The sequence below is a fragment of the Pteronotus mesoamericanus genome, unplaced genomic scaffold (genome assembly GCF_021234165.1).
Source record: "Pteronotus mesoamericanus isolate MK-2021 breed Mesoamerican mustached bat unplaced genomic scaffold, CSHL_Meso_final contig_27, whole genome shotgun sequence".
Classification (NCBI taxonomy): domain Eukaryota; kingdom Metazoa; phylum Chordata; class Mammalia; order Chiroptera; family Mormoopidae; genus Pteronotus; species Pteronotus mesoamericanus.
The window spans coordinates 18,272,547-18,394,442 of record NW_026555115.1 but is presented as its reverse complement, the minus strand read 5'-3'; the positions used below and the strand labels follow the sequence as shown (position 1 = coordinate 18,394,442).

At 40.4% G+C, this 121,896-nt stretch overlaps 1 protein-coding gene across 1 annotated transcript; it reads left to right on the top strand.

Annotated features, from left to right (window-relative positions):
* Positions 1-5,754: 5,754 nt before the first annotated feature.
* On the top strand, positions 5,755-64,615 carry ACAD9 (acyl-CoA dehydrogenase family member 9). Its single transcript, XM_054575079.1, has 18 exons — positions 5,755-5,971; positions 24,235-24,328; positions 40,317-40,418; positions 43,832-43,938; positions 44,986-45,086; positions 45,942-46,020; positions 47,015-47,189; positions 48,933-49,006; positions 50,984-51,059; positions 52,662-52,732; positions 58,537-58,656; positions 58,929-59,057; positions 60,079-60,158; positions 60,912-61,038; positions 61,278-61,355; positions 61,912-62,040; positions 62,740-62,812; positions 63,681-64,615. Exons 1-18 carry the CDS (start codon positions 5,822-5,824, stop codon positions 63,779-63,781), a joined length of 1,866 nt encoding a protein of 621 aa, XP_054431054.1. The 5' UTR covers positions 5,755-5,821; the 3' UTR covers positions 63,782-64,615.
* Positions 64,616-121,896: the final 57,281 nt, after the last annotated feature.

The window sequence follows — 121,896 nt, the reverse complement described above, 5'->3', positions numbered from 1 at the left end:
CTGAGAATCTATTCCAGACCTAGCTTCTTAGGATTTTCTGACAATCTTTGGTGTTCCTTGGCTTGTAGAACTATTATCTTGATCTCTGCTTTTATCTTCACAATGTTTTCCCCATGTGGGTATCTATCTCCAAATTCCCCCTTTTTATAAGAACACTAGTCATTTTGGATTAGAGGTCTACTGTATAACCTCATCCTAACTTAGGTAATTAAATTTGCAACAGAATGGAATAGGAAATCCTCTTTCCAAATAAGATCACATTTTGAGGTACTGGTGATTAGGACTTCTACAAATGAATTTTGGGGGTACATAACTCAACCCATAACACTTGTTAACCCTGGGAAAGAAGATATCTACCAAGAAAGTCTCCTTGTCATGAATAGGGCTCAAATTTAAAAACAGAGCCTAATAGCCATTTCTAAAGAGGGGCTTCTTATGAAAGAAAGCCATGCTTTGGAGAGGAGCCTGTAAGGAACTGCCTGCCTGCAGTGTGTTTCTGCCATTTGAGCCAGCCCTTAGAAAGGAGTTCCTGGAATCCTGTTTTAACCAACAGGACTGAGGCTGTCCTCATCCGATAGAAGTTGTACAACTATATCCGTATTAGCATCTTCATAGACCAAAACAGCTCCACTCTAATTAGAACCATGCTTTATGGGCCAAACTGTGAAAATTTGAGGTCCTCATTTGTATAAGGGTAAACCAATCAGGGACCAGTGATGAGGACTTTTCTCATGTCCTTAGTACACTTCTAATTTAGGGAGCTCGCCTTTCCCTTCCACCAAAAACTGAAGACTGTGTTTCTCCAGCTGGAGCTGGAGCTAAAACACCCAAGACATCTTGCCAAACCATAACAGAGTGGACCAGAGTACATAGAGACCAGAGCAGGGAAGAGCAGAACTGAGTGGTCTGGATTGGGCGTAACTGGAATTAAGTGAAACTGCTGTTTGGAGAGGACCACCTCACCTAAGGGCCACCTAGCAACTGTGCTGTTACACAGCTATGCTGTATCACATTTGAGCTGTAACACTATTGAGGTATCTAACAACTGTGCTTTTCTGTAGCTGTGCTGTACCATGGTTAAACTACTTGCACTGAATAAAGTTTTCTTCTTCAAATCGGGGATTCCATCTGTCATTGAACTGACACCGGTGACCATCTGTGGATGCACTCCATTACCTTTGTGGCTTTCAACGAGCTAACAACTTCCATGTTTCCATAATAACTAATGTACCTTAAATGAGAACAAATACAAATCAAAAGGGAAAGAAGAAATAGTAGACAGCATAATTTAGTGTATAAGGTAAAGGATTCTCTGAGGGATGCCTCTATACACAGATCTTTGATTTTTAGACAGTAAGGTGATAGCCAAATTCTCTCAGCAGGAAATAAACTGGTGATAAGAGCTGCACAACTTACCTGTGTGCACTTTATTAAGAGATTGACTACTATAAGGCAGAGCCCTTGACTAGATTAACCCATTTTTCATGAAACTGGTTATTGATCTTGTAGCCTTTTTCTTTTCTCCAATTCTGTAAGTATCTCCACTGCCTTCTAATTTTGCAGCTTTAACACTGGGGTATCTACTAGTTTTCTACTCAGACCCCAAACCAAACATCCTAGTATATCAACATTATTACCAAGTAAGAGTGTCAGGTTATATGCTGGCAAGTTCTGTACGGGAATCAGTTATATTGACATGACTCATACAGGGAGGACATTCACAGATAGAGGCAGACCTCAGATATTGCGGGTTTCATTCCAGACCATAGCCATAAAGTGAATATCGCAATAAAGCAAGTGACCTAATTTTTTTGGTTTCCCAGTACATATAAAAGTTATCTTTACACTACACTGCAGTGTATTAAGTGTGCAATAGTGTTATGTCTAAATACAATGTACACACCTTAATTTAAAAAGTACTTTATTGCTAAGAAAATGCTAACCATCCTCTGAGCCTTCTGTGAATTGTAATCATTTTTCTGGGTCTTGCCTAGATGTTGACAGCTGCTGACTGATCAGGGTAGTGGTTGCTGAAGGCTGGGGTGACTGTGGCACTTTCTTAAAGGGACCAGCAGTCCTCATAACTTCTGGCTGTAAACACCAGCAGGGATTGAGTTGGGGAAGAAATTTCTGGAGTCTCAAGCAGTTCCCCTTACAGAACCCACACACGGACTTACACAGATGCATTTCTCTGAGCTCTTGCACTAGTAGGGTAGCAGCTTGAAAGGCACCAGTGGCATACGGGGAGGAACTGAAGTACCTGGCATCAAGGTGGGAGCTGGGGGACAGCCTTCTCCCCGATAGAAAGGCAAGCAGAAGCCACTGTCACTTTTCTGAGCCCTGCCCCCAAAAGCAAAAGACCCATCAGGCAGGTGCTGTATCTGAGATCCCATCAACCTGGTTAACACTGTTTGTCCTGCCCGGGAGATCCCGAGATGCTGCCCACCCAACGTATGCCCACCCAACCTGTTAACCGTGACTCTTCCATATGAATGACTGGTCTTGGCTCATGCTTCACAACCTCTAAATCCTATGAAACAAGGAACAGCTAGGTGGCTCCAGGTCCAGTACTAGCAGCAGCCAGCCTAGATTCACAGCTTGGCTTTGCCTGGGAATCACCAAGACCAGCACAAGTAGCAGCCATCTCATAGCTCATGTAGGGTGGCCCTGCAGCCTGCCCACCCAGTAGGTAGCTATAGGCCACATCAGACCACTACCATGCTGCTCCTGCACAGCTGATCCTCCACAGAGGGTGGTGGTCAGTGGTCATAGCCAGTCCTTGCAGCTGACTGGCCTGGATAAATCCCTCCCTTTGACCTGCCAACAGCAATCAAGGCTCAACCACAAGAGAAGAGTGTACTCAGCCCACATGAAGGGTGCATCTTGAGTACCCAGCTTGGGTGATAAGGGAGGTTGTGTCACTGGACACCTATTGCATTAGGCCACTCTACCAAGACAGGGAGTCACAGCAGCTCTACCTAATATATAGAAACAAACACAGGGAACCCGCCAAAATAAGGAGACAAAGAAACATGATCCAAATGAAAAAACAGATCAAAGCTCCAGAAAAAGATCTAAACAAAATGGAGATAAGCAACCTATCAGATGCAGAGCTCAAAACACTGGTTATAAGGATGCTCAAGGGACTTAGTGAGGACCTCAACAGCATAAAAAAAGATCTAGTCACAAAGGATACAATAATTGAAATGAACAATTTACAGGGAAACAACAGTAGAGTGGATGAAGCCAAGAATCAAATCAAGCATTTGGAAGGAAAACATAAGCAATCAGGACAAGAAGAAAAAAGAATCCAAAAAACAAAACAAAACAAAACAAAACCCAACAACCCAAAACCCCAAGGATAGTGTAAGCAGCCTATGGGACAACTTCGAGTGTTCAAACATTTGCATCATAGGGCTGCCAGAAAGGAGAAGAGAAAGAGCAAGGAATTGGAACTTTATCTGAGGAAATAATGAAAGAAAACTTCCCTAATTTGGGGAAGGAAATAGGCATGCAAGTCTAGGAAGCACAGAGTCCCAAACAAGATGGATGTAAAGAAGCCCACTCCAAGACACATCACATTTAAAATGCCAAAGGTTAAAGACAGAGAATCTTAAAAGCAGCAAGAGAAAGGAACTTAGTTACCCACAGGGGAGTTCCCATAAGACCATGAGCTGACTTCTCAAAAGAAACTTCGCAGGCTCGAAGGGATTGGCAAAAAATATTCAAAGTCATGAAAAGCAGGGACATACAGCCAAGACTGCTCTACCTGGCAAAGATATCGTTTAGAATGGAAGGGCAGGTAAAGAACTCCCCAGACAAGAAAAAATTAAAGGATTTCATCATCACCAAACCATTATTATATGAAATGTTAAAGGCTTATTTTAAAAAAAGATTAAAACTATGACCAATAAAATGGTAATAAATATATATTTACCAACAGTTAGATCTAAATAACAAACCAAACAAGAACAGAGACAGAATCATGGATATGGCGAACATTTTGATGTTTGTCACATGGGAAGGGTTGTGGGGGAATGGATGAAGAGGTAAGGGGATTAATAAGTACAAATAGGCAGTTACAGAATAGGCACGGGGATGTCAAGTACAGTAGAGGAAATGGAGTAGCCAAAGCACTTACACGTATGACCCATAAACATGAAAAATGGTGTGAGGATTGTTTGAGGGAGGGGGTCCTGGGTGGAGGTGGATAATGTGGGAAAAATCAGGACAACTCTAATAGCATAATTGATAAAATACAAGTAAAAAATAGAAATGGCATCCTATATCTCAGAGGCTAATACTCAAGTATAAGATGGAAATCTCAGAGGGTATCCATTTTTCATTTTTTTAGTTAAAGGAAAAACATTGTTCATTCAGTGTGCTAGTTTGATATGGATCATTTTACTTAATCCTTACCCAAATCCTGTGAGATAAGTGTTCTTATACTCATTTTTTTACAGAGGAGGAAACTAAACTTAGAAACTGGCAAAGGAGTAGAATTACAAAACTCATTTTCCACTGTAGACACTACAAGTGCTTGGAAATTATGCCTTAAATTTTTTCTGATTTTTATTTTGGAAACTGTGTGCCACTGAATGTCTTACTTGACTAACTTTGGGAGTTCTCCCTACACTAAACAGGAACCGACACATTAGATTACTTGACTGACCTGACATTTGTTTTGGCAAAAATATACACCAGCTCAAGAGTGAAATCCATTTTGCAAAACCGTTCTTCCTTGTTTCTCCTCCCCATCCTCGCCCCCAGGTTATTTCACAAAGGCAGCGATTTCGGAATGCCTTGCTGCAATGCTGAATGCTGATGAAGAAATCAGGAGACAAACCTTTACAAATCAACAAGACAAAATAAAAAAACAGATTGCAGAAGATGCTTGCAAATAAATTGCAACCAATAAAGTTTTTGAGTTCTTTCCCACGTGTCGTCTTTAACTTTTTATTGGGCCTGGCACAGCGGGATGTATGAGATTTCCCATCGTGTTCTCAAGAAGTTCACGATGGAGACAGAAAGCATTTTCCAGTATGTTGTACAAGGGCAGGGTACAAGTACAATGAGAGGTAAGGAAAGGAGAGAAAAGTCTTTATGGAAGAGACTGACTTAAGATCACTGGGTTTGCCCACTTCCCCAGGGCAAGTACGACCTCCTACTATCACGTTTTCCGACCTGCCCCTTCTTTCTCCGTTCCCTCTGTAGCTTCTCTTCCTCTGCCTGCTCTTTTAAGTTAGTGTTTCCTAAGGACAGTTGTAATTCACGGGGTCTTATCGGACCTTTTTCTTTTCCTAAAATACATGTAACCTACAGGTAAGCTATGAATCAAAACAACATGAATCCTCACGAATCCACAATTCACTTCAAAAACGTAACAATACCCATTGTGCGGGTTCTCCTCGAGAGGAAACTAATATCGTGAAATTTCCCCATTCCTTTGCTTTTTCTTTAGTTTTACCACGTCCTCGTCAGAGGAAACAGGGCGGTAAGGAGAGGCAACGAAGCCCTCGCGTAGGTACCAGTGCTCCAAAGAAACTCCCTTAGCTTGCATTTCTCCAAACAACCGCTGGCACTTCAAAACCAAATCCTTCACACCACCCCGCTCCTCGCCACCATTCTGAACGGGAAACCGTCAAGATGGCGGCGATCTCCCTTTTTCCGATTTCCCCGGGCGCGGGGAGCGAGCAAATGCAATGGCGGCCGGTTGATCGGCGCAGACCAGTGGCGTCATCGGTAGGCGCAAACCACGTGCACGTGACTGAGGCACTAGAGAGAGCTGGCGCTGCGGAAGTGTCGGGGGATTTCAGGCAGCATGAACGGTTGCGGGCTCTTCTTGCGCACCACGACGGCGGCGCGTGCCTGGCAGGCTGTGGTGGCTTTCACCGTGAGCCGGCGCTCGCTGCGCACCAGCCCGCAAACCCGAGCTTTCGCTAAGGAGCTCTTCCTGGGCAAAATCGAGAAGGTAACGCTGAACGTGGGCCGACCCTTGCTCTCTGCCTCGCGCTGTTTGCTCTTATCAGGGAAGACCGGGGTCGAGCTTTGTTCTTGTTCTTCCACCTGCTTGACAAATACACCTGACGGGCTGGGCGTACTAAAATTCCAGATTCCCGAGTCTCACTAGATAATGTAAGTTTTTCGAGGGAAAAGGAAGTCTTTCTAGGGTTAGGGGGTGCTGAGAAAATGTGGATTTGACAAGTGTTCCAGCTAATTCTTGTCAGGTCATTTTGGGAAACACTGGGCGAGGCGGTGCAACGCTCAGTTCAGCGCTCTGGTCCCCGGATTTGCGGGGCTTCTTTTCGGAATCCCAAGTACAGTTTGCATGTCAGCTTCCAGCTGCCCCTGAACATCCACACTACATACAGTCCTAGAACCTCACCCTGCCGTTCAGCTTCCTCAGCAGTTTGGCTGCTTCCACACATTACCCCACCCTGCTCCTCCAACGGGTCTTGCTACCCAGTGGTAACCCAGCTCTTACCCAATAGTTACAGCTTGGTTATTAAACATTCACAATCCTCTTAAAGTAGGAAGACTTGTGTTTGACCTTAGCTCTGTGACTGAGCCTCCGTTCTTTTAGCCTTAAAATGTCTGCCTCACGGATGTGTTTTGTAAAGTCCTAATGAGATACATAGTACATGGAAATGCTTTTAACCTGTGCAAATGCAAAAGGAATCAGAATAGGTAGTTAATGCTAGCTTCAACACTAGTCTTGTTACCTTTGGCTCGTCACTTCACCTCCCTGTGCCTCAGTGTGATAATCTACAAAATAGGTGTAAAAACAGTACTCATCCCTTCCTAAAGGTGCCCTGCAAACCACATAAAAAGTTTGTGTACAGTGCTTTGAGCTTGGGTCACTTCTAGAAGGATACTGTAACACTTAAGGAGTTGTTCCCTGGTTTCTCTTTAGAACATTCCTCCAAGGTTGTCGGGCATTACAAATGCAGACTGAGAGACAGACTAAGAGTGGTTTGCTCTGCTAGGAATTGCAAAGCTAGGTCTTTAAGTTTAGGAAACCATTTTCCCCACAACCTGAGGCTGCGTGGTGTTCTATCCTGGGACCTCATGCCTCCCAGCAGCATGTGAAGAAAGGACATAAGTCTTTCATGCTTCTCTTTCTCCAAAGCTCTGTAACCGGCCTACTTCACACTCTGCTGTCTGCTTTGCTTCCTATGTTACTGAGAAAATAGAGGCAATCAGGTGACAACTGTCACTACCATATTACCCCCTCTTTCTTGCACCTGTGTGTAAACTGTTTACTCCTAGCTAGCAAAAGCCAACTGCCTCACTAGACCCTATGCCTTCTCATGTACTCAAGGGCATTGATCCAGTAATTCTCTCCTTTCTCACCTACATTATCAGTTGTTCCCTCTCTTCTGCATCTTGAACTCATATCATTCAGGCTTTTGTCTTTAAAAATCTATACGGCACTCGGGAAGGTGAGTAGTAACCTTCGTGTGGTCAGCTCTAAAAGTCTGTTCTCAGTCTTTATCTTAGTTGACCCATCACTAGCATCTGACAGTTTATCACTCCTAGCTTCTAAAGAAACAGTCTCTCCTACTTTTTCTATCTACTTCAGCGACTAATCCTTTTCAGTCTCCTTTGCAGGTTCTTCTTGGCTCCATGACCTCTAAATATTAGCCAGTGTCTTCAGGTAGCCCAATGGGTATTTGAGTTTTATTTTTATTTTAAAAAATTTTATTAAATTTATTGGAGTGACATAGCTAATAAGATTATATAAGTTTCAAGTGTACAGTTCTCTAATATGTCATCTGTATATTGCATTATGTGCTCACCACCCAAGTATAGTCTCTCCTTCTGTTATCATGTATTAGATCTCCTTAACTCTTCTACTTCCCCCTAACCCCTTTCCTTCTTGTACGGTGTCTGTGAGTTTTTTTGGTTTGTTCATTTGTTGCTTTCAGTTTTATATCACTCACATGGATGAAATCATGGCTCTTGTTTTTTTTTCTGTCTGATTTATTTGGCTTAGCATGATATTCTCAAGATTCTTCCCGTGTTGTTGTAAATGGCAGTATTTCATCTTTTCTTATGGCTGAGTTGTATTCTATTGTATACATGTACCACGTTTTCTTTATCCAGTCCTCTTTCACAGGACACCTAGGTTGTTTTCATGTTTTGGTCAATGCGGATAATACTGGAGTGAACTTAAGGGTGCATATATCTTTATAAATAAGTGTTTTCAAATTATTCTGGTAGATACACAGAAGAGGGATTGCTAGATCTCTTCTTAATTTTTTGAGGAACTCCCTTATTGTTTTTCATAGTGGCTATACTAATTTGTATTCCCACCAGCAGTGAATGAGGGTTCCTTTTTCTCCACAACCTCTCCAACACTTGTCATTTCTTTTCTTGTTGATAGTAGTCATTCTGACAGGGGTGAGGAGTTATTGTTTTGATTTGTGTTTCCCTAATAGCTAGTGAAGTTGAACATTCTTTCATATTCAAGGGAGAACTGCCCCCAAAATGGAATTTATTTATAAAAAAATTGTGTATTTATTCTTGTTTAAACTTTAGTCACCTAAAAAGTATTCCTTATTTGATGCAGAACACCCGTCAAGAAGTTCTTTCCACTGCTCAAAACAGTTTTTGAACTCGTTGATTTTGATGCCTTTTAGTGCTTCCATCATTTTTTGTTTCACCTCTGTCACATTTCCCCTTGAGGACTTTTTTCATCTGGAGAACAAAAATAAAGAGGTCACTCAGAGCAAGATCAGGTGAATAGGGAGGGCAGGGCACATGGGTCATGCTGTTTCTGGTCCACAGTTGCTGAACACTCAGCCAGTGGGGGGTGTGGGCAGGTGTGCTTGTAAATCACCCATCATGAAATGTGCAAATGCATTGAAAGAGTTAAAAAAAAAAAATTCAGTGCAGGCTGGTGTGGTTCAGTGGATTGAGCGCAGGCCTGTGAACCAAAGGGTTGCAGGTTTGATTCCCAGTCAGGGCATATGCCTGGGTTGCAGTCCAGGTTCCCCAGTAGGGGGTGCACAAGAAGCAAACACACGTTGATGTTTCTCTCTTCCTCTTTTTCCCTCCCTAACCCTCTCTCTAAAAATAAATGAATAAAATCTTCAAAAAAATTTGCTGAAGTCCAATGCAGCCTCTCACAGTAACACCAGATGGCACATGGATACAGATGGGTTCCTAGAATACTCACCTAGCGGAGGAAGCCTACACTACAAGAAGCCTGCCCTCCAGAAGATAATTTTGGGTTTTTGGGGTCCCCACTTTGTATGTCTTCTTGGGAGAGATATTTGTTCATGTGTTCCACCCATTTTAAATTGGATATTTTTTTTGTTATATGGATTTTTAAAATATGTTTTGGATATTAGCTCTTTCTCAGAGGTATTGTTTGCAAATATCTCCTCCCATCCAGCTGGTAGCCTTTTTGTTTTGTTAATGGCTTCTTTTACTGTGCAGAAGCTTTTTAGTTTGATATAGTCCCATTCATTTATTTTTGCCTTTATTTTCCTTCCCTTTGGGGTTAAATTAATAAAATCCTCCCTGAGACCAGGGTCCATAACTTTAGTACCTATGTTTCCTTCTATATATTGTTTCAGGTCTTATATTTAGGTCTTTGATCCATTTTAAGTTAATTTTGTGTTTGGTAAAAATAGCAGTTTGGTTTCATTCATTTGCATATGGTCCTCCAGTTTTCCCAGCACCATTTACTGAAGAGGCTTTCTTTTCAACAGTGTATGTTTTTCAAACCTTTGTTGAAAATTATGTGCTTACATATCTGTGGGTTTATTTCTGAGCTCTCAGTTATGTTCCATTGGTCTTAGTGTCTCCTTTTCTGCCAATACCATGCTCTTTTGAGTGTTGTCACTTTGAGGGATAATTTGAAGTCAAGGAGTATGATGCCTCCCGTTTTCTTCTTTTTTGCTTAGGATCGCCTTGGCTGTTCAGGGTGTTTTGTGGTTTCATTCAAATTTGGTGATTCTTTGTTATATTTTCTTAAAAACTGTTATTGGGATTTTGATGGGTATTGAAATACATGAGAAATATGGCCACTATAACTATGTTGATCCTCCCTTCCTTCCTTCCTTCCTTCCTTCCTTCCTTCCTTCCTTCCTTCCCTCCCTCCCTCCCTCCCTCTCTCTCTCTCTCTTTTTAATATAGTCCCATTTGTTTATTTTTTGTTTTGTATCCCTTGCCCTAGGGCATTTCTTGATGAAAATATTGCTGCATGGAATATCTGAAATTTTCCGTCCTGAGTTCTCCTTTAGGACTTTTATGGTGTCACGACTTATATTTTAGTCTTTTACCCATCTTGAGTTTATTTTTGTGTATGGTGTAAGTTGGTGGTTGAATTTCAATTGTTGAAGAGGCTACTTTTACTCCATATTAAGCTTCTGCCTCCTTTGTCGAATATTAATTGACCATAGAGACATGGGTTTATTTCTGGTTCTCGATTCTGTTCCATTGCTCTACGCGTCTGTTCTTATGCCAGTACCAGACTGTTTTGATTACAGTGGCCTTGTAATATAGTTTGATGTCAGGTATTGTGATCCCTCTTACTTTGTTCTTCTTTCTCAAAATTGCTGAGGCTACTTGGGGTTCTTTATGGTTCCATATAAATTTTTGAAATAGTTGTCCTATATCTATGAAATATGTCAATGGTATTTTAATAGGGATTGCATTGAATCTATAGATGGCTTTGGGTAGTATGGACATTTTGATGATGTTAATTCTTCCAATCCACGTACATGGTATATGCTTCCATTTATTTGTGTCTTCCTTAATTTCTCTCTTCAGTGTTGTGTAGTTTTCCGAGTACAGGTCTTATACTTTCTTGGTTAAAATACTTGGTATAAGTATTTTATTTTTCTTGTTGCTATAGTAAATGGGATTTTATCCTAATTTCTGTTTCTGATATTTCATTGTTGATGTACAAAAATGCCTTTGATTTCTGAATGTTGACTTTGTATCCCACCATTTGCCAAATTCATTTATAGGTCGAGTAGTTTTTTTGGTGGAGTGTATAGGGTTTTCTATGCACGCTGTCATGTAAACATTCCGTTTGCTTCCTCCTTTCCAATTTGGATGCCTTTAATTTCTTTTTTTAAGTATACTTTATTGATTATGCTATTACAGTTGGCCCATTTTTTCTCTCCATTATTCCTTCCACCCTGCACCCCTGCTCCCCCTAGTTTTCCCTCACCTTAGTTCACGTCTGTGGGTTGTACATGTAAGTTTTTTGGCCTCTCCATTTCCTATACTATTCTTAACTTCCCCCTGTCTATTTGAAACCTGCCAATGATGCTTCTTATTCCCTGTACCTTTTCCCCCCATGCTCCCCCGAACCCTCCCCACTGATAACTCTCCATGTAATTTCCATTTCTGTGATTCTGTTCCTCTTCTAGTTGATTGCTTGCTTCGTTATTGTTTTGGTTTTTAGGTTCAGTTGGTAGTTGTAAGTTTGTTGTCATTTTACTGTTCATAGATTTTGATCCTCCTCATTTTCTTAGATGAATTCCTTTAACATTTCATATAATAAGAGCTTAGTGATGATGTACTTCTTTAACTGGACCTTATCTCGGAAGCACTTTATCTGCCTTTCCATTCTAAATGATAGCTTGGCTTGATAGAGTAATCTTGGAGGTAGGCCCTTGCCTTTCGTGACTTTGAATACTTCTTTCCAGCCCCTTCTTGCTTGTAAGGTATGTTTGTTTGTTTATTTGAGAAATCAGCTGATAGTGATAGTCTCATGTGAACTCCTTTGTAGGTAACTGTCTCCTTTTCTCTTGCTGCTTTCAAGATTCCTTATTTATTTTTTAAAGAATCAGGTTTTCATTTTATTGCTCAATATTATATTTACAATTCAATTATTCTGTTTTTATTAATATACATTCATTTCTTTTAATTTTCTTCCTTAGCCATTCTTTTTAAAAATTTTTTTAAATCATATTTATTCTATTACAGTTGTCTCAATCTCCATTTTTCCCCCCTTTGCCCTCCTCCACCCATCCCACCCCACCCCCTCTCCCACAGTCAATTCCCACTCTTGTCCATGTCCATGGGTCATTCATACATGTTCTTTGTTTAGTCCCTTCTCCTTCTTTCCACCATTGTCCCCCTTCCCCATCCCCTCTGTACACTTTGAGTCTGCTCCATGTTTCCATGCCTGTGGTTTATTTTGTTTGTTAGTTTATTTTGTTGAATAGATTCCACTTGTAGGTGAGATCATATGGTATTTGTCTTTCACCCCCTGGCTTATTTCACTTAGCATAATGTTCTCCAGTTCCATCCACGTTGTCGCAAAAGGTAGGAGTTCCTTCTTTCTTTCTCTTTTTTTTTAAATGCAGATTTTATTTATTTATTTATTTTAAATGTCGAAATCCATTACAAAATATTGAAAAATTTAAATCCATTATAAAGTCTCAGCAATTAAAACAGCATGACACCAGCACAGAAATAATCAAGTAGATCAGTGAAATAAAATGAGCATTCCAGAAACAAATGTATATATCTGTCTAACATTGTAATATATGATTAAATTGATATTTCAAATCAATGGGGAAAATACGACTTATTCAACAAATACAGTGCATGGACCACTATTACTTGAAATAAAACAAATATAGAGCCCTATTTCACACACTGTACAAAGAAATATTCAGGTGAGTTAAAAATCAATATGTAAAATCTAAGGAGTTATAGGAGAAAATACAAAATAATATTTTTCTTACCTTGAAGTAACATATTCAAACCCACAAGCTATAAACTAAATTTTTGACAAAATGACTGTATTAAACATTTAAGACTATATAGTAATATACATATAAAAACAAACAGTTAAAGGACCGGTAATAGAATAGGAAAATATTTGCAGCACATCTAAAAAAGGGTTAATAGTTTTCCTTTTTTTAGGGCAAAAATTCTACAGACATTTAATCAAAAAATGTATAAAGAATACCAAAAAGTCATTTAAAGCTTTTTTAAAAAAAAGGATAATAGAAATAGGCAAGAAATATACAAAAACAGGTTTAGTTTCAACAAATAATAAAGTAACACTTAACATACCATTGTCATAATCAGATTAATAAGTATTAAAAATACTGGTAATATCAAGTATTGGGGACTGTGAATGGAACTGGGTAATCATAGACTCTTTTTCTTCATTTCTTAAAGCAGTCCCTTTAGCATATTTTGCAATGCTGGTTTGGTGGAGGTGTATTCTTTTAGCTTTCTTTTGTCTGGGAAACTCCTTATTTCCATTTTAATCGAGAACCTTTCTGGGTTGAGCAGTCTTGGTTGCAGGCCTTTGCTTTTCATGACTTGGAATATTTCTTGCCATTCCCTTCTGGCGTGTAGTGTTTCTGTTGAGGAGTCAGCTGCTAGCCGTACCAGGGCTCCCTTGTATGTTACTATCTCTTTCTCCCTTGCTTGCTTTAGGATTCTCTGTTTGTCTTTGATATTTGCCATTTTAATGATGATGTATGTGGAGTGGGCCTCATTGGGTTCCTCTTGAATGGGACTCTGTGCTTCCTGGACTTGTGTGACTTTTTCTCTCCTCAAATTAGGGAAGTATTCCAACATTACTTTTTGAAACAGGTTCTCTATCCCTTTGTCCTCTTCTCCTGGCATCCCTATTTTATGGATATTATTGTGTTTCTGGTTGTCCTACATTTCCTTCAATGACTCTTCATTATTTTTGAGTCTTTTTTCACTTTCTTGCTCTTTCAGGGAGCTTTTCTCTACATGGTCCTCCAGCTCGCTGATTCGACCCTTGGCTTCATCTAGCCTGCATTTGATTCCCTCTACTGTGTTCTTCAATTCAGAAATTGTATTCTTCATTTCCTCTTGCCTCTCGTTGATAGTTTCTACATCCTTTTTCATGCTGATACAGTTTGCGGTAAGTTCCTCGTTTCCCTGTAGTTTCTGGTAACTCCCTGTGAGCTCACTGAGCTCTTTGAGCTTCCTTAGAACCATTGTTTTGAACTCAATATCTGATAGTTTACTTGCTTCTATTTCATTTATTTCTCTTTTTGGAGATTCCTCCTTTCTCTTCGATTGGTGGTGGTTTGTCTTCCCAATATTTGCGAGACTCTTCTTTTTTGCTTCTGCTTCTTAATTGATCTGTCTTGATTTCCTGACTTTGTGGTGTGAACTTCTATGGTAGTAGTTCTGCTACCATAAGAGACCGCTATTGTTTTTTTCTGGATCTATCTCTGATGATGTCAGATGTTGACCCTGTGTGACCTTAGGTAGTATGCTCGAGACTTCCAGGAATCTACTGTTTGTAGTTCTCTCCTTCAGCTGTTAATGTAGTCACTCTGTACTCAGCAGGCTGTCTTAGACACCACAGGACGGGCAGAGTCCCTCCTGGGGGCAGAGTTATCGGGTCCTCTAGTTGCTGCTGCTCAGGGGAGTGGTCTGCATAAGTGAGATGGCTGCAGCAGTATTGGTGAGGAGTCAGCACTGGGATCCCACCAGCTACTCTCTTCATTCTCTCCCCAAAACCTCCATCTCTAGTTTCTCCTCAAGTGTCTCTAGAACACTCTGTGTTCCCTTTAGCCATATGATCTGTCGCTGCCATTCTGTACTCAGTTGTCAGGCTTTAGCACTATTGGGCCAGGGCCAAGTTCCTCCTGGGGTGGGGGCTATTGGGTCCTTTTACACTGTTGCCGCTTAGGGGAGTGGTCTGCCTGAGCAAGATGGCTGCTGCCGCATGCAGGATGAGTCAGCACTGGGATGCCACTGGCTCTTCCCTCAATTCTCTCCTCAAAGCCTCCTTCCCTAGTCTCTCAGCCATCTCTAACCTACTCTGCCCTCGCCTTTGCTGGACACCAGGGTAAGTGGCTGCAAATTAAAATTTATGCTTTGGCCCTTTAAACGGCTCTTTGTGTCTCCAGCTGCCTTTCTCTGGCAGAGAGCAGTCATGCCTCTTTTTGCAGCTGGATGTTATCTGTGTACTTTTTGGGCTGTGGTGCTGTAGGGTGGAGATCCCTGCTTATACTTTACACATCAGTCTTCTCAGGGTGATCCAGCTGGTCATTTCCATATCCCTCTGGTGCTGCCTGTGGGTTCCCAGCCCGCCTTCTCGAGTCTCTACTGCACTTCTTAACAATCAGGTTGTGCTAAAGCTGATTCCTCCGTCTGTCCGAGGTTATAAGGCTCCTGTCTCGCTATTGTTCAGTTTATTGTTGCAGGTGATTTCTCCACTATTTAGTTGTAATTCCAGATTGGTCCTGGGAGGAGGTCATTGTGACTTCCATTCACACCTCTGCTTCCTGCCTCTCTCTGTAATGTTCTTTTTCTGTGTTATCCTTGCCAGGTTTTGGTGTCACAGTAATCTTGGCATCATACAGTGACTTAGGAAGTATTGCCTCTTCAGTTTTTTGGAAGAGTTTGAGAAACATAGATAGTAAATCTTTGAATGTGTGATCGAATTCACTACGGAAGCGTTGTGGTCCTGGACTTTTACTCTTTGGCGTGTTTTTTTTTAAATGATTGTTTCAATTTCTTCACTGTTGATCTATTTAGAATTTATAGTATTTGTGATTCAGTCCAAAATGGTTATATATTTCTTAGAGCTTGTACATTTCTTGTATGTTACTGAATTTGGTGGCACATAGTTATTCTCATAATATTCTTGTATAGTCCTTTATATTTCTCTAATGTCTGTAGTGATTTCTCACTCACTTCCAATTTTATTTATTTGAATATTTTTTTCTCATTTCCTTAGTGAGTCTAACCCAAGGTTTGTCAATTTTATTAATTTTTTCAAAGAAAAATGTAATTTTTTTCTATTGTCATTTTTGTTTCCTATCTGCTATAATTTTTATTATTTCTGCCCTTTTACTGCTTTTGGGCTTTGTTCTCCTTTCTTTAATTTTTAAAGGTGAATGTTAGGTTTCTTTATTTGAGATGTTTCTTGTTTTTTTTAAGGTAGGCTATGATGCTATACATGTCCCGGTTGTTAATGCTTTTGCTGTATCTGCCACATTTTGATATATTGTATCGTCATCCTCATTTGTCTCCTTATCTTTTGACCTTTCTTACTTCTTTTACCCAGTTGTTTAGTGCCATATTGTTTAATATCCATGTATTTCTGGTTTTTCCCACTTTCTTTTTTCAGTCGATTTCCAATTTCAAAGCATTGTGGTTGGAGAATATACTTGGTATGATTTCTGTCTTCTTAAATTGTTGAGGCTAGTGTTTGTCCCAGTATATGGTCTATCCTTGAGAATGATCTGTGTGCACTAGAGAAGAATGTGTAATCTGGGGTTTTGGGGTAAAATGCTCTGTAAATCTTTATTATGTCTATTTGGTCTAATACGTTATTTAAAGCTGATATTTCCTTATTGATTTTCTGTTTGGATGATCTATTTATAGCTGTTAATGGGAGTATTTAGGTCCCCTACTATAATTGTTTTTTGTCAGTTTCCCCCTTTTGTTCTGTTACTGGTTACCCTGTGTATTTTGGTACTTCCAGATTGGGTGCATGTATATTAATGTGTTACATTTTCTTGATGTATTGTCCCCTTTATCATTATAAAATGGTCATTTTTGTTTCTTGTTACCTTTTTTATCTTAAAATGTATTTTGCCAGATATAAGTACAGGTACACTCACTTTTTTCTGGATACGGTTTGCTTGGAGTATCATCTTTCAGTCTGTTTTTACAGCTGAGATATATTGTCTGAAGGCTGTATGTTTCATTTTGTTTTTTGATCCAATCTGCTACTCTGTTTCTTTTTATTGGAGTTCAGTCTATTTACATTCAGGGTAATTAATGATATATAATATAGTTATTTTATTTTGTGTTTTTTGGTAGCTCTGTGTATCCATTGTTACTTTTCCCTTGTGTTCTGTTTTTTAAGCTTGGTAGTATTACATGGATGGAACTGGAGAGCATTATGCTAAGCAAAATAAGCCAGGGGCTGAAAGACAAGTACCATATGATCTCACCTATAAGTTGAACTTAATCAGCAAAATAAACAAGCAAGAAAAATATAACCAGCAACACTGAAAGAGAAAACAAACGGATAGTAACGAGAGGGAAGGAGGGAGGTGGGTAACGGGGAAAAGAAGGGGAATGGTTAAGTCAAGGAACATGTATAAAGGATCAATGGACAAAGCCAAAGTGGGGATGGCTTGAGGGTGGGAGGTGGGGGTTGGTGGGGCAGGGGAAAGTGGTAGCGAGAAAATGGAGACAAATGTATTTGAACATTAAAAAAGTAATAATAAAATAAGTTTTCTTAAAAAGCAAATAAAAATTAAGAATAAATGAATAGATTACCTCCAGCAAAAAAAAAAAAAAAAAAAAAAAAAAGAGTTTGGTGGTGGTATATGATTTTTTTTCCCCAGCTTTTTTTTAAAAATTTTTTAAATTTTTTAAATTTTTATGTTAAGTGTCTCAGTTCTAGATATATTTTCATGGATGCCATTAGGTTTATGTAAAAGAATGTTTGATATATTTGATACCTGTCTGGAAAAAGTACAGTCATTGTTAATATAACAAGAACAGTTTGAGTGACATCAGTGTAACCTGGCAACCGAGGAGGGTGGATGAAACCTGCATGCATGAACAATGATGCCTTCACTGTACTAGTCATTGGGGGCAGTAGGCACTGCTGAATGAGCATGTGTACTGTGTGGCCATCACATTGAAAATGACTGAGTGAGTAGAATAACGAATCTGTATCAAATTTTGCATTAAACTTGAACATTCCTCCATGGGAACTATTTCTGTAATTTAGAAGGCCGCAGCTGTGGGTAACTGATTATTGGCAGCTTCTTAACGACGACATGCCTGCTCACGCATCATGTCTTGTGCACAACTTTTTGGCGAAACATCAAATCACCCAGGTGACTCAGGCCTCATACAGTCCAGATTTGGTGCTCTGCCACTTCTGGCTTCTCCCAAAACTAAAATCACTTTTGAAAGGGAAGAGATTTCAGACCATTGGTGAGATTCAGGAACATCCAACAGGGTAGTTTAAGCTTCCGGTCAAGATGGTGACATAGGCAAATATAGTTTGTCTCTTTGCACAACCACATCAAAATTACAACTTAGATATAGAATTCAGGAATGTCATAAATCAAATTGAATGGAAGTCTGACAGCATGAAATTAAGTTGGATGGAAGACTGACAACTGCGGAATTGAAGAAACCATGTCCATCCAGACTGGTGGGAGGGGCACAGATGCGGAACAGGCTGGCCCCGCACCTATGTAAATAAAAATTCAGGAGGGATATCTCAGTAGTGAAGAGTCTCAGACCCACACCAGGCCCCCCAGCCCAGGATTCCCGTGCCAGGAAGGCAAGTCCCCACAACTTGTGGCTGCAGAAACCAGCAGGGAGTGAGTTGGTGGAGGAGGCTGCTGGAGCTTTAAGCAGTTTCTTTTGGGGAACCCACACGCAGACTCACCTACTCAGATTTGCTCCCTCTGAGCTCCAGCACTGGGATGGCAGCTTAAAGGGCACCAGTGGTATACAGGATTAGACAGGTGTCTGGCATCAAGGCAAGCAGAGACCCTTGTCCCTTTGCTGAACACTCACCCCACAGTGCTGGTAGGCTGGTGCCATACCTGGAACTCTATCAACGTGGCTAAAACTGTGTGACACTCTGTGCAGATCCATAGAGGCTCTACCCCACCCGATTTACAGGTCCACTCAAGCTGCTTTTCCATAAGAACGTCTGGTTTTGGCTCCTAAATCCTACCAAACAAGCAACAGCTGGCTTCAGTTAGGCCTAGCAGCAGCCAGATTAGATTCACAGTTTGGCTTCACCTGTGAATCTCCAAGCTGAGCACAAATAGCAGCCATCTCAGATTGCTTTACAGTTCAGGCAGGGTGCCCTGGGCAAAACAAGGGTGGGGACTGACCTTTGCCTGAACCACATGGGAAACCCGAGGGCCAGCGCACCCAGTGGACAGCTACAGACCACTTCAGAACACCACCACCCTGCCCCTGCACAGCCAATCCTCCAGAGAGGGTGGAGGTTGGTGGTCAGTGGTCATAGCCAGTCCATACAGCTGACTGGCCTAGATAAATCCCTCCCATTGATCTGCCAACAACAGTCAGGGCTCAACTACAAGAAGAAGGTGTACTTAGCCCACATGAAAGGCGCACCATGGGTTACCGAGCTTGGGTGATAGGGGAGGCTGTGCCACTTGACCCTACAGGACACCTAGTACATTAGGTGACACTAGTAAGACAGGGAGTCCAATCAGCTCTACCTAATACATAGAAAGAAACACAGAGATGCTACCAAAATGAAGAGACAAAGAAACATGGCCCAGATGAAAGAACAGATCAAAACTCCAGAAAAAGAGCTAAGTGAAATGGAGATAAGCAGTCTTATCAAATGCAGAGTTCAAAACACTGGTTATAAGATGCTCAAAAAACTTAGTGAGGACCTCAACAGCATAAAAAAATCCAGTCAGAAACGAAGGGTACAGTAGTTGAAATAAAGAACAATTTACAGGGAACAACAATAGAGTGGATGAATCCGAGAATTAAATCAATGATTTGGAACATAAGGAACCAGAAAACACTCAGTCAGAACACTGGGAAGAAAAAAGGAATTAAAAAAAAAAAGTGAGGGTAGTATAAACGGCCTCTGAGGCAACTTTAAGAGGTCCAACGTCCGCCTCATAGGAGGTGTGAAGGAGAAGATAAGGAGCAAGAAATTGGAAAGCTATCTGAAAAAATAGTTGAAAAAAATTTTCTAATTTGGTGAAGGAAATAGACATGCAAGTCCTGAAGCACAGGGAGTCCCAATTATAATAAATGCAAAGAGGCCCACTCCGAGACATACCAGTATTAAAAGGCCAAAGGTTAAAGATAGAGAATCTTAAAAGCAAGATAAAAGGTTAGTTACTGAAAGGTTAAACAGATAGGAAGGGGGAGAGGAAGAATAGGTAAGGAGGTGAGGGGGTTAGGAAGTACAAATATGTAGTTGGATAATAGCTCTGGGGATGTAAAGTACAGTATAGGAAATGGAGTAGCCAAAGAGTTTATACTCATGACTCATGGACATGAATAATGGTGGGGGGTTGCCACAGGGAGTAGGGGTGCTGGGTGAAATGGAGGAAAGGGGAAAATCAGGACAACTGTAATAGCATAGTTAATAAAATATAATTGATAAAAAGAAAATAAGACAGGGCAGCTGATGGTGATTGGGAGAACTCTGAGGTCCAAAGGTGCCTATTTTGAAGGAGACTGAGACATCATTGTCCTATGTACAATGTTTCTTGTATCTTGTATCTTCAATAAATGTCTCTATTTTTCATATTATGTGGCTGGATACCTTCCAGACAGACCTTGTACAATAGTTTGTTTTCTTCTGATTACATCTTATATCCATTTCCTTTTGGAAATTCAGCTTTACCCCCTTTCCTTTTATTTTTTTTTTTGTCAAAATTATTATTTTTTTAATGCTGTGTCTTCATTTCCAAATTGCAGTAGCTATTGTCTTATTTTTAAAGTATTTTTTAACTTCTTTAACCTTTGTGTTATATTGAAGGGTATACCACCTTATTCTGGACAAGTGTTGCAGTTTTCTTCTATTAGTCATCTTACTCATAGTTTTTTTTTTATCTTTTTCTCTTTTCATTTCAGGTAGAAGAACCATTTAGTATGTCCTGTAATGCAAGTCTTGTGGTAAATTCCCTCTGCCTCTTTATGTTAGAAAGGTCTTTGTTTCTCCTTCATTATCTAGAGGATGATTTTGCTGGATATGTTGTTTTTGTCTGGTAATTTCTTTTGATAATTTGAATATTTGATTCTACTCTCTCCTAGCTGGTAGGGTTTATACTGTAGAATTTGATGATACTCTAATGGGATTTCCATTATAGATTACCAGCTTCGTTTCCCTGGCTGCAAGAGAATCCTTTATTTTTCTTTTTTTCTTTTTTTGCATCAAGAGTTCTTTCTCTGTCATTAATTTTTTACATTTTTAATACCATGTGCCTTGCAGAAGGCCTTTTTGGATTGAGATAATTAAATGTTCTATTTGCTTCTTGGATTTGAATATCCAGTTCTTCCCATAGGTTTGGGAAGTTCTCACCAATTATTTGTTTGAATAGGCTTTCTGTTCCCTTCTTTTTTTTTCCTTCTCCTTTTGGTATACTCATTATTCTTACATTGTTCTTTCTGATGGAGTCAGATAGTCTCAGTTCATTTATTCTTTTTTTTTGTTTTGTTTTGTTTTTAAGACCCTGATCTTTCTCCCTTCTGAGTCATTTCTGGATTTCTATCTTTGATATCTTATTCTTTTCTCCATCTGGTCCTCTCTGTTTCCTAAGCTCACTAGTTTATACTTCATTTCTTTTATTGAGTTCTTTAGCTCCAGAATTTCTTTTTGGTTCTTTTCTGTAATTTCAGTCTTTTTGGTAAAGTAGTCCCTTTTTCATTGGTTTTATTTCACAGTTCATTAAACTTCCTTTCTGAGTTGTTATGTATCTTGTTTTTTCAGAACTGCAGTCTTGAATTCTGTCATTTAAGTAACATTTCTATGCTTTTAAGTTTATTTTCTTGAGATTTTTCATTTTCTTTCTAAGCTACCTTGTTACCTTGGTTATTCATGGTATTTGATGGATTATTTCTCTGCCCAGACACCTATGGGAATGCAATCTGCTTTAAAAAAAAAAATCTTTATGACACTTGTCTGTTTAGCAGGTTGATATTAAGAAATCTTTCTTTTCTTTTCCAGTAGGTGGCACTGAAGTATAAGTTTTTATTCTCTCTTGTATGTCTGGTGCTTCAGGGATTCTGTGAGGCATTGTTGCCTAGGCCCTGTAAAATGTCCTATACTCATTCCCTGGAGACATGGGCATCCTCCTCCATAATCAGGTTGTCTCAGTCTCAAGGCACCATTCCCATGAGGGATTGTAGTGGGCGAAGGGGTTCCAGTCCCTTGAGATCTAGCACTGCCTTCTGCAACTAGATGCTAATTGCAGTGTTGTCTTTTCTAAGGTGTCCCAGATGCCTCCATTGGGCTCTGCTGCCTAGGAGAGGCTAGTTAGTGCCTTTGTGACTTTGTTCTCCTCCCAGTAATGGTGACTGCCAGAACTGGAGTTCTCTAAGACTCAGTCTGTAGATCTTTTCATCTACAGTCCTACCTAGGATGATCAAATTCAGTATTTTTGCTTTAAATATCATCGTTATCCTGATGTCACAAATTTATTTCTCCAGCTCAGATTTCTCCCCTGAACTATAGACTTCTTTCTACCAAAAGCGTCACTTAAATGTCTGATAGACATTTCAAATTTAGCATATGCAAAACTGAGTTCCTGGTTCCCCCTACCCAATCCTGCTCCTCCCACTGGTTTTCTTTATCATAGATGGTGGTGACTCTATTTGTCAACTGGTTAGGCCACATATCTGAAGTCACCTTTGATGTCTTATTCTCCTAATCCACAACTGATCTGACAGCAAATCTTGTTTTCTCTACCTTAAGGTTATATTTAGAATCTGACTGCTTTTATGCACCTTTACCACTACTGCTCTTATTCAGGCCAGTGTCATGTCCCACAGCATTATTGGGGTTTGAGCAGGAGCATGGCATCTGAGATGTTTAGAATCTGAGACCTTCAAGATCATCTAGACCAGCAGTTGTCACACTCCTCCTTGGTTGGACCCTCACTATTCATGAAGTGCCCCTGGGGCTACTGCTGGGATCACTCAACTTCGAGTGGGGGATATTTAGGTGGTGGCCTTTCTCCTCATCTGGAGTCACAACCAGAGCAGCTTGACTTTTACCTGTTCTACATGTTTGGTTTCTGCACCAGATTTAGTTGAAAAATTTATTTTACTGCTTTAAAAAAATGCAATCTTTTGTGGATGATTAGATACATGAAGGCTGGAGGAGGAAGACTGCTTCGTAGACCTTGTCTCAAGACACTTGGTGAGAGGTGCATGAGGAGAGGCAGGGCTTCTGGGGGCTGGAGCTTGTGATCTGGAACATTACTTCTCAGCAGCTGTGGGTCCAAATCCAAATACTTATGTCATGCTGGCAGGAGTATCTGGAGTCCAAAAATCCAGAGGAACTAAGGACACAGTGAGCTGATTTTAGGTAATATATAGCGATAACCCACTGGAGAATCCTAGGCCAGTCAGAAATATTGGCCACCCGTTGGTTTGACATAGAGGCTTAAAGCTAATTTGTTTTCCAGTTAGGAGGTTGAGGCAAGAGTCAGTATCTGATACAAATAATTATAGTTACTTTATTTTCCAGGACATGTCTGGTTTGAGCCTTACGGCTACTTTCTGAGATATCTGTAACAGAAGAAAAACTACCTGGAACAAAGGCTGTAAGATTTATCCAAGTCACACATCTAAGTGACAGAGTGAAGGCTGAATTAAGGTTGATCTCCTGCAACAGCTGTGCCTCGTCCAGTGACCCTGTTACCTTATGCAGTCAGCCTAAGTAACAGATGTCATCAAGGAGAAAGAAAGAGTCTGGAGTATGCAACTGGATGGGAACCTGACAAGATGTCAGACCTTGTAACCACAGTATGCTCCAGTCAGCAGCAGCATTTTTTTTTTCCTGTTTATTGAAAAAATAAACAATAAGAGAGAGAGAGAGGGAGAGAGAGAAAGAAACATCAGTCTGCTGGTTCACTTATTTACACATTCATTGGTTGGTTGCTTTTATGTGCCCTGACTGGGGATCGAATCCTCAACCTTGGTGTAATGGAACAGTGCTCTAACCAACTGAGCTACTGGGCCAGAGCAGCCGCGGCATCTTTGAATTCACAAAATAACGTAAAATTTTACATTTTGGTAAAGAGAATTCATACCAATTGTCTTCCATGATTCTCAGAGTGACCTTGAGTAAATGTTACCAGCATATTATGGGTGAGAAAGTGGAAGTATGGAGAGGTAGAGATTTGGTGAAGGCTGCACAGTTGGTAAGCTGCAGATCAAGGAACAGAGCCCACGGTTTTGAAATGTTAGTCCAGGGCTCTTTATTTTATGGGAAAATCACCATAATTTGTTTTTGCTAGGGAAAGCAATCAAATTCAATAATAAATCTGCTTGAGTAGGGGAGGAGGATGTATCTAGGTGGTGGAGACCAGCACAGCATGTATCTTCAGCATTTTCTGTGGTTTGCTTTCTCATTCCTTCTATTAGTAATGTTCTGCCTGCCAAATACAGATTCTAGCAAATCTGTTTCTTTTTTGAGTAATATTACCACGATGGAAAATTGCATAAAATTAGTTTTTACTAAATGTTTATCATTTTCTTTTTTAGAAGGAAGTTTTCCCATTTCCAGAAGTCAGCCAAGATGAACTTAATGAAATCAATCAGTTTGTGGGTCCCATCGAAAAATTCTTCACTGAAGAAGGTACATATGCTTTTCTTTATTATTACCCATTTCCATTTTAAGGGCAGTGCTTTGGTATTTATATTAAAAGCTATATACAGAGGGGAAGCTCTCTTGAATGTTATTAATCATGGGGAAATAGTGTCTATTGACAGTATTTTGCTTTAAGGATTGTCTCAATGTCTGTTTAATTATATTTGATTATAAGACATCTAGTTTAGTGTTTCTCAGTGTATCTATAGTGAAGGACCACTTTTAAGCATTTCCAGAGTTTTGCAGACTGACACTTTTGTACAGTCAATACAAATTAACAACTGGAAAAATGGCATGAAAAAAAGCCAAGGACTTAAAAATATAAGCCCATTTATGTTGTTGAGTAGCAATGTAAAATTGCTCTAAGTGTTTCTAAAAGTTTACTCTTGGTTTCTGTACTTAGCTTATTATGAACCAGGAATAGTTTATGGACCAGTAGTAGGCTGCAGACCACAGGTTGAGGGGACCAATGTAGATGGTAGGATCCCTCCTTAGAATGGTCAGCCAACCCTCTGAGAAGCTTGCTGGGGACCAGTGATAGTAGATTGACAGCAGTGCTTCTCCAACACTGAGGACCCCAAGGAGTTCTTGTTTATGTGGATTTTATCTAATAATATGTGTCCTATGAGAAATTAAAACAAATTTAAAATATACTGTTTGTTTATTTCTTTATTTAAAAAATAAACCCATTACATATTAACATTAATAATATTTTTAATGAAAAGTAATATTTCCACACAAAAAATAGTGAAGGGTGGTTTTTTAAATAGTATTCTGAATCTTTTAAGTATTTGATTTATTGTAATATGCACCAACAGATAGGAGAATTCACTTGGAACCAGATGGAATCCAGCTAAATTTTCATATTTGTGTACACATTTAATCTGATATAAATCATGTATTCTTTGGAAAACTGTACTGTATGCTTATGACAGAATCTGAATTAAAATAGTTTGACACTGTGGACTCCTTGGAAGTGTCTCGGGTCCCCCAGGCACACTTTGAGAACTCTGGCTCTATATCATTAACTGTTGTTGTATTGCTATTTTAAAAAGTTGTTTATGATCTCACCTATAAGCGGAACCTAACCAACAATGCAAAGAAGCAAGGCAAATATGACCAGCAACACTGAAAGGAAAAGAAATCAACAGAGACAAGAGGGAAGGGGGGGGGGCAGGGAAAGGGAAGGGAAGGGGAAAGTCAAGGAACATATAGCAAGGACTCATGGACAAAACCAAAGGGGAAGAGCTGAGGGAGGGAAGGTGGGAGGGGGCAAGGGAAAGAGGGGGGGGAAGGCAGAGACAAATGTATTTAAAAAGTAAATAAATTAATTTAAAAAAAAAAATTAAAAAAAAAAGTTGTTTAGTTGTATATATATCTTTTGTTATTTAGAAATACTTGTTTCTATTTTTGTTCTAGGTATCTTCTTTCTTTTAATTTTTTTTCAGTTCCTTAGTCACTTGTTCTTTTATTTAAGCTTTAACTATCTGATTTGACAGGGTTTTTTAAAGCCTCATTGAGATATTTAAAGTGCAGAGTTAGATAAATTTTGACATATGGGTACTCCCAAGGAATTATCAACACGATCGAGGTAATAAACATACCTATTATCCCTAAAAGTTTTCTCATGTCCTTTTCATCCCCGCCCCCACCCCTCGCCCCCGCCCCCGCCAGGTCACCACTAATCTGCTGTCTGTCACTGTACATTAGTTTGCATTTTCTGGAATATTATTTAAATAGAATCATATATTATATATGTTTTTACCCAGCTTCTTTCAGCATAATTTGGGATTTCACTGTGTTGCATATATCAGTAGTTTATTCCTTTTTGATGCTGAGTAGTATTTCTTTGTATGAGGACACTAAAATTTGTTTATCCATTCACCTTTTAATGAACATTTGGGATGTATCCAGATTCATCTAGCGTTTAAAAAAATGTCATGAACATTTTTCTGAGTCTGGTGTAGACAATACCTAGGAGTGGAATGTCTGAGTCATATGACTGGTATGTCTGTATCTCTTTAAGAAAATGCCAAACTATTTTCCCAACTGGTTTCTACTTTACAGTCCCTCTAGCAGTATATTAAAGTCCTGGTTGCTCCACATTTTAATCAACACTTGGTATGGTCAGTCATTTTAGTTTTAGCCATTCTGGTGGATGTGTTATGGTCTCATTATGTTTATAAATTACATTCTCTAATGACTAATGATGTTGGGAATTTTTTCATAGGTTTATTTGCCATCTGAATTTCTTTCTTCTTTTTTTTTTTTGGTGAATAAGATATTTTATGCATTAAAAAATATTGGGTGTGTTATATTATTGAGTTGTAAGAAGTCTTTTTATATTTTAGGTACAAGTATTTTGTTCAATATTGGTTTAGCAAAATTGTTTTCATAGTCCCTGGTTTGACTTTTTTATTTTAAGTATCTTTTAAGGAGCAAAAGTTTTAAATGTTGAGTAAGTGTAATTTTTTTTTCTTTTGTAATTCATGATTTTGTATTATATAAAGAAATCTGAAATCAAGGTCATGGTGAGTTTTTTCGGTCTGTATTTTCTTTTAGGAAGTTTATGTTTTTAACTTCTAGATTTATGATGCATTTCCAGTTAATTTTGTATATGATGTTAAGTAAAGTTTGAGGATGATTTTTTTTTCTACATATGACTACCCAATTAATTGTTCCAGCAACATTTATTAAAAAGATTGTCCTTTTCCTTTTTAATTGACTTGGTACCTTTGTCAAAAATAAACTTGACCAGAAGATTTTGGGAAGGTAGTAGAGTAGGGAGCACCTGAAATCTGTCTCACCACCTAGACAACAGCAGCACTGGCAAAATCTGTTTTGAAGCTCTGGATTCTATTGAAGGTTTGCAACTTCAGGGGAAGACTTGAACAGTAAATTGCAGTTAATTTGGAAAATTTAGCTGTGAGCACAGTAGCAGCTACTCAGTCCCTACCCTAGCCCCGAAGCAGGCAGCTTTAAACGTATTCCTGGAGCAGCTTGAACACAGCTTGTGGGGACCCAAGTGGGAAAAAAGGGCTCTGTCCTTCAAATACTGGGCATCTGTGCTCTCACTGCTGCTCTCATCATAAGAGGTGCAGACAAAGAGTCAGAAGCCATTGTCTTTGCACTTCTCCCCATTGTTGTAAGTCCATCCCCCACTGGCTGAAGTAACTATCAGGTGATTTAAAAGACTGTCCCTACCCCTTCATTTTTTCCACTCTTCAGGGAACTAGATTGAAGACTAGAACTTTCAAAAGCAACCACATATATATGGGAAATTAGAAAATCACCACACATTCCTAGGGAAAGGCACAGACTCAGAAAAGACCTGAGATGATCTTAAATTTATATCTCAGGCTGGTCCTTGGCACAGACATAGCTCACAACAATTAACAACAACAAAACACAACCAAAATTACAAACAAAACAAAAACCAGCATGTGGGACGGCACCAAACTTAAATGTTTCTACACAGCAAAGGAAACAATTAAAAAAATGAAATGGCAACTTATGGAGTGGGAGAACATATTTGCAAACCATACGTCAATAAGGGATTGATAGCCAAAGTGTATAAATAACTCAATACAACTCAATAACAAAATAATTGGTTAAAAATAGAGGAAAGAAATAGACATTTTTCCAAAGAAGTCATTCAAATGGCCAACAGGAACATGCAGAGATACTCAACATCATGAATCACCAGGGAAATGCAAATAAAAACCCTGGGATATTATCTTACATCTGTCAGAATAGCTATTATCATCAAGAAGACAAAAGATAACAGGCATTGGAGAGGATATACAGAAAAGGGAACCCTTGTACACTATTGATGGGAATGTCAGTTGGTACAGACACTTTGGAAAAGAGTATGGAGGTTCCTCAAAAAATTAAAAATGGGATTGTCTGGTGTGGCTTAGTTGGTTGGAGTGCCATCCCCTAACCAAAGAGTTGCAAGTTTGATTTCCAGTCAACTCATGTGCCTGGGTTGGAAGTTTGCTCCTCAATCTGGGCATGGTCTGAGACTGTATGATCCCCAGTCCAGGTGCATGCTGGAGGCAACTAATTGATGCATCTCTCTCTTCCTTCCTCTCTTTCTAAAAGCAATGAAAAAATGTCCTCTGGTGAAGATAAAAAAAATTAAAAATGGAACTACCATAAGATCTAGTAATTGCACTTTTGCATATATACCCAAAAGAAGTAAAAACAGGATATCAAAGAGGTATATGCACTCCACGTTTATTGCATAATAGCCAAGACATGGAACAAATCTAAGTGCCTGTCAACAGATGAATGGAATAGAATACATGTGTGTATGTGTGTACATACAGTAGAAAATTATTCAGCCATGAGAAAGCAGGAATTCTTGCCATTTATGACAACATAGAGGGACTTTGAGGACATTATGCTGAGATAAGTCAGAGAAAGATAAATACTGTCTACATATTGCTCCTATGTAGAATCTAAAAAAGCAGAACTTGTAAAAACAGTTGAATGGTGGTTACCAGGAACTATGGGGTGAGGAAATAGGAGAGGTATTGTTTAAAGGGTACAAACTTGGAACTGGTAGATAGAGATCTAATACACAGTTTAGTGATTATAGGTAATGGTGCTATATTACAAATATCAAACATGCTAATAGACTAGATCTTAATTATTCTCATTACAAAAAAGAAATAGTTATGTGACATGATAGAGGTGTTATCCAAGGCAACAAAGACAGTAATATTGTGACAAAGAAATGTATTAAATCAACATGTTGTATACCTTAAACTTACAGAGTCACATACAAAATGTCACATACATTTCAATTTAAAAAACAAAAAAGCAAAAGCAAAACCAGCAAATCCTGGGGAAGAAGGAAAATCTCATTTGTAGAGGTACCGCATTATTAGATTTAAATGTCCAGTTTTCAAAAAAAAAAAATCACAAAGCAAATAAGCAAGAAAGTGTGGTCCATTCAAAGAAGACTCCCTGTAGAAGACATGATGGAAGGATTTACTAGACAAAGATTTTAAAACAGCTATCTTAAAGATGCTCAAATAATTAAGAAAAGATGTGGAGAAAGTAAAAAAAAAAAAATGTATGAACAAAAATAAATAATTTTTTAAAAATCTGGAGCTGAAAAGTACAATAACTGAAATGAAACATTCACTAGAAGAATTGAAAGGTAGATTTGTAAAGGTAGAAGAAAGCATCAGCATACTTAAAGATAGAACAATGGAAATTATGAAGTCTGAGAAACAGAAAAAAGGTTGCATGAACTAAAGGGGCCTGTGGGACATAATGATGCAGACCAGCATATGCATTGTGAAATCCCAGCAGGGGAAGAAAGGGCAGTCAGAATATTGGAAGAAATAATGGTTGAAAATGTCCCAATTTTGTGAAAGGCATAAGTATAAACATCCAAGAAGCTCAATAAACTCCTAACAGCATGCACTAATAGAGACTCACACCAGGACACATTATTATTAAACCGTCCAAAGATAGAATTTTGAAAGCAGCCATAGAGAAGCCACTCATCACATATAAAGGATCCTCAATAAGATAAGCAGATTTCTCAAAACAAAACAAAACAAAACAAAAACAAAACAAAACAAAACAAAAAACGAGGCCAGAAGGCAGTGGGCCAGTATATTCAAAGGGCTAGAAGAATAAAGAAAACTCAGGTAAGACTCCTCTATTCAGCAAAACTGTTCTTTAAAGGACACATTTAATACATTCCCTGATGAGAGCTTAGGAGGTTTGTTACCACTAGATCAGGTTGAACTGAAAGAACATTAGGTAGTAACTTGAAGGTGTTTAAAGAAATAAAGATCTCAATAAAGGTAAATACATGGGCAATGATAAAAGCTGGTATATTGTAATAACAGTTCTTTAACTCTACTTTTTATTTTCTAGTTGATTTAAAAGACTAATACATCTAAAATATTATTACTCTAAAAACTAGTATTGTAACTTTGGTTTGTCACTTCACTTGTTTCTATGTAATTTAGGAGAATAATTCAGGTAAAATAATTATGTTTTTGAACACAATGGATAAAGATATAATTTTGTGACAGTAAGAGGAAGGGATAAGGATGGAGCCATTAAAGGAACCAAATTTTAGTATCTTATTGAAGTTAAGCTGATACAAATTCAAATTAGAATGTTATAACTTTCATGTTCAATGTCTTTCCCATACTGATCATAAAGAAAATAGCTAAAGAATATAGGCAAAAGGAATGAGAAAGGAATTTAAATGTTTTATTGCAAAAGATCAGCTAAACACAAAAGACGACAGTAATGAGAGAAGTGAAGGACAAAAAAAGATAGAAGGCATATAGAAAACAAATTAGCAAAATGACAAAAGTAATTACTTTAAAAGTGAATGGATTAAACTCTCTAATCAAAAGACATACTGTAGATTGCCAGAAAGGATAAAAGAAAACCAAACAAACAAACCATGGTCCAACTATATGCTGTCATTAGGAAATTTACTTTAGATTGATTTAGATTGAAAGACACAGATTGTCAGACAAATGGATAAACATAATGTAGTATATGCATACAGTGGAATATTATTCAGTCTTTAAAAGGAAGAAAGTTCTGACACGTGTAAACATGGAGAAAACTTGAGGATATTATGCTCAGTGAATTAAGCCAGTCACAAAGGGACAAATACTGTGATTTCACTTACACGAGTTACATAGAGTAGTCAGATTCACAGAAACAGAAAGTAAATTGGTGGTTGCCAGAGATTTTGGGGAGAAAGGAGAAAATGGGAATTTATTGTTTTATGGCTATAGAGTTTCATTTTGGGAAGATGAAAAGAGTGCTTTGGTAAAGGTTGCACAATAATATGACTATAGTTAATACAAGTGAACTGTATACTTAAAAATGGTTAAGATAGTAAATTTTCTGTGTGTATTTACCACAATATAAAAATTGGAAAATCATTTGAACATTTATGTGTGGGTCTTTTTTTTTAGTCCTATTTTGTTCATCGGCTTGATATATCTGTATGTCTTTATGCAAATGTTCATTGTCTCTTACTGAGCTTTGAAATAAGGCTTGAATTTGTGATGTTAGTCCTCCAACTTCGTTGCTTTCTAAAGTGTTTTTTGTCTCCTCTAAGTATTTTGCATTTCCTTATAAATTTTAGAATCCGCTTTTCAATTTTGACAAATAGCCATGCTGATGTTGTGATTGGGATTACAAGACATCTGTAAATCAGTTTGAGGAAGAATTAAGATTATATTGAATCTTCTGATTTATGATAATGGTATAGCTATTTATTTCTTAATTTGTTTCAGGAGCATTTTTCATGTAGTTTTCAGTGTGTAAGTCTTGGACAGTTTTTGTCAAAAGTTTTTTTTTTGGTGTTTTGTCATCTTTAAACATTTTTTGATAGTTTACAAAACATGTCCGCAAGTATTTAAAATATTTTGATGTTGCTGTAAATTGTTTTTTTTAATTCCAGTTTCTGATTGTTGCTAGTATATAGACATACAACTGATTTTTAAAAAATTATTTTTAAGTGATATGAAATTCCACTTTTTTCTGCATATACTTCTATTACCGGAATTTTTTCTTTAGAATCTATGATTTGTTCATTAGTAAAAGAAATTCACATTTGTTTCTTTCACTACATTTTTATCCATGGACTGGTAAAGACAGGTGAAATGGGGTTAGGAATATCTAAACCATGGTTGCTGAAATAATTATTAAGTAGATGATCTTCAGGGTTTTCCCTCCCATCCAGGACTAACGTTATTTCTGAAATTGGGCAATTTCCATGGTAGTGGCCTTTTTAAAAAAAATTGGTTAATTATATAGGTTTCAGGTGTATAATTTTATAACACATCATCTATATATTGTATTATGTGTTTACCACCCCAAGTTAAGTCTCCTAACATTACTGTTATCCCTCCTATACCCTCTTTTACCTTCCCCATCCCTCTTCCCCTCTGGTAATCACCATACTGTTGTCTGACTCTGAGGTGGGGTGTTTTGTTTTGTTTTTTTTCCTAAGAAACAAAGTAGAAAAAGACTCACAGATAAGGAGAACAGACTGACATCTGGGAGCGGTTGCAGGGCTGGGTTGTTGTGCTGCGTGGGGGGCCGTGGAGGAGTGCCACATGGTCGACGCTCCCGTGGCCTGGGCAGCAGCCGCAGTACCGGGGGTGGGGGTGGTGGGGGGTGCCACCGCAGGGAGGACAGCACTCCCTGAATCTGAGGGAAACCAGCAGGGCTCAGCTGAGAAGGGAGCAGGGCTCTGAATCCTGCAGAGCCCATCCCAGGGTTGTCATGGATGAGGGGAATAAACACACATCGTTGCAAACACTTCTCTGTTTGCCGGGAGAGCCGATGGGGGCACTTCCTTCTTAGTAGAAAAGGCCCCGTTGCCCTTTGTTCCAAGACTTTTATTGAAAATCTTATCAGTGGGGCTAGGTAACAGGAATGCATTTGTTATCTCATTACATTAGTATGTTTAGTTTCACAGAGAATATATGATACTTTTAAGAAGACAAGTGACAGGAATACATTGATTTACATGGGTCCAAGAGGAGACTAGTGTAAACAAAAGAGACGAAAGGTAAGGGCAAGCGCCTAATGATATAGGGTAAGGGGTGTAAATAATGTAAATGTCCTTCACAGCATGAGCTGGTCAGAGAGCTGAGGGAAAAACAAAACACACTTCAAAGATTTACTTTTAGGCCTGATTTCCCTGGGAACCACCAGACCCGATTTAGGGCTGATTCCTACACTGCTTCAAGTCTGAGCCAGGTGTGAGGAGGGCACCACCAACAGATGAGGAGACTGCTTTTCGGCTGTAATGAGGACTGCGGCCATGTCCGAGCCAAGCTGAGAGATATGGGGGCCTTTTTGCCCTTTCTCCGTGTCCCCCAATTTCTTGTCTGCTGCCTATACTGGTCGATGCCTGGCTTAGGTCGCCCCTCCCCCGAGGAGTCTTACCAGTCATTGACAAGGACCATTACAAGGCAAAGCAGAGAGGCAGGAGCTGCGCCCCTGCGGGGGGGAGATATGTCTCCTCAGGAGCCTGTTTCTGCAAGGCCTCCTGATTATTTCCAGCCTTGGGGCCCTCCAGCCTGTGGGCAGGGTTACAGTTCCTGAAACCAGGCAGGGCATTTCCCAACACTGGGTGAATGAAGTGAAGGGATTAAGTGAAAAAAGAAATTCACATTTATTAAAAGACTTTAGGAAGTATAAACAACATGAAAGAAAATGTCATACATTGTGTTTCAACTTTTGTTGAGAATCAGTATAGTTGGACTTCAGCAAATGTAGATATTTCATTGGGGATTTCTTAGCAACTTCAGGGTTATTTCTATTAAATTTAATGTATATACCCTGTATATGTAACATGATAACATTTATTTGCCTTATAAAACTTTACGTTGAGATAATTATAGATTCACATGCAGTTGTAAGAAATAATTTAGAGATTAATTATACCCTTCACTGAATCAGATTCCCTAACATGTAACATTCATGTATCTTACATAAACAGTATCACAACCAGGAAGTTCACATCAATACCATCTTTTTCAGAATTTACCAGTTTTTTGTGTACTGATTTGAATTTGTGTGTGTGTACTTATACAGTTTTGTCATGTGTACAATCATGATGCAGAAAACAGTTATTGATATCACAAGGATCCCTTCATGCTATCCTTTTATAGCCATAGCTTCCTTGTCCTTCTTTCCCCCAACCTCTGTCAACTACTGATCTGTTCTTCATTATTATAATTTTGTTATTTCAAGAATGTTATATTAATGGACCCATACAATATGTAAACTTTTGGTATTGGCTTTTTTTCCACTCAGCATAATTCTTCTACAAGGTGCCATGTCTATCAATGGGTTTTTCCTTTTCCTTGCTCACTAGTACTGTATGGATTACCTGTGGATTACCAGTTTGTTGACTGTTTTAACTTTGAAATATGTCTGGGTTGTCTTCATTTTGGGGACTCCCATGAATAAAACTGCTATGTATTTGTGTATAAGATTTTGTGTGAACATGTTTTCATTTCTCTGGAATAAATGCCCAGTTGTGCAATTGCTGGGTCCTAAGGTATTTGTGTGTTTAGTTTTAAAAGAGAGTACTAAATTATTTTCAAAATGGCTGTATCACTTTATATTCCCACCATCAATGTGTAATTTGTCTCATTTCTGTGCCTTTTTGTCAAGATTTAGTATTGTCATTGTACTTTGTTAAATTTAAAATTTTTTTTTAGCCATTCTGATAGCTGTGGAGTATACCTTATTGTGATTTTATTTTGTATTTTACTAATGGCTAATGATCTTAAACATTTTTTCATGTGTTTAGTTCTCTTAAGTGAATACAGTTGGTTTTTGTATATTGGTCTCGTATCCTGCAGCTTTATCAAATTCATTTATTAGATCTGTATGGACAGTTGTGCTGTTGGTGATAAGGACAGTTCCCCCCCCCCCCCCCCGCTTTCTAGCCTAGTTTTTCTTTTCTCTGCTTTACTGCAGTGCCTGAAATCGCCAATATGATGCTGAATGGGAGTGGTAAGAGGAGACTCTCTTGCCTTGTTCCTGATTTTAGGAAGACATCATTCAGTCTTTCACCTTCAAGTATGATGTTAGCTGTACATTTTTTTTTTTTTGGTAGATGTTCTTTATTAGATTAAGGAAGTTTCCTTTTATTTCTAGTTTGCTGAGAGTTTTCATCATAAATTGTATCTGATTTTTTCCCTTGCTTTTTCTGCATCTTTTGAGATAATTATGTTTGACTATACTGACCTACTCTTACATTCCTAGGATAATTCCCCCTGGTTTTGATGTGTTATCCTTTTCTATATTGTTGGATTCAATCTGTTGAAACTTTGAGAATTTTTATATCTATTTCCTGATGTTGGTCTGTAGTTCCGTTTTCTTTGATATATCAGGATAATGCTGGCCTCGTAGAGTGAACCGGAAAGTGCTTCTCTTTGTTTAAGACTTTGTGTAAAGCTGGTATTACATTTTCCATAAATGTTTGACAGAATTCAACAGTGAAGCCATTTGAGTCTGGGGTTTTCCTAGTTGGGGTAGTTTTAACTTTCAATTACTTTAATAGGTAGAGTACTATTCAGGTTATCTATATCCTCTGTGAACTTTGATAGTTTGTTTCTTTTAAAGAATTCATCCATTTATGCAAAGTTGTTGATTCTGTTGACTTACTAGTGTTTATAATCTTCCCTTTGTTACCTTTTTAAAGTCTGTAGTATCGGTAGTAATATACCCATTTTTTTAATATCTAAAAAGCATTCCATTTGTGGTCAGAAAACATGTTATAAATTTGAATCCTATTAAATTTTTGGAGAGTTTTTTTATGGTTCATAATATGGTCTACTTTTTTAAATATTCTCCCAGGTGTACCTGAAAACAGTAAATATTTTCCTGTTGTTTGGTTGGTTCTGTGAATGTCAATAAGGGCTAATTGCTTGATACTGTTATTCAAACTTAATGTATCCTTACAAATTTTTACCTACTTGTGTATCAATTATTGAAAGATGTTGAAACTTCCAACTATAATTGTATATTTATATGTTTTTTCTTTTCATTACTATCACTTTTTCTTCATATATGTTGTAGGTTTGTTATTCAGGATTGTTATATCTTTATGATGAGTTGACCCCTGTATCATTATGAAATGACCTTTTTTATCCCTGGTAATAGTCTTTGCTTAAAAATCTACTTTGATACTAATATGGCACCTCCAGCTGTCTTTCAATTAATGTTAGCACGATATATCTTTTATCATCCTCTTGACCGATTTGTGCTTTTAAACTCAAAAGTGGGCTGCTTTTCCACTTAATGAACATAGATGGAATTTTGGAATATAAAATTACCATAAAGCACCCACTGTAGTAAAACTTCTTGTAGGCAAGTTCCACTAATGAATGAATGGGTAGAAGTCTGAGGAAAAACAGTTTACTTATGTAATCCTGAAGTAGTTCTCCTGTGATATTTATTAATTACAAAGGGAAACTGTGGAGAACCTTGGCAAACACCACCTTAAACAAGTGATCAAGGTTAGCATCACCAGTTGTAAGACTTGGTGATATCTTGTACCCTTTGATATAATGCACTGAGAAGGGCACATTGCTCCTGCGATATTCTTTCCCAAAACATGTAACCTTGATCAAATCATTAGAAAACAGGCAAACCCAAATTAAGAGGCATGTTACAAAGTAACAGTGCTTTAAGTGTCAAGGTCAGGAAAGACAAGGAGAGACTGAAGAGCCATCACAGACTGGAGGGTAATAAAGAGACATTCTATTAAATACAGTGTGGGATCCTGGATTGAATCCTGAAACATAAAAATGACATTAATGGAGAAACTGATAAAAATCAAATTAATTCTGTAATTTACTTAATATTATATGAATGCCACTTTCATAGTTTTGATAATTTTACCATGGTTCTGTAAGGTTCTGATAAAAGCTGGGTCGGAAGTATACAGGAACTCTATACTATTTTTGCAACTTTAAAACTGATTATTATTTCATCGTAAAGTGGGTTTCTTGCAGGGCGGTGCAGCTGAATGTTGCCTTTTTAAGTGCAATTGGACAGTCTGTACCTTTTCATTGATCTTTGATATATGATTACTTTAATGTGATTAATGAAAATAGTTGGATTTAACTCTGTCATGTAGCTGTTTTTTTTATTTGTCCCATTTCTTCTGTTCCCATTTTCCTTTTTTCTGTCTTCTTTTGCATTAATAGAGTATTATTTTATTCCATTTTCTCTTTTTTGTTGGTTTATTATACCTCTTTTGTTTTTAAGTGGTTGCTTTAGAGTTTATAGTATATGTCTTACCAATATTATACCACTTCATGTCTCATGTAAGAACCTTACAACATTTCTGTTTTCCTGGCCCAACTGCTATTCTTTTATATATATTTTATTTCTACATTCATTATAAACTACAATATCTTGCTATTCTTTTCTTTTCCTATTGTGGTAAAATATACATAACATAAAATTTACCATTTTAATCCTTGTTAAGTGTACATAAGCATATTTACCATGTTGTGCAACAATGCCCACTATCCATTTCCAGAATTTTTTCATCATGCTGTAATTTTTCTTGTTTTTAGTGTAATTTTTAAAATGAGAAAAAATCATTTATGTTTCCTCATCTAGTTCATGTTTCTGTTGATCTTCATTCTCAAGTAGTGTCAGATTCCCTTTGGTACCATCACTCTTCTGTGGGAGGGAGCCCTTCGCATGTTCCTTGGAGTGCAGCTTTGCAAAGGATGAGTATTTTCAGCTTTTATATATATGAAAATGTCTGTTTCATTTAGAGAGTTCTATGTTGACATTATTTGTCTTTCAGCCCTTTATAGATGTTCCACTCTCTTCTTTTTGGTTATTGTTTCTTTAATTTTATTTTTTATCACTACATCCCCCACTCTCTCCTCTCACACGGTTCACTGATGCTCTTTTTTCACTTTGTCTTCTGTCTCATTTGATGTAGTTTTTATTGTTATATTTTTAAGTTCACTAATCTTTTCTACAGTATTTAGTTTACCATTAATCCCACCCAATGTTTTTCATCTCAAGTGTTCTTTCATCTCTGGGAGTTGATTTATGTCTTTTTATTTCTTCCATGTTTCATCTTAACATGCTCATACTTTATTATGTAGTTATAATAGCTCATTTAATATGCCTGTTTACTATCTGATCCATGTTATTTCTGGGTCCTGTTCAGTTAATTGGTTTTTCTTCTTAGTATAGATCATATTTTCCTGCCTCTTTACGTGCCTCGTAGTTTTCTCTTGGATGCCACACATTGTGGATTTTACATTATTGGTACTGGATATTTGTGTGTTTGTGTATGTTTGTGTATTTAACATGTCCTTAAGCTTTGTTCTAGGCCACATCTAGTTAATGTTTCTATTGATCTTCATTCTCTCAAGTAGTATCAGATTCCCTTTGGTACTGTCATTCTTAAGTGTCTAGGGAAGAATTTAATCCTTTCAAAGCTTGTTTTTAAGTATTGTTAGGTAAGATCAGAGCAGTCTGTAGTGCAACCTTTTTTCCCCCCCTTTATTGTCCCCTCCCGACCAAACCGTTTTATATATCCTTTTTTCCTATTCACCATCCTGCCCCATGAAATTTTAAACTGTACTATGTATCTGTTTATGTGTTACGTTTCTGTGCTTTATACACCTCCAACCCCCCCACCCCCACTGCCACCCCCAACCAGCTTGTATTTCCTTGGGGATGATAGTGCCTCAGTTTAAATGCATGGTCTAAATGCTAATTCTTCTCTATTAGTAAAATGTTACTCTTCTGAGTATAGTAACCAGTGCCCTATATTTTGAGTATTTTAAGGCTGGGACACAAATCCAGTCCCTTTTGCTTTACCTTGGCTGGAAGTGGAAGTCTCCGCAGATCCTGACAGTTTCTCAAAAGTTAAACATACCCTACTACACAGCCCAGTCATTCCACTCCAAAGTATGGGCCCAAGAGGAATGAAAACATAGCTACATAAAAACTTGAATATGAATGTTTATAGTAGAAGCTTTATTCCTAAGAGCCAAAAACTGGGAACCACCCAAATGTCCATCAGGAAGTGAATGGAGAAATGATTTTACACCCATTCAGTAGAATATTGAACAATAAAAAGTAATGAAGGACTTACATGCAACAATGTAGATAAGTCACAAGATCTCTTGTTGAGTCAGAGAAACCAGACCAAAAAAATACATATGTATGATTCCATTTATAGGAAACTCAAAAATGCAAATTAGTACCCTATACCTTCGTGCATATGTCGTAAGACATATGGCTATAGGGCACAAGGTGCATCTAGAAAAACACGAATTTGCTCCATACAGAAGTGTTCATTTACAGACCTAATGCTAGTAATTGTTCAGTTTTGCTGTAATGAATGTATTGGTGTTAAACTTGTGGACCATGGGGGATTTAATCTGGGGGAACCTTTGAGCAGAACCCTTTGTCCTTTGAACTGTTCACATCATTCTTGGAGCATTGTAGATAAAAAGATTAGTGGCTGCCTGGGAATGAAGATGTAGAGAAGGACTAATCACAGAAGAGCACAAGGAAACTTTTGCTGGAAAAGAGATGTTTCTTTTGATTTGTGGGGATAATTTCATGGGCGAACAGATGTCAGAATTTGAAAATATTTTAAATGTGTAGTTTATTGTATGGCAATTATATATGTCGTAAAATTACAAAAATAAACAAAATGAGGGAGAAGGAGTTTGGACTGTACTTGGGGAACCAATATTTCTAATTAAGGACCCATGTGTATAAAAATTTATTAGTGAAGGTCATGATGATTTTTAAAATATATAATTGTGATAATGTTTAATTTGTTGGCAATTTTAAAAAACACTAACTTGATCCATACAGAGGTGTACATTTACAGACCTCATGCTAGTAATTGTTCATTTTTGTTCTGATGAATGTGAGTAGTGGTGTTAAATAGGCTGAGCTGTTCTCAGAACCTGTGGACTATGGTGAAAGAGCCCTGGTTTCTGAAAACTGGGGAGTTCTAGGCCCAGATGTTGTCTAGAGTTTGGCTATCTAGCCTATCTAGCCTAACTTTTTAGGGCAGTTCTGGGAGTTGCGTACTTATTCTCTAATTTTCTGGAAGGTACTAGTGATTTTTAAACATTTAAATTTATTATGCAGAAAAGTTTACATCTCATAAATGTATATGTTGCTTCAGTTTTACACAGTGAATACCTATCTATGTGAATAGCACCCAGATCAAGAAATAATACAACCTGGTACTGGGAATTTTTCAAAATACAGTTCTTTGTGGGATAATCAGATAAAATTGAATACATGCTGAATGACCATGACCAGATAATTTACAGTTTTAAACTCTTTGACACTGGGATTGTATACTAAAAAATTGTTGCTTATTTTTGTTTATATAAACGTAGCTCATATTTTATATAATCAGGATATTTTTTCTTGGCAGTGGACTCTCGAAAAATTGACCAAGAGGGAAAAATCCCAAAGGAAACTTTAGAGAAACTGAAGAGCCTGGGGCTTTTTGGGATGCAAGTACCAGAAGAATATGGTAAGTAAAGGAAACCACTGCCATACTGGTTGGCTCTTAAGAAGGGGCTCTGTGTTTGTTCAGAAAAGCGTTCTGTTTGGGAAGAGTGGTCCTTAACTGCAGTATGTCCAAGATTGTGCTGTGAAACTGCTGGAATTAATAAAAACGTCTATCATTGGCTAACTACGGGGTGGCTGGTTAGTGAGAGTGTGTTCCCTGGCTCAGGGCCTTGTGGGCAGAACGTGCTGTGGAGAAAACTGGCTGATTTCAGTGTCATCTCTGCTGCACAGTCCTTTGGTCTCTCAGGCACAGGAATTGATCCAGAGCCACTCATGCTTCATGTGGTAAGAGCATGGTGCCAGGTTCCACTGAGTTTGGCTTCTCACCCTATACCTTCGTGCAGACAAATAAGACATATGGCTATAAGGCGCAAGGTGCATCTAGAAAAACACGAATTTGCTCCATACAGAAGTGTTCATTTACAGACCTAATGCTAGTAATTGTTTAGTTTTGCTGTAATGAATGTATTGGTGTTAAACTTGTGGACCATGGGGGATTTAATCTGGGGGAACCTTTGAGCAGAACCCTTTGTCTTTTGAACTGTTCACATCATTCTTGGAGCATTGTAGTGATGTTTTTAGTCCCCAGGTGAAGGACCTTGCCTTTCTCTTCAGGATCCCAGGGTAATTCTGCCTTGTCATATTTGGCTGAGCACTCCCCCCCTGCCCACCCCCCGCCCCAATCTCAAGGTGATCATCCTAATTCTGTAGGATTAAGGGGACAGGCAAGCAGTGTGTGTGGGGAGAGGGGTAGAAAATGTCTCAAAGAGCCAGAACACAGGCAAATGCACACCTGTATATCACTTTTACTCTCAGGCCCTTTTGACATAAAAGTGAGGATCTAGGCTCTCAGCCTTCACCCTGTACCCACCTCTTGAGCGCCCTTCCAGAGCCTTTGCTGTCTGGGACTGCTTCCAGGTTAGATCAGCTATGGGGCAGGAGTTTAGGGGAGAATTAGTGGTGCTTTAAGGGCTGGGTATATTTCATGGGTATGCACTGGTCATTTGGAGGTTTTTAATATTTTGGGCATTTTCGCAGCCAAATTTCAAATTAGGTTTTGCACAGCAAGTCACAAAAGCCAGGAGCTTGTCTTCATGTTGTCTTCCTGCCTGGTTTGCCTAAGGGACTAAAGTTAGATCACCTCCACCCCTGCACCCTAACCTTGGCAGCTACAAGTTGGGGGCCCCTACTTGTATTGGTAGAATGAGTTTCCACTGTACCCAGCCAGGAGCTGGTACAAAATATGAAAATTTAGGACAAACTAGTGTGGTGCCTCATTTCCTTGATTCTGAGGCATATTTTAATCAGTTAAGTCTTAGTTTATCTGTATGTTTATTGCTTTGTTTTAAACTGTTAAATGGTGTACCTTTCTGTCATTGTATGAAATACCTTCCATCACATTTCCAAATGTACAAGAACATTACTTCATTTATGCAGAAGACATAAAATAATCAGTAATGTTGCTACTTCACTGGTGTAATGCACAGCACAGACCTCTGCAGGGAGAAGTTACACATCCTGCTTCTTAACCGAAGTCTGCAGCCTTTGAGTGAGGTGTGGGGAGCTTTCCCAGATATCTGAGACTTTTAGTATTAAAACTGACAAGTGACAGGTGAATTATAGGCTATAAGACATGGGCTGCATGAAATATGAGACTAGGAAGCAATTGGAGGTCAAGCTGGAGAGTGACAGTTGATCTGTCATCCACTGAAAACATGAGTGCTTGAAGTAAGCAAATACCAGAAGAAAGCTCTAGATGTAGCCAGGTTGGTAGTAATATGTTTCCCCTTCGAGATCCTTTTAAAATCATTTCCTGATGGATGAAGTTACTTAATGTTTCTCTCAATTTCTGTGTAAAATCAAAATACATCTTTTTACATCTACATGTCTTACATGCAAGCATATATTGGGGGTGTGTGTGCGCGCACGTGCATGCCTATGTTGATATGAGATTACATAATTTTCCATCCATTATTCTTGTTTTATGTCCTACTTTCTGGTATGAAAATGCTCTTTCTTTCATGAGATGATAATGGTCATGTTTGGAGCTTTTTTCCTTCCTTGGGAAACAAAGGCAACAGCAACCTTATGTTCATGCCCTAAACATTTTAGGGAACTGTTCCAGTCTGGAGCAGGGAAATGAAGGCCTTTTTACCAACTGAACCTGCATTACCTTCCTGGTTCTCTGTGGCCAGCCCAGCCTGTCGACTTCCTGTCAATGATCTGTCCATGGCTGGTTGATGTGCTCCTTCCTGCCCCTTACCTCTATCTCCACAAACAGTCTCGACCGACCTGTCATCTTCGCCCATATGATTGCCGTCTCCATGATTTTAGTGATAACTTTCTTGGGGGAGAAAGCATCATAATTTATCTTTTAACAAATAGAATGGACTCCCTTAGTATCTGAAATATGAAATAAGTATTGACTGAAACAAGTGGGAAGGGGTAAGGAGTACTTATTGCAGAGCCCTGGCCTTCTCTGGGCACCACCGCTGAACCCACGGGACTGCATACTAGGCAGGCCACTCCACTTCTTGGCAGGGACTCAGCCCTTTCCTTTATGTATGAACGGTGGCTCTAGTGCCAGTACCCATACACACACCCCTGATATTAGGTCCCAGCCCTGCTGCATTTTGGATGTGTGACCTAAGGCCTCAGTTTATTGTTTGTAAGATGCATATATGGTCACGCAGCCACCTGTGGAAGTTGAAGATGAAATGTAAATGATGGAAGTTCAGTGGATTTTTTGTTCAGTCTTTTTCTTTACACTTCAGAACAGTGATTCCCAACTAGAGTTATTTTGTCCCCCAGGAAACATTTGATAGTGTCTAGAGAATTTTTGGTTATCAACTGTGGGGAGGGGGTACTTCTGACATCTAGTGGGTACGTGCCAAGGATGCTGCTAAACATTCTACACTGTACAGAACAGTCACCCCCAACAAAGAATGATCGATTCTAAAATATCAGTAGTGCCACTGCAGAAAAATCTCTGTTCTGGAATCCACTAGATACTAAGAATGAGACACTGGAAAGCTGTTTCATTTATAAAGATCTATATCTGACAGGAGAGAGTCATAGCATATTAAAAGATGTAAAGATATTTTTTATTTTTGTACTATAGATTGTGTTTTATGTTAAAAATATATATATCTATATATGCTCATATGCCTAGAAGGACTCTGAAAGGATATACACAAAAATGCTCTGAGTGATGTTTGTCGGTGACTTGTGTTTTCTTTGTACCTTTCTGTATTATGATGAAAACAGTGATCTGGCATTACTTTTATAATTCAAAAAGACCAGTAAAGCCATTTGCCTTTAATGGGGGGAATTTGGGGCTGGCCCATAAGTAAAGTTGGTCTCTTTCTTCCCTAGGTGGCCTGGGCCTTTCCAACACCATGTATGCGCGGCTAGGGGAAATTGTCAGCCTGGATGGGTCGATCGCTGTGACCTTGGCAGCACACCAGGCTATAGGCCTCAAGGTCAAGTATCTGGGGATGCTTTCTGTGACTCCAAGAAGACCTTCAGGAAGTGAATTCTGCTTGCTATCTCATGGTCTTTGGAGGAGGGCTTAGCATGTGCCTGCATCTTTGCCCTGCAGTGCCTCATTTGTGCATATCCTCTTTCAGTCACGCCATATAGTGCTCACCTCCTACATAAGCAGCAGCCCTTTGATGACACTGTCCGTTCCATTTGAATCTTCCTCATGTTCTCATTGCCTTTGACCCATCCTTTGGAGGCCCAGTTCTGATACTGCTGCCTCCATGGAGCCTGCTTTCACCTCAAGCTGGACATGAGTCTCTTCCACAGTGCTCTTGAGTCACTCGGGGCCTGAGCATGTCCTCCCTGCTGTTGTTGCGTGTCTTTCTTACCCCACTAGGCTCGGAGCATTTTAGTGCAGGTCCAGACTCACCACTCTTATCAACAGTCCATTACTTGTGTTTCTGCTCAATGTAGAAACCAAAGTGAGCTGAGCGCACAGCCTGCTTGGCTTCCCTCCAAGAGCTTGTGTGCTCCATGAACTCATTCAGCGAAGAGAGGGGACTTGCCCACATGGCACTGAGAAGGGGGGTGGGACAGTTCTGACACTGACTGAGCACATTCTTTATGCCAGGTATGGGTTTAGCATTCCTACCTCTTCACATTGTACCATCCAAACCACCCCTCCAATGGGTAGATTATCCTCTATATGTATGGGAAGATATGGAGGCTTAGAGAAGAGACATCTCTGACCCAAGATCACCCAGCCAGGAAACAGAAGCTGTGATGAGAATCCCTGAGTCTGGCCCCAAAGTTCTGCAGGGCTTCCAGGCCCAGGCCACCCTGATGGTGCACTTTAGGGTGGGTCCTTAGCAGCCCGTACTCCCCGTACTCCCCAGCTCCTCACTTTTTACCTGAGGCTGCCAGCTCTGACTCAGGGTGTTTCCTCTTGCATGAAGTATTTCCTTCAGAAGCCATATTCTGCAAGCATATTTCACATAGTCTTTTTTTCCCCACAGCTGACATCAGCCTGTGTATGTCTTGTTTAGGGGATCATCTTGGCTGGCAGTGAGGAGCAGAAGGCCAAATACCTGCCCAAACTGGCATCTGGGGAGCACATTGCCGCCTTCTGCCTGACAGAGCCAGCAAGGTCTGCCCTTGGCGTGAGCTTGCTGTGGAACAGCGTCTCCCGGGGGCATGGGAGGAGGGCTAGGGTTTATGCTGAATAGGTGGTGACTTTTTTTTCTTCCCTCTCTGAAATCTTCTAGGAGTCAACTTAGCAACTTTTCTTGCCAGTTCTCTTATCTTTATTTTTCTGTCTCAGCGAGATTTATAAACATGATAACATACCTGACAGCACCTGTTAAATAATTATTTTGTGATTTGCATCACACCTGGAATATGCTTTTAAGGTTTTGAAGCAACTTTCAGAGTAGGAGGGTGGGTGGTAATAGCCCTGTGTTACAGATTAGGAACTGAAGTTCAGTGAGGTTGTGTGATAAGCCCAAGGTCACACAGCTAGGACATAACAAGACTGGCACCCAGGTCTATTAGTTGGACCACACGTCACCTTGTTTCCCTCCACCTGGGTATCTGGGGGTGCCGTGAACTCATCCTCAAAGGAGTTTATTCAATGAGTCTATTTTGAGCACACATTTTCATGTTTAAACATAAGCTCAAGTTTTCACTATCACTTTTTTATCTGGTGTGATAAAGCAGGGGTTGGCCCAGTACAGCTTGCCACCTGTTTTTGTAATGAAAGTGTTACTGGAACATGCCTGTATTTTACAAATTGTGGCTGCCTTCATGCCACAGTGGCAGGATTAAGGAATTGGGACAGGCACCCTGTAGCCCAAAAAGCTGAATATGTTTATCATCTGGCCCTGTATTTGAAAAGCTTGCCAACTCCTGTATTAAAGTAAAGACTTTTATTTTGGGGCCCTCCAAACCATTCATCTTGATTCTCAACATTACTCTCTTCAGTAGCCCATTTCTGTCCCTGCAGTGGGAGCGATGCTGCCTCCATCCAGACCAGGGCCTCGTTAAGTGAAGATAAAAAGCACTACATCCTCAACGGCTCCAAGGTACAGTTCCGCTGGGGTCTCGGTCATAACCTTCACCACTGCTCATTGACCACTTTCCATACACCAGGGATTGTTAAGGGTGTACACATTATCTTTTGACCATCACCTCTTGGGTGGATGCTACTTTCATCTTTGGAAGAAGAAACTGGGCCTCAAAGAGTTTCAGCAGATGTCCTTTGCTTAGTAACAGTGCCAGGGAACCAAGGAGTTCTGGCTCCACAGTTTACATACTTCCGTAGTACCACCTACCTCCCTGAGCTGCTGTTGGGTGTTTGTTTCAAAAAATTTTTTTATTATGCAAAATTTGAAACATGTACCTGTTACCCAGCTTCAGCAGTTATTAACTCTTAGCCAGTCATTTCTCTGTCAGCGTTGCCACCTCTGGATTGCATTAGTAACTGTTTCCATTCCTATTTCTAAAAACAGGACTATTTTATTAAAAAAAAAGTTACCATACCATTGTCACGTTTTTAAAAAATTGATAATTCCTTATTATCTAGCCAGCATTAATTTTTTTCTGATATCTCATACCCTTTTATTTTTCAAGTCATTTGGTTGAATTGAGATCCAAATAAGTTCCATACATTGCAGTTTGTTGAGAAGTCTCTATCTTTCTCTCTCCCTTCCTCTCCTCTTTCTTCTACCTGTCTCCTTGCTCCTTTCTGTCCCCATCTCCCTTTCTTGAGAAACCCTTTGTTCAGTGCTAGAGCTTAAACTATCTGAGTACTGTTGGATACTCTTCTACAGCACCCCCACACACTCAGACTCATGGCCACCTGTGTCTCTTGGGAAAATCCTTGTTCTGGGGAGACTAGGTCCTGTCTTCTGTTTATGCAGTCTTGGCCTCCTTACAGCCAAGCGCTTTACAGTAGCCTGAAGATTGATGGGCAGCTGGAGTATCTTATGGAGAAGATACTCCGTAATCTTCTGATTATGAGAGGTAGCTCATAGTAGTTTGGTTTTCTCCAAAGTTCTTTTTGCTTTTTTCCATCAGGTCTGGATCACCAATGGGGGACTTGCCAATATTTTTACAGTATTTGCTAAAACCAACATTGTGGATTCTGACAGCTCAGTAAAAGACAAAATTACAGCATTTATAGTAGAGAGAGACTTTGGTGGAGTAACTAATGGAAAGCCTGAGGATAAGTTAGGCATCCGTGGCTCCAACAGTAAGTTGTGTGTGTGTGTGTGTGTGTGTGTGTGTGTGTGTGTGTGTGCGCGCGCGCGCGCGCGCATGAGAGCTCTTTAGCCCCATTCAAGTTTCCAAATACAGTGCGATTCAATAAGTTTTAATTGTTCAGTATTTTAGCAAAATCAAATTTAAGAATGCCATGATGACTATTGTAAATAATGCTGCAATGAACATAGGGGTGCATTTATCTGTTTGAATCCGTGTTCTTGTTTTCTCTGAATAAACACCCAGAAGTACAATTACTGGGTTGCATGGCATTTTTAGTCTTCTGAGGAATCACCATACTGTTTTCTGTAGGGGCCGCACCCCACCAACAGTGTACAAGGGTTCCCTGTTCTCATATCCTTGCCAACACATGTCATTTGTTGACTTTTTGATGATAACTATTCTGACTGATAAGAGGTGATACCTGATTGTGGTTTCCATTTGCATTTTTTTGATGATTAGTGATATTGAACATCTTTTCTCTGTCCTCAGGGAAATATCTTTATTTCCTTTGCCCAGCATACAGGTCTGGGTGGGTGGTGCCCACTAGGATTATGCATTGGTTCTGTGCGATGGGTTGAGCGGCACAAGATGACATCAAAGAGGGAGGAAGGGTGCCCCCCCACAGTCAGCAGCCTGTGAGGGAAGAAGAGCTGTTAGGAGAAGGGCCTTGCCTCACAGCCCATGTGCTTAAACCATAAGTGGGACCCAGTGACTAGAGAGATGGGTATTTCGTTGTATTTCACAACCAGGCTATTTGAACACAGCTGCAGTAATACAATAAAAGGTCACCACACCCTGGTTGCCCACACTTTGTTTGGCTACTGCTCCCTTTTTTCCTGGCATTAGTTGCTGGGAGCCACCACTATTACAAAAAACAAAGTAGATAGGCTTCTGTCTCTTCCTGCCTCTTCACTCACCCCTGCCATCCTTACCGTAACTGTCCCCATCACATTGACCTCCACTTCCTTCAACATGCCAGGTGCATCCTCACTTGAAGGTCTGCTAGTCATCCATCACTGTGGTAACCCTCCTGAGAAACCACCACAGGACTTGTCATTTATTTCTTGGCCATAGTTCCCAGGTTCTCTGGATTGGGTTCAGGTGTGCCATATGTTGCTTGAATGTGCTGGAGCATATTCTCACAGCAGGTTGTAAGAACCCAAGGTGCCACGCCAGACTGGATTAGCACAGTTAAGATCTCTATGCTCTTGTTGGGTTGGCTCCATGCTCCTGGAACCACAGCAAGTCACATGACCAAACCTGGCATTGTGGATAGGGAAAGGCAAATTTACTCCTCCCACAGAGCCACAGTGCAGCGTTTAGGTGAAATAAGACCGATACTCCCATTTGCAATGGAGGCCTTAGAAAGAGCAGTGCCACCTAGCAACATCTCTGGCTCTTTCTTATCCTTCAAACTTTATCTTAGAAAAGTGTTAACATAACCCTTAGTAAAAATAGTATTACCCACCCCCCCTCCAACCTCCATTTCTGTCACCGTGCTGTAATTTTTCATCCATAGCACTTAATACAGTGTTAGAACATATTTTTTATAGTGTATTTCCCTAACTAAAGTATGTCCACAGGGACAGAAATCTTGTCTTTGTGTACTGTCCTTTTCGTAGATGGAGAGTGAGTGAGTGAGTGAGTGAATGAATGAGTAAATTGCATTTCATGTTTGTGGGTCAAGTGCAGAGTAGTTTGCATTTAAGGTCTTCAATTTCGTGTGTTTCAGCTTGTGAAGTCCATTTTGAAAACACCAAGGTGCCTGTTGAAAATGTTCTAGGAGAAGTTGGAGGTGGGTTTAAGGTGAGTTGTCAGCAGTGGCCCCTGTGACTGCTGTGCAATTTCATAGTGTTCGTTGGCCCCAGCGTTCTCTCTCATCCCGGCTTGTAGCCGATTGGTCTGTGCTGACCAGGTGACCATGTGTGGTTCTCCATTGGGAAGCTGGCAAAATGGAAAGTAGAAAAACTGGCTCCCAGATGAGGGAGTGTGTGGTTAGAACTAAGTCCCTTCATTCAGCTGTGAGCTTTGTTTGCCTTGAGTAGGGACAGTATTCCTCTCTACTGCAAGCATAAGAAAGCAGTCGAGCAGGCACTGGAGAAACATAGGTTCTTTTAAGGGCGCAATCCTGGATCCTGAGTCCTTAAGTTTGTTGTTTTTTTTTCCCCAGTCAGATATTATATTTTTATTGACAAATAATTCATATAACATAACATTTACCACTTTCAGTTGTACACATTGGTTGTTTTTACTACATTTGCTATGTTGTGCAACATCACCAAGGTCTAATTCTAAAACATTTCTATCCCCCCCAGAAAAAAATGCCATTCCTCTCATTTGCCCTTCTCCCCATCCTTTGGCAGTCACCATTTTAATTTCTGTTTTGGATGTGCCTATTTTGAACATTTCATATAAATGAAATCTGTATGTGACCTTTTGTCCTTGGCTTCTTTCACTAGCATGTTTTCAAAGTTTATCAAAATTGTAGCCTTACTGTTTCTTTTAAAGGCTGAATAATATTCTGACCATGTTTTGTTTATTCATTTACCAGCTGATAGACATTAGTATTGTTTTGACTGCTTGGCCATTGTCAGTAATGCTGGTTTGAACATTTGTGTACGAGTTTTTATACAAGTCACACATAAGCAAGCAATCAGTAAAAAGCAGTACTGCATTTTCAGTTGAGCTTTTACGAAAATTACAGTGTCAGAGACACCTTTCTTTCTCCAGACTCCAGCCTTGCCTTTGGGCATCAGGGATTTGAGCAGAGGCTTGACAGATCACAACTGCCCTTTAGGAGGTCCCTGCTGGTGGTGGTGGTGTGTTGATGCTTGACCTTGGATGCTCTTTCTCCCGGGGATGGCCTGGTAGACCCAGCTCAGGGATCTCCTTGGCTGGGAACCTTTGCTACCCAACATCCATCTCCCCACACCAAAAGAAACACACACCCATTCCCACTGGACTTGTATACTAGCTCTTTATTCTACCATTATATCACTGACCACCTGTTGCCTAGTCAGCTGTTTGTCTCTGTGCCCCTTGTAGTCTGTAAGGAGATGCGTCCATGAATCTAGATAGTCTAGTACTTAGGAAGCAGTGTGTATACACAAGTGTGTGCCTGTCCCTCCTGCTCAGCTGCTCACCATCTGCATTAGGTAGGAAGTTAACATTGGAAAAGAGGAGAGAAGCTGACAAAGCTCCTTAAGAACTATGCCATTATTATAGGAATTCAGTGGAGGAGAAGCGTGTTATGTCAGTGGAGACAGCATGGATCTGTGTGTCAGATAAGGTGCTTGCTGTGTGACTTTGGGAGAATCCTCTCACTGGTCTGAACTTCATATGCTTTATCAATAAAATGAGGATCCTGATACTGAAGCATAGCTGGGAAAGTCTAAATAGCTTGCAGCGTGTACCCAATGAATTTTAGTTACTGCTCCTTTCCCCGAGGACTAAGAGAAGTGGTCTGGTTTTTTTTTAATGAGGTTGTCCAGTTACTTTTTGTGGGGGTAACTCTGAGGATGTTTATGACAGCCATAAGAAGGATGGAGTGACCTTGTTTTGAAGTGTTGGGAGTATGCTCTCCCTGCTCAGCGAGGATTGGCAGGGTGATTAACTCGGCCCAGATGCCCAAGTCTTTAGAGACTTGTCTTTGTTTTTCAGACCTGCTGGTACTTTGGTAGTTGTTACCTCTGGTCTTCCAGGACCCTGGGCTTTTCTTAGGGTGGATGAGGAGGACTCTGAGGCACTGGAATCCACAATGAGTCTCCTATGCTTTCTCTGCAGGTGGCCATGAACATCCTCAACAGTGGGCGGTTCAGCATGGGCAGCTCTGTGGCTGGGATGCTCAAGAAATTGATAGGTAGGTAAGTCAGGGACAGGAGCCCTTTGTAGCACAGCCCTGTCCCTGCTGCCTCCAGTCCAGCCTGTAGGCCTTTCCATGTCCTCAGGGCAGGCTGGTGCTGAGCCAGGCCACCTGGACAAACAGCCCCGCTCAAGTTTAGGGCCTGGGTTTTGGTTTAGGCCAAATGTATTTGGTCTTTCCCCAAAGGGTGTGTTCCTGTTTTAGTACTCCTCTCTTTTACCTAGGTGGGGCGGGGGTGTGCACATTCTGTCAGAGATGGAGAGGGATTGCTGCTCTGACCACTAAAAGCAGAGCTACTTAGAGAACATCCATGTTTGAGCCATACACCCATAAACATTAGCACCGATTTTCACGAGGTCCCTGTTTGTAGGTGTCTCTTTTCACAGTGGGTAAGGAATGGGAGCAGGTTTGGAATTCAGATTTCTCAGCCTCTTGATCTTCCCTTTGTTTTTTTCTTAAAAAACAAAGTATTCTTTGTTAGAATACCTGAAGTCTGGATTTTCCTTTGTCAGTGAACTTAAAGTCACCCTGTAGGGTGTTTGTTGGGCATGGAACACCATTACTGTGTTAGCTTTGTGGAAGCGGCGCAGGGATATGTAGGGAGTCCTGGGGGTTACTCAGAATACTTATCAAGTTTAGGGCAAGATGGGGACAGGAAGGCTTTATTTTGGGGTCTTACCCCCATTTTATAGATGAAGAGACTGATGCTCAGAGAGGGTAAGAGTTTTGCCCAAGGCCATGCACCTGTGTCTCAAAGCTGACCCTGTCAGTCTCCAAGTGCAGGGCTTGTCTCACTCTGCCAAGCTGCCCCGAAGGCCCTGAAGCCCTCTGGACTTCTTCCCCATCTGGAAGTTCCTCAGTACAAGAGCTTTGTGGGAACACTCATGGTCAGCCTCTCCCCAAAGGATGTAGAACCTCTGATGAGATCCTCAGTCCCAAGAATGTGTGAATGTGAGTGTCTCTACCTTATAGGCCCACCATGGGGTGCAGTTTGTGATTGGATCATACCAGTGAAAGTGTTTGCAGAACACTGACTATAGGAGGCAGGGTTTTGCTGACTGGGTAAGATGCTGCTGTAGGTGCCTTCTGAGCTGGGCTGATGACTCAGCATGTATTTAAGCCTAAGTTTTCAACAGACTGCCTTGCTTTGGTGATGAACAGTAGTGACAGGTGTGAACGAGCCCCTGCTTCTGTCTAGGTTGTTTCTGGGGGCTCAACTTCATTCCAGGGCCTTCCATCTGAATCTCTTGTAACCTTCACAACAACTCTCTGAGGTTGGTAGTATTGTTCAGGGAGTTAAAGTTGCATGGCCTGGGTGACCAGGTGGTAAGAAAAAGGGCCAGATTCAAACCTGTGTCTTGACTTCAAACTCTGCTTACACATCTGTCCACTGCTGTAGGCACCACTAGGAGTCAGTAGTCCTCCTCCAACCTGGATTCACTACGAAGCAGGGGCTCTGTCTTTCAGGATGCTTGGTCTCAGCAGACCTATATCACATAGTTCCTGTATGAGTGTTTGAAAGATAATGGTGATAGCCTTAGACAATCATCTTAGGACAACCAGAGAATTGTTCTTTTTTAAAAAACTGCTCTTTTTTAGAAATGACTGCTGAATATGCCTGCACGAGGAAACAGTTCAACAGGAACCTCAGTGAATTTGGATTAATTCAGGTACTAAAGATTGTACAATTGGCACATCTGTTGATTTCACTGTGTAAGCATTGTATGTGTGTTTGGGTATCTGTACTGATGACTCCTGTGCAGTGACTGGGGAGGAAGACAAGCCTTTATTTACTTATTTATTTTTACTGTTACAGCTGTCCCACCTCTTTCCCCATGGCTCATCCCGCACTCCCCACTCCCACAGTGAAGCCCCCCATGTTCATGTCCATCAGTCCTCTCTTCTTATTCCTTTGCTTGCCCCTTCCCCTTATTTCCCCCATTATCCCCCACCCACCTCCCCTCTGTTCACTGTCCATTTGTTCTTTATTTCCAAGTCTCTGGTTCTATTTTGCTCATTTGTTCGTTTTGTTGATTAGGTTCCACTTATAGGTGAGATCATATGGTATTTCTCTTTGACTACCTGGTTTATATCACTTCACGTAATGCTCTCCAGTTCCATCTGTGCTGTCGGGAAGGGTAGGAGTTCCTTCTTTCCTTCTGCTCCATAGTATTGCATTGTGTAAATGTACCACAGTTTTTTTGATCCACTCACTTACTGATGGGCACTTAGGCTTTCTCCACCTCTTAGCTATTGTAAATAATGCTGCTATGAACATTCGGGTGTGTAGATTCTTTTGAATTGGTGTTTTAGGAATCTTAGGGTATAGCCCCACAAGTGGGAACACTGGATCAAAAGGCAGTTCCATCTTTAGTTTTTTGAGGAAATTCCATGCTTTTTTTCCACAGTGGCTGCACCACTCTACATTCCCACCAGCAGTGTACTAGGGATCCCTTTTCGTCACAGCCTCGCCAGCACTTGTTTCTTGATTCATTAATGATGGCCATTCTGACCAGTGTGTAGTGGTATCTCACTGTGGTTTTAATTTGCATCTCTCTAATGGCTAGTAATGTTAAGCATTTTTCATGTGTTTGTGGGTGCTCTGTATGTCCTCCTTGGAGAAATGTCTGTTCAGGTCCTTTGCCCATTTTTCATTTAAAAAAAATTATTTATTTTTAGACAGAGGGTAAGAGGGGGAGAAAGAGAGGGAGAGAAACATTAATGTGTGGTTGCCTCTCACGTGTCCTCCATGGGGCACCTGGCCCACAATCCAGGCATGTGCCCTGACTGGGAATCACACCAGTGACCTTTTGGCTCGCAGGCCAGAGCTCAGTCCACTGAGCCTTCAGCCACGGCGCTTTGCCCATTTTTTTAAATTGGATTGCTTGTCTTCCTGGTGTGGAGTTGTGTAAGTTCTTTATGTATTTTGGGGCTCAAATGCTAGTCAGAGGTATCATTGGCAAATATGTTTTCCCACATGGTTGGTTCTCTTTCCATTTTGTTGATGTTTTCTTTAGCCGTACAGAAGCTTTTTAGTTTGATCTAGTCTGATTTGTTTATTCTTTCCTTTATATCCCTTGCTCTATGGATGTATCAGTGAAAATATTGCAGTGTGGGATATCTGAAATTTTTCCTGCCTGTGTTTTCCTCTGTGAATTTTATGGTGTCATGACTTATATCCAAGTCTTTTATCCATCTTTAGTTTATTTTGGTGTATTGTGTAAGTTGGTGATTGAGTTTCATTTTTTTGCCTGTACTTGTCCAGATCTCCCAATACCATGTATTGAAGAGGTTATTTTTACTCCATTTTATACTCCTGCCCACTTCGTCAAATACTGACTGTATTGACATAGGTTTATTTCTCTGCTCTCTATTCTGTTCCATTGGTCTGTGTCTGTTCTTTTTTTCTTTCAACTTTTTTAATTTTTGAATTTTTTTTATTGTTCAAATACGTTTGTCTCCATTTTCCTGCCACCACTTTCCCCTGCCTCACCCACGCCTACCTCCCACCCTCAATCCTTCCCTACTTTGGCTTTGTCCTTGGCTCCTTTATACATGATCCTTGATTTGACCCTTCCCCTTCTTTTTCCTGTTAGCAACTTCCCTCCTTCCCTCTCGTTACTGTTGGTTTGTTTTTTATTTCACTGTTGCTGGTTATATTTTCCTTGTTTGTTTGTTTTGTTGATTATGTTCCACTTATAGGTGAGATCATATGGTATTTGTCTTTCACCCCCTGGCTTATTTCACTTAGCATAATGCTCTCCAGTTCCATCCATGTTGTCGCAAAGGGCAATAGCTCTTTCTTTCTTTCTGCTGCATAGTATTCCATTGTGTAAATGTACCATAGTTTTTTGATCCATTCATTTACTGATGGGCACTTAGGTTGCTTCCAGCACTTGGCTATTGTAAATTGTGCTGCTATGAACATGTTGGGTGCATAGGTTCTTTTGAACCTATTCCACTGATCTCAGCAGTGGAATTGCTGCATCAAAAGGCAGTTCCATATTTAGCTTTTTGAGGAAATTCCAAACTTTTCCACAGTGGCTGCACCTGTTTGCATTCCCACCAAGAGTTTACTAGGGTTCCCTTCTCTCCACAGCCTTGCCAGCACTTGTTTGTTGATTTGGTTGTGATAGCCATTCTGACAGGTGCGAAGTGGTATCTCATTGTGGTTTTAATTTGCATTTCTCTGATGGCTAGTGATGCTGAGTATCCTTTCATATGTGTCTGGGCCCTGTGTATGTCCTCCTTGGAGAAGTGTCTGTTCAGGCCCTTTGCCCATTTTTTAATTGGATTATTTGTCTTTCTGGAGTGGAGTCATGTGAGTTCTTTATATATTTTGGAGATCAAACCTTTGTCTGAGGTATCATTGGCAAATATATTTTCCTATACAGTTGGTTCCCTTTTCATTTTGCTGATGTTTTATTTAGCCGTGCAGAAGCTTCTTATTTTGATGAAATCCCATTTGTTTATTTCTTTTATGTTCCTTGCTGTAGGGGACATATCAGTGAAAATATCGCTGCTTGGAATATCTGAGAGTTTCCTGCCTGTGTTCTCTTCTAGGACTTTTATGGTGTCATGTCATGACATATATTTAAGTCTTTTATCCATCTTGAGTTTATTTTTGTGTATGCTGTAAGTTGGTAGTCAAATTTAAATTGTTTGCAGGTAGCTGTCCTGCTGTCCCAACACCATTTGTTGAAGAGGTTATTTTTACTCCATTTTAAGCTTCTGCCCCCTTTGTTGAATATTAATTGACCATAGAGACATGGGTTTATTTCTGGCTCTCTATGCTGTTCCATTGATGTATGTATCTGTTCTTATGCCAGTAACAGACTGTTTTGATTACAGTGGCCTTGTAATATAGTTTGATGTCAGGTATTGTGATCCCTCCTACTTTGTCTTCTTTCTCAATGTTGCTGCGGCTATTCGGAGTTGTCTGTGGTTCCATATAAATTTTTTAAATGTTTGTTCTATGTTTGTGAAACACGTCATTGGTATTTTAATAGGGATTGCATTGATTCTGTAAATTGCTTTGGATAAGATGGACATTTCAATGATGTTAATTCTTCCAATCCATGAACATGGTATATGCTTCCATTTGTGTCCTCCTAATTTTCTTTCTTAATTGTCTTGTAGTTTTCTGAGTATAGGTCTTTTACCTCCTCGGTTAGATTTATTCCTAGGTACTTTATTTTTCTTGTTCCTATAGCAAATGAGAGTTCTTTCCCCAGATTTTTGTTTCTGATATTTTGTGATTGGTATACAAAAATGCCTTCAATTTCTGAATATTGACTTTGTATCCTGCTCTTTTGCCAAATTCGCTTATTAGGTTGAGTATTTTTTTGGTGACATCTATAGAGTTTTCTATGTACACTATCATGTCATCTGCAAGCAATGACCGTTTTGCTCCCTCCTTTCCAATTTCAATGCCTTTTATTTCTTTTTCTTGTCTGATCACTGGGCTGAGACTTCCGATACAATATTCAATAGAAGTAGTGAATGTGCAGAAGCTTATCTAGTTCCTCATCTTAATGGGAAAACTTTTAGTTTTTGCCCATTGAATATGATGTTGGCTGTAGGTTTCTCGTATATGGCCTTTATATTATGCATACTCTGCGCCCACTTTGCTGAATGTTTTTATCATAAGTGGGTGCTGTACCTTATCAAATGCTTTCCCCCCATCTATTGATATGATCATGTGGTTGTTTTCTTTCCTTTCGTTTATGTGGTGTATGTTTATTGATTTATGAATATTGAACCATCCTTGCATCCCTGGTATGAATCCCACTTGATCATGGTGGATGATCTTTTTAATGTATTGCTGGCTGCATTTTGGCAATATTTTGTTGATGATTTTAGCATTTATGTTCATCAGCAATATTGGCCTGTAGTTTCTTTCTTTCTATGAATCTATGAATTCCTTGAACATCTTTATAACCATTGTTTCGAATTCTGTATCTTGATAGATTGCTTGCCTCCATTTCATTTATCTCTTTTTCTGGGGAGTCTCTCACTCTCAATTGCAGGTTCTTTCTTTGTATCCCCATTTTAGGTGACTCTTTTTGTTTGTCTCTACAATTCCCAATGCACCACTTTCCTGCTATCTTCATAGGGTAAACTTCTGTGGTAGGAGTTCTGTGGGACTCAGGGGTGCAGTCTCTTTTATCTCCTTGTCTGGATGCTCTAGGGTTGCCCTTTGTTCTGTTTGGCTTTACCTGGTGGTGGCTCCTGGTGGTAGGTTCTCCCCTCCAGTGGGTTTACTGGTATTCACATCACCCATTTTGTCTTGTATGCAGTTTTGAAGGATATCAAAGTGAAATTTGTCTCAGCTGTTGGTGTTCACTTTTTGACTTCTTTCTGAGTCTGTCTCTGGTTTTCTCACAGCTCTAGGTCTTATTTTCTTTCATTTAAAAAAAAAAGAAAAAAGAAAAAGAGCTTCCTGCTCACTTCAAACCTGCCAGGCGGATTTTTGCCTGTCTTTCAGGATACTGCATACAGATAGAGGAGGGCTGGGCTCCATTTTTTTTCCTTTCCAATGGTTCCATGATGATGGGAGTCAGTGTAGGCTACAATAATCGCAGGTGCCCAGTTTCCGGCCCACACCCTCAGAGTGCTGTGTGGCCCACACTGTCCATGCTGCGCCTATGCGCTAGGCTGGTGCCAATAATCCACCTTCTTTTGCTGCCCTTTGATCAGTCCGTGAGGTGCACTGAGTTGGGAGCATTTCTTGCTCTCCCCCACCCTCCATTTGTTTTCCTGGGTGATGTGCTTGTACAAAGTCCCTGCAGGGCAGCTCAGTTCCTCTACTGAAAGGAGTCTGTCTTGGCGCTTCTACCTCTCCGAACCCCTGCTGCCCTTCTTTGATCAATCCATGAGGCGCTCTGAGTGGGAGCAAATTGAGCTGCTTCTCCTCCCTCTTTGCAGTCTCAGTGGCTGTGCCAGTGAGGACCCTTTGTGCACCAGGTTTTGGTCTTGCACAGCAGCTGAGAACCTCTTTTGAGAGAAGATGGCTTGGTGTCCCAGTTGGGTGCATGAGCAAGGGAGTTCACCTCTCACCTACCTTGCCACCATCTTCCCACTCTTATTCTTTTTAAAATATAATTCTTCTTTTAATTTTTTAAAAAGGTTTTACTTATTTATTTGCAGGCAGAGGAGAAGAGAAGAAACATCAGTGTGTGGTTGCTTCTCCCATGCCCCCTACTGGGGACCTTGTTCCCAACCCAGGCATGTGACCTGACTGGGAATTGAACTGGTGATCCTTTAGGTCACAGGCTCGTGCTCAATCCGCTGAGCCACACCAGCCAGGGCGACAAGGCTTTATTTAATGTGATAGCTTTTTATGAATGCTAGGACTTGGTTCTCTTGTGCAGTGTGAGGGTTTGGACTTAATTATTTCTTCTGTTGGTGGGGAAATTTGGGTTTCAACACATGTAAAATTTGTCTTGGTTGTATTTTTTTCTGACTACTGCAGGAAAAGTTTGCCTTGATGGCTCAGAAGGCCTATGTAATGGAAAGTATGGCCTACCTCACTGCAGGGATGCTGGATCAACCAGGGTTTCCTGACTGTTCCATTGAGGCTGCTATGGTGAAGGTAATACCAGCACAGCCTGAGGGAAGCTGAGAAAAGCACCTTAGCTACAGCTGGTCATTGTGGTCAAGGAAGGAAAAGGACTTGCCTGAGGTCACCCAGTGAGACCAAGACAACCAGGGCTCCTGCTTGACTCAGTCTCATGCCAAAGCCCAGTTCTCCTTCAAGCCTACCACCCCATTCCCAAGCACTCTGCCCTTGTTCTGAGGTCCTCCTTTTGGAAAGGAATTGGCACTGTCAACCTTGTACTGACCTTGCTCCTGGGTTCGTGGCAGGTGTTCAGCTCAGAGGGTGCCTGGCAGTGTGTGAGTGAAGCGCTGCAGATCCTTGGAGGCTCAGGCTACATGAGGGACTACCCCTACGAGCGCATGCTGCGTGATGCCCGCATCCTGCTCATCTTTGAGGTGGGTGCCCTGCTGCCAGCTCTGCCATCGACCCCCCTGAGCCTGCAGCTTATGGGTCCAGGCTGGCTTGTGCATTCTCTCATTTAACCTTTCTCACAGCCCAGCCTAGACTCTGTTCTGCAGATGAGAAGGCAGAGGCTGAGAGGCCAAGCAGCTCACCAAGGGTCCCACTCCCAAGGGTCCTTTCCGCTGAGCCTACCACCTCCTGGCAGCCCTCCACAGGTCTTTGCTAAGTTGCTTCTGCCGGCTGTGGTGGGACAAGCAGAGATCTTCTCATAAGAGGCCTCTGTTTGACCTTGGGTGTTCTGTCTGGTCCTGGGTTTTTTCCTCAGTATATTGAAGGTACTTCAGAGCGTCATCTCTGAGGGCATTCTTAGCCCACACGTCTCACTCTTTAATTGCTTTCCCTTGTGAGTTCACAAGCATGCTGGGAGGGAGCTGGGCAGGGAAGGAAGAGAGGGTGAGGCCAGGGAGACACCTCAGACACCATTCTACTTTTGGGGTGCTAACTCTCTTGATTGCGTGGACTGACCAACCCAGGAGGAAACCAGAATACGAGGGAGTAAGGGATAGAGGTGCACCTCTTCTGAGGGAACTGAAGCCTATGAAGCAAATGCACTTGGCCTTTTGGGAACTTTGACCAGGCCCTGGGGAGGGCTCTATGGGCCGAGGACAGGAAAATAGAACATGCTAGGCCCAGACAGGACCTAACCTGCCAGCTCTAGGTGAATGGTGGTAGAATAAGCAAGTCTTCATCGGAGTAGTAGCCAGTCCGGCTTGATGGGGCTGGGACAAATGATGGGGTAGGTCAGGTGAGGATGGAAGGGGAGACAAGCAGCTAGGTTGTAAAGGACCTTGGATTATACTCTGAGGATGGGAAGTTATAAAAGGTCACGGCTCTGCCTGCAGTAGCTTCCACAGTGCAGGTGAATGGGCAGTGGCATGGTCTACCCAGTCACACATGCAATACACTGGGGCTAATTTCATGGGGCAGCTTTGATATCTCCACTCCTGGCCACAGGGAACCAATGAGATTCTCCGAATGTACATCGCTTTGACAGGCCTACAGCATGCCGGCCGCATCCTGACTGCAAGGATCAAGTAGGTGCCATTTCTACTCTCTGCTCCTCAGGTCCTCCCTGGCAGCGCTGAGCTCATTTGCCAGCTGTCTGGAGAGAGGGAAGGTGGGCAGGGGCCTTGGCCAGTGACTGTTGGGCCTTGAAAGCCAGGCTCCAGAGCGTAGTCTTTACCTGAGGGTGATAGGAGGGGCTTCCTGCTCAGTGTTGCCCTCAGTGCCCTGCCCTTACCCTTCCTCCCCTGACAGTTCCTATTTCCCATTCTGCAGGGAGCTGTGTTTGCAGAATCTGGGAATGAGAGGTGCCCCTTAAACAGGTGCCAGGCTTCAAGGCCAATGCAGACCAATTTATTTCTTTTCTCCCTCCCTTGTTCTCTGCCTCCTGATCTCCTCAATCCCCATCCTGGGGCCAGGGCAATTAGAAATCACTGCTGGAACCCAAGAACGGTTGCTTAGAGCATTTTGCAGAGTACTTAAAGCAAGAGAATGGCTTGAAAGCTGGCTGTGACTTGGCTCCCTGTGGAGGAAGCACAAGTGTGGTTCCACCTCAGAGGAGACTGGCTGGTCTCTGATAGGCTGGCAGGGCTCACCCTGCAGCCAGGGGTCCAGAAAGGCTGGAGGAAGGTCATATCAGGCCTGAGTTGCCCCTTTATGTCTTTGCATAGTCAGAGAGAAGGAATGGGTGCCCTAGAGCTCTGGGATACCTATTGGAGGTTGTGTTGCTGGACAGTGGGAGGAACAGCAGAGCCTCAGATCATGGGGCCATGGGCTTTCCGCAGTGAGCTTAAACGGGGCAACGTGACCACTCTCTTGGACACTGTTGGCCGGCGGCTTCGGGACTCCTTAGGCCGAACTGTGGACTTGGGATTGACAGGGAATCTTGGAGCTGTACACCCCAGTGTTGCGGTGAGTGAGCCCAGCAAGTGAAGCCTGTTGGGTGTCTCCTCCCCAGGAGGGATGTGTCCAGTGGTGTTCAGGAAAAGCAGCCAGTCTGAGGGACAGCTGATACCCCATCTCTACCCTGTCATGATGGAGAACAGCCTGCATGTTAGCTCTGGATCCCCTGCCATGCTCTGTGCCAATGGGACAGGATGGGCACCATGGGGAGGAGGTAATGCACTGAGTCCTTTCTTCTGACCTACCAGGACAGTGCCAGAAGGCTCGAGGAGAACGTGTATTATTTTGGGCGCACTGTGGAGACCTTGCTGCTCCGCTTTGGCAAGGTAGCTGGTCCCCTTCCAGACCTGGGGGTGGCGGGCTCTCCAACTTTGGGGTCAGGGAGATGGGGCCAGCATCTATGAGATGTTTTACCAAGTATCCACCTTTAGAACCAGGCCCAAGAAGAAATCTTACTCACCTGGAGAGGTGGGGTGGGGAGGCAGGGCTGGCCGTGGCTACCTGTCCAATGGACCACTTAGCTAGCTGGATGAGCACCCTCTAGGTGAACAGAGGCTCCCGGTATTTGATGGAGGCAGCCTGGGCCTGAATCCCAGCACCTGGTCTTTGAGACTCTTGCTGCTGAAGGGTGTATTAAAAGTCCCAGCCTCCTGTCTCAGCCAGGTTCCTGGGACCTAGTCTTGCCTTGATCCTTGTCCAGATCTAGACAGAGTGCTTGGAAAACAAGGTAGCCATGAGCTAACTTCTTATAATCCAAAGGGAAAGGCAATATTAGCCCCCCTAACTAAAAGCATGAAGTGATGTTTTGAGATGGGTAAAGATGTGCTCAGGAAGGGACTGTCCCAGGTGATGAGCCTCCACCCTGGGCCTCTGTGTTCCCAGACCATTGTGGAAGAGCAGATGGTCTTGAAGCGGGTGGCCAACATCCTCATCAACCTGTATGGCATGACAGCTGTGCTATCTCGGGCCAGCCGCTCCATGCGAGCAGGACTCCGGAACCATGACCATGAGGTGAGCCTGCCTGGCCCTACCCTACTTAGCCCACACGCAGTCAGCTTCCCATTGGGTTGGTTCTAATGCATTTTTTTGAGGCCCAGTGGTTGGGGTATGGGGTCATTGGGTGATATGGTGCCTCTAGCTCATATCAGTCTCAAGTGGGAGGGGCTGGGCAAGTCAAGGGCCTTGGCGCTCAGTTGTCCCAGAGAGGAAGAATGAAGCACAGGGTACATGCAGCAGGTGACCTGAAGGATGATGGGTTTGCTGAGTTGTGGCTGTGGCCTGTTACGAGTACTGAAGCTTTTATGGGATGTGAGGGTTTCTGCTGCTTAGGACACAGAACCACTCCCTTTCACTTTCCTACCTGAGAGAGAAAGGTGGGTGAATGATGGCATTTCAAACCTAGTGCTGTCACAGTGTCTGCTGCTGTGTGTTTGGTCTCCATGCGCGTTGACTCACAGTAGCTGGTGGCCACAGGAATTGTGATCTTTCTCAAAGGGGAGGAAACAGACTCAGATGTTGAGTAATTTGCCCTTGGGAAAGAACTGGTTTGGCTTACGGCTGGAATTAGAACCTAAAATTGTGTGACTCCTGAGCCAGGCCTCTTGACCCCAGCCAAGCTGTCCAGTAGTACTATGAAGCTTAGAGGTCAGTCACCAGGGAGAGGGTGCCCTTTGACCCACAGAGGATTCTCTCTGACCTCGGTTCTGGCAGGTTCTGTTGGCCAACATCTTCTGCATGGAAGCTTATTCCCAGAATCTCTTCACCTTATCTCAGCTGGACAAGTGTGAGTATGGTTGCTTGGGTGATGGGGAGGAGAGGGTCTGATTCCAGGTGACTGTTGACAATGAGTTGTTTCTGGACCCTGTCAGGCTCCCATGACCTGCTGGCTGCTCCCAACTTCTGCCTTGAGTGAGGGCTGGGTAAGACCTGTGCTGAGGAGTTGAGAGCTCCCCCAGAGTCCCTGGGTGGGCCTTGCTGGCATCTGCCTGGGGAAGGTTCACAAAGGACGGAGGCATTTCTACTGCATTTTTACCCCTGCACTGCAGTGGAAATGAAGCTGTCCTACTTACAGATATCTCAGACTGCTGCCCTAAACCGTGCAGGGGTTTTGCTTGTGCTGCTTGGTCTGTTCAGTTTGTCTGGAATGCTCTTTCTCTTTCATAGCTATATGACCATGTCTTAGAATATATAGTTTAAATTCTCCCTCTGATCCTACAGTCCTGCTGGCCTCCAAGGCTTTGTGTCATGTTCCCTGAGGAGACCAGTCCTGTTGCTAAGGATTGTGGAGAGGGACACATAATCCTGTATAGCTCCTGGCTCTGGGTGCTGGCCAGACATCCTTCACACTGCTGACCTGACTGTTAAGGTGCTGTGGAGAGTGAGCAAATAGTTTCTCCTGCTATAAAAGGCTTGAATCACAAAGGGGTTTTTATTGAACAAGTACTTTCTCCCACAAGATCTGGAGTTTTTAGGGATTAACAGGAGGAGCTCTTTGTTATTCAGAATGAAGCCTTTATAGCTCAGAATCATTTCCTGGGTGTTCAGAGGAGTGGTGGAGCCACCCCTAGGCTGGCTGCTGGAAAAAATGCCCCAGCAATATTCCTATTGTCACAATACAGAAAGATCACCTACTGTCTCTTTTTCCCTCCCAGATTCTCCAGAAAATCTAGATGAACAGATCAAGAAAGTGTCCCAGCAGATCCTAGAGAGGCGAGCATACATCTGTGCCCACCCTCTGGACCGGACATCCTGAAGCAAAGGGACAGTGTTCTCTGCTGCTGCCATCCCTCAGGCCACAGGCCACTGCTGGATAGCTCTCACTTTTTCCAGAAGATGTAGAACCTGGCATTATTTCAAGTTGAACTATTTCTTCCCAGTCTTCACTTAAAGGCCTATCTCCTGGTCTGAGGGAGCCTCTTCCAGACCTGACATCTGGGCACTGCTGCCTGACATGATCCCAGGTTCTAAACAGAGACGGAGACAGAGAGAATGGAGTTGCTGAGACCTGGGATTTGAAGATGTGCTGTTAGTTTAGGATACATCACGATGGAAACTGGGGCTTGTGCTGCTGCCTCTGTGGCATGAGCCTGCGGGGCCTGTCCAAGGCATGGATAGCCATTTCTACTAGACCACATGTTCCCCGAGAAATAACTTGAAAGTTGTGTACGTGTCATTCATTCAGGCTAGAGTCAAAATGTACTAAAAACATGTACCAGGAAACATTTAACAGAAGAGAATATAAAATGGCACAGTTTGTATTCACCCTTCTGGTCATGTTTGTTCTCAGAACCAGCCTTTAGTGGAAGACAGCATGACCCTAAGAACCACTTCTGGGTGACGGTTTCCAGTCCTTTTTGTCCTCGCCCTACAAGAAGAAGGCCCTGAAAGCTGAGGAGCAGGTGCCGACTACAGAGCCATGGGGGTTATGAGCCTTATTTTTGATCCCTCTCAGGTTATGGGTGGAAAACAACATTGCTTGTTACATGACAACACACAGTTTTTCCCACCTGGGCTGCTTTTCTGTCTGTTTTCTTTTTAAGGATTGCCTTCCATTTCTGAAGTGACGGGGAAAAAAAGTGTCTTTAGGTGACACTAACAGGCCTTTGTATTTCTCTAGGTTTCCTTCTATTATTTGCTGTATGTAATGGGTCCCAGCATGCTGGCAGGTTTCAAACTTTGGTCTGGTTTCTTGGTGGTTTGAGTTTCTGCAGCCAAAAGCCCACCCTAGATGTTGCCTCGGGATGGGAGGAGAAAGCCAGGCTCACTCCTTTTCCCAAGTATAAGCTGTAATCTGCTGTGATGAGAGAAATAGGCAAAGAGAAGATTGGGAATGCTGAGACCTGAACTGGCTTAGTGAGGTTGTCCTGAACATTCTCCCAGGGTTTTGGTCGCTAATCTTCAAAAGGTGAATGTTTACAAATACTGCAACTTTGGAAATAACTTTCCAGTGAAACTCAAAAGTTCTAAAACATTGACAAGGAGGCATCTTGCACAAAACGGAAAGTACGTATTTTATCGCAGTGTTGGGGAAGTCAGTGAATGGAACTCCTTTGCAAGGGGAAGCTTGGAAAGCATGGTGACCCCATCCCCTTTGAGCAGACTTTAGGAAAGGGGCTTCATACGAAGCCTTGTGGCATGGAGTTCCTGGTGAGCAACAGGTTCTCTCTTTGTTCAGTTGAACTTAAAAGGCTGGAGTCACCAGTTCAAATCTTATCTTTTTTTCACTTGCCATTTCTGAGGTTTTAAATTTTTTTGATTTTTTATTTCATTTATTTTATTTTTTGTTATTTTATTTATTGTTCAGATACAGTTGTCACCCTTTTCCCCGTTGCTCACCCCTACCCCGTGCCCCCACACACCCAGTCAATCCCCCACCCTCCTGTTCTCCATGCCCATGAGTCCTGTATTGTATTCCTATGCTTGCCCCTTCCCGTCCCTTTCCCTGTTCTACCCCTCACCCCTCCCCTCTGGTCACTGTCAGTTTGTTCTTTATTTCCATGCCTCTGGTTCTATTTTGCTTATTTGTTTGCTTTGTTAATTAGTTCCAAATAGAGGTGAGGTAATTTGGTGTTTGTCTTCAAATTTCACTTAGGTAAGTGCTCTCCAGTTCCATTCTTGCTGTGGCAAAGGTCAGGAGCTCCTTTTTGCTGCTTAGTATTCCATTCTGTAAATGTACCAGTTGTTTGATCCACTCATTTACTGATGGGCACTTAGACTGTTTCTAGCTATTGAAAATTGTGCTGCTATGAACATTAAACTGCATAGATTCTTTTAAATTGGTGACTCAGGATTCTTAGGGTATAGTCCCAGGAGTGGGATTGCCTGATCAAAAGGCAGATCCATCTTTAGTTTTTTAAGGGAATTCCATACTGTTCTCTAAAGTGGCTGCACCAGTCTGCATTCCCACCAACAGTGGACTACAGTTCCCTTTTCTCCACGACCTTGCCAGCATGTTGCTGATTTGTTAATGATGGCCATTCTGGATGGTGTGAAGTGGTGTCTCATTGTGGTTTTAATTGCATCTTTCTAATGGCTTGTAATGTTGAGCATTTTTTTTTCCGTCTGTCTTTGGGCCCTCTGTATGTCTTCTTGGAAAAGTGTCTGTCCAAGCCCTTTGCCCATTTTTAAATTGGACTTCTTGTCTCACTGGTGTGGAGTCCTGTGAGTTCTTTATGTATTTTGGAGATCAAACCCTTGTCTGAGGTATCATTGGCAAACATATTTTTTTGAAATGGTTGGTTCTCTCCTTTTTCCTGATGTTTTCTTTAGCCATGCAGCAGCTTTTTAGTTTGTTGTAGTCCCATTTGTTTATTCTTTCCTTTATATCCCTTACTCTGTGGATGTATCAGTGGAAATATTGCTGCCTGAGATATCTGAAATTTTCCTGCCTGTGTTTCCTCTAGGAGTTTTATAGTATCACGACTTACATTTAGGTCTTACATCCATCTTGAGTTTATTTTTGTATATGGTGTAAGTTGGTGCTCTAGATTCATTTTTTTGCATGTACTTGTCCAGATCTCCTAACACCACTTACTGAAAAGGCTATTTTTACTCCATTTTATGCTCCAACCCCCTTTGTCAAATATCAACTGACCATTAATGTGGGTTTATATCTTCAGCTCACTATTCTGTTCCACTGATCTATGCCTGTTCTTATTGCCATTACCAGATTTTTTTTATTATCGTGGCCTTGTAATATAGTTTGATATCAGGTATTGTGATCCCACTTTTTTTTATTTTAATTTTTTTAACTTTTGAATCATGTTCATTCTATTACAGTTGTCTCAATTTTTCCCCTCTTTGCCCCCCTCTCCCACAGTCAATTCCCACTCTGTTGTCCATGTCATGGGTCATTCATATATGTTCTTTGTTTAGTCCCCTCTCCTTCTTTCCACCATTTTCCTCCTTCCCCTTCCCTTTCCCCTCTGGTCACTTTCAGTCTGCTCCATGTTTCCTTGCCTGTGGTATTTTGTTTGTTAGTTTATTTCATTGGATAGATTCCACTTACAGGTGATATCCTATGGTATTTGTCTTCCACCGATGGCTCTTTTCACTTAGTATAATATTCTTCAGTTCTATCCATGATGTTGCAAAAGGTAGGAGTTCCTTCTTTCTTTCTCTTTTTTTAAATGCAGATTTTATTTACTTATTTTTTTAAATGTCAAGATCCATTATAAAATACTAAAAAATTTAAATTCATTATAAAGTCTCAGCAATTACAAGAACATGACACCAGCACAGAACTACTCAAGTAGATCAGTGAAACAAAATGAGCATTGTAGAGACAAATGTATATATCTGTCTAACAATTTAATGTATGATTAAATAGATTTTTCATATCAATGGGGAAAATAGGCTTATTCAACAAATAAGGTGCATGGACCACTATTACTTGAAATAAAACAAATGGAAAGCCTTATTTCACACATTATACAAAAAATACTCAGGTGAGTTAAAAATCAATATGTAAAATCTAAGGACCGTTAGGTGAAAATACAAAATTATATTTTTCTTACCCTGAAGTAACATATTCAAACCCAAGCTAAGAAGTAAGATACTGACAATGTGACCATATTAAACATTTAACACTATATAGTAATATATGTATAACAAAAGTTAAGGGACAAGTAATAGAATAGGAAAGTTTTTGCAACACATCTCAAAAAAGGGTTAATTTTTTTTTTTTTTAAAGGGGAAAAATTCTGTAAACATTTAATCAAAAAATGGATAAAGAATACCAAAAAGTCACTTCCATCTTTTTTTAATAATGAAATAGACAAGAAATATACAAAAACATGTTTAGTTTCAACAAATAATAAAGTAAACTAACATCATTGTCACATCAGATTAATAAGAAAAATACTGGTAATACCAAGTATTGGTGACTGAAAGGAACTGGGTATTCACAGACTCTCTTTCATCTTCTTAAAGTAGTCCCTTTAGTATATTTTGCAATGCTAGTTTGGTGGCGATGTATTCTTTTAGCCTTCTTTTGTGTGAGAAACTCCTTATTTTGCCTTCCAATTTAATCGAGAGCCTTGCTGGGTAGAGCAGTATTGGTTGTAGGCCTTTGCTTTTCATGACTTGGAATATTTCTTGCCATTCCCTTCTGGCTTGCAGTTTTTCTCTTGAGAAGTCACCTGCTAGCCGTACCAGGGCTCCCTTGTATGTTACTACCTCTCTCTCCCTTGCTTCCTTTAGGATTCTCTGTTTGTCTCTGTTATTTGCCATTTTAATTATGATTTGTCTTGGAGTAGGCCTCATTGGTTCCTCTTGAATGGGACCCTGTGTGCTTCTGGACTTGTGTGACTCTTCCTCTCCTCGAATTAGGGAAGTTTTCCATCATTACTTTTTCAAACAGGTTCTCTATCCCTTGCTCCTCTTCTCCTTCTGACATCCCTATTATACAGATATTATGATGTTTCTGGTTGTCCTGCATTTCCCCTCAATGCCTTTTCATTCTTTTTGAGTCTTTTTTTTCCTTTTCTTGCTCTTTCTGGAGGTATTTTCTACCTTGTCCTCCACCTTGCTGATTCAGTCCTTAGCTTCATCTAGCCTGCTTTTGATTCCTTCTACTCTGTACTTAAATTCAGAAATTGTATTCTTCATTTCCTCTTGTCTCGTTGATAGTTTCTATGTCCTTTTTCACACTGATATAGTTTGCAGTAAGTTCCTTGTAGTTTCCCTGTAGTGTTTTGTAGTTCTCTCTGAGCTCATTGAGGTTCCTTAGAACTGTTGTTTTGAACTCAATAGCTGATAGTTTTCTTGTCTCTATGTCATTTATTTCTCTTTCCTGGGATTCCTCCTTTCCCTTTGAGTGGGGGGTGTTTCTTTGTCTTCCCATTATTTGTGAGACTTTTTTTGCTTCTGCTTCTTAAATTGATCTGTCTTGATGTCCTGACTTTGTGGTGTGAACTTCTATGGTAGGAGACCGCTGTTTTTTCTTTTCTGCATCTGCCTCTGATAATGTCAGATGTCGTCCCTGTCTGGCCTTAGGCAGTCTTTCTGAGACTTCCAGGAAATTATTGTCTGTGGCTGTCTCCTTCAGCCATTAATCTAGTCACTCTGCACTCTGCAGACCAGCTTAGAGACACCACAGGGCCGGGCAGAGTCCCTCCTGGGGGCAGGGTTATTGGGTACTCTCCCGCTGCTGCTGCTCAGGAGAGTGGTCTGCCTGAGCCAGATGGCTGCTCCTGCATGGGGGATGAGTCAGCACCAGGATCCGGCTGGCTATTCCCTCATTTCTCTCCCCAAGCCGCCTCCAGTCCCTCTTCAGCTGTCTTCAGCCTACTCTGCTCCCGCCTTTGCCAGAGCCCAGGGTAGTTGGCTTCAAATAAAACTATGCATTGGCCCTTTAAACGGCTCTTTGCTTCTCCAGCCACCTGTGTCTGGCACAGAGCAACCCTGCAGCTTTTCACAGCTGGCTGTTACCTGTACTACTTGGGCTCTGGTGCTGTAGGCTGGAGATGGTTTAGAACCCACTCATCGGGGATCCAAGTAGGCGTTTCAGTACTGCCTTTTGGTGCTGCCATTCGTGCGTGCCCCACCCGCCTTCTCGAGTCTATCCCACTCCTTACCACTTAGGTTGTGCTAAAGCTGACTCCTCTCTGTCCAAGTTTATAGGGCTCCTGTCTCGTTATTGTTCAGTTATTTGTTCCAGGTGACTTCTCCACAATTTAGTTGTTATTCCAGGTTGGTCCTGGGAGGAGGTCAGTGTGGCCTCCACTCACTTGTCTGCCATCTTGATTCTCCCAGAACTTCCTACTTTGTTTTCCTTTCTCAATGTTGCTGCAGCTATTCAGGGTTGTTTATGGTTCCAAATTTTTGAAATATTTGTTGGTTATCTGTGAAATATATCATTGGTATTTCCCTAGGGATTGCGTTGATTCTGTAGATTAGTTTGGATACTATGGACATTTTGACGATGTTAATTCTTTCGGTCCATCCATGAACATGGTATATGCTTCCATTTATTTGTGCCTTTATTTCTTTCTTCAGTGTTGTGTAGTTTTCTGAGTACCGGTCTTTTGCCTCCTTGGTTAGGTTTATTCCTATATATTTCAGTTTTCTTGTTATAGTAAATGGGATTTTCCCCCCCTAGTTTCTGATTCTGATATTTCATTGTTGTACAAAAATGCCTTCAATTTCTGAATGTTGACTCTCTATGGGAGACTTTGTCCTGCGAAGTACCCCGGTTCACCGCAGATGAAAGAATGAGTCGTTCCCGACACCATTTCCCTGTCAAGGAAAGTTGAAGGTGGTTCTCTCTAATGGAAAATGCCCTGAGCCCCTGTGTTCAGTGGCTTTTATTGAAAGGGTTACAGGCGGGGAACAGGTATCAGGAATGTATAGGTAAACTAATTATATCAGTAACTTAAGCTTACAGAGAATAGATATTGTTTAAAGGTGACAATAGCAGGAACACACTGAACTGTTTTGGTTTGAGTTGAGCAAACATCATGGCGCCAGGTGGGATTTGGGTCAGGGTCCAGGAATTTTATAAATTTCTTTCCCAGTCTTGAGCTGCTTATCTGGTATAAGATTAACAGAGCTTGAGGGAGAAACAAAGCATGCTTCAAAGAGTGTACTTTACTTCTAAGTCTGAATTTCCCTGGGGACTGTTGGAGTTATCAGGTCTTGCTTGTCTCCACATTACCAGTGTTCCGGCCAAGGCTTATCAGTCCTCTCCCAGGCCCCAGCTTGTGTGGGACTGCAGTTCCCGATACCACTCAAAGCAGCCCCGTACAACTATTGCACTGTTTTGCCAGATTCACTTACTAGGTCGAGTAGTTTCTTGGTGGAGTAGATAGGGTTCTCTGTATATACTGTCAAGTCATCTGCAGACATTAACAGTTTTAGTCCCTCCTTTCCAATTTGAATGTCTTTTATTTCTTTTTCTTGTCTGATTGCTGTGACTAGGACTTTCAATACGATGTTGAATACAAGTGGTGAATGCAGACATCCTTGTCTTATTCCTGATCTTAGTGGGAAATCTTTTAGTTTTTGCCCATTGAGTTAAGAAGTTGGTTGTCAGTTAACTTGTATATGGCCTTTATTATGGTGAGATATGCTCCTGCTCTTCCCACTTTGCTGAGGGTTGGTTTTTTTTTTTTTCCCATAAATGAGTGCTGTACTTTTCTCAGATGTTTCTTCATGTATTGATATGATCATGTGGTTTTTGTCCTTCGCATTGTTTATGTGTTATATTACATTTATTGACTTCCAGGGATTGTATCATCCTTGCATCCTTGAATCCCACCTGATCATGTTGGATGATCTTTTTCATGTATTGATGGATCTGATTTGCCAGTATTTTGTTGAAGATTTTAGTGTCTGTGTCCATCAGTGATATTGGCCTGTAGTTTTCTTTTTTTGTGTCTTTATCTGGTTTTGGAATTAGGATAATGCCTCATAAAAAGAGTTTGGGGGTCTTCCCTCTTCTTGGATTTGTTGGAATTATTTGAGAAGAATCGAGGTTAGCCCCTCTGTAAGTGTTTGCTAAAATTCTTCTGTGAATCCGTCCCTCCCAGGGCTTTTGTGTGCCAGGATTTTTTTGATTACTGCTTCAGTTTCACCAGCTGTTATCAGTCTACTTAGGCTTTTTCTGCCTCTTGACTCAGTTTTCAGGGATTATGTAATTCTAGAAATTTGTCCATTTTTACCCATGTTTTTAGATATCGGCATATAGTCGTTTGTAGTAATTTCTTAAAATCTTTTGTATTTGTGGTATCGGTTGTAATTTAACCTTTTTTGTTTCTGATTTTATTTATTTGGGTCCTCTCTCTTTTTTTTCTTGATGAGCCTGGTTAAAGGCTTGTCGATTTTATCTTTTCAAAGAACCAGCTCCTGGATTTATTGATCCTTTGGATTATTCTTTTAGTGTCTCTGTCATTTAATCCTGCTCTGTTATTGATTATTTCCTACCTTGTACTCACTCTAGGTTGTGTTTATTGTTTATCCTCAAGTTCTTGTTGATACGGCTTTAGGTTGTTTATTTGAGATGTTTCTCTTTTTTTGGCAGGCCTGTATTGCTATGAATTTCCGTCTTATGCCTGCCTTCACTGTGTCTTACAGGTTTTGGGTTGTTGTGTGTTCATTTTCATTTGTATCCAAAAACTTTTTGATTTTTTCATTGACCTCTTTGTTTACTCATTCATTGTTTAATAACATGTTATTCAGTCTACAATATTTGACCGTTCTTAAATTTTTTCCGTGAGGTTTGCTTCTAGCTTCACGTGTTGCAATCTGAGAAAATGCTTGATATCATTTCAGTTTTCATGAATTTGTTGAGGCTTGTTTTGTGTCCTGTCATGTGGTCTCTCTTTGAAAATCTTCTTTGTTCATTTGAAAAGAATGTGTATTTTGCCTCTTTGGGGTGAAGGGTTCTGTATGTACCAGTTAAGCCCATTTAATCTAGTGTGTTGTTCATTGCTACAATGTCCTTGTTAATTCTTTATTGGGAAGATCTCACCATTGTTGACATGGGGTGTTAAAAATACCTTCTACAAGTGTGTAGCTGTCTTTATCATTCTTAAAGTCCTCCAAGATTTTCTTTATATATATTGGTGCTCCTATGTTGGGTGCATATATGTTTATAATATTTATAGCTTCCTAATGGATTCTTCCCTTTAGAATTATGAAATGGCCTTCTTTGTCTCCTTTTATGGCATTTGTTTTGAATCTATTTTCCCTAAGTATTCCTACCCTTTTCTTTCCCTGTCCATTTACTTGGGATTTTTTTTTTTCAACCCTTCACTTCTGGTTTGTGTAGGTCTTTCATTCTGAGGTGGGTCTTCTATAGACAGCTTATATGCTGGTCATGTGTTCTTACCCATTCAGCTGCCCTATGTCTTTTGATTGGAGAGTTTAAACCATTTAAAGTTACTACTGAAAGGTACTTATTTATTGACATTTTTCCGTTTGTAACTGTGTTCCTTTATCTCTCACTCTATACCTTCATCTTCTTAAAACAGTCCCTTTAGCATCTCTTGAAGTTCTGGTTTTGTGGAGTTTTATCCTTTTAACCTTCTTTTGTCTCAGACATGCCTTATTTCACCTTCCATGTTAAATCTCAGCCTTGCTGGGAAGAGTAGTCTTGGTTGCAGGCCTTTTCTTTTCATGACTTGGAATATTTCTTGCCATTCCCTTCTGGCTTATAGTTTCTGTGGAGAAATTAGTTGCTAGCCTCATCAGGGCTCCCTCGTATGTTACTTCCAAGTTTTTCCCTTGCTACTTTTAAGATTCTCTCTCTGTCTTTAAAATTTGACGTTTCAATTATGATGTGTCTTGGAGGGGATTCTTTGAGGTCATCATGATTGAGATCCTCTGTGTTTCATGAATTTCCATGATTTGTCCCCTCTCCAGGTTAGGGCAGTTTTGTCATTTTTTTCAAAAAGGGTTTCTATCCCTTGCTCTTTTTCTTCTTCGGGTATTCTCATGATTCAAGTGTTGTTACGTTTCATGTTGTCCTGATGTTCCCTTAAGCTATCCTCATACTTTTTTACTCTTTTTTTCATGCTGTTACTCTACCAGGGCATTTTTTTCTACCTTGTCTTCCAGTTCACTGTTTTGGTCCTCTGCTTCATCCAGCCTGATTGTAATTCCTTCTAGTGTGTTTTTTATTTCAGATATTCCTAATTTCTTCCTGGTTCTTGTTTATCATTTCTATTTCCTTTGTCATGCTGCTGTAGTTCCCACTCAGTGCCTTGTAGTTGTCACTGAATTCCTTCAGCATCCTTACAATAATTTTTTTGAATTCTGAGTCTGATGTTTACCTCAATTTCATTTCGCTCTTTTACTAGGGATTATTCCATTCCTTTCAAAGGTGGTTTATTTCTTTGTCTTCCCATTTTAGGAAACTCTTTTTGTTGTTTCTGCGATTCCATGTGCTCTACTTTGCCAGCTGTCTTCATAGGATAAACTTCTGTAGTAGGAGTTCTCAGAGACTCAGTGGTGCAGTTTCTTTGATCTCCTTGCCTGGATGCTCGAGAGTTGCCCTTCTGGTTGTGTGGGCTCTCTTGTTTCACTTGGGTTTTGCTTGTTAGTGCATTCTTTGTTGGTGGGTTCTCTCCTCCAGCAGGCTTACTGGTAGTCATAACCCCCATCTTGTCTTGTATGCTGTTGTACAGGTGTGGGTTAACCAAACAGTATTGCCAGGCAACCAAATGTATGCCAGCAAAAAGAACCCCCTTACCACATCAGCAAACCCTGCAGCAGTTGAACTAAGATTAATAAAGGTGAGAGTGGTTATGGATATTATAAGGTATGACAAAGGGAATAGGAGATGACTAAAAGAGGAGAAAATGTTATTGAGTGATGAGAGTAGAGAATTGATAAAAGTAGGTATAGAACTGAGGTGAGGAAACGGAGAGAACAAAATTTAAAATGTAAGTATAACGTGAAAGGGCAATGGAAACAATGGGGTAAGAAAAGGGAAGAGTGTACAGTGAGGTTTGAAGTAAAATTGAAAGGGTATTGGATCCATGGGATCAAATTTGCAGAAAAACCACAGCAGGGTCTATGGCAACGATAGCTGAATGAAATTTAATAAAGGTGGAATGGGATTGAAAATATTGTACAAAAGCAAAATGTGAATAGATGTCTACCATATAGAGAGATTTTGAGAGGATGGCGGAAGCAAACTAATAGGAGGAAGTAGTAAGAGTAAGGAGTAAAGCCCAGGTTTTGAGAGGTGGAAGAAAAGAGGTAAAATTCGTTATTCAACTGATCAGAGACAGGGGTAAGAATAAAGGGAATAAGACAGGGGAAAGTATTCCATGGGATATAGTAGAAACAAATAGTGAACAAATGGTTCCTTTGGAAAAGTGCATCAATAACGGTGGTATTTTGCCCAACTATCCACTTTATAAAAAGTGTAAAAGAAGACTCTTACAACAGCGGGGAAAGAAGGTGAGCTGACTTAAGAAAGAAGAGCATTTCTTCAGTGTTAGATGCAGAAGTAGTGAATGTAAAGGATAGGACCATGGCATAGTGTGAGAGAAAATAAAGTTTACAACAGCAGTTACAAAGCTCAGGAAGGTGGTGAAATGGATTAAGACCAGGGAAGGGTGCTGTGTGGAATTTGGAATAACAGTATGATAATGAAAATCAATAAAAAGTAAAAGACCAAGAGTAATGAGTTTGGAACACGAGTGAAGTGAAAGAAGAAAAATTAGGATGCAATATGAAAGAGGAAAAAACCAACTAAACATCTTAAAAAAATGAATAAAAACATGCAAACTCTGATGAAGAACAAGGTGAAATTTGTCTCAGCTATTGGTGTTTGCCTTCTGACTTCTGGATCCATCTCTGGTTTTCTCTCAGCTCCAGGTCTTACTGTCTTATTCTTGGAGGGAAAAAAAAGTCTCCAGCTGATTGCAAGGCTGCCCAGCCAGTTTTACAGGTCTTCCCTGCTCCTGCACTTGGTGGGTGGTTGAGCTCCGTTTTTCCCCTTCCTATAGTTCTGTGAGCAGGAGGGGTTCAGCCTGGGCACAATAATTAGAGGTACCCAGTCTCCAGCCCATGCCCTCAGAGCACTGTGTGGCCTGTACTCTGCAGATGCGCTGGGCTGGCACCTATAAACCACTTTGCTTTGCACCCCTTTGATCTGTCTCTGAGATGTACTGAGTGGGAGCAAATAGCGCCCACAATCATCCTTGTTGACCCAGCACCTACATACACGCAAGGTCCCTGCCCAGTGCACCTCAGTTCCCATTTTGAAAAAAGTCTCTCATTGCTGCTGGTTCTCCAAGTCACTCCCTGGCTTTCCACACACTCAAACTCTGGCAGGCCCAGAGTCTTATCTCAGTCACAGCCTGTTGCAACCCACCTCTTCGAGCTCCAGGTGCCACCAGGGTTCCCCGCACTGTCTGGCACTCTCCTGGCCTGTGGCCACTGCCCCAGCCTGGGTGCACTGCCAGCTATGTGTGTGCTTGCTCTCCCCCACACCCCACTGCGACTTTCAAGTGTTCAAGTGTCTCCTGACACAGTTCTGGGATTTTGCTGCACTTGGAGGGGACGGTGCCTCTAGGCTGCTGTAACTGACCCTGCTCTCCTCCAATGTACCTGCAGCAGCCACAGTTTCTGATGCCATGCCTGGGGACTTGCCCTGTACCCCTATAAAACATTCACACTGCCCATTTTGAAGTGTCCTCAGCACACTTTGGCTTTCAAACTTCATATCAGCTAAGATTCCTTTGGCTGTTCACTTTGTTTTTCAGAAGATTGGCTAAGTGTCTCAGTTGGGTGCACAAGCATGTCTGCTCAAGCTCCCACCTATTTCACAACTGTCTTTCTTGGTGTTTTGTTTTTTCCTTTTTACCTTTTGACCCCCATTTTGCAATTCTCACACACTAGTCTAGCAACCACCATTTTGGTCTCTGTGTGCTCATTAGCTGGGGTTTCTTTCGTTATTTTTTTTTACATGTTTAAGTGTATTTTATTGATCGTGCTATTATAGTCCCCTTTTTTTTCTCTATCCCCTTCTGCCCTGCACCCCTCCTCCCACCAGCATTACCCCCCACCCCCTTAGTTCATGTCCATGGGTCATACATGAAGTTCTTTGGCTTCTCCATTTGCTATACTATTCTTAACCTGCCCCTGTCTATTTTGTACCAGTTACGCTTTTCCCTGTACTTCCCCCCCGCATTCCCCCCTCCACCCTTCCCTGATGATAACCCTCTATGTGATCTCCATTTCTGTGATTCTGTCCCTATTCTAGTTCACTTTGTTTTTGTTACTGTTTTTGCTTCTTAGGTTCAGTTGTTGATAGTTGGAGTTTGTTGCCATTTTACTGTTCATAGTTTTGATCTTTTCCTTAGATAAGTCCTTTTAACATTTCCTATAATAAGCACTTGGTGAGGATGAACTCCTTTAACTTGACCTTATCTGGGAAGCACTTAATCTGCTCTTCCATTTTAAATGATAGCTTTGCTGGAAAGGTAATCTTCGATGTACATCCTTGCCTTTCATGACTTTGAATACTTCTTTCCAGCTCCTTCTTGCCTGTAAGGTTTCTTTTGAGAAATCAGCTGATAGTCTCATGGGAACTCTTGTAGGTAACTGTCTCCTTTTCTCTTGCTGCTTTTAAGATTCTCTCCTGCCCTGGCTAGTGTGGCTCAGTGGATTGAGCGCCAGCCTGCAAACGAAGGGGTCGCTGGTTCAATTCCCAGTTAGGGCACATGCCTGGGTTGCACGCCAGGTCCCCTGTGGGAGGTGTGTGAGAGTCAACAATGCATCAATGTTCTCTCCCTCTTTTCCCACCTCCCCTTCTGTCTAAAAACAAGATATTTTTTGAAAACGATTCTGTCCTTATCTTTAATCTTGGGTAATGTAATTATGATGTGTCTTGGTGTGTTCCTCCTTGGTTCCAGCTTGTTTGGGACTCTCAGCTTCCTGAACTTCTGGAAGTGTACTTCCTTTGCCAGATTGGGGAAGTTCTCCTTCATTATTTTTTCAAGTAAATTTTAAATTTCTTGCTCTACCTTTTCTCCTTCCGGCACCCTTATGATTCGGATGTTGGAATGTTTAAAGTCGTCCCAGAGGTTCATAAGCCTGTCCTAATTTTTTTTTTTTGAATTCTTATTTTTCATTTTGTCCTAGTTGAATGTTTTCCTTCTGTCTGTTCCAAATCATCAATTTGTGTCCCGGTTTTCTTCCCTTCACTGTTAGTTCCCTGTATATTCTCCTTTATTTCACTTTTTATAGCCTTCACTACTTCCTTTATTTTGCATCCTTAATTAATCATTTCTGTGAGCATCCTGATTACCAGTGTTTTGAACTCTGCATCTGAAAGTTTGGCTATCTCCTTGTTGCTTAGTTCTTTTTTTGGAGTTTTGATCTGTTCTTTCATTGGGTCATATTTCTTTGCCTTGGCACACCTGTTATGTTATCAGGGGCGGAGCCTTAGGTATTTGCCAGTGTGGGGCAACCCTCTCTGCATCGTGGCTCTGTATGTGGGGAAGGGGTCAGAGAGGAAACAGTGCTGCTTACTTGGCGCTCGCCCTGCTTTCAGTCATTTCCCCTGCGGTCCACAAACAAATTGGGCCCTTCTGGTGCTGATTCCCATGTTGGTGGATTTGTGTATGTTCTAGGACCCCATGGGTCCCTTCAGTGGACTCTCCTGTGAGACTGGGAGTTTCTCCTGCCACTGCAATCCCCATGGTCTTTTATAGCCAGAGGTGTTGAGGCTTTAGTTTTCCACGCTGGAACCCTGAGTTTTGTAGTCTGTGGCGCTCCCCAGTTGTTCCTCCCAGTTTTTCTGCAGGTGATAGTGGGATCAGCTGGTCCACCAGCCGCCGTCTTGTCACGTGTCCTCTCCACCCCAGCTGCCTGTCTCCACCACTCAAACCAGCCTGGATGAATATTTCTTTTAACTCCTTGGTTGTCAGACTTCCATGCAGTTTGATTTTCTTGCTCTTCTGGTTGTTTTTTGCTTTTAAATTGGTGGTAGTTCTTTCGGTTGTGCAAGGAAGCAAAGTGTATCTACCTACACCTACATCTTGGCCGGAAGTCCCTAGTTTTTATTAATTGTACTGTGGTGTGTGAAGACCTGACCTGTATTTGTTGTATGTTTTCAGCAATATGCACCAGCTAATTAAGATGCTCAGGGTCTTGTGCTGGGAAGGCCTGCAGTGGAGCTCACCAGACACTTTGGGAAGTGAGGCAAGGTTGGCATTCCCAGGCTGGATCACAACAGTGACTAGCCTGGGACACACCAACAGGTAGCAGATCTTCACACAGCCCCAGAGCCCGGGCCTATTCTGACGGGAGGCAGTAGCATTCAAGGAAGGGGAGAGAAATTTCAGGAGCTTTTCAGCACATCCTCCTATTCATAGAACTGTCACTAGCTGCCTTTGGGAGTCAGAGGAGGAAGGAAATCCATCCTTGATTTATGGAGAAGGGTTCTCTGGCAAACCTTATTGCCAGCAAACCCATCTCTTTCTCTTCAACAAAGGCTTTGGCTGTTAACCTACAAACTTGGGTTCTCTATCATCATATAAATGACTTGAGGTCTTTCTTCATGAGTAAAGGGATGGAAAGAGAGGAAAGAGGACTTATGGGGATTGATGTAGCAAGACTCAGTCTCCCTCACAGAGGGAAATGGCACTTTCCTGAGCTGGAAGGGAGTTGGAAGGTCCCAGTAAAGACCATATACTCTGCCTTCAGCTGTTGGCTGGGCCTCCAGAGGCCAGTCATGGTTAACACAGTGCTCAGAAAGCTCTTAGATTGGTCTTCCAAATTTCCATTTTTCAAACAAACCAGACCCAGAGCAATAAAGGGACCTGCCCAAAGTCATACAGCTGGAACTAGAATCAGGGTCACCTGAGTTCCAGCCTAGCATTCACTCTTATACCACATCCATTCTGAATATTGACTTTCTATGATGGGTACCTAAAACACAATGGATACTACTGAAGGTAGAAATCTACATAGAAATCTTGCCTGCCAACCGCACCAGGAGGCTCAACTTTACCAAGGTCTCATCTTCTACCTGTTACAGGGTTTGGTGCTGGAGAAGCATGCAGCTTGAGGAAAGGTGATGACTGCTTGTGTAGATCAAAGTCCTGGTGGTGCCGGACCCACCTCTTTTGATCTAGCCCAGGTTCCAGCACATTAGCAAATAGTGCGTTTTCTCCCCACTCCTAAATCAGGAACCATAAGTTAGGACGAAGTCCCTATGGCCACCCTACCTGAGCCGTTGCTCCTCCTATGGACCTCATTCAGCTATGTGATGGTGCCAGTGGGCAGCAGCTTGAGTTGATGGCTGCTTTCAGTTCTTTTTTAAAGACCTGTTACTTGGAACCCATTGGTTGTGAGCCAAATCTTACAGGATTTCTAATTGTTTTTTTTCTCCTTTCTCTGAGTCCTGAGTCATGACTCCACCATGGCTGAGAGGCAATTCTGTGAATCTCCTCCTTGGTTCCTGGAAATGAGGAGTAAACATGTGGATGGAAGGGTGGTGGCAGACTTGGATAGGGCTGACTGAACCTCAGGTTTCCAAGTAGGTGTCAGAAACAGCTGAGGGCATAGTGATAGTTCCTGACAACACAAATGGGGCACTTAACTGAACTATGCAGCAGCCCTGGGAGTTTCACATTATTGTCCCTTTATTGTAACATCTTATTTGCTGCAAGTTTAAGCCAAGGCTTTTCCTTTGTGGTAACAGATGATTTGCATAAGGAGCAAAAAATTGTTCTCTAGAGGTGATGAACCTGCAGTGGTTTGCCTCTGTGAATATCTGAACATTTGCTAGGGACCTCTTGACTCACCGCTGCATGTGGAGAATACACATTTAGTGTAGGAACAGAACACCTCTCCCAGAACTTGATCCCTCATGTATTCCTTCTAGCTGATTGACTTTCATCCGCACACTGGAGATCTGACATCTACGTAAGATGGTCAGAGAGGAACGAGTTCATGGGATTAGTCAACTGCTGTTAATGCTGTCTGGAGTATATGCATTTGGTTGTTTCCCATTCTGAGCCTCTCATTTACCTTGGCCATCTCAATACAGCTCTTTGGCAAGCTTTAGAATTTAGGATCTTAATACTGTAGTTATAAACAGATCTTTGGAAGGGGCTTAAATTCTAAACACCTTCATCTCAGACTTTAAGAGGCTTCTTGCTAACCTGATAGGCTCCTGTGATATTTTTCTGAAAAAGGCACCAGTTTTTACTCCACAAAACCCCCTCACCAGCTGCCTGCTTGTATACTCTGAGATATGAATACTGGACCTGCCATTTTATCACAACCCTGCCAGAGGGCCATCTAGTCCAAAAACCCCTTACTGTCTAAAATGGACCAGAAATTTGACATATGCATAATCTGGCCAGTGTTTATGGCTCAGATGGTCGGAAGTGGGAGAGAGAGGCTGGAGGCTTTCATGGTATATACGAGGGAGAGTGTAAGCTAAAGCAGCAAGGACTGCCATCATTTTATCATGATTGTATGCATGAGGAGTGTTATCCTTTTCTCTCCACTGCCTGAAGATGGTCTGCTGGCTTCCTTTGTGAATAAAAAAAGCAACAAGGAAAGAGATAAATGGTAAAGCAGAAAGTTGCAGAAAAAGGTGGCTTGGACCCCCAAAACAGAATTTCAATCTAAGTTGTTAAGTACTATGCAGCATAGCTTGCTCTTCATTTGCCTGTCAATCTTCAGCAAAATAATAGTTTTGCTTAAAAAAATTTTTTTTAACTTAAGATGGTGACATCGACTCACTCATTAACATGATGTTAGGCCAAGCTTGTCTCTTGATTTTAGAATCTTTGAGGAATTTCTGTAAGAAAGGGAAAAGTAATCAAGGAAAGGACCAAAAAAATCTGATTTACACACATAAAAAGAAAGTTGGTTAGGCAACAAGATCCCTGGGGAGCAACAGGGTCTGAAGGCAAAGTTAGGCTAAGTGTTAGTTGATGAAAGACAAAACTCAGGCCTTTGAGCAGCTTTGAGATGACTGTGTTAAAAGAGGCCATCTAAGCTAGGATCCTGTCACGGCCCACACATAGCTTCAATCAGAGTGTTTAGTCTTTTGTCCAGTTTTTGTGATGGTCTTCTGGGAGGGTTGCTCTAAATTAGTCTACCATTAATAAAAATAGAAGCCCCTCTTTCTTGAAACCCTAGAGCTGGTGGATTAACAGCCTGAAGAGACAGTTTCTTCCTTCCTTGATACTTTTTTCCTTTAAAGTTGAAGTTCTCACAAAAAGAGGTTACTTGGTAAAATAAAAACTAGTCAACAGTTGGTCTTGTTGCCTGGGATTCTCTGCTCTGAGGCTGATCTGGTAACGTATCTGGTGAATTTGGACTCACAGCCAAAGTACCTAAATGCCTGAGAAGTAAATCCAGTTTTAAAGAGACCACAAACTGAAAAGCTGTAGCTTTTCAGTTGGAAGGATGGGATAAAATTTTAAGGTGAATGTAATAATCATTCCTAAATGAAATAAGTGAATATATTAGCAATATGAAGCAGAAGACCAGAGAAAAAGAAATATTGAATATAAAGACATAAGTGAAATAAAGAACACAAGTAAATGAGATATACTGCAGAAATAATAGCTCTACAATGAATCAATGAGCTGAAACATCAGCTTGAGATATGCTCTCAGAAGGCAGCCCTGTATAAAAAGATAAAGGTAGAAAACCTGAGTTTTGGAATGGAAATAGAAGTAGCAACACCTAAGAACATCCACAAAGAAAGGGGAAAGTGAGAATAGAAAGTTTTTAAGAAATAATGTTAGAACAAATAAGGAAAATTCCAAGCCTGGACATTAGATTTAAAACAACATAGAGGAGAGACTTGGACACCTAAAGTCACTGTAGGGATAAAGAGTAAAAGAAATACAGCTGGTGGTGTACCTTGCCTGGGATGGCAGTCACCGACGGGTGGAGATTGTTGGCTGGGACAGTACCAGAGAAATCGGGGAGCTGGGTGGGAGCTGGGTGACACCTGCAGCTGGGAGAAGAGATGGGCTGCAACCGGCCATGACACAGATAGGCTGTGGACTGGCCAGAGAGAGAGTCTGTGTGGAAAGCCGGGTGCTTGTTAGGAACAGCAGCCCACACGAGGGGACTTCTCTCAAAAGAGGATCTCAGCTGCTGTTCAAGGACCTCATACCTACTGGGTCCTTGTGCACACAGCAGCTGGGCCAGCAAAGAGAGAGAAGTGGGGGCATGATTCGCTCCCACTAAAGGCATCCCACAGATTGATCAAAGGGTCATGAAACAAGGTGGGTTAATGGTGCTAGCCTGGGGCATATGAGCAGAGTGGACAATGTGGGCCACGCAGTGCTCTGAGGGCATAGGCTGGAAACTGGGCACCTGTGATTATGGTAGCCCAGACTGAGCCCCCATCCTCTCGGAACCACAGGAAAGGGAAAAAAGCCCAACCCCCCTCTGCCTGCAGGATCTGGAAAGACTTGCAAAACCCACTTGATTGGTTTAAAGTCAGCAGGAGCTTTTTTGTTTGTTTTTTGTTTTTTGTAATACAATAAGACCTAGAGCTGTGAGAAAATCAGACAGATCCAGAAAGAAGTCAAAAGGTGAACGTCAATAGCTGAGACAAATTTCACTTTGCTATCCTTCAGAACTTGTATGTATTTTTTTGTTTCTCTTTTTTATGTTTATTAGTTTTTGTTTTGATTTCATTGTTTGATTTGTTTTCTTTATTCTCCCTTTCATTTTATATTTTAATTTTTCTTCCTTTACTTCACTCGTATTCCAAATAATTCACTACTCTTGGTCTTTCGCTTTTTAATATTTTTATTCATATTATAGATGTCTTACCATACTATTTTTCCCCCCATATCCCACACAGCACACTTTCCTGGTCTTAATCTATTTTTCCATCTTCCTGAACTTATGACTGTTGTGGTTAACTTTATTTTCTCACACACTATGCCAAGTTTCTATCCCTTACTCTCACTATTTCTCCTCCATCTAACCTTGCATAAGTGTCTGCTTTCTAAGGTTAGCTCACATTCTTTTTCCCTTCTAATAAGAGTCTAATCTCTTTTTCACCTTTTATAAGAAGTGGGTAGTTGGGTGAAATATCAGTTACTGCTGTACTTCTCCAAAGGATCTCTAATCTTGTCTTGTTGGAACTTTAAATCCCATAGAATACTCTCCTATGGGTTCATTTTGCCTTTGCCCTACCCCCGATGTTGAGTAAGGAATTTTTTTCTTGTTGTTTTCTCTATTTTTTCTTCTCCCCGCCCCCGTACTTACTCTGTACTTACATACTCCGTAAGTACTCCGTACTTTTATTAGTTTGCTTCCCCCATTCTCTCAAAATTATTTTTCTTTATAGACATACTCACTTTTTGCTTTTCTACAATACTATTATTCCTGTTCCACCTTCATTAAATTTCATTCAACTATCATTGCTGTTGACCTTACTGTGAGTTTCCTGCAGTTTTGCTCCAGTGATCCATATCTTGCAAGGCCAGGTAGATTCACTCGGGAATTGGGCAGACAGGAGAAAATGTGTGGAGCCATAGGAATGCCAGACGTGCCTTTATTCATGGCTGGGGTGATCCACGCTGCTGCAAATTGTGTCTTGCACAGTGGGGAGCCTCCAAGTCCCTTGTATAATGCACACAAAGCTGGCAGAGACCCACATTATATAACACAGTGGAAGCCTGTGCATGCTGGCCCACTGAAGACTATGGTGATACAGGCTATCGGAACCAGACTCAAGCCTATGAGAACACTATTTATCTTAATTACCCAGACATCTGGTGATGGAGTCAGACTGACTCTGTTTACCCTGCAGTCCAGTATCTTTTCAATTTTACTTCTAACTTCATAGTATATTCTTCCCTCTTGTTACCCCATTGTTCTCATGAACCATTCGTGTTTTACTTACATGTAAATTTTGCTCTCTCCCTTTTTTCCCTCAGTTCTCTCCCAGCTCTTCAATTCTCCTCCCTCAACACAAAAAACATTTCCCCCTATTTTATTCATCTCATATTCCTCTTGTCATATCATATAAAGCCTGCAATCCATCTTCACATTTATTAATCATAGTTCTATTGTGGTTGAGACTGCTGATGTGGGAGGCAGGTTCTTTTTGTTGACATAGATTTGGTGGTCTGGTAATACTGATTTGTTAACCAACGCCTGTACAACAACATACAAGACAAGGTGGGAGTTGTGAAAAGCAGTAAACCCATTGGAGGGGAGAACCCATCAACAAAGGATCCACTAACAGAAAAAGACCAAGTACAACAAGAGAGCCCACACAAACAGAACAAAAGGCAACCCTACAGCATCTAGACAAGGATATTAAAGAGACAGCATCACTGAGTCCCACAGAACTCCTGCTACAGAAGCTCATCCTGTGGAGACAGCTAGCAAAGCAGAGCATCCAGAATCGCAGATACAAACAAAAAGAGTCACCTAAAATGGGGAGACAAAGAAAAACCCTGCAACTGAAAGGAATGGAAGACTCCCCACTAAAAGAGTTAAATGAAATGGAGGCAAGCAAACTACCAGACATAGCATTTTAAAAAATGGTTATAAAGATGTTCAAGGACTGAGTGGGAACTACAATAGTATGAACAAGGAAATAGGCACTATAAACAAGAAACAGGAAGAAACAAAGAATACAGTATAGGAATAAAAAATACACTAGAAGGAGTTACAAGCAGGCTGGATGACGCAGAGGACCAAATAAGTGAGCTAGAAGACAAGGTAGAAAGAAATACCCAGGTAGAGCAGCTGCATGAAAAAATGCTAAAAAAAACCAAACCCCAAACAAACAAAAGGATAAGGGAACTGCAAGACAACATAAAACATGACAACATGCCACTCATAGAAATACCAGAATGAGAAGAAAAGGAGCACGGAATAGAAACCCTGTTAAAAAAAATGACAGAAAATTTCCAGAACCTGTAAGAGGAAAACCCATGCAAGGTCAGGAGCACAGGAGGTCCCAATCAAGATAAACTCAAAGAGGCCTATTCCAAGACACATAATAATGAAAACGCCAAGTTTTAAAGACAAAGGGAATCTTAAAAGCAGCAAGGGAGAAACAAGGAATGACATATGAGGGAGCTCCGACGAGACTAGCAGCTGACTTCTCAACAGAAACACTACAACCCAGGAGGGAATGGCAAGAAATATTCCAAGTAATGAAAAGCAAAGTCCTGCAACCAAGACTACTGTACCCAAGGCTTTGAATTAAAGTGGAAGGTGAAATAAGGAGTTTCCCAGACAAAAGAAGACTGAAAGTATAAACTTACACCAAACCAGTACTGCAAGATATGCGAAAGGGACTGATGTAAGAAGAGGAAGAAAAACAGAAGAACACAAGTACAAAGGGGAAAAATGAATAAGTACCTGTAAATAATGACCTTAAATGTTAATGGATTAAATGCTCCAATAAAAAGACATAGGGTAGCTGAATGGATAAGAAAACATGACCAGAGGGAAGCAAGATGGTGAAGGAGTGAGTGGAAGTCACACTGACTTCCTCCGAGGACCAACCTGGAGTTACAACTAAATTGTGGAGAAATCACCTGGAACAAACAACTGAACAATAGCAAGAGAGGAGCCTTGTAACCTCGCATACAGAGGAATCGGCTTTAGCACAACCTAATTGGTAAGGACTGTGGTGGAGATTCAAGAAGGTGGGTGGGACACCAGAGGATATTGAAATGGCCAGTTGGATCCCCCTGAGAAGAGCGGAGTCTAAACCAAAAGTGGAGATCTCTAGCCCACAGCACCAGAGCCCAAAAAGGACACAGAAAACAGCCAGCTGTGAAAAGCAGCAAGGTTGATCTCTGCCAGAGACAGATGGCTGGAGACATAAAGAACTGTTTAAACACCCAACGCACAAATTTTTATTTTTAGCCACTTACCCTAGTCTCTGGCAAAGGCGGGGGCAGAGTGGACTAGAGATGCCTGAGCAGAGCCTGGGGAAGGAGGCTTTGGGGAAAGAACTGAGAGAGTAGCCAGCGGGATCTCGGTGCTGACTCATCCTCCAAGCTGCAGGAGCCATCTTGCTCAGGCAGAGACCACACCCCCTGAGTGGCACCAGTGTCAAAGGACCCAATAGCCCCACCACCAGGTGGGATTCTACCCTGCTCTGTGCTGTCCAAGCTGCCTGTTGAGTGCAGAGTGGCATCCACAGACAGTAGGTCCCTGGCTAAAGGGGGGCATAGAGAGGTCTGGGGACACTTGAGGAGAGACTGGGGACAGAGGCTTTGGGGAGAGAATGGAGGGAGTAGCCAGCAGGATCCCAGTGCAGATTCCTCCCCCATATGGCAGCAGCAGGAGAGGACCCAATAACTCCGCCCCCAGGAGGAACTCAACCCTGCCCTGAACTGGCTAAAGTGGCCTGAAAGTGCAGAGAGAATAGATTAATAGCTGCAGGAGACGGCCACAAATAGTAGATTCCTGGAAGTCTCAAACAGACTGCCTAAGGTCGGACAGAGTCAACATCTGACATCATCAGAGGCAGATCCAGAAAGTAAAAACAGTGGTCTCTAACCATAGAAGTTCACATCACAAAGTCAGGAAATCAAGACAGAACAACTGAAGAAGCAGAAACAAAAGAGAAGAGTCTCACAAATAATGGGAAGAAAAAGAAATACGCCCCACTTGGAGGGAAAGGACCAATCCCCACAAAGAGAACTAAATGAAATAGAGGCAAGTCAACTATCAGATATTGACTGCAAAACAGTTCTAAGGAAGCTCAATGAGCTCAGTGAGCTCAGAGAGAATTACCAAAAACTACAAGGAAACTATGAGGAACTTACTGCAAACTATATCAGTGTGAAAAAGGACATAGAAACTATCAACAAAAGACAAGAGGAAATGAAGAATACAATTTCTGAATTTAAGTACACAGTAGAAGGACTCAAATGCAGGCTAGATGAAGCTGAGGACTTAATCAGCAAGCTGGAGGACAAAGTAGAGAAAAGCTCCCAGAAAGCAAGAAAATGAAAAAAAGACTCAAGAAGAATGAAGAGGCATTGATGGAAATGCAGGACAACCAGAAACATAATAATATTTGTATAATAGGGATGCCAGAAGGAGAAGAGGAGCAAGGGATAGAAAACCTGTTTGAAAAAGTAATAATGGAGATCTTCCTTAACTGGAGGAGAGAAAACATCACGCAAGTCCAGGAAGCACAGAGGGTCCCACTGAAGAGGAACCCAATGAGGCCCACTCCAAGACACATCATCATTAAAATTACAAATCTCAAAGACAAACAGAGAACCCTAAAGCAAGCAAGGGAGAAAGAGGTAGTAACATATAAGGGAGCCCTGCTATGGCTAGAAGCTGACTTCTCAACAGAAACCCTGCAAGCCAGAAGGGAATGGCAAGAAATATTCCAAGTCATGAAAAGCAAAGGCCTGCAACCAAGACTGCTCTACCCAGCAAGGCTCTCAATTAAAATGAAAGGCAAAATAAGGAGTTTCCCAGACAAAAGAAGGCTAAAAGAATACACCTCCACCAAACCAGCACCGCAAAATATGCTAAAAGGACTGCTTTAAGCTGAAGAAAAAGTTTCTATGAATACCCAGTTCCTTTCAGAGTTGCCAACACTTAATATTACCGATGTTTTTAACACTCACTAATCTGATTGTGACAATGATGTTCTTTTAATTGCTCCCTTATTATTTGTTGAAACTAAACCTGTTTTTGTATATTTACTGCCTATTTCTATTATTTTTAAAAAAGCTGACAGAGTTGAAGAGAGAAGATGGCGGAGGAGTGAATGGGAGTCACGCTGACCTCCTCCCAAAACCAAACTGGAATTGCAACTAAATAATGGAGTAATCACCTGGAAAGCAGTGGAGCGATAGTGGGAGAGGAGCCTTGGTGCCACGGACAGTGGATTCTACTCTCACACATCCCAGTGGGTGAGAAGTGCGGTGGAGGCTCAAGAGGGTGGGCTGGGTGCCCACGGGCACTGGCACCAGAGGGACATTGAAATGGCCAGTTAGCTTCCCCCGAGAAGGACGGGGTCTGAATCATAAACAGGAACCCCTAAACTACAGAAGCTAAAGCCAAGAAAATACAGGCAAAACGCAACCCCAAAAAGCCTAGGAGTGCTCTCTGCCAGAGACAGGTGGCTGGGGGGTGCAAAAAGACATTTAAAGGGCAAATGCAAAAGTTGCAGTGGCAGCCACCCTCCTTGATCGCTGGGTAGAGGCGGCAGCAGGGTGGGCTGGTGCCTGGGAAAAGACTGGTGAGGAAAACTTTGTGAAGACAACTGACACGGTGGCCGGTGGAGCCCCGGTGACAACGCACCTCCCACTCTGCAGCTTCCATCTCGCTCAGGCATAAGGGAATCAATTAACCTGCCTTTTGTGCGCTCCGCACACAGCTTGTACACGCGTGAGCTGCGGGACTGAGTGCAGACTGGCTGGGAGAGCCTTGAGGAGAGACTGGAGATGGAGGCATTGGGGAAAGAACAGGAGGAGGAACCGGGGAGTCCTGAATCCCTCCCTGTTCTGTAGTCTCCATTGTGGGCTGCAAAGGCGCAACCCCAAAGAGGCAGAAGCGGGGTGCGCATGAACCCGACTGCCTGCGATTGAAACACAGTCTGCACAGGGGGTGGATCCTTGGCCGAAGGGGTCACAGAACTGCCCAGAGGCCCCTGAGGGGAGACTAGAAACGGAGGCATTGGGGAAAGAACGGGAGGAGGAACTGGGGAGTCCCGACTCCTTCTCCGTAGCCTCCATTGCGTGGGAAGAGGCCACACCCCCAAAGAGCCTAAAGCTGAAAAGCACACATAGACACCCCCAAAACACCCAGAGTAGGCGCGCACACTTGCGCTGAGTGACCGGCGAGGGTTGGAGAGCGTGTGTGTAACTCACGCGGGCTGGTGAACGCTTGCACTGGCCGGCAAGGCCTCCCACAGACTGGCACCCATACGGCCTGTGAGGGAGTGCACAGAGCAGCAAGGGCAGGCGTAAATTGACCCGCCCGCCTGCGATTGCGGAGCAGCCCACAAAATTAGTAGAGCTGCCCAGAGTCCCTGGAGGAGAGACCAGAAACAGGATTAACCGGAGAGTCCCAGAGCTGACTTCCTCCCATTTCCGTAGTCCCCGTTTGGCGAGGGCAAGCAATGCACCCAAAGAGCCAAAAGTGGGGAAAATACAAAATAGAAGACCTTAACCTGACCAGTGCCGCCGAGCTCGCGGGCCAGGGGGGCCAGATGAGTACGCGAGGTCGTGAATAAGCCCCCTGGTCTGGGGCAAGCACATGTGAGCCCAGGCATGTGGGGGACCCTGCCGCGCTGGGAACGCGCTCACGAAGCCCGCGTGAGACCAAAGAGAGATCCAAAAAAATAGCCCAGCCCTGACCCAAGGGGTCACAGAGCTGCTCCAAGAAGGAGTCAGACACAGGCATTAGACTCCTGAAAGGCTCAAACAAACAACCCAAGGCCCTATAGGGTCAACAACTGACATCATCAGAGGCAAGCCCAGAAAGAAAAGTAAAGGACAAAAATACTTAACAGACTCTCAAAAAAATGGGAAGAAAAAGAAGTTCCCCCCAAATGAGTGGAAAAGGGGACTCCCCACAGAGAGAGCTAAATGAAATAGAGGCAAGGGAACTATCAGATATTGAATTCAAAACAATGCTTCTAAGGAAGCTCAATGAGCTCAGCCACCTCAAAGATAACAATGAGAAACTGCAGAGAAACTATCAGGATCTTACAACAAATTATATCAACCTGGAAAAGGACATAGAAACTATTAAGAAGACACAAGAGGCTATGAAGAATACAATTTCTGAATTGAAGAACACAGCAGAAGGAATCCAAAGCCGGCTGGATGAAGCCGAGGATCAAATCAGTGAGATGGAGGATAAGGTAGAAAAAAGCTCCCAGAAAGAACAATAAATGCAAAAAAGTCTCAAAAAGAATGAAGAGGCATTTAGGGAAATGCAGGACAACCTGAAATGCAATAATGTCTGTATAATAGGGTTACCAGAAAGAGAAGAAGAGGAGCAAGGGATAGAGAACCTCCTCGAAAAAGTAATGATGGAAAATTTCCCTAATTTGAGGAGAGAAAGGCTCTCATGGATCCAGGAGGCACAGAGGACCCCACTCAAGAGGGACTCAAGGAGGTCCACTCCAAGACACATCATCATTAAAATGGCAACTATCAAAGACAAAGAGAGAATCCTCAAGGCAGCAAGGGAGAAGGAGAAAGTAACATACAAGGGGGCCCTGATACGCCTAGGAGCTGACTTCTCAACAGAAACACTACAAGCTAGAAGGGAATGGCAACAAATATTCCAAGCCATGAAAAGCAAGGGCCTACAGCCAAGGCTGCTCTACCCAGCTAGGCTCTCCATTAAAATAGAAGGAGAAATACGGAGATTCCCAGACAAAAGAAGGCTAAAAGAATACATCATCTCTACCAAACCAGCACTCCAAGATATGCTAAGTGGACTGGTTTAAGCAGATGAAGGAAAAGAATGAGAGAGAGGGGAACACAGGTACAAAGAGAAAAGATGAGTAAGTTTCTATCAATAATATCTCTCAATGTGAATGGACTAAATGCCCCAATCAAAAGACACAGGATAGCTGAATGGATAAGAAAACATGACCCACACATATGCTGCCTACAAGAGACCCACCTCAGAGCAAGAGACCTACGCAGATTGAAAGTAAAGGGATGGAAAAAAATATTCCAAGCAAATGGGCAAGAGAAAAAGGCTGGGGTTGCCATAGTTGTATCAGACAAAGTAGATTTCAAAACAAAGGCCATAAAGAGAGACCCAGAGGGGCACTTTATAATACTTACAGGAAGAATCTATCAAGAAGACATCAACATTGTAAACTTATATGCTCCCAATAGAGGAGCCCCCAAGTTTATAAGGAAATTGTTGGATGACTTCAAAAAAGATATAGACAGCAACACACTGATCGTAGGGGATTTCAACACCCCACTGTCAAAAATGGACAGATCTTCCAAACAAAACATTAATAAACATATTGTGGCACCAAATGACACACTGAATCAAAGAGACTTAACTGACATATATAGAACCTTACATCCCAAAGAAGAAAAATACACATTCTTTTCAAATGCTCATGGCAGTTTTTCAAAGATAGACCACATGATAGGACACAAAGCAAGCCTCAGCAAATTCAGGAAAATTGAAATAATACCAAACTTTTTCTCGGACCACAAGGGCTTGAACTGGAAATCAACCTCAAAGAGAAACTTCAAAAATTTGCAAACTCATGGAGACTGAACAGTAGACTATTAAACAATGAATGGGTCAATAATGAGATAAGAGAAGAAATCAAAAAATTTCTGGAAACAAATGAAAATGAACATGCAACAGTCCAAAACCGATGGGACACAGCAAAGGCGATCAGGGAGGGAAGTTCATAGCAATACAGGCTTACCTAAAAAATATAGAAACATTTCAAATAAAAGACCTAACACTACAACTTCAAGAACTGGAGAAACAACAACAAATAAATCCCAGAGGAAGTAGAAGGAAGGAAATAGTCAACATTAGAGCAGAAATGAATGACATAGAGACAAAAAGAACAATTCAGAGGATCAACCAATCCAGAAGCTGGTTCTCTGAAAAAATAAATAAAATTGACAAGCCTTTAAGCATACTCATCAAGAAAAAAAGGGAGAGGACCCAAATTAATAATATCAGAAAGGAAAGAGGAGAAATAACAACGGATACCACAGAAATACAAAGGATAATCAGAAACTACTATGAACAATTATATGCCAAGAAATTTGAAAATCTTGATGAAATGGACAAATTTTTAGAAAAGTATAATCTTCCAACACTGAAGGAGGAAGAAACAGAAAGCTTGAACAGACCGATAACAGCTGGGGAAATTGAAGCAGTAATCAAGAAACTCCTGGCACACAAAAGCCCAGGGCCGGACGGTTTCCCAGGAGAATTTTACAAAACATTTAAGGAAGAGCTAACCCCTCTCCTTCTCAGACTGTTCCAAAAAATCCAAGAGGAGGGTAGACTCCCAGACTCTTTCTATGAGGCCAGCATCACCCTGATCCCAAAACCAGATAAAGACCCTACAAAGAAAGAAAACTACAGGCCAATTTTGCTGATGAACATAGATGCTAAAATCCTCAACAAAATATTGGCAAACCGCATCCAGCAATGCATTAAAAAGATTATCCACCACAATCAAGTGGGATTCATCCCAGGCATGCAGGGATGGTTCAATATATGCAAATCAGTAAACGTGATACATCACATAAATAAAAGAAGAGACAAAAACCACAGATCATCTCGATAGATGCAGAAAAAGCATTCGATAAGGTACAGCACCCATTTATGATCAAAACACTCAGCAAAATGGGAATAAATGGGGCATTCCTCAACATAATAAAGGCCATATATGAAAAACCTACAGCCACCATCATACTCAACGGGCAAAAACTGAAAGCTTTCCCACTAAGATTGGGAACACGCCAAGGATGTCCGCTCTCACTGCTTCTTTTCAACATTGTATTGGAAGTTCTAGCCACAGCGGTCAGACAAGAGAAAGAGATAAAAGGCATCCAAATAGGAAAGGAGGAAGTAAAGCTATCATTGTTTGCAGATGACATGATAGTGTACATAGAGAACCCTGTAGACTCTACCAAAAAACTCCTCAACCTAGTAAGTGAATTTGGCAAAACGGCAGGATACAAAGTCAATATTCAGAAATCAAAGGCATTTTTGTACACCAGCAATGCAATAGAAGAAGAAGAAATCAGAAAAAAAATACCATTCGATATAGCAAGAAGAAAAATAAAGTACCTAGGCATAAATTTAACCAAAGACGTAAAAGGCCTGTATGCAGAAAACTATACCACATTGAAGAAAAAAATTAAGGAAGACACTAATAAATGGAAACATACACCGTGCTCAAGAATTGGAAGAATTAATATCATCAAAATGTCCATACTACCAAAGCAATTTATAGATTCAACGCAATCCCTATTAAGATACCAATGGCATATTTCACAGAGATAGAACAGACATTTCAAAAATTTATATGGAATCATAAACGACCCCGAACAGCAATTTTGAGAAAGAAACACAAAGTAGGAGGGATCACAATACCGGACATCAAACTCTACTACAAAGCCACTATACTCAAAACAATCTGGTACAGGCACAAGAACAGACCCATAGACCAGTGGAACAGAATAGAAAGCCCAGAAATAAGCCCAGGTCTCTGTGGGCATCTAATATTTGACAAAGGGGGCAGAAGCATAAAATGGAGCAATAATAGCCTCTTCAACAAATGGTGTTGGGAGAGCTGGATGGCTACATGCAAAAAATTGAAATTGGATCATCAGCTGACACCATACACCAAAATAAACTCAAGATGGATAAAAAACTTAAATATAAGTCGCAACACCATCAAAGTCCTAGAGGAGAACATTGGCAGGAAACTCTCAGATATCCCATGCAGCAATTTTTTCACTGATATGTCTCCTAAAGCAAGGGACATAAAGGAAAGAATAAACAAGTGGGACCTCATCAAAATAAGAAGCTTCTGCACGGTGAAAGAAAACATCAGCAAAATGAAAAGGGAGCCAACCGTATGGGAAAATATATTCGCCAATGCTACATCAGATAGAGGTTTGATCTCCATGACATATAAAGAACTCACTTGACTCCACCCCAAGAAGACAAATGATCCAATCAAAAAATGGGCAATGGACCTGGGCAGACGCTTTTCCAAGGAGGAGATACAGAGGGCCCAGAGGCATTTGAAAGGATGCTCAGCATCACTAGCCATCAGAGAAATGCAGATCAAAACCACCATGAGGTACCACCTCACACCGGTCAGAATGGCTATCATAAACAGATCAACAAACAACAGGTGCTGGCGAGGCTGTGGAGAAAAGGGAACCCTAGTCCACTGTTGGTGGGAATGCAGACTGGTGCGGCCACTGTGGAAAGCAGTGTGGAATTTCCTCAAAAAGCTGAAAATGGAACTGCCTTTTGATCCAGTGATTCCCCTGCTGGGACTATACCTTAAGAACACCAAAACGCCAATACAAAAGAACCTATGCACCCCAATGTTCATAGCAGCACAATTGACAATAGCCAAGTATTGGAAGCAACCTAAATGCCCATCAGTAGATGATTGGGTCAAAAAGTAATGGTACATATACACAAGGGAATACTACGCAGCAGAAAGGAAAAAAGAACTACTAAACTTCGTGACAGCATGGATGGAACTGGAGAGCACTATGCTAAGCAAAATAAGGCCAGGGGGTGAAAGGCAAATACCATATGATCTCACCTATAAGTGGAACCTAACCAACAATACAAAGATGCAAGGAAAATAAAACCAGCAATGCTGAAAGGAAAAGAAATCAACAGAGACAAGAGGGAAGGAGGGAGGGGGGCGGGGAAAAGGAAGGGAAGGGGAAAGTCAAGGAACATATAGCAAGGACTCATGGACAAAACCAAAGGGGAAGAGCTGAGGGAGAGAAGGATGGAGGGTCAATGGAAAGTGGTGGGGGGTAGGCAGAGACAAATTCATTTGAAAAAATAAATTAAAATAAAATTAAAAAAAGGACATAGCTGTAGAAAGAAAAATAAAATAAAATAGGAAATAAATACTTCAGTGCAAAATAAGAAAAAAAAACAAAAAAAACCCATTTTTTTTTGTTTTTTTTTTACTGCAGAGTAGTACGTATAGCCTTGTGTAAATTGTATGATAGCTCTTTTATCCACTCATCTACTGATAGACACTTGGACTGCTTCCAAATCTTGGCTATTGTGAATAATGCTGCAATGAGCCTAGGGGTGAATATAGTCTTTCAAATTAGTTTCTTGGGTTTCTTCAGAAATTTTCAGAAGTGGAATTACTGGGACAAAAGACTGCTGCTTCATTTTTAATTTTTTTAGGAAATTCTACCACTGTTTTCTACTGTTGCTGCAACAATCTGCATTCCTACCAACAGTGCAAAAGTGTTCTACTTTCTCCATATATTTGCTCGCACTTGTTTGTTGATTTATTGATAGTATCCATTCTGACAGGTGTGAGGTGATATCTCATTGTGGTTTTGATTTGGATTTTTCTGATGTAGACAATCTTTTCGTATGTCTACTGACCATTTGTACATTCTCTTTGGAGGTGTCTGTTAAGGTCCTTTGCCAACTTATTAAATTGGATTTTTTTTGTTTTTTTTTGGTGTCAAGTTTGATAAGTTCTTTATAAATTTTTAAAATTAACCTCTTATCAGATGTAGAGACAAATATGTTCTCTCTTTCAGTGAGTTGTCTTTTCATTTTATTAATGGTTTCCTTTACTGCACAAGAACTTTTTAGTTTGATGTAGTTCCATTTGTTATTCTTTTGTTTTCCTTGCCTTAGGAGATATGTCAGAAAAAAAATATTGCTATGAGCAATGTCTGAGATTTTACTGCTTATGTTTTCTTCAGATTTTTATGGGTTTGAGTCTAACATTTCAGTCTTTCATACATTTAGAATTAATTTGTATGTGGTGCAAAAAGATGGTCTGATTTCATTTTTCTGCATGTAACTGTCCAACTTTCCTAACAGCATATGTGGTCTGTCCTGATTGTATCCAGCTATGTACTATGAAAAAGAGAGCCATTTATTGAAGAAGATATGAAATACAAGAAGCATTGTACATAGGACAACGATACCTCAGTCCTATTCAAAATATATACCTTGGGACCTCACACAGTTCTTCCCAATTGCCATCATCTGCTCCATTGTCTTTTCCTGAATCTCATTGATAGTCTGAAATCTCTCCCCTTTCAAATGTGCTTTTTGTTTTGGGAAAAGCCAGAAGTTGCTGGGTGCCAAATCTGGGCTGTTGGGGGGCCGAGTCGCCTGGGTGATTAGATGTTTTGCCAAAACACTCTGCATGAGTTGTGATGCATATGTGGGTGTGTTGTCATGATGAAGCTGCCAATCACCAGTTGCCCAGAGCTGCAGCCTTCTGAATCATCTGAGTAGTTTCCATGGAGGAATGTTCAAGCCTAATGCAAAGTCTGATGCAGATTCATTGCTGTACTTGTTCAGTCATTTTGAACACAACACCCACACAGTACACAGCTCACTCAACTGCATCTACCACCCCCACTAACTAGTACAGTGAAGTCATCATTGTACATGAATGCACATTCCTGTTTACTCTCCTTGGCTGCCAGGTTACATCATGTCACACAAACTATTCTTGTTATATTAACAAAAACTGGACTTTTTCTGGACAGACCTGTATATTGAATAAATTATCCTTAGCCCATTGTATGTTTTTGCCTCCTCTGTCAAATGTTAATTTACTATATATAAAAGGTGTGGTTTCATTTTGGGCCACTTATTCCTTTCCATTGATCTGTCTGTTTTATGCCAGTACCATGCTCTTCTGATTACTATGGCCTTGTAGTATAGTTTGACATTACTTCATGATAGTTTGACATCATGATTCTTCCAACTTTGTCCTTTTCTTTTCCTTCTAAAAATTGCTGTTTTTATTCAGAGATTTTTGTTGTTCCATATATGTTTTTGGAATATTTTGTTCTAGTTCTGTCAATACATCATTGGATTTTGATAGGAATTGCGTTGAATCTATAAATTGCTTTGGTTAGTATGGACATTTTAGTGACGTTAATTCTTCCTATCCATGAACATGGTATATGCTTCCACTTTTTTGTATCTGTTTTAGTTTCTTTCTTCAGTGTCTTATCATTTTCCAAATAGGCTTTTTACATTCTTGGTTAAATTCATTCCTATGTATTTTATTCTGTTTGAAGCAGTTGGGGATGGGATTGTTTTCTTAAGTTCCCTTCTGCATGCTCATTACAGGCATATAAAAATACAACGGATTTCTGTGTATTAATATTGTATCCTCTACTTTGCTGAATTCATTGATCAGTTCTAGTAGTTTCTTGATAGAATCCTTGGGGTTTTCTACATATGGTATCATGTCATCTGCAAATAATGATAGCTTCATTTCTTCCTTTCCCATTGGAATGACTTTTTCCCCCTGTCGTATTGCTGTGGCCAAAACTTTGAGTACTATGTTGAATGAGAGAAGTGAAAGTGGATATCCCTGTCTTGTTCCCAATCTTAAGGAGGATAGTCTTAATTTTTGCCCCTTGACAATGATGTTGGCAATAAGTTGGTAATATCTGACCTTTATTATGTTTGTTATTATGAATGTTGCTTCTTTTCCCACCTTAATGAGAGTTTTTTATCATAAATAGGTGCAGGATTTTTTATCAAATGCTTTTTCTGCCTCTATTGATATGATCATGTGTTTTTTATCCTACATTTTGTTTATGTAGTATATCACATTTATTGATTTGTAAGTATTGTACCAGCCTTGCATCCCCAGAATAAATCCAACTTTACCATGATGTATGATCTTTTTAATATATAGCAGTAATTGGTTTGCTAATATTCTGTTGAAGATTTTAGTGTCTGTGTTTATCATGGACATAGACCTATAATTTTCTTTTCGTGTTGTCTTTATCTTGTTTTGATATTAGGATAATGCTGGCCTTGTACAATCAGCTTAGAAATCTTCCCTTCTCTTAGGCTTTTTTGGAATACTTTGAGGAGAAGTGTTAGTTCCTCTCAGAATGCATGGTAAATTTCACCTGTGAAGACAGCCAACCCAGGGCTTTTGTTTGTTGAGAGTTTTTTTATTACTGATTCAATTTTACTAATTGTAATATGTCTGTTCAGATTCTCTGAATCTTCCTGATTTAATTTTGGCAGATAATATGTTTCTAGGAATTTATCATTCCTATATATTAGCATATAGCTGTTCATAACATTTTCTTACAATTCTTTGTATTTCTTTGGTGTCAATTGTTATCTCTTCCCTTTCATTTCTGATTTTATTTATTTGGCATCCTTTCTCTTTTTTTCCTTGTTGAGTCTGGTTAAAAGCTTGTCAACATTGTTTGTTTTTTCAAAGAACAAATTTTGAATTCATTGATATTTTGTATTTTATTTTTAGACTCTATTTCCTTCTGCTCTGAACTTTAGTATTTCCTTCCTTATACTCACTTTGGGCTTTGTCATTCTTTTCTGAGTTTCTTTAAGTGTAAAGTTAGATTGTTTATTTGAGCTTTTTCTGATAAGCCTATAATGCTATAAATTTCACGTTCAGAACCACTTTCCCTATGTTCCACAGAGTTTGTGTTGTTGTGTTCGCATATTCATGTGTTTCAAGATATGTTTGGTTTTTCCTTGATTTCATTGTTAACCCATTTTTTAATATTGTGTTATTTAGCTTCCATGTGTTTGTGTATTTTTAAGTTTTCTTTTTGATTGATTTCTATCTTTATAGCATTATGGTCAGAGAAGATGACTGATGTGATTTCAACATTCTTAAATTGATTGGACTTGTTTAGTGTCCTAACATGTGGTCATTCCTAGAAAAAGCTTCATGTGCACTTGAGAAGAGTGTATATCCTGCTGCTTGGCAGTGAAATGCTCTGTAGATATCAGTTAAATACATTTGACCCAGTGTGCTGTTTAAGGCCACTTGTCCCCTTGATTTTATGTCTGGAAGATCTATCTGTTGAAATCAATAGGGGTGTTAAAATTCTCTACTATAACTGTATTTCTCTTGATATCTCCCTTTTTATTTGTCTTGACTGTTTTTCACATTTAAGCACTCCTATGTTGTGTGTATACATGTTTACTAGGGTTATATCTTCTTGTTGGATTGTTCCCTTTATCATTATGTCATGTGTTTCTTTGTCTCTTAATACAGCCTTGGTTTTAAAGTCTACTTTGTTGAATACAAGTATTGCTGCCCCAGCTTTCTTTTTTCTTTTCATTTGTATTAATATTTTCCATCCCTTTATATTTAGTTTGTGTATTTCTTTCATTGTGAGGTGGGTGTCTTGAAGACAGGATATATATGGGTCTTATTTTCTTATCCATTTAGCTACCCTATCTTTTGTTTGGAATATTTAAGTCAGTTACATTAAAAGTGATTATTGGTAGATATGCAGTTATTGTCATTTTAATTTTTTAGCTATATTCTTTCTTTTTTTTCTTTTTCTTCTCCTTGAGGAGCTTCTTCTCAAACTCTTTTAGCTTTTTCTTGTCTGGGAAGCTCTTTATTTTCCCCTATATTTTAAATGATAGCCTTCTTGTGTAAAGTAGACTTGGTTGTAGGTGTTTGCTTTTCATCACTTTGAATATTTTATGCCAATCCCTTCTGGCCTAAAATATTTCTGTGTTGAGAAATAAAATGACAGTCTCATTGGAGCTTCCTTGTAGGTAACTAACTACATTTCCATTGTGGCTTTTAAGATTCTTTCCTTTCCCTTAAATTTGCCATTTTGATTATGATGTGTCTTGGTGTGGTCCTCTTTAGGTCCATCATGTGTGGGACTCTCTGCAGTTCCTGTACTTAGGTGTCTTTTTCCTTCATCAGGTTAGTGAAATTTTCTGTCATTATTTCTTTAAATAGGTTCTCAATTCCTTGCTCTTTCTCTTCTTCTTCTGGTATCCCTATGATGTACATATTGTTATGCTCTTCTTCTGAAGAATTCTCTTGTTCTTCCATTTGGGGTCTGTTTATTTGTCTTCCCATTTGACTGCTTCATGTTTGTTTCTATGTGTTAGGTAGTTTCTGGCATAGGCCTATGTGAGATGCTTTCTGTGGCTGGCCTTGGGTAACCTGTTTGGAGCTATCAGTGATTCACAGCTTGTGGCTTCCTCTGCCAGGCCTAGGTACATGCTGAAGGGACTAAGCTGCACACCAATGCTAGCTTTTACCAGCATTGGGCCTGTGGAAGCCCCAGCTAAAGTCTTAAAACATCCAGAGATTTGCTTCAGCCTGCAGACTGTCTGTTAGGCTTAATCACTCAGCCTCCCGCTCTACTCAGCAGGGCTTAAGCACCACAAGGTGGGACAAAAGGGACTCCTGTGCATGGGGCTATTGATTTCTCCCAGGCATTTGCCACATGGTGGGGAGTTCCCTGTCCAAGAAAGATCCCTTGCTCTCTCTCTTCTTCTTCTGGTATCTCTATGGTGAAGTTTTGTTACATTTCATTTTGTCTTAAAGGTCCCTTAAACTATCCTCATTTTTATTTCTTTTTTGCTGCTCTAATTAGGTACGGTTTTTTTTTTTAACCTTGTCTTCCAAATCACTGATTAGATTTTTTGCCTCACCTAACCTACTGTTTATACCTTCCCATGTATTCTTTTTTTCAGATATTGCATTCTTTATTTCTGACTGGTCCCTTTTTATGGTTACTCTTTTTTTCATGCTGTTGAGTATCCTTATAATCATTACTTTGATCTTTATATCTGATAAACTTCTAGCCTCCATTTTATTTAGGTCCTCTTCTGGAGAATTCTCTTGTTCTTTCATTTGTGGCCTGTTTGTCTTCCCATTTTGGCTGCCTCTTAGTGTTTGTTATTATTAGAGAATACTGCTATGACTCACAGTTTTGGTAGGGTGAACTTATGTAGTAGGTCTTCTGTGGGACCCAGGGCGCAGCCTCCCTGATTACCTGAACTGGGTCCTCTATAAATGTCCCTTGTGTGTGTAGTGCAGACCCTCCTGTTGTAATTGACTCTTGATTGCTGTTGGCCAGTTAATGCATGGGATCCACCATCAGGCTGGCTTACTGTGAGATTCAACCCCCAACACAGTGTGAAAGCTGTTGTGCAGGTTCTGATCACATGAAGCAGAATTCGTCTCAGCAGGTTTTGATATCTGCCAAGATCTCACTGTGGATGTGCTGCTTGTAAAGTTTATTGAATCCTACTCTGCTGTTGTCTTAAGGTGGCCACTGAGTGTTTCGGTTCTGGTCCTCTTCAGAGGGACTCTGGTGCTGACCTATGTCAGGTGCTTTTTGTGGCTGGCCTTGAGGAACATGTTTGGAGCTATCAGCTATCCACAGACTCTGGCTTTCTCCACTCAGACTAGGAGCATGTGGAAAGGATCAATCTGTGTATCACAAACACCTTTTGTCCACCACCACCAACTCAGTGCTTGGTCAGCAAAGTTCTTAAGACACCCAGACATCCACCTCTGCCAGCATGCTCTTAGGTGTAGTTACTGAAAGAGCCTCAGCTGTACTTCTCAGCAGGGCTTAAGCTCCACAGGGTGCACAAGAAGTTATTCTAGTGAGTTGGGCTATTGATTCCTTCTATGCTGATGCCACATATAGAGGAATATTCTGCCTGAGAAAGACTGCTTCTGCCATATGGGAGAATGACTCAGTACAGCGCCCCTGGTGGCTGACCATTCAGCTCTCTCCCCAGAGCTACCAACCCCAGACTCTTTTCACATGACTCTAGTTCACATTGCCTTTCCTCTGCTGAGCCCATGTTGTGTAGTTTTCTGTGTACAGATCTTTTACCTCCTTGGTTAAGTTTATTCCTAGGTACTTTATTTTTCTTGTTGCTATAGAGAATGGAATTTTCACCCCTGATACTTCATTGTTGTACAAAAATGCCTTTGATTTCTGAATATTGACTCTGTGTCCTGCTGTTTTACCAAATTCGCCTATTAGGTCAAATATTTTCTTGGTGGAGTCTATAGGGTTTTCTATGTATGCTATCATGTCATCTGCAAACAATGACAGTTTTACTCCTTTCCAAAATAGATGCTTTTTGTTTCTTTTTTTGTCTGATCCCTATGGCTAGGACTTCCAATACTATGTTGAATAGAAGTGGTGAAAGCACACATCCTTGTCTTGTTCCTAATCTTAGTAGGAAAGATTTTAGGTTTTGCCCATTTAGTATGAGATTGGCTGTAGGTTTCTCATATATGGCTTTTATTATGTTGAGGTATACTCCCTCTACTCCCACTTTGCTGAATGTTTTTATCAGAAATGGGTGCTGTACCTTATCAAATGCTTTTTCCACATCTATTGATATGATCATGTGGTTTTTGTCCTTACTTTTGTTTATGTGATGTATTACATTTATGGATTTGTGAATATTTAACCATCCTTGCATTCCTGGGATGAATCCCATGTGATCATGATGGATGATCTTTTTAATATAGTGCTGGATGCAGTTTGCCAATATTTTGTTGAAGATTTCAGCATCTATGTTCATCAGCGATATTGGGGAGTCTTCACTCTTCTTGGATTTTTTGTAGTAGTCTGAGAAGGATAGGGGTTAGCTCTTCCTTACAGGTTTTGTACAATTCTGGGGAACTGTCTGGTCCTGGGCTCTTATGTGCCAGGGGTTTTTTAGTTACTGCTTCAATTTCACCAGCTGTTGTCAGTCTGTTCAGGCTTTCTGCTTCTTTATTCAGTGTTGGAAGTTTGTATTTTTTCTAGAAATTTGTCCATTTCACCCAGGTTTTCAAATTTCTTGGAATATAGTTGTTTTTTACTAATTTCTTACAGTCCTTTGTTTTTCTGTTGTATGTGTTGTTATATCTCTTCTTTTATATCTGATTTTTATTTATTTGGGTAGTTTCTCTGCTTTTCTTGAGGAGTCTGCTTAAAGGCTTGTTAATTTTGTTTATCTCCTCAAAGAACCAGCTCCTGGATTTATTGATCCTTTGAATTGTTATTTTAGTCTCTATGTCATTTAATTCTGCTCTGGCATTGGTTATTCCTTTCCTTGTACTTGCTCTGGGCATTGTTTGTTGCTGTTCTTCCAGTTCTTGCAGATGAAGGCTTAAGTTTTTTATTTGAAATGTTTCAATCTTTTTTAGGTTGACCTGTGTCGCTATGAACAGCCCTCCCAGGGCAGCTGTCACTGTGTCCCATAGGTTTTGGAATATTGTGTGTCCATTTTCATTTGTTTCTAGAATATTTTTGATTTCTTCCTTGATCCCACTCATTGTTTAATAGCATGCTAGTCAATATCCGTGAATTTGAGTGTTTTTGAATTTTTTCCTTTAGGTTGGTTTCTCGTTTCAGGCCCCTGTAGACTGATAAAATGCTTGGTATGATTTCAATTTTCTTGAATTTTTTGAGTCTTGTTTTGTGTCCTATCTTTGAAAGTGTTCCATGTGCATTTGAAAAGAATGTGTATTTTTCTTCTTTGGGATGAATGGTTCTATATATGTCAGTTAAGCCCATTTATCTAGGCCTTTGTTCAATCTTGTAATATCCTTGTTGATATTTTGTTTGGAAGGTCTATCCATTTTTGACAGTGGGGTTTTAAAATCTTCTAGTAGAAGGGCATTGCTGTCTATATTTTTTTGAAGTCCTCCATGATTTTCCTTAAATATTTGATTGCTCCTTTGTTTGGTGCATATATGTTTATAATGTTTATGTCTTCTTGTTGCATTCTTCCTTTGAGTATTATAAAGTGTCCTTCTGGGTCTCTTTTTATGGCCTTTGTTTCAACATCTTTTTTGTTGATGTAAGTATTGCTACCCTAGTGTTTTTCTTGTCCATGTGCCTGGAATATATTTTTCCATCCCTTTACTTTCAGTCTGTGTAGGTCTTTGGTTCTGATGTGGGTCTCTTGTAGGCAGCATAAATGCTTGCCATGTTTTCTTATCCATTCTGCTACACTATGTCTTTTGATTGGAATATTTAATCTATTTACATTTAAGGCTTTTATTGATAAGTACTTATTCATTGCCACTTTTCCCCCTTTGTCTCTCTCACTCTTTTTCTTCATCTTCTTAAAGCAGTCCCTTTAGCATATCTTGGAGTGCTCATTTTTGGAGGTGCATTATTTTAGCCTTCTTCCATCTGGAACTCTTTATTTTGCCTTCCATTTTAATTAAGAGACTTGCTGGGTAGTCCTGGTTGCAGACCTTTACTTTTCATTAGTTAGAATACTTCCTGCCATTCCCTCCTGGCTTGTAGTTTTTTGTGTGGAGGAATCACCTGCTATCCTTGTCGGAGCTCCCTTGTATATTAATCCCTGTTTTTCCCTTGCTGCATTTAAGATTCTCTTTTTGTCTTTAAAATTTGGCATTTTAACTATGATATTTCTTGGGGTAGTCCTCTTGGGTTCATCTTGATTGGGACCCTCTGTGCTTCCTGAACTTCCGGGGCTTTTCCCATGTCCAGGGTAGGGAAGTTTTTTGCCACTATTTTTTCAAACAGGGTTTGTGTTCCTTGTTCCTTTCCTTCTCCATCTGATATTTTTGTGATCTGAATGTTGTTGTGTCTCAGGTTGTCTTGCAGTTTCCTTAAACTATCTTCATATTTTTTTTAGTATTTTTTTTGTACAGCTGCTTTACCTGGGTACATCTTTCTACCTTGTCTACCATTTAGCTAATTCAGTCCTCTGCTTCATCCAGCATGCTTGTAATTCCTTCTAGTGTAATTTTTATTTTATATATTGTATTCTTAATTTCTTCCTGATTCTTGTTCATAGTTTCTATTTCCTTTTCACACTTTTGTAGTTCCCATTTAGTTCCTTGTAATTGTCAGTGAGTTACTTAAACACCTTTATAATCATTCTTCTGTAATCTATATTGATAGTTTGCTTGACTCCATGTCATTTATCCCTTTTACTGCAGAGTCTTCTATTCCTTTTGATTACAGGTTCTTTCTTTGTCTCCCCATTTTAGGTGACTCTTTTTGTTTGTTTCTGTGATTCTATGTGCTCTGCTTTGCCAGCTGTCTTCATAGGGTGAACTTCTGTGGTAGGAGTTCTGTGGGGCTCAGTGTGGTGATATCTTTGATCTCCTTTTCTGGGTGCTCTAAGGTTGCCCTTTCTTTGTTTTGTGTGGGTTCTCTTTTTATATTTGGATTTTACCCGTTGGTGACTTCTTTGTTGGTGGGTTCTCTCCTCCTGGTGCAGGGTTTGGGGACCTTTCTGTTGGCCTACAAAAACTCTTTGCTGTCCTTTTTAAAATGTTCTCTGCAATCTGTGGCTTCCAAACTTCATATAAGCAGGGTTTCATTGGCTGTTCACTCAGTTCTTCAGAAGATTGGCTAGGTGTCTGTGTTGGGTGCATGAGAAAGTGGGTTCAGTTCCCATTTACCTCACTGCCATCTTCCCCTGTCCCAGGTGTTTTTCAAAGAGTGCAGGCCAGGAACGAATACCTTCCAAAAGAGCTACTAAAAACACTCTTCCATGTATAAGACAGTCAATGGATTCATATGATTATGTCAGTTTTGAAACAGAATAAGCTTCTTGCTCACAGGTTTCTCTAATGTATTCATTCAAGGAGAAAAACAACTGACACCCAGGCCTTGTATATTCAGTTTACTACATGACTTGTTCTCTACAGATTTGGGAATATCAAAGTGAATATAAACAGAAGAGTCCACTTCTAGTCTTCAATGTGCATTTCATTCAGAGAAAACTGTAGTATAGTGTTTGAGCACTTCAAGACCACTTTGTACTATGTGTAATTCATAACAAGAGGGTTTTTTTTTGCAAACACTTCTACAGAGCTTCCAGGTAATTTTACATATTCATTTCAGAAAGTGTTAAATACTAGTTTTGTCTGAGAAAATAAATTCTGTTCTTTGTAAAGATCTGTTGAAGTGTCTTTGTAAAATATTGTAACTGGAGTGGTAAATTGGAGTTTAAGGCCTGTTGTTTTCATTTCACATAATGTTGACGTTTACAATGGATTTGCAGATAAAAGTCAAGTTAGTTGTTTGACGTGGGTAGGTTCTCTCACAGACTTGTTAAAGACAGTGTTAGTCTTGGTTTATAGATTTAGGTTAGACAAGAGAATTAAGTAACAATTACACTTTGTCCAGTGATATTGCTTGTATTAACGTTAGAACCAATGTTATTTTTAGCTGCACAGTTTAGTTTGGAGTCCAGTTAAGAGTTTGGTGAATATTATGGTATGAACAAGCAGTTGCACCTGAATATTGATTACCCATTGCTCTAATGATTGTTTAGAGTTGCATGTAGAAGCCATGTTTGTGGTGTATTGGTGAAGAGAGTAGATATGAGTGTCTGTTTAGAAGTTAAACCAGGTGCAGCATTAAATTTCCTGAGGATGTTTTGGCAAACTAATGTTAACCAAGTTCTTCAATAAGTGCCACTAGATAAAGGAGAGTTCCCTTAAGAGCTAAGAAGAAACCAGTTTGTCAGCACAACACACTCTTCTCCTTATCTGACATTTTGAAAGATATTGTCTAAACTCTTATAAATTAAGATATATTAAGACTTATGTTTGAGTTACATCTTCAATTTAGTGTTAGCTTAATATTACTGTACAGATCTGAGTTGAGGTATAATTCAGGTTGGTTCTGAACACAAGAAATTTTATTGACTGACAGAAATAGACTTAGTCTCAGCTTTAAGATTAAGTCTGTACATTAACTAAGGTGTTTCACTTTTTTTCCACACTACTGCTTGTTGTAACATTAGAATTGCCATTATACTTAGTTGTCCTGTACCTTTTGAGTTGAAGTTAGAATTTGGATGAATTTTGTAAGAAGCAGGTTTTTAAAATTTTTTTGAAAACTCATCTGCAGCATTTATAGGGTATTAGATGCACTACTTTAAGTAAGGTGAGTGCCTGTGGTGTCTAAGGTGATAAGTACTGTTCTATTTATAGGTCTAGTGAAGTGTCTTTGTGAAATACCTTGCAGTGCTAAGTTGGAGTTTAAGACCAACATTTTGTTTATCTTAAGGTTAGGGTAGACAAAGATTTTGAAGATGAAATTCAAGGTAGCTCTGAGATCTTAGACCACATTCTGAAGACACCTGAAAGGCAGTGTTACCTTGGTTTCCCGCTTCAGGTTAGACAATACAATTAACTAATCGTTACACTTTTCCCAGTGTTATTGCTTGTATTAATGCTAGAATTGAGGTTATCCTTAGCTCTATGTTTCAGTGTTAAGGCCTTTAAGATGCATATTGAATATCTTAATGATTAGTGAATATCGTGGAATGAACCTGGATATCAATTACCCTTTGCTCTAATGGTAGCTTAGAGTTTCATGCAGGAGTGTTGTGTGCATTTGTGAGGAGAATTGATATGAATATAACAGTCCACTTCTCATCCTCCAAGTGAATTTCATTCTATGAAGCATTTAAACATCTCAAAACCATTTGGACTACGATTACTTCATACTTTGTTGGTTTTTGTGCAAACAGTCCTGCTGCATTTCCCAGCCATATGGATGTATTTATTTCAGTATGTGATGAATGCTTGTTCTGTTTGTGATAAGAAGTACTGTTCTGTGTAAAAATCTTTTGAAACATCTTCGTGAAATATGGTCACTGCAGTGCTAAGTTGGAGTTTAACACCTGTCTTTTGTGTTTAATTTAGTGTTGGTTTATACAACAGATTTGAAACAAAAGTCTAGCTATTTCTTGGACTTAATCCATTTTGTGACAGAGATGATAAACACAGTTTACTCTTGGTTTATAGCTTTGGATTAGACTAAAGAATTAAATAACATTTACTCTGTGTCCAGTCTTATTGCTTGTATTAATGTTAGAATGGAGGGTATCCTTACCTGTTTGGTGCAGTTTAAGGTCTAGTTAAGGTTTCAGTGACTATTGGGGAATGAACAAGCAGTTGCATCTGGATATGGACTACCCTTTGCTCTAACGATGACCCAGAGTGGTGTGTTGAAATGAAGCTCTGGGTGCCTTTTTGAGGTGAATAGATATAAGTGTTGCTTTAGAAGTTAAATGAAAAATGATTATAACTTCGTGTCTCCATCTCCTCTGAGAGCGGGTAAGTCACAGCTCAGTGGCAGGAGAGACCTGGATGCTTAAATTCTCTGGGTGGATAAAGATTCAGTAAGAGACCCACAGCCAGTGGCATATCCCAGCTAGGGATGTGGTTGATAATGGGACAGTACCAGATAAATTGGGAATTTGGGTTATATCTGAGGATGGGAGAACAGATGGGGCTGTGACTGGCTGTGACCCAGAGAGTTTCTTGTCCGGTCAGGGAATTCATCTGTGTGGAAAGGTGGTGCTTGTTAGGAATAGCCAAATGCAACCAAGTGGAATTTGCTCAGAAAAGGCTCTCAGCCACTGTGCAAGGATATCTCATGCACAATGGCTGTGCCTGTGAAGAGGGAGGAGGAAAGGTGTGATTTTTCTCCCATTCAGGGTGCCTCAGGTATTTATCAAAGGAGAGCAGCTAGGTCTCAGGTAGCAGCACCCAGAAAGACTTAATTCAGTAGAGGAACTAAAGTGCCCTGAAGGGACTTTAAGCATGTGCAATTCCCAGGCCAATAAAGAGGGAGGAGGGGGGCTCTATTTTCTCTGAATCAGTGCACCTCACAGACTGATCAAAGAGCTGCACAACAAGTTGGATTACAGGTTCCAGCTTCATGCATATACATACAGGAGACAGTGTGGGCCACCTAGCCACTGAGGGCATTGGCTGGAAACTGGACACCTGTGAATATTGCATCCCAGACTGAGCCCCCATCCTTGCAGAAAAAAGAAAAAGAAAAAGAAAAAGAAAAAGAAAAAGAAAAAGAAAAAGACCTGAGCCCAGACCCCTCTGCCTGCAGCTTCTAGGAAGACCAGTAAAACCTGCTTGGCAGGTTTAAAGTCAGTAGGAGGCTTTCTTTCTTTTCCCCCCCTCAAGTTTAGAGAATGAGACCTGGACCTGTGAGAAGATGAAAGACAGACCAAGAATGAAGTCATAAGATTAAGGCCTACAGCTGAGACAAATTTCACTTTACTATCCTTCAGTACTTGCATTTGATTTCTTTTGTTATTTCATATTTTTATTATTTTTTCTGGTTTCTTTAAAATTTTATTTTTAAATCATTTATTCTATTACAGTTGTCTCAATTTATCCCCCTTTGCCCTTGTCCACCCATCCCACCCCACCCTCCTCTTCCACAGTCAGTTCCCACTCTGTTGTCCATGTCCATGGGTCATTTATACATGTTCTTTGTTTGGTGCCTTCTCCTTCTTTCCACCATTGCCATCCTTCCCCATCCCCTCTGGTCACTTTCAGTCTGCTCCATGTTTCCTTGCCTGTGGTTTATTTTGTTTGTTATTTTGTTGGATAGATTCCATTTATAGGTGAGATTGTATGGTATTTGTCTTTCACCAACTGGCTTAGTTCACTTAGCATAATATTCTCCTGTTCTGTCCATGATGTTGAAAAAGGTAGGAGTTCCTTGTTTTTTTTTTTTTTTTAAGTGCAGATAGGTTTTACTTATTTATTTTTTAAATGTCAAGATCCATTACAAAATATTTAAAAATTTAAATCCAATTTAATTTAAATTTTGAAATTTAAAATTTAAAACTGTCAGCAATTAAAACAACATGATACCAGCACAGAAATAATCAAGTAGATCAGTGAAATAAAATAAGAATTCTAGAAACAAATGTATATATCTTTCTAACAATGTAATCTATGATTAAATTGATATTTCAAATCAATGGAGAAAATAAGGCTTATTTAACAAATAAGGTGCATGGACCACTATTACTTGAAATAAAATAAATATGGAGCCCTATATCACACATTATACAACAATAATCAGGTGAGTTAAAAATCAATATGTAAAATCTAAGGAGTTTTTATGAGAAAACACAAAATAATATTTTTATTACCCTGAAGTAACATAATCAACCCAGAAGCTAAAAAGTAAAATACTGACAATATGACTATATTAAACATTTAACACTATATAGTAATATTCATGTAAAAAAAGTTAAAAGACAAGAAATAGAATAGAAAAGTATTTGTAACACATGTAAAGAAGTATTGATAGCTTTTTTAATAGGGAAAAAAATTCTACAAACATTTAATCAAAAAATGGATAAAGAATACAAAAAAGTCATTTAAAGGTTTTTAAAAAAAATAATAGAAATAGGCAAGAAATATACAAAAACAGGTTTAGTTTCCACAAATAATAAAGTAATACTTAAAATAACACATCATTGTCACAATCAGGTTAATAAATATTAAAAATACTGGTAATAACAAGTATTGGGGACTGTGAAAGGAACTGGGTATTCATAGACTCTTTTTCTTCATCTTAAAACAGTCCCTTTAGCATATTTTGCAATGCTGATTTGGTGGCTATGTACTCTTTTAGCATTTCTTTGTCAGGGAAACCCCTTATTTTGCTTTCCATTTTAAGTGAGAGTCTTGCTGGGTAGAGCAGTCTTGGTTGCAGGCCTTTGCTTTTTATGACTTGGAATATTTCTTGCCATTCCCTGGTGGCTTGTAGTATTTCTGTTGAGAAGTCAGCTGCTAGCTGTACCAGGGCTCCCCTGTATGTTACTATCTCTTTTTCCCTTGCTGGCTTTAGGATTCTCTGTCTTTGATATTTGCCATTTTAATGATGATGTTTCTTGGAGAATATCATTGGATTCTCTTGAATAGGATATGTGTGCTTCCTGGACTTGCATGACTTTTTCTCCCCTCAAACTAGGGAAGTCTTCCATCATTACAGGTTTTCTATCCCTTGCTCCTCTTCTCCTTCTACTATCCCTATTATATAGACCTCAATGCCTCTTCATTCCTTTTGAGTCTTTTTTCCTTTTCTTGCTCTTTCTGGGAGCTTTTTTCTACTTTATCCTTCTGCTCGATCATTTGATCCTCTGCTTCATCTAGCATGCTTTTGATTCCTTCTACTGTGTTCTTCAATTCAGAAATAGTATTCTTCATTTTCTCTTGTCGTTTATTGATAGTTTCTATGTCCTTTTTCATGCCTGTATAGTTTGCAGTAAGTTTCTTGTAGTTTCCCTGTAGTTTTTGGTAATTCTCTTTGGGCTCACTGAACTCATTGAGCTTCCTTAGAACTGTTGTTTTGCAGTCAATATCTGATAGTTTACTTGCCTCTATTTAATTTAGTTCTCTTTGTGGGGGTTCCTCCCTTCCCCTTGACTGGGGGGCATTTCTTTGTCTTCCCATTATTTGTGAGACTCTTCTCTTTTGTTTCTGCTTCTTAAGTTGATCTGTCTTGATTTCCTGACTTTTTGGTGTGAACTTCTATGGTAGGAGACCACTGTTTTTTTTCTTTTTGGATCTGCCTCTGATGATGTCAGGTGTTGATTCTGTCTGACCTTAGGCAGTCTGTTTGAGACTTTCAGGAATATACCACCTGTGGCTGTCTCCTTCAATTGTTAATCTAGTCACTCTGCACATAGAAGGCTGGTTTAGACACCACAGGGCAGGGAAGAGTCTTTCCTGGGGGCAGTTATTGGGTCCTCTCATGTTGTTGCTGCTTCGGGGTGTGGTCTACCTGTGCAATATGACAGGTACCAAATGAGGGATGAGTTAGGACCAGGATCCCGTTGGCTATTCTCTCTGTTCTTTCCCCAAAGCCTATGTCTCCAGTATCTCCTTGAGTATCTCTCGCCCACTTGGTCCCTGCCTTGCCAGAGCCCAGGGTAAGGGGCTGTGATCAACGCAAAAATTTCTGCGTTGATCCTTTAAATGGCTCTTTGTGTCTCCATCCACCTGTCTCTGGCAGAGAGCAAGCCTGCCTCTTTTTGCAACTGGATGTTATCTGTGCACTCTTTGAGTTCTGGTGCTGTAGGCTAAAGACCCCTGCTTATGGTTAGACCCTGCTCCTCTCAGGGGGATCCAACTGGCCATTTCAATATCCATCTGATGCTGCTACCTGTGGGTGCCGCACCTCCCTTCTTGAGTTTCTACTGCACTTTTTATCAGGTTGTACTAAAGCTGATTCTTCTACCTGTCCAAGGTTATAAGACTCCTGTCTCACTATTTTTCAGTTGACCATTCCAGGTGATTTCTCCACAATTTTGTTGTAATTCCAGGTGGATCCTGGGAGGACATCAGTGTTACTTCCAATCAGTCATCTGCCATCTTGATTCTCCTATATTTTTATTGTTTTAAAATTTCTCTTCTTTCCATTTAGTTTAGTTTAGTTTTGTTTGTTTGATTTCATTGTTTGGATTTCTTTATTCTCTCTTTCATATTGCATTTCAATTTTTCTTTCTTCATTTCCCTCATATTCATTCCAATAATACACTACTCTTGGTCTTTTATTTTTATTTTATTTATTCAGATTATATATTTCTTATAATATTATTGTTATTCCAAATCCCACACAGCACCCTTCCTTGGTCTTAATTCATTTTGCCATCTTCCTGACTTTTATTACTTTAGCATTTAACTTTATTCTCTCACACACTACACCAAGTTTCTATCCCTTACTATCACTATATATCACCATTTCACTTTGCATAAGCTATCTGCTTTCTAAAGTCACCTCACATTCTTTTTACCTTCAAATAAGATTCTTATCTATTTTTCATTTTTTATAAAAAGTGGCTAGTTGGGTGAAATATCATGGGTTATTTCTGTACTTCTCCAAAGAATCTCCTTTCTGTTCTGTACTCATTAGTTCTTTGAATCCCATACAATATTCTCCCATCGTCTTCCTCCATTTTGCCCCTGCCCTACCCCTGATCACATACAAGATAAAGCGGGAGTTGTGAGTACCAGTAAACCTGCTGGAGGAGAGAACCCACCAACAAAGGAGCTACCAGCAGGTAAAGCTCAAGTACAACAAGAAAGCCCACATAAATGGAAAAGAGAGCAACACTAGAGCATCCAGACAAGGAGATCAAATGGACCACACCACTACTCCAACAGAACTCCTACCACAGAAGTTCACCCAATGAAGAAAGCTGGCAAAGCAGGGTAACAGATTCACAGAAACATGGAAAAAGTCACCTAAAAGGAAGAGACAAAGGAACAACCGGTAATTGAAAGGAATGGGTGACTCCCCATTAAAAAAGCTAAATGAAATGGAGGCAAACTATCAGATACAGAATTCAAAAGAATGTTTATAAGAATTCTCAAGGGTGTCACTGACAATTACAAGGAACTGGGTGGGAAGTACAACAGTGTGAAAAAGGATATGGGAACTATAAACAAGAATGGAAGAAATGAAAATACAATTTCTGAAATAAAAAATATACTAGAAGGAGTTACAAGCAGGCTGGATGAAAAGGAGGACAGAATTAGTGAGCTGAAAACAAAGTAGAAATACCCACATAGAGACGCTGAAAGAAAAAAGGCTAAAAAACATGAAGATAGTATAAAGGAATTGCAAGACATCATGAAACACAAAATTAGAGTCATAGAGATACCAGAAAGGAAAGGAACAAGGGATAGCAAACCTGTTTGAAATAATGACAGAAAACTTCCCAAACCTGGAGATTGGAAAAGCCACACAAGCTCAGGAAGCAAAGAGGGCTCCAATCATGATGAACCCAAAGAGGCTTACTCCAAGGCACATCATAATTACAAAGCGAATTTTAAAGACAAAGAGAGAGTCTTAAAAGGAGCAAGGGAGAAACAAGAAGTAACATACAAAGGAACTCTGAAAAGGGTGGCAGCTGATTTCTCAAAAAAACACTACAAGCCAGAAGTGAATGGCAAGAAATATTCCAAGTTATGAAAAGCAAAGACCTCCAAACAAGACTACTTTATCCAGCAATTAAAATGGAAGTTGAAATAAGGAGTTTCCCAAACAGACTGAAACAATATACTTCTACCAAACCAACACTACAAGATATGCTAAAAGGACTGCTATAAGAAGATGAAGAAAAAGTGAAAGGAGCTAGGGTACAAAGTGGGAAAATGAATAAGTATATATCAATAATGACCTTAAATGTAAATTGATTAAATGTTCCAATCAAAAGACATTGCATAGCTGAGTGGATAAGGAAATATGGCCCCCACATATACTGCCTATAAGAGACCCACCTCAGGACAAAAGACCTACACAGACTGAAAATGGAGGGTTGGAAAAAAATATCCCAAGCAAATGGACAGGAAACAAAAGCCAGGTAACAATACTGACATCAGACAAAATAGACTTCAAAACAAAGGTGATAAAAAAAAGACACTGAAGGACATTTCACAATACTCAAAGGAAGAATCCATCAAGAAGAAACAAACATTATAAACCTATAAGCACCCAAAATAGGAGTACCCCAATATATAAGGAAAATCTTGGAGGACTTCAAGAAAGATACAGACAGCAACACATTACACTACAAGATTTTAACAACCCACTATCAAAAATGGATAGACCTTCCACACAAATTTTCCACAAAGATATTACAGCATTTAACAGTGTCCAAGATCAAATGGACTTAAATGATATATATTGAACCTTTCATACCAAAGATGCAAAATACACATTCTTTTCAAATGCACATGGAACATTTTCAGAGACCACATGCGTAAACACAACATAAGCCTCAAAAAATTAAGAAAACTGAAATCATATGAAGCATTTTCTCAGACTACCAGGGCCTGAAACTAGAAACCAACCTCAAAGAAAATCTCGAAAACATTCAAACACAGCAACTGAATAGCATGCTATTAAACAATGAATGGGATAATAATAAGATCAAGAGAGAAATAAAAAAGTTTCTGGAAACAAATGAAAATGAAAGTACAACAGTCCAAAACTTATGGGACACAGCAAAAGCAGTTCTTAGAGGGAAGTTCATAGAAAAGAATGAAGTAGGAGGGATCATAGTACCTCACATCAGACTATGTTACAAAGTGTTTGGTAAAAATTCTGCTTGGTATGTAATAATCTAGTACAAACAGTTCTTGTTGTGTTCACCTGCTTCTCAGTTGTTATCTTGAAGGAAATGGACTTTGTGGACTGAAGGTGGGCTCTTTTGTTTATATGCACTTTGATACTCAGAAACCTGTAGCATACAAGTTGTCTAGTAGGCTGTCCATGCATGTTCTACACCAAATAAGTTTTTCTACCTAAAAAAAATTTACAGAATAGTGTTGGAAGTTGCTTATTCTATCTAAAAACAGGCTTTCATACTATACTGAGTAGTGTATTGGGCCTAGATGCTGCTTACAAGTGTGTCTTAAAAACAACCTGCTTGGTACAAAATAATCTTAGTACAAGCTGGTCTTGCAGTGATCACAAATTTCAATGAAGATTTCTAGAAGAAATGAATATTGAGGACTGAGCGTGGACTCTTGGTACATTCACTTTGAGATCTGTGGTGTACAAGACATGTAGTAGGCTGTCCATTCATGTTCCTTGTGGAATAAATTTTTACCTGTAAATGAATAATTTACAGGAAAGTGAGTGAAAGTTTCTTATTCTATTTACAAACAGGCTTACATACTGTACTGAGTATGTGTATTTGGCCTAGAAACTCCATACAAATATTTGCTTAAAACCCTGCTTGGTACAAAATAATCTTAGTACAAGATGCTCTTGCAGTGCTCACATGTTTCACTGAGGTTTTCTTGAAGAAAATGCATGTTGAGGACTGGTGGTGTACTCTTTTGTTAATATGAATTTTGATAGAAAATTATGACATACAAGTCATGTAGTGAGGGGGTAGGGGCTCTGTCCCACAGAGCCACTTCGGGCCACCATGGATGGGGAAATAAATTGTACCAGACATGATTTGCCTGTCAGGAGAAGGGGTTGGCTATTCCCTCTAGTGGAGAATGCCCCAAGCCCTTCCTGAGAAGTGGTTTATATTGAGAACGGTATGTGCATGGGTATGCAGAATGCACACAAAGGCTATCAATCTACATCAAAAGGCTATAGATAATAAATGGAAGAAATACAGAAGTTTGTCTTAAATCAAGGTCCATCAGACAAGTTGGTGCCAGATGCTCATTAAGGCACAGTTTTTGGGACTCAGAAATAATCCCTTTCTGTGAAGTAAAACACCTGGTTTTTCCTTATCAGGGCAGTGTGAGTTTCAGTGGATACAATATATTCTTTTGCAGAGCTATAATCCCCAATGCCTCACTAAGTGGTCCCCAACATCAGCACTCAACTTGATGGCATTCTTAGCAAAGTTAAGTTTAATAGGATTTAATGCATTCCTTTTCCAGGCCTAATTGTCACCGGGAACCACCCAATCCAGTTCAGGGCTGTACCTGCCTTTAGATTATTTCACTGAATGGTCACACAGCCAGGCAGAGCAGCCAAGAAATAAGGAAGATTCTTACAGGTAGAATGAGGACTCCTGCAATAACATAACTGAGGGATAAGGGTCTTTTTCCTTTTTCCGTGTCCTCCAGTCCTTTGATGGTGCTCATGTGACTGTGCCTGTCTTAGGTTGCACCTGCCACCTAGGCATCATTGACTAATGAACCATCCTCTGGGGCCAATCAGGATGATGTGAGGAAGGCAGGACTGTGCCCCTGCCAGGGGGCACAGGTTTTGTCTTCCCAGTGGCCTATTTTCCTAAGGCCTCCTTGTTCAGCTCCAGCCTTGGTCCCCTCTAACATGTTGGTGAGGCTACAGTTCCTGTAATGCAGTAGGATGGTTCCCAATAATGTAATCTGCTGTTCATGCATTTTCACATGGAATAAGGTTTTCTCCTTGATTGAAAACTTTACAGAAAATTGTCCTATTTACAAACAGGCTCACATATTGTACTGAGTATGTGTATTTGGCCTAGAAACTCCATACAAGTGTTTGCTAAACAAACTAACACAAAAAAAACAAAAACAGAAAAACCCCCTTGGTACGAAATAATCTTAGTACAAACTGGGTATTACAGTACTTGCATGATTGAGTGGTATTTTCTTGAAGGAAATGGACTTTGAGGACTGATGATGGACTCTTATTTATATGTGCTTTGATACTCAGAAACCTCTAGTGTACAAATCATTTGTAGGCTGTCCATGCATGTTCTATGTGATACGTTTTTGTACTTAAATGAATATGTTACAGAAAAATATGTGGATGTTTCTTATTCTGTTTAAAAACATGATCACATACTGTACTGAATATGTGTGTTTTGCCTAGAAATTCACAAGTATTTGATAAAAAACACACTTGGTATGAAATAAAAAGTACAAACTGGTCTTTCAGTGCTTCCATATTTCACTGAGGTTTTCTTGGGAGAAATGTATGTTGAGTACTGAGGTGGACTCTTTTGTTTAAAAGCACTTTGATATTCAAGAACCTTTAACATATAAGTCATGTAGTAGACTGTCCATGCATGTTCTACTTGGAATAAGTTTTTATGTTTAAATGAATACTTTATAGAAAACTGTGTGGAAATTGCTTATTCTATTTAAAAACAGGTTCACATACATTATTGAGTGTGTATATTTGCCATAGAAACTCCATACAAGTGTTTGATGAAAAAAACACCTGTTTGGTATGAAATAATCTTAGTACAAATAGGTCTTGCTATGCCAGCATGCTTCACTGATGTTTTCTTGAAGGAAATGGACTTTGAGGATAGAGGGCAGACTCTTTATTTATATTCACCTTGATACTCAGAAACCTGAGGGTACAAGTCATGTAATAGGATATCCATGCAAATTCTCCATGGCATTCAGTGTTCCTTTTAATAAAAACTTTACAGAAAAGTTGTGGAAGTTGCTTATTCTATTTCAAAACAGGCTCACATACTCAACTGAGTGTGTGTGTTAGGCCTAGAAATTCTCTGTTTGTGTTTCATAAACAAACCTGCTGGGAGTGAAATAATCTTAGTACAAGGTGGTCTTGCAGTGCTTGCATGTTTCACTGGAGTTTTCTTGAAGGAAATAGACTTTGAGGACTGCAGGTGGACACTTTTGTTTATATGTGCTTTGATACTCAGTAACCAGTAGTATACATGTCATATAGTTTGCTGTCCATGCATGTTCTATGATGTATAAGTTTTTATCCTTAAATGAATTCTTTACAGATGTGTTTGGAAGTTGCTTTTTTGATTTCAAAACGTGTTCACATATTGTGCAGAGTATGTGTATTTGGCCTACAAACTCTGTACAAGTGTCTGATAAAAATAAAAAAGCTTACTTGGTACTAAATAATCTTAGTACAAACTGGTCTTTCAGTGCTCACATTTTTCTCTGGTGTTTTCTTGAAGGAAATGTATGTTGATGACTAAGGGTGGACTCTTGTTTATATGGACTTTGATACTAAGAGACGTGTAGCATACAAATCAGGTAGTAGACTGTCCATGCATGTTCTATTTGGAATAAATTTTTATTCATGAATGAATAGTTTACAGAAAAGTATGTGGAAATGCTTATTTTATTTTCAAGCAGGCTCTCATACTCTACTGAACATGAGTATTTGGCCTAGAAGCTCTGTACAAATGGTTGAGAAAAACCTGCTTTGTATGACATAATCTTAGTACTAGCTCCTCTTACAGTGTTCTGCTATTTCACTGAAGATTTCTTGAAGGAAATGAGTACTGAGGACAGGGGTGGGACTCTTGTTTATATGCATTTCGATACTCAGGAACCTGTAGCATACAAATCATGTAGAAGGCTGTTCATGCATGTTCTATCTGGAATAAGATTTTATCTTTAAACAGATACTTTACAGAAGTGTGTGGAAATTGCTAATTCTGTTTAAAACAGACTCACATACAGTACTGAGTATGTCTATTTGACCTAAAAACTCTGTACAAATATTTTATAAAAAACCCACTTTGTACAAAATACTCAGTATTAACTGGGCCTCCAATGCTTGTATATTTCAATGGTGTTACTGTAAGGAAATGCACATTCAAGACTGAGGGAGGACTCTTTTGCTTACATGCACTTTGATACTCAGAACCCTGTAATATACAAATCATGTAGTTGGCTGTCTGTGCTTGTTATATGGGGAATAATTTTTTCTCTTTGAATTAAATGGTTACAGAAAAGTATGTGTAGATGTTTATTCCATTTCAAAACAAGCTCATGTATTGTACTATGTGTATTTGGTCTATAAATTCTATAGAATTGTTTGAAAAAAAAACCCAGCCAAGTATAAAATAATAGTACAAAAAGGTCTTACAGTGTTTACATGCTTCACTGAGATTTTTCTGAAGGAAATGGACTGTCAGGACTGAGGGTAGACTCTATTCTTTATATGCACTTTGATGCTCGGGAACCTGTAGCATTCAAGTCATATGGTAGGCTGTCCATGAATATTCTATGTGATATATTTTCCCCCTTGACAGAAATCTTTACAGAAAAGTTTGTGAAAGTTGCTCATTCTATTTAAAAACAGGCTTACATACTGTTCAGAATATGTTTATTTGTCCTAGAAACTCCTTACATGTGTTTTATTTAAAAAGCTTGCTTGGTATGAAATAATCTTAGTACAAACTTGTCTCACAGTGTTTGCATGTTGCAGTTGTGGGACTCTTTTGTTAACATACACTTTATACTCAGAAACCTGTAGCGTACAAATCATGTAGTAGATGTCCATACATGTTCTACTTGGAATAACTTTTTATGCTTAAATAATTTATAGAAAAGTGTGTGGAAATTGCTTATTCTATTTAAAGCAGGCTCACACACAATACTGAGTATGTGTATTTGTCCTAGAAACTGTGTACAAGTGTTTGTTAAAAACCCCCTTGGTATGAAATACTCTTATTACTAACTGGTCCTCCAGTGCTTATGTGTTTCAGTAAGGTTATCAGAAGGAAATGCATGTTGAGCACTAAGGCAGAACTCTTCTTTGTATGCACTTTGATACTCAGAACACTGTAGTGCACACGTCATGTAGTCAGCTGTCCACGTATGTTCTACGTGGAATAAGGTTTTCTCCTTGAATGAAAACTTTACAGAAAAGTGTATGCAGGTACTTATTCCATTTCCAAACAGGCTCTCATACTGTACTGAGTATGTGTATGTGGCCCAGAAACTCTGAACAAGTGTTTGATTAAAAAAACCCAGTCGGGACAAAATATCTTAGTACAAACAGGACTGGCTCTGCTACCACACTTCACTGATGTTTTCTTGAAGGAAATTGACTTTGAAGACTGAGGGTGGACTCCTGTTTATATGCACTTTGATAGTCAGAAACTATTCTGTCCATGCATGTTCTACATGATATAAGTTTTTCCCCTTGAATGAAAACTTTACAATAAAGTTTGAAAAAATTGCTTAATCTATTTAAAAACAGGCTAACATACTATGCTGAGTATGTGTATTTGGCCTAGAAAATCTTTACAAATGTTTGATAAAAAAAACCCTTCTTGGTATGAAGTAATCTTAGTACAAAATCATCTTGCAGTGCTCACCTGGTTCAGTGTGGTGGACCACTTTATGTGGTATTGGGAATTGTAGCCCTGCATGAGCCAGGCCTTGATAAGGGCCTGTAAGTCCTGACCAGAAAACTGGGTATTCTGGAAAGCAGACATGACCCAATGCTAGCACTGAGGGTTCCTGTGGGAAATTAGGCCTGAAAAATGCATTGTACCCTTTGGAGCTTGCTTTGCTTTCTATAGCCCTGTTAATATAAACCAGATGTTTAAGCTCCAAACAGGAGTGAATTCCTGAATTCAGGAGCCATACCTTAAGGACCATTTGACTTCAGCATGTCTAACAGACCTGAGGCAAATCTCTGTTCTTCAATTGTTATCTATGATCTCTATCTGTTTTCTGTAAATATAGCTTTTAAGCATCAATTGATAAGCTTTGCATGCATACTGTATACCCCTGCACCTATCTTTCTCAATAAAAGCCACTTCAGAAAAGGGCTCAGGGTATTCTTTACTAGAGGGAATCACCACCCCTTTCTCCTGGAAGACCACGTGTGTCTGGAACAACTCATTTTTTCATCTATGATGGCCAGGAGGACTCTACAGGATGGGGATTCCCACATATGGTGCCCAAACAGGGACAGAGTCTATGAGCCATCATGGCAGACTGCACACCTACACAGACTGGATTAGGTGCCTTTCATCCCACAGTTAAGGGACACAGCAGCACCAGTGCTTACTGGTTACACCACAGGTATGTGTAAGATAAAGAAAAGGGGATTTCTTCCAGAGCCACCTCTTGTGCCTGTTTGGTACTGGTTTTCTTTTTCCACCCTCCACTTCCAGGTGTCCTAGGAAGTTACCAGCAACTAAATAGTTAAATAGTCAGGACTTGAATGAGTGTTCCGGTCCCAGCTGGACTCTCAAGATAAGGGACACTTCCTCCCTCTGGCCTGAGTTCTGGGGTGTCCCTACATGAGTGGAGGCCTTGCGGAGGTGTCTCAGGTCAATGCCTAAGACATGCAGGAGCCTCACAGGGAAGTGCAATCATTGTAATATAATTTTTGGCTCCTCCAGAGATGTGCAATATAAGGGTTGGTCACCCAGCACTCCAAATTCCACCCCCACAGCTGTTTTAGATAGTCAAAGGAGAAACTGAGACACTTAAGAGAGTTAGGGATGACTGAGAGGTGACACGCTTGGGAGCCCTTCTTGCAAACAGCACACTATGACCCACTACATTTATCTCATTCCCTAGCAATTAGTCAGAAGAGGCTTACAGAACTAGAGAGGCAGAGTGGAGATGTGAGAAGACAAAACCAAAAGTAAAAATACCCCAGCTGCCAAAATGAAATGAGCTTGGGACTCTAAGGAGCAGGAGATATATTTTCAACTGTTTCAGCAGCATCTTAAGGCTGCAGGATGTCAGTCAGGTTAAAGGGCAGTAAAGAGATACTGTCTATGGTTGTCAGATAAAGGCTCTCTAGATTTAGAAGTATGGGAAATAGTCGGGCAGACACTGAAATGGCATCAGGAACATGTGACTCTTATAGAACATCAGAA

What these genes read in the sequence shown, in the direction of transcription:
- ACAD9 (XM_054575079.1), top strand. Translation starts at nt 5,822, where the DNA reads ATGAACGGTTGCGGGCTCTTCTTGCGCACCACGACGGCGGCGCGTGCC. An exon ending in GTGAATTTGGATTAATTCAG is followed by an intron (nt 52,733 to 58,536) that starts GTACTAAAGATT and finishes TGACTACTGCAG; the next exon opens with GAAAAGTTTGCCTTGATGGC. An exon ending in CTGTACACCCCAGTGTTGCG is followed by an intron (nt 61,039 to 61,277) that starts GTGAGTGAGCCC and finishes CTGACCTACCAG; the next exon opens with GACAGTGCCAGAAGGCTCGA.